The sequence below is a fragment of the Platalea leucorodia genome (assembly GCF_965183815.1).
Source record: "Platalea leucorodia genome assembly, chromosome: 7".
NCBI lineage: Eukaryota > Metazoa > Chordata > Aves > Pelecaniformes > Threskiornithidae > Platalea > Platalea leucorodia.
This window is the reverse complement of record NC_138829.1, coordinates 3,760,835-3,887,590: the sequence shown is the minus strand read 5'-3', so window position 1 is coordinate 3,887,590 and position 126,756 is coordinate 3,760,835. Positions and strand designations below refer to the sequence as shown.

Sequence of the window (126,756 nt, the reverse complement as noted above, 5' to 3'; positions counted from 1 at the left end):
CCCCGGGAAGAGCACAGCTCCCGAAAGCACACGCGGTGTTGAAACCCAGCTCCCAGGTGTGGGAATGAGCTAAGATGACAACTGGGTTGTGAATGACTGCGGTTTGACCCGCTGGCCACCGTCCCCTGTTGTGGTCCCCACCCTGGTGGCACTCATCCTTCCTCCTCGGGCTGCCGGCAGCAGCACCCGTGGGCAGGCATGGCTGCCTGCTGCCAGCCCTTTGCACAGAGCTGGGTTTCTCTGAGGTTAACAGGCCATGCTCTGAGCTGTCCCCATGTGCTGACCCCAGCGTCCAGCCTCTTGTCCCCCTTCAGCACGGTGCCACCTCCCCGTCCTACCCTTAATGAAGAGCAGGAAAAATAGGAGCTTGCAACCCTCTAACGCACCACCCTCCGGGGCTCCGGCTCCCGGGGGACACAGAGGCCAGCTGAGGACCCCAGAGGGACAAATCCCAAAAGCTCCAGGTCCCCCTGCCTCTCCTGCAGCCTCTTCTCCTCCCCTCGGGTCGGGGAGGAGGCAGCCGTGAGGCACCGCAGGCTGCGGGTGCGGGCAGGAACCTGCTTGGTTTCTCCTTCTCTGCAGAGGCCAGACTGAGCTCCTCACCACAGCCTTCCTCAGAATGCTTTTGAAACCTTAACTACGTGCTAGCAAAAGCTGTGACTCCACAGCGGGGCTGGCTGTGACATTCGTGTGTCCCCGGGTCCCACCTAGCTCTTGGGCAGTGCTGCTCCGTGTTCCCACGGATCCCTGTCCCCGGGGGGTCAACAAAACCCAGAATCCATGACGAAAAAAGCACCAGAAACCCAACCTGTTCATTTAACCTCACGGCATGATTTGCAGCGGGGTCTGAGTCAGGAGCTGGGGATGTTTGTGGCTGCCAGCTCGGCCACGATGCCGCAGCCTCAGGCAGTCGGATGCTGGAGCAGGGCTCAGAGACTGGTCCCAAGGGGCTCAGAGGTCCCAGCACCCATGCTGGGGACGGGTCACCTCCTGTGTGGCACCCTCACCAGCCCCGAGGACACCAGGACGGCCATCCTGGGTCAGATCACTGCTGTTCCTGCAGCAGACCCCGACAGCAGTGGTGTAGGGCAGGACAGGGTTGGCATCCAGCCTTGCCTCTCCCCATCCATCTGGAGGAACACCCAGTCCTTTCTCCCAGTTTGTAACTGGTGGGCGCAGGGCTTTCTGCATCGGAGGCAGACAGGTCACTCACTCCCTGTGCCTGGTTGTAGTGGGGCTGGGATGCCCGACAGGGACTGTCCCCAGTGCTTGGACTGGGCAAACGGGGATCTCCCTGGGAGCGAAGCAGGTCAGGACAAAGCCAGGCCAAGCCATGGAGAGTGAAATGGGAGGGCGGGAGCGTGATTCAGGCTGCGTCACCCCAGGGCCGCGCTGCACCGGCCGGAGGAAATCCCTCTTGATTCATGGCTTGGGAAGTCCTGTGGCTTATCGGGACCGCGGTGACCCAGCGATGCCAGCCCACAGCGGAGAGGGCTCTCGGTGACGGGGCACGGCCAGACGCCGGCATCTCTCCCTGGCTCACCTGCAGCCTGGCCGTGGAGGACGCAGCAAGGCAGCGAGATGCCGGGGGTGACGCGCAGGTTGCCAAAATGATGCATGGGCTGAGTAAGAGAGAAAGCCGGGATTTTTCACCAGGAGGGATTTCTCTTTTCCTTTATCACAGCCAGGAGCACAGCACGGTCCATTTTAACGACTCAGCTCCAGCTGGAAAAAAGTCTCAGATATTTTCCTTTATCTCTGCAGTCTGATTCCCAGGGAACAGGAAGGGCTTCACAACACAGCCCAGCTGTCCCTGGCTCCCCATGGCAAAGCTTCAACTATTCCCCTGGCAAGCCATGTCCCACGGTACCGGAGGAGCAGGGCCAGCTGGCTGCCCTTCCCAGCCTTTCCCCCGTGCTGTCAGCCCCAGTGACCCAGCACCACCGAGGGAGGACACCCCACCGTGTCCCCGGTCCCTGCAAGGTGGCTTTCCCACCCGTGGGTACCTCCCTGGCTAGACCCCGAGCTCCTTGCTGCGGGATGGTGATCCCTTCGGAAAGGGGGTAGGTGAATTCAGGGGGGCTGGCTTGGCTCTTGGTGACTGCTGAGCATCGCCAGCCAAGGTTGCTCCAACTTGCCCTGTCCTTGGACTCATTCCCTAAATCCCAGCTAGCGTCTGCTGATGGAGACAAGCTACGAAGCTTGAGAGACCTTCAGCAGGGCCAGCCGTACATTCCTCTCTCCGAAAATGCTCCCAAAGCAGATCTAAGTTTTTAAGGATATGAGTTAAAGATATTTAATCACAGCTCTCCTGCTGTCCATTTCCTTCAGACCTCCTTGACTTTCCAGGATTTTTTTCTTGAGCAACATCCCCCTGCGATCCCAAGGATGGTTGAAAATTGAGTCATTGGCAGTGAGGACCACTTAACCCTGCTCTCCTCTCTCCCCAGCCACGGGTCTTCCCTGATCTACCATGGCACGACGAGGGCAAACACCTCTGACCATCCACCCTCCCATGATGTATCACGGATTTCCAGGAAAAATGAGTGCTCCAGCAGTGCCGGGAAGCATCCTGCAGTCTCCCAGGAAAACAGGGCCGGGCTTTTACTCCGAAGGATTTTGCTTACCCTTTGCCAACCCCGGTGACAGTCCCGGCTCCACCGGGGTCGGGGTCCCTGCCACCCAGCCTCGGCAGGGAGCGGGGCCAGTCCTCCTACAGGGAATTGTCTTATTTTACCCAGCGCAGTCCCCAGTCTGGGCCCACTGGTGGTGTTCCAGTGCCACAGGCACATTAATGTCCCCAGTCCCTGCACCAACACGAGGCTATTGACACCCAGTTGCCCCAGCTCTTTGCGCAAGCCCTTCCATCTGCTGCTTGATATCGAGGACAGGAGGTATTTTTCTTGGACTTAACAGATGGGCCCTGTCCATTTTCTTGCCCAAATAGAGAAAGGTATTTTTTTGTTCCTCCCAGCCTGCAAAATCCAGCTGGCAGCAGGCTGACGACACTGCTGTCATCGTTTTACTCTCCGCAAATCTCAGCTCTTACTAATTGCTCTTTGCTCTCCTGGCCGTTGCCTTCTGGCGGTGACCTGCGCCTGCCCTGTGCCGCTCCAATGCCCTTTGCATGGCTCTGCGTGGGTTTTTCCAAACCACAGCAGCCGTCCGTCTGCGTTGGCGCCAGCTGGGAGTCCCGTGAACCGGGGTGGGACATGCCGCAGAGCTGCGGGCTGATGGGGGGTTTTCAGCTGACTCCTCGTCCCCTTCCATCCTGGCTGTGCCAGGCCCTGGGATGTGGTTCCCTGTGGGAGGCAGCCCAGCTGCTGCAATCCCCTACGGACCCCTACAAGGACAAGGACAGGGACCCCCTATAAGGACAAGGGCACCCTACAAGAGGTTTAGACCATCTGCAAGGACAAGGACCCCACAGTGAACCCCTAAAAGGACAAGGACTCCATGGGGCCACCCTGCAAGGACAGTGATCCCCTATGAGGCCAAGGGCATCCTACAAGGGGCTTAGACCCTCTGCAAGGATGAGGACTCCACGATGACCCCCCCTGCAAGGACAGAGACGCCCTCTATGAGAACAGGGACCCCTGTACCAGGACAAGGACCCCACAGTGACCCCCTAAAAGGACAAGGACGCCACAGGGGCCCCCTGCGAGGACAGGGACCTCCTAGGAGGGCAGGGTCTGCTCTGCAAGGAGGGGGACCCCAAAGGTGTCCCCTGTGAGGTCTGCTGCTCCCTTCCATTCCCAGAAAGGCACCAGTGAGCACAGGCAGGGGGAAAGGGCAATTAAATATAATTTAAAAAATGCGCTGGGCGCTGCTTTGCAAAAGCAAGTCTCAAAGCAAACACAACCGCAAGAAGAAATCCTTCCCAGCTTAGCGTGTCCTAAAAACACAGAATGACTTCAGAAAAATGTGAGAAAACATGAGCTGCTCCCCCCCCCGAGAGGGGAAAAAATAGAGCAAAGCAGCAACGTGATGCTGTTTGCTGACTGGACCTGCGTCCTTGCCCTGGCAGGGGATGGGGACTGCACGCCCGGGGCCTTTGGGTGGGCTGGATGGAGGTGTGGGGGCATTGGTAGAAGACGCCCCAGAGAGCATCGCTGCAGTGCCCGGGAAAAGCTGATCTCCCTTTAAAAAGGTTGTCAGACGCTGAATATTCGCTTGAATGCTCCCAAACGCCCTGCAGAAGGGATGCGCCGCACCAGGGCCCTGCAGCTCCCTCTCAAAGAGAGATTATCAATTATAAACTTTGCACATCTTCGTGATTTATTACAGCACATTAATCATAATAATAAATAATTAAGAGAATCGAGAGGCTGTTGCCTAGCTATTCGAGAAGCATTTGGCATCACGGGAGCTCTGGCTATTTGAAGCTGAGCCCAGTTGCTCCGCGGGGAGGCCGTAGCTGGTGCTGGTGGGAAGCACTGGCAGGAAAATGCCGTACCTGGGGGGAAGAACTGGCCCCGGCGCCCCGGCACGCAGCTCCACCAAGGAGGAAAGCGCTGAGCAAGCCACCCTGGGAAGGATGCTCGGAGGGAAGGACCTCTCCGAGAGGGTAACCAGCTGCTTGAACCAGCAGATATCCTGCCCTGGATTTCCTGGTATTCGGTTTTGACCCCCGAGCCCCTCTCAGGCAGGTCAGGGGCTCTGTTTTTCGCTGTCCTGGGATGCCCCCAAATGCCCCAGCAGCGGGAAGCCGCCAGCTCCCAGAGCATCTTGCAGGGAGCGCTTGGGTTTCTAGGCTGATTTAGTTGCCAAAGCTCGGGAAGGCAAAAGGCAATGACCAGGAGGTTGATGGCAAAGTATCACCTGCAGAGAAACCTTCTGAGCACAGCAATTTCCAATGGCACACCAGGACAGAGCCTGGAAGCCTGTCCCCTGTCCCCTTTCCCCTTTCCCTTTTCTCTTGCCCCCTGTCCCTGTCCCCATTTGCAGAGCTGCAGGAGGTTTGCAGAGGCTTCGTGCTCCTTCATATCCACATCATGGATGTGGTCCTGCAAGCAGAAAAAAGGCACAGTGATGACCTTCCTGGGAACAGCCCCGGGGATGTCAGGGACAGCGATGACCTGGGGTACCTGAGGAAGCAGAAGCACCCTCGCAAGAGGTTTCCAAAACCGATGCCTGATGCAATCACTCCAAGACCCTGAGCAGCTCCCTCCAGCAGCCCCGTGGCCCACTTGGCCAGTGCTGAGGACTTGTCCTCACGGAGCTCCACGTTGATCTGGCCTCCGCAGGGCCCTCGGAGAGTCCTCACAGCTGTAAATGAGCATTTCCCAGCCCCAATTGGATGAAAAAGATCTTAAGCAGAGGAAACAGCAGCTGCTCATGACAAATAAATGTTCTCTCGTGTATACATCCACTCAGCATGACAAACTCCATCACTCTCAATTAGCTGCGTGGCCAAAACTCTAGTAGCACAAATGTCCAGGGATAAACACAGGCAAACCAAACAGCACTGGAATGGCTTCTTGTAAACACAGCCACTTGTCTTTTTAAGTGTGTTCAAAGCGCTGTCTGCTTTGACATTTCACATCTGTCCCAGCCAACACTGTCTCCTCCTGCCTCTCCCTATAGAGAGATAAAACTTTGTCCCCAGCATGCCCTGGCAGTGGTATTGGGGTATTGGTCCCCCAGTAAATGGCATCCTTAGTGGGTTTTATCTATCCCAGTTCTGCCGACCATTGCTATGTTGCTTATTCAGCAACTCCTGGGTGGTTTCTAGGGCTGAAATGCCAGTGCAGGTGATAGCAAAGGAAGGATGAAGGTAGTAGCAAAGTGAGGATGCCGGTGCTGGAGCAGGTTTGGGAAAGGTGATGGGCTCGGTGAGCTCTGGGGCTTTCTCCCAGCACCGTTTCGGTGCCTGGAGGCAGAGGGCGAGGAGGCAGCGGGGAGCAGAGCCCTCCTCCCCTGCATCCCCGCAGCGCTGCGCATTGGTCCTGCCCCCTCCCCGGCATCCCAGCTGAGCAAAGAGCCACTTGAAAAAAATAATAATTCAGCAGCCAGGAAGGGCCTGCTGGGAAAAGCCCGGCTGGAGACGCTGGCATCTGGTGGGTGCTTTTTAGAGCAGCCAGTGCAAGAGGTAGATCTGTGGATGCTCAGCCCTACGAGCCTTGCTCGGCCGGGGCCAGGGCCGTCACGGCGGCTCGGCCAGGCTCCTCGCGGCACGGCACGGTGCCAGCAGCGCAGGGCTGTGGGAAGGGAAAGCTAAGCCAGAGCAGGGACCGTTCATCACTGCGAAAGCTGCCAACGCCGACAGGAGCGAAGGCGGTCACAGCTGGGAGCTGGAGGGAGCCAGCAGCTTCAGGCTGGCAGAGCCCTGTGCCCTGCGGCAGAGGCCAGCCCCGGCCCTAGCACCCAGGTGGTTTCCCCATTGTTATTATTTCCCCTTTTTGTTCCCTTTATTACTTTTCTGGAGTTTCCCCAATTGCTGTAGGGTGCTGGGGGAATGGCCACAGGAGGGATGTGGCTCCCATGCTGGGAAGAGATACTCCCAGAGCACCGAGGGGAAACTGAGGCAGAGAAATGCAGCGTGCCAGACTCATAGGACTGGAGAGCTGGTGTTTTGACCGTGACAGGGCCTCGCTCACAAACTGGCTGCTCAGAGATACAAGCTTTTTCAGGATTTTTTTTTTTTTTTTTTTAGAGGGTTTTTACTTCAGCCACAAACGGGCACCTTCTGCAGCTGTGCAGCTGGGGCGGCTCAGCAGGAACCACAGCGAAACCAGAGCAGGCGGTGGCTGTTCTTGGCCACAGCGCTGGGATGCAAAACCCTACACAGATTAATGGTATGACTTGCTCGGAAACCCTGGGACCTTTGCTCTCCTCCTCTCATGAGCTCAGCTCCTGAGGCTGCTAACGGGGTCCCGTTTTTACCTAATAAACAGGGTTTGCAGGCAAGGTCGCCGTGTTCAGCACACAGGGCAGGGTGGCGAGCGATCCGTCATGCTCAGCGATGCCTCTCAACTTTTATGGCTTTTATGGCTTTTTTAAAAGCCAAAGGCAGATGCTTGACATGAGTTTGTTTAGTCTCTTGTTTTTGAAGATTTAGATCACTTTGGGAACCGCACCAGTGCTGGCAGATCGGCGGCATTTCTCGGCGGATTTGATGGGTGCGGATGTTTCCACATTTCAGGGAAATCCGGTTAAAAAAAGCAGCTCAGCATGAGAAACCCTTGTAACTTCCAGGAGCCTCCCCAAGCACGTGCCCACCTCGGGCTTTTGAGCAGGGACCCGATGTGCCCCTTCCAAACCTCTCGCGGTGCTTTCGTCCCCACGGCAAAGCCCATGAGCATCGGGGAAGCATGGTCCAGCCCTCGCCACCGGCTTCTCCCGCTCGGGGAAAGGCGATGTGTCTCCCTTCAGCGTGCATCAGCTGTATAAAGAGTGGCAAGTGAGAATATATATTATCTGATGCCTTATCTGGGTGCTCTTAAGGGAGAGGACTTTCCCCGGGGTGAGTGCCAGGCGCGCCATGCATGCACATCGCCGCAGCAAACACAAGCGGTGGCCTTGGATGGCTCGTTCCCTCGCCGAGCCACAGCAGCTGTATTTTTAGCTCCGCATCCCAGTTGGGTTTGTAAAATTTTCCTTCCTTGTGTTTTCAATCAATTGTAGATCATCTCCGAGGTCTGGCTGGATTTTTTCCAGCCTGTCGGTTGTCCCCTCGGTTGGTTTTCCCGCAGCAGCACATCTCCCAGCTGGAGGGGAAGGACCCTGCGTGGCTCTGCTCTCTCCGGCCCTTCCCTTGCATGTGCCTTTTGGCTCATGGATGGTTTGGGGGCCGGCGGGGATGCGTGGCCGCCCTCGCCAGCCCGGGGCTCAGCACCATCCCTGACATCCTCCAGCTCACCCCCAGGACACTTGGATCCGGCTGCGGGGAGAAATGAGCCCACAGGAGGTGTCGGCAGCGGGAGGGCTGCACTTCCATCCCGCGTTCCTCCCTTATCCATCAGCTCCCAAAGCCGTGACCAGGTACCGGGGAGGGACAGCGGCCTGGGAGCGTGCCAGGAGCCAGCAAGTCCCCCGAGCAGCCAAAACACCAGCAATTCAGCCAGTTTTGAGGAAAACTCAGATGAGTGCAGACCCTCCTGCAATGCTGAACCAAAAAGCCAGAATGAAAAAAATTGTTATTATTTATACATTGCAAAAAAAGCCTGAAAATGTGGCTGCAGAGAGGTAACTCTGCTACAGCCCTGCTGCTTCCCAGGTCTGGTAACCCCGCTGCGGTAGTGACAGGGCCATGAATTACTTGTTCTGGGTCTTGGTGTTGGGTGGCAGCCTCTGATTTTATGCCTATGATGTTTGGGGTACCCCAGCAGCCTCCCTGGAAAGGGGTGCTACCCTTGCTCACCAGGGTGTAAGGTAAAATACCGCCTGATTTAAACTGCAAGCTCTCCCCTCTGGGGATGCTGTAGAATATTCCCGGTGACCAAAAAGGGATCTGGTGAATCCAGGGAAATGGGAGACGTAGGGTGAGCCGAGGGACCCAGAGGAGCTGGAAAGGTTTCACATTGACGCATGGGGATGCAGAGATTCGAAACCACTGCAAAAGCAGAAGGCAGCTACGGTAAAGCCAGATGCTTCTCCTCTTTTCCCCGCGCTCGAGCCGTGGGGAATTGCCATCAGCTCCGCCATCGGGTGCCGAGGTAAGCCCTGGCACTGCTGCAAAGCTGGTTTGGGAGCCCAGCTGTGCCATCTTCCCTTACATCACTTCCTTGCTTCATTCATTTATCCCGGTTTAATTGCTATCGTGCCGCACACCCTCCTGGCTCCCGGCGAGATGGGCTCGCTGCCCGGCCTCTGCCTGGAAACGCAGCCGCCTCGGCAGGGCAGCTGCCTCCCGCCTGGCTCTCCCCTTCTTCCCGGGGCTCTGCTGTCCTTCCAGGCTCCCGAAGGACTGGACCAGCAATCCCAGAGGCGCTCCGCAGGGATGCCGGGGCTCCGCCGCAGCGCCGCATGCAGCACGTCCCGTCACCCGCCTTTGCAGGCTGTCCCCAAATGTTGCCCACGTTTGCTGGTGCCCATGAATGGGGCTGTGGGGCTTTCGTGGCCCCCGGCAGAGCTGCGGCCGAAGCACTTGGGTTTAGCCAAAATAGCCGAAGAAGCCAAAAAATGAGGGCTCACTCCTTGCTGACAGCACACAGCTCCAGAGGAGATGTTCCAAACAAGCCAGGAAAGGAGCGAGCAGGAGGGAAGCTCCCCTCCTTTCTTCTGTACTCTCCAAAAACACCCATTTTCCCCAAAATGCTGCATTGCATTGCCATCATTTCCCATCCAAACCATGCCCCACCACCTGGACCCTTTGGGTTTTTCTTTTTAAGGGAGACAGCCCAGAAAGGAGAGGCAGACGCTGGCCTCCTCGCTGCCGCGGGGTGCAACTCAGAGCCACCCCTGGGCTGCTCCGGCCGGCTGGGGAGGGTCCCGATCCCCCGGGTCCCACGGCTCCCCGCTCCCTCCGGCAGCTGCGGAAAGTCCCTCTCCAGTTTTAAGAACTCTGGTGGGCAGCTGATGCCCTCCCTTGTCCCCAAAGGGTGGCTTCTCCCTCGCTCCTCTTCAGCAGCTTGATTTCCAGATGGAAATAAAGACCCACCTGGCGCTTTCTTGCACCAGCAGGTTTCCAGCTCTGCTGCGCAGTATGGAAAAAAAAATCATTAAGGGACAGCACAGACAGCAAAATGACACTTTGGCATCTTGCGTGTAAGCCGAGCAGACGTCGATTCAGCTGAAGAAAGTCAAATTAATTTGGCTTTCGTAATGGCTCCTGCGTGATGCTAATTTGGCTTTCATAATGGCTCCTGCGTGATGCCAATAAAAGCAGTGGTTTGTGCAGCTCAGGGTACAAAGATATTCATGGCCCTCCTTGTCCTCGCAGAGCTCTAATTACGGCCCTTTTCTCATCTGAAAGAAGGGGCAGAAGGGCTGCTTGATTGCTTTTTTTGTTTTCTGGGCTCGGGGGGCAGCAGCGGCTGGGGGTAACCCACGGCCAGCAGCTCGGCGGTTGAGGCCGCATCCCTCCCCGAGGAGCGGCGTGTAGAGCGGTCCCCAAGCCGAGCGGTGTCCCACAGCATCTCCGGGCGAGGGAGGATGCATCACGGGACTCGGGTCTCGGAGGTCTCTCTCCTTGCATGCACCAAGCCAGGCTCACAACCAACATCTCTTTTTTATTTTTATATTAAATTTCAGCCAAAACATTTCCCTGACCCCACTTGCCAGGATTGCTGGCCCTTACTGGGGACGGCTTGCACGCGAGTGACTCTGCCACAGCATTACCCTGCGAAAAGCAGATCCCCGGGGGATGGATGTTGTCTCCCAGCCCCACGTTTCCTGATGAGGAGCCATAAACCTCCCAAAAAAACAAGCAGCTGGCAATTAGTGGTCAGCAGCCGAGCTGGCGGCCAGCGGGAGCGGATCCTCGGAGTGAGAACCACCGGGAGCATCCCGCCTTCGGGTCATCCCCTGTGCTGCCATGGATGGCCTTGGGTCCTCTTCCCACCGCCGTCACGTGCCTCGGCAGGCTGTTCTCTGCGGGATGTGACCCCCCTGCCATTTCCAATGGGATGGGTTTTTTTTTCTTTTCTTTCCATCTTTTGCATGCCAGGCAGCCTTTTCCTCTGGCTTAGAAGAGGATTAGGCAACTGGTCCTGAAATTCCAGCGTGAGCAACCAGGTCACGACCATCCAGATAAATAAAGCGCACGACCCACGGCTCTTCCCGAAGCTTTTGGCTCCTTTGCAAGCCAAGCACCCACCGAGACACAACGGAGTGCACAAGCCCTGAACCCAGAAAGTGCCTTTGCTGCTGCTGCGTGCACGGCTGGGGGAAATAATTGGGGAGGGGAGACCGTGACCGCACAGCGGCACGTGGGAGTCTGCCAAATCTGGAGATCCAGGGCTCAGCGACAGGGTTAATGACTTAATCGCATGAGCTATGTGCCAGCGTTGGGAGCGCCCCAGCTGCAGCCCCATGTGCAAGGCACATCTCGCACCCCCACCCCCCCACCCCGAAATCCCCTCCCCGAACCCCCCAGCTGCAGGGTGCTGCCAGAAACCCGCCGGCGGAGCTTGCGCAATAGCAGCCCATGCCTGACATCTGCCCACACGCACTTTGGAGGCCAGTAAACTTCCTGTGGATATTGGCTGCCTGACAAAAGTGACATAAATTCTGCCTTTTTTTAGTCTGGATTTTTTTTTTTTTATTATTATTTTGATAACAGGTAGGAGCTTGGCCTGCCTCTCCCTGGCTTCGGGATATACAAGTTTTAGGGACGAGCTCAGAGGTGGAGGTATTTCATAGCTCAGGGGGCCAGGTTGCAGAGGTAAGGCAAAAATGTCATCACATATCTATAAAACACGGTTTATTTTCACTTTTTAGGAAATTGTAAGCACACATTGCCCCTCTCAGCCTCCCCTCCTGCCCTCTCCCCCCATTCCCAAGGCTTCATCCCACCGATGCTCCAGGCAGGCGATACTTTTCCTCCAGGAGCCAGATCTGCCCTGAGGTGCATCTTCAATGCAAACCCACACATGATTCAGCAGGCTCCTTTGAGAGACATTTATTATTTAAATAATAATTTTTTTTTTTTTTACATCACCTCAACTAACGAACGGCAGAAAAGCTCCAAATCTCGGCACCTTTGGGCTTTCTGAGCAGAGCTGCAGCTCTCAAACGGAAAACGAGATGCCCCACTTGCAATAGCGCAAGGACACGGTGTTTGTTTGCATGAACGGGAGTCACGAGTCCCCCAGCAAGCCCTAACGGCAGCAATGGCCTCGGGACAAACCCAGCTCACCCACGGGGTCGGATGCTTCTTACCCCGGTGGGGACCAGCCCGGAGTCCCAAGAGCAACAGGCGCATCCCACAAAACAAAATATTGGGGCTGAAGGATGCCACACGACAGGGCAGGATTGATGGCCTGGATGTTTCTGCACTTGGCTTTTTTGGTTTTGTTGTTCTTTTGGGATTTTTTTTTTTTCAAATAAAACCTCTAGAGAAGCGATGCCCCTGAGCTGCAGGAGGATGAGCAAAGGCTCTTGGTCAGGCAGCCCGGGAGGACGAGCCCTCCTCCGTGCCAATCCAAAACCCAGCAGCAGCATCGCCCTGGACGCAGGTAAAGCGCATGGCTGTGACCAAAACCTCCCATTCCCTGGTCAGGCTCTTTTTTCCCTTTGTTGGCTCCTGCACAAGCTATGGGGCAAAGAAAATTGCAAAATGGGTGCTCAGGAGGGGTCGCACAGCTCCCCTGGCCATCGCAGCACAAGGGAAGTGCCGCAATTTGGCTTTTTTCTGCCCCGGTGCCCCTCAGACCCGCTGGGCTGGCACCCACCGGTGCCCAAAACCCCTGGGGGTGGGGGCAGACAGACAGACACCTGCGCACAGACCTACACCTGATAAAGTGCATTTCTTTAGGCAACCAGCCTACCAAATAAAGCGGAATATTTGGGGATACACTGCTCCCTTCTCCTATCCAATCCCTAGGGACCTGGAGGGAGAGATGGGTGCTTGCAGCGACGGTGGCCACCCAGCCCCATCTCCAGGACCCGTACCCCTGCCTGCACACCGCCTTCAGCCCGAAACGACCGCTTGGACCTTGCTGGGAAGCACGGCAGCGGGAAGCTCTGCTCCCCAACACTGCCCGCACAGCAGCAGTGTTACAGCAAAGCCCCCCACGCTTCGCCCCCCGACCCTCCCGCAGCGTGGCCAAACGCAGCCTGCACCCTTTGCCGAGTGGGAAAAGCCCTGTCTAAGGGCAACAGCGATATCCAGGTACTCATCAGCCCTTCCGATCCTGTCCCACTGTATTTTTTGCCCTGTGAGAGACCACACTGGCTTTCCAGGGGCTTCCCAGACACGCGGTGGCACCCGGCCGGGCCACCTGTACCTGGCCCACCCTGCAGCAGATACGTCTCTTTATGGGCCATAAGGCAGAGCGTCATTAACATCTGCCAGGGCTGCGCTTCACCCCAGCCTGGCAGATGTCTCCTGGAAAGGCCGATGGATCTATTGCCCACAGGGGTCCAGCCGTGCTGCCAGTTTTGTCTTTGCAGGGGATGGAGTCCGTCTGTCCTGGCTCATGGGGGTCACCTGGCAGCACAGCAGGGAGCGCATGAACCGCAGGACTGGTGGCCTCAGGATGGCGAAGACCCAAGGGTCGACGATGGAATTAATAGAGAGAAACCTCAGGGCTAGGAGGTCCCAGTCTTGGTTGTCCTCTTCCTTGCTGAACTTGTTCACGTAGGCACGGATCTGTAAAACACAACAGGAAGAAATAATGCCAGGTCTGAGCTTGCAGAAGCCAGCCCCTGGGCAGCTTCTTGGGGAGATCTGGGCTGTCACAGCACACCTTCTGCCTCCACCAGTTTAAACAAAGTTCTCGCTAAGGAAAGCCAGACCTGGGCTCTGCTCTCCGGACACAGTGAGGCTTCGTTTAGCCCTAGCGCAATTAAGCCAGCGGCTGCTCAAGGAAGCGGTGAGACCTTAAAAACCATGAGGGACAAATAAATGTGCAAGATGGAGAGGATGCGGGGTGCTGGACCACTCCAGTCCTTCCTGCAATGTGCCGACTCATAGCAGCTTACGGGGCTTCCTGGAAGGGTGACTCAGCACTCCTTACTCATACGGGTTGATTCGCCACCCCCTCGCTTCGGGGGAGAGGGGATGCTCGGATGGGGACGGGAGCTGGGGGCACGGGAGGCATGAGCACCCCTCCTCTGGCCGGGATCTGTCGGGTACCACCCAGGGCTGCTGCATCCCGGGGCACGAGGTGGCCACGGCGCAGCCGGTACCCGGGGCTGCCGAGAGCGCAGCGCTTCCGAGGGCTGCCCTGGGCTTGGGGCTTTTTTGGGGGAAGGATTTTGTGGTGCTGTGGCCTGATGCTCTCTGGGTTCGTCTGCCAGGGCTGCTCCTCAGAGGGTGGCTGCTGGGGGCAGCCCCAGCCAAAAGAGAAAGTGTCACACCAAGGAGGCACCGGCAGCTCGGCCGCTCGGTTTGAGACGCTGCCAAAACGCAGCCCAAACGCAACCCCACATGGGAGCCAGGCGATGGGAAAAGAAAAGCCGGCTGTGCTTCTGGATAAGACCGTATCTGCTACCGCAGGGGCCACGGGATCCCCATCAGCGGCACTTTCCCATCCCATCTGCCCCCAGCAGACCCATAGGGCCCTGCCCACATGTCCCCACCAAGGGGTCCCACTTCGTAATGACCACAGCACCCAAACCCGGGCTTTTTTGGGACACGGGGAGAGCCGCCCGTCATGCGTGGGCCCATCGACAGCAGCTGAAGCATCTCAGGATGTTGAGTCTGGCTCCCAGGATGCTCACGAGCGCCTGGACGTTACTGCTTTGTCTTTTCGCTGTCTTAAAGCCCAGGCAGCCTGGCTCGGCTACAGCCTGTGGTTATTTTCTTTTCCCTTGGGAAAAGAAAGGGAGAATGAAGGGAAGGTAGCGTCTATTTAACTCTGTGAGCACAAAATTAGCGCTGGTTGCGCTCCCAACCTTGGTGGGGCTTCTAATGGGAATAAAATGACTTCCCGCTGTGGCGGGCTCACACACACGGGCAGGGGACATGAGTAGCTCGAGGTGCTCCGGAGTCTGCAATGCTGCTGGCGTAATACGGCTTGGATGGATGAGAAGCACCTTTTTGGTGGGGAGAGCACGGGGCAGAGGCAGGGGACTCTCTCTCTCCCCTTCCTCGCTTGGCTGCGGTGTTTCGACCCTGTCTTTCTGCTGGAAGCCTCATGCACAGCTGGGGCACGGGATGTGGGCACAACCCTTGGGAGGAGGCCTCCTGTGGCCCATGGGCCCGATCTCCGCTCCCAGCAATCGCCCACCTCCGTGCCCGCGCCCCGGTGTTGTCGTGGCGGAGTGGAGACCTCCGTCTAACGGTGAGGTCGGTGCTGCCCGCCCGCATCTCCAGCTCCATCCTTCCCTCTCGCCAAGTCTGGGATAACTCTGCCCACCCAGCACAGACACCCACTGTCTCCAGCCCAGCAGCATCTCCTTCATCCCCATCTTTGGATGTCCAACATATTGCTCTGCCACCCCTCACACCTCCACCATGAGTGCCCGGCTCCCAGGAACCGCAGTAATGCCGTGTAGTCCAGGGGAACCCTACCCTGGACCCTGCCTGGGCCGTGCTGCCTGGCTTCGGAGCCTCTGCGGGATGGGAGGGCACCTCTGCTCCTGCCACCCCATCCTCCTGCCACCCCGTCCTCCTGCCACCCCATCCTCCTGCCACCCCGTCCTCCCGCCACCCCATCCTCTTGCCAGCACTTGGGATACGGGGGCGATTCTCCCGGTTCCCCCTGGGATGTGCAAATTGCCTAGAGTTTGTGGCGGACTTGGGGTCTCCTGAGCTTCAGGAGGAGCGAAGCTTTGACCTCAGCCCTTGAGATCTGGGCAGCAGAGTTGGGGGGAGCCTTATAAAGGGAGGGAGAGGAACAGGGGTGCTGGGGAGAGGGACCCCACCCCAGGGGAGAGGCGGTTGCACTCACCGTGAACGGCAGGGAGCAGATGACGAAGGTGATGGTCATGATGGAGAGGAGAAGGAGATGGTCGATCTCCTCGGCCATGGAGAACATGCGCCGGCTGCAGCCGCCGGCCGCCTGGGGCTGCTGGAGCGTGGCCAGCCGGCGGGTCTTCTGCCCGCGGCGGTGCATGCGGGCCAGGTTGGCAATGACGCTGAGGTTGCAGAGCAGCACGGAGAGGATGAGGAAGAGGAGCAGGGTGGCATAGAGCAGCGAGAAGGTAAGGTCCAACCCAGACACCTCCTTGCCGCCATTGTGCTGGAGGTAGTCCAGGCGCATCTGGATGAAGCACCAGGTGCCGGGGCAGTACTGCACGTACCGCCCGAAGCCCACCAGCGGCAAGGAGCAGAAGGCCGCGGAGAAGGTGTAGATGGCGGGCAGGGCAACCAAGCCCGTGCGGGGGCTGAGAAAGCGCTCGTAGAAGTAAGGTTGCCCCAGGGCCAGGCATCGCTCTAGTGCCATGGCGAAGAGGATGAGCATGGTGGCGAGGCCGAAGAAGCTCATGGCGAAGCCGAAGTAGAGGCAGATGTGTCCTCCTTGGGCCAAGGCGGTCAGGGTACGGTTGCGGTGATAGGAAGCCAGGACGAAGGGGCTGACGGAGCAGGTGCCCAGCAGGTCGGTGACCACCAGGGCCAGCACCAGGACGTGGAAGAGGGAGGGTGGGCGAGCGCGGGGCCCCCGCCGGCAGCGCAGCAGTAGCCCCAGGGCCAGCAGGTTGCCCAAGAGGCCGGCGGAGAACATGAGGGCGCTGACCAGCGGGCGGGCCCCGGCCGGCAGAGCCCCGCTGGGCTCGCACGGCCCCCGGCCCGTCCCGTTCATCCCGGCCGCCGCCGCCCGACTGCGCCGCCGCCGCCGCCCGCCCCGCCGGCGCCGCCCCCCGCCCCGCCCGCCGCCCCCCCGGGCCCGCCCCGCACCGCACCGCCCCGGGGCCCCGGGCCGGGCTGCGGGCCCCGCTGCGGCTCCGGGGGGGCCGGGGCCGGGCAAGCACCGGGACCGGAGCGGGAGCACCGAGCACGGCCAGCCCCGGGGACGGGACGGGACGGGACGGGAGTCCCGCTACCGGGGCGGGAGCGGCGGTGCTGCTGCGGGGGAGACGAGGTACGGCGGGTCCCGGGGCCGGTCCGGGAGCGCCGGGCTCACAGCAAGACCCGGTGCCGGGCTGGGAGCCCCGAAATACGGCGAGTCCCGGGGCCGGTCCGGGAGCCCCGAGGCACGGCGAGTCCCGGTGCCGGTCCGGGAGCCCCGAGGCACGGCCAGCCCCGAGGCACAGCTAGCCCCGGGGCCGGTCCGGGAGCCCCGAGGCACAGCTAGCCCCGAGGCACAGCTAGCCCCGAGGCACGGCGAGTCCCGGGGCCGGTCCGGGAGCCCCGAGGCACAGCTAGCCCCGAGGCACAGCTAGCCCCGGGGCCGGTCCGGGAGCCCCGAGGCACGGCCAGCCCCGAGGCACGGCCAGCCCTGGTGCCGGTCCGGGAGCCCCGAGGCACAGCTAGCCCCGAGGCACAGCTAGCCCCGGGGCCGGTCCGGGAGCCCCGAGGCACAGCTAGCCCCGAGGCACAGCTAGCCCCGGGGCCGGTCCGGGAGCCCCGAGGCACAGCTAGCCCCGAGGCACAGCTAGCCCCGAGGCACGGCGAGTCCCGGGGCCGGTCCGGGAGCCCCGAGGCACAGCTAGCCCCGAGGCACAGCTAGCCCCGGGGCCGGTCCGGGAGCCCCTAGGCACGGCCAGCCCCGAGGCACAGCTAGCCCCGGTGCCGGTCTGGGAGCCCCAAGGCACGGCGAGTCCCGGTGCCGGTCCGGGAGCCCTGAGGCACGGCCAGCGCTGGTGCCGGTCCGGGAGCCCCAGTGCCGGTCCGGGAGCGCTGGGCTCACAGCAAGACCTGGTGCCAGGCCAGGAGCCCCGGTGCTGCAGCGGGAGCCCCAACACCGGGCTAGCCCAGATGCTGATCTGGGAGCCCCAGCAGCACGGCCAGCCCCGGTGCTGGTCCGGGAGTCCCAGTGCTGGTCCAGGGATCCCGGGCTCACAGCAAGACCTGGTGCCAGGCTGGGAGCCCTTGAGCCCCGACGCCAAGCTAGCCCAGATGCTGATTTGGGAGCCCAGCAGCATGGTCAGTGCCGGTGCTGGTCCGGGGGTCCTGAGGCACGGCCAGCCCCGGTGCCGGTCCAGGAGCCCTGGGCTCACAGCAAGACCCGGTGCCAGGTCGGGAGCCCTTGAGCCCCGATGCCGGGCTAGCCCTGATGCTGATCTAGGAGCCCAGTAGCATGGCCAGCCCCAGTGCCGATCTGGGATCCCCAAGAGGCACAGCAAGACCCAGTGCCGATCCGGGACCCCCCGACTCACGGCGGTGCCCAGTGCTGGTCTGGGAGCACTGAGTCACATCGAGCCATGGTGCCAGTGCTGCTCCAGGAGCCGCGGGTGGGCCACGAGCCCCGGTGCTGGACCAAGAACCCCGAGGTGCAATGAGCCCCAGTGCCGTCTCCACTGGCCTGGTGTGGGGCGGGCTACCAGGGAGCCACAGCTGAGCCTGGGCTCTGCGGGTGGGTGCCCATGGCCCCAGAGGCAGCCGGAGCCCCTGCCCCATGGCCAGCCCCACACCATGTCCCCATTGCCCCTATATGTCATCGGAGCTCCCCATGGGGGTCCAGCCTGCAGCCAGCATCTGGTCACAAATGGGGGGGACATCGGAGGGAACCCCTCTTCCAGCAAGCCTGGCTGAGCGCGGCTTATCTGCCCGGAATACCAGCTCCAGGAAAGCTCCTTCTGCTGGGGCTTTGGGCTCGGCAGACGGCACAGGAAGCTCTCGCTGTTGTGAAGCGTTTCCCCAGCCATGACCCTGAGCCTCTCCCCACCTTGCTGAGAGCAAAGCCTTCGCCCTTGGCCTCCGAGCTGGGACCCGGCTCGGCTGGGGGCCAGGCAGGACTCAGGTGCAGCCCTTCAGCCCTGACCTAATGGGAAACTCTCCTTGCAAAGCGCTCTGGTTCCCCCAAACCCCAGTGAACCGCTGCAGCATTGATGAGCTCCAGCATGGACGCAGCAGGTTGCTGCCACACGTGCATTTTGGCTGTTATGTTTAAAACCTTGCTTTTGTAACAGGAACTTCGTAAAGGAAACACAGTATATGGCAAACTCCCGGGCTGGGTGAGCTGCGGTTTGTGACAGCACCTTCATTTCCGACAGGGCGCTCCTATTCCTCGCTTCGGTTTCGTTCGTCACACAGCCCAAAGGCTTCTTCGGCACGGTGGGGAGGATGTGCAGGTACCGCAGCCCCAGCACTCCTCGTTCCCATGGCCAAAGCAATGGGTGTGAGGGAGGGGAAGGGGTTTTAGCCACCTCCCACGCTAACTCAGAAAAATGCACGTCCCAGGACCTCTTTTCACTCCCCTCCAGCCCTGCAGACCTGATCCAGCAGAGCATGGGGGAACATCCGATGGTGGGAGCGATCCTGTTGGCTTCCCAAGGGCTGGATGGGATCCTGGCATGTTCAGCCCTCTGTGGTGTCCTCAAAATCAGGTTAAAAATGGAGCTGAGGGCAAATCCTGTCCCGGTCCATCCGAGCTTCTCACAGAGGCTGCAGCCTGCTCATCTGGAGACCTTTTCCGAGCAGAAGGCACCCCGTGGGGTGGTTGCTCCAAGGCTTTTTTCCCAGCCTCTCACTCCTTTCTGGTGTTTCATGTCACGGCTCAGGAAGGGGTTTTGGCATCTTCTGGAGCTCATTTTCCTGGCAGCTAATGGAGCCTTAAATACCCATTTGGGCCTTCAGGCTTCTCAACCGACAGTAGCCTCTGATGGGATATTTTTGCAATAATAGAAAAATTGCAGGGCTTTTTTTTTTCCCCTACCCCTTCTGAGCTCAAAACCAGGAACATGCTGCTTGGTATAATCTGTTTCTTGGGAAGTGTTTGTTTTTTTCCTTTTGCTTCCATGTTTATCTCGGGTGTCTTGCCTCTAACAAAGACCATATGTCTTCCCAAGGGTCCTTGGCATTGTTTTCCCTAACAGAAGATTTCCAGGGTTGGCCCACTTGCAGAAAAAAACTCTTGGGCTTGTAGGAAAGTTGCGTGAATTTTGTATAAACCCTGCAGCCAAGAGGACTCAACCTCTGGAGTTTGCTGCCTAGGGTCGGGGAAGGCGCCGCGATCCTGCTCCATCCCTGTTGGGTTTCCAAGGACGGCTTCGGCACGGCGGGCAGGGAGGAGATCAGCCCTCCTGTGCGTGGAGGGATGGACTGCATGGGTGGATTTCAACCCTTTTAAACCAAAAACCCATCTGACTTGTGTTTAGCAAAGCCAGGCATCGTTTTTCTTCCAAAGCCTTCCCAGCCCTGTCCCTTATCTCGTGCACCGGCGCTGCCAGCAGCCTCACCCACCATCCTGGAAAAGCAGGACTGAGCACCGGCGCGGCAGATCCAGGTTTCGGTGCCTTGGCTTGCCGGCCTGTGCAAGCACCTGGGTGCATGGGTTAAAAAAAAAAAATAAAAATCAATCAACCCGCGCACCGGCTGGTTGTGTCTTACAGCCCCGCGGGCTGGGAACCCTGGCTCGGGTGCCTGGCAGCCCCGGCGCTGCTGCCTGCCCAGGCACGCGCCTTCCTGCTGCCAGAATGGCTGAAAAATGCGGGCAGACAATAAAAAATAGGGCTCTTTGCAAGAACTAAACAATTTGCCGGGAAATGAGCTTGTGCAAAGTTGTGCCTGGATTTTATGAGCTGAAAAAAAAAAAACAAAAAAAAACCCAACCCACCAAACGTGACCATGCTTGATTTATGTCCAGGAAAGGAGCGGGATGCAGGGTTAGGTGATGCCGGTGACAGCGGTGACACCGTGAGCATGGGAGAGGGCAGCAGGCACTGCGCAACAGCTCCAAAAAGAGCATCGTGGCTGTGAGCCTTGAGCCGAGCAGCCTCTCTTTATTGCCTCCATTAAGCATTAGGTCCGTCCCTTTGAGGATCGCTGGCACGGGAGCCATCTGGTGCGGAGGGGGCCGGCGGGGAATGACTGAGCAGGGCGAGGAGCCCGGGAGGAGGATGCGAGCCGGGAGGGCTCGCACAGCCGCTCTCACCTCCTCGGTGTTTGGCCAGAGAGCCCTGAGCCGCTGGGCTTTTTTGGTTCCTGTTTAGCAACATTTGCAACTAAACTGTGTGTTGCGGGGATTTTTTATTTTATTTTTATTGTATTTTTATTGTATGTTCATTTTTTCCCAAGCTCAGTAATAGGAAGGGGCTCTGAGCTTTGATGTAACTCCTGAAGCCCCAAACCATATACGTTTGGGCATTAAAAAGTCGGTTGCCCAAGGGAGCAACTTGGGGTGGAGAGTGGCATCCCCCTCCTTGCAGTGGCCATGCCCAGCGTGCCCAGGCCAGCTCGGAGCCCAGCCCTGGCTGGGGACGTGCTGCCATCTCTGGAGAGGACCGCGATACGGCAGTCCCGGGCCCCAGAAACACGCCGAGGAATGATTTATCTGCTCGGAGAGCGGCCTGGCGTTCAGCCGCAAATGCAAACCTTGTTGGCTGCAGCCGGAGCTTGGCTTGCCCGGAGGCAGCGGTGGCCGGCTGGAGACTCCAAGTCTGCTCCCACAGCAGGTAGGACACCGGGAAGGGCACGACGCCAATTAAAAGCGCTACTGAAGCCAGATGAGCGCGGCAAGGTCGCCGGGACGTGCGGGGCCCAGCCGGGGAGCAGGGACGGGGCAGGGACAGGGACGGGGGGGGTCACCCCGGCAGCCTGCAAGCCCCCGCCGCGCTCGCTGGCTCCGTGATTTCTTTGATGATAAACTCATGGATGGGTCAGACACTGTGGTGTGCGCATCATCTCAGGGCTCGGATGGAGTCTGTATTCATGCACCTTAATAAAGAACCTGTTTTGTTTTGGTTTTTTATAATTTAATTGCTGCTTTCCATGGAGCATGGTTGCCCTGGGCTCTTAATACACCCACTGTGGGGCAGGGACCTCTCCTGGGAGGCTCTCCAGGAGCGAATCCTCGTTGGGGTCATGGGCAGACGCTGGCCTGTCCCAGCCTGGGCACACACTGAGCGCCCACGGCTCACGTTGCTGCACGCTCCTAGCCTGGCCGTGCCTGGTCCGTCTGTCCTGAGCCATGCGTGGATCCATACGGTGAGGAGATCCCAGGCCAGGGCGGGACAAGAGCAAGATTTTGCAGAGCTGTTATCTCACCTGGCCTTCGTCCTGCCGCGGTGAAACAGGTCCGGTGAAAGCCACGGCGCGGGCTCGGTGTTGTTGACTCTGCGGTCCCACGTGAGCCATCTCCAAGTCAATACCACGCCAGTAACATGAAACCGATACGCAGACCAACCCTCATTTCATTTCTTTCTCCTTAGAAAACCCCGATGAGAGGCACTGAGCAGGGAGCTTGCAGGTCCTCCAAATACATCCCCAAATACAGGTCTGCCCTTTTCTCCAGCCAGGAGAGCCTGGCCGGCCAAACAGCCAGAGCCAACCCAGCCAGATCACCTCCAAAAAGCCCCAGGGTAGATTTGCATGAGTTTTCTTCCTTGAAAAACAGAATCCATTTGAGACCAGGAGTAAATATCGCATGAGAACTGGCAGGAACACAACTACACCTTGCAAGGCTTAGCTAAATAGAGGGAGAGAAGCATTTGCCCTGTCTCCTCCAAGGACACTAAGCAGATGGAGACTTCGGTCATCATAATTTTTTTGGCCTAAATGGTCACTTGAGGGAGATATTAAATCCAGTTAATACGTGTGGTTGAGGGGAAATGGATCTTTCATTAAAATGATTGTTTGCTTGCGTGCTTGCACCGTGAGGTTATACATCCCAGGCTCTGCGTTCTCTCAATTACTGCTCTTATTAGGCTCGGGATCGTCATAAATACCAAATTAAAATAATTACAGCAGGACAGGTAGCCAGCTGAGTAACACAAATGCAACATTAGCACTTGGAGGAATCAATTTTCAAGAGAAGAGCAAGCCACGGCAGAGAAACCACAGCCCCGCTCGGGGGATAGGGGGTCAGGGGAGGGATGATGGGCGTCCCGGGGAGGGATGATGGGTGTCCCGGGGAGGGACGACGGGTGTCCTGGGGAGGGAGCCCACCTGCCCTCTGGCTCCTCGGCACAGTCGTGAGCTGCTGCTTAAGTTTCTGAGTCTCCACACCCCCAAAGGTTCCCTCACACCCCCCTCACCCAGGCCGGGGACACCCCAAACCAGCCCTGGATCACCCCCCTTGGTGTGGAAGGGGATCACGCACAGGACAAGGGGATGGAGCAGGGCTCTGAACCGCTTTTATTTAACGGAGACACACACACACCCCCCTCCTCCCCGTGCGTCCCCGCTGCCCTGAAGCCACACACCAAAATCTTCCTGCTTTCCTGGAGCCGAGCGCTCCCCCAACCCTCCACAAAGTGCTGCTGCTCGGAAATATTCACAGGTACCCGGGAGCCCCCCCGGTTCCTCTCCGGGGCAAAACGCAGCCGCGGGGAGGGGGCAGAAACGCTTCACGCCCGCCCCTGGCTGCGAGCCGGACGCCATCCCCGCCTGCGACAGCCTCGTGCTGCCCCGGGATGCTCCGGGGCGGGGGCACGGGGCCGAAGGCTCACTCCTCATCCTCACCAAGGATGCAAGACCCGCACGCTCAGGAGAAGCCGAGCTGCGGGGTGTCTGTCCTGCGCCAGCCCAGGGGGCAAAACTGGCCATCGCCTCCCTGGTCGGGCCCTTTCAGGCTGGCTTTCCGGGAATTCAGCCTCCGGCGAACCCTGCGGACGAACATGCGGAAGACGGAGGTGCGGAAAATGATGAAGACCCAGGGGTCGACGATGGAGTTCACAGAGAGAAACCGCAGGGCGCTGAGGTCAGCGTTCTCGTTGAAATCGGCAGCAAATGCCCCCATGTATGCCCGGATCTGTTAAAAAACCAAAGAAATAGGGAAAAATGAAAAAAAAAGATCTCACTTCAGGGGTAAAGCTGAGAGGAAAACGATTCCCATGGGGGCAGCAACAGAAGTTTTAAGCCCCAATATCCTTACGGATCGAATCAGCACACATTGTGGGGTGCAGACCCCGAAAATGGGAGTTGGGGCTGGGTCACGGGTGGTCGTGGCACAGGGGCACCATGTCCCCATCAGGTTAGAGCTGAAGAACTCCAGCGACCGGGGTTGTTTTCACGGATAAAGGGAGCATCCGACCTGCGCAGGCTGCAGCCCCCAAAGCTGGGACACCCCACTTGTGTTGCCCCCCCCCACGATGGATAACTCAGCTGGACCCTTGCTGGGTCAAGGTCATTCCTCCACCTCCAGGTCCAGCCTGAAGCGCTGCCGGTTTGAGGACCACAGGGCTTTCACTGGGGTGGTTTGTTACAAAACCAGTATAAGCCCAGTCGTGCTGGGGCTGCTGGTGGCTGGTGCGTCACGATATGGCTCCAGAGCGTGACAGAGGGGATGGGGAACGGAGGTGGAAGTGGTTACCTAGGGCAGTGGCAGCGCTTGCACCCTCCCCCCCCCTCCCGATTTTGGGATAATCCCCGCCGCAGCACCAGCTCTGCTCAGGGTGCTGCAGGATCCGGCCCCGGGACATGGGGTGCTGCGGGGAGGGGGGGCAACAGGGGCTCTGTCATGCTGGGGGTCTCCCTCCCACCACCCCATCAGCAGGACCCCCATCCCTGGGGAAGAAGGGGGAGGATTTTGGGGAGGATTTCCCCCCAGGTCGGGAAATCCAGTGCGGTTCAAAGGGAGCTGGATCTACCCAGCACCTCTGGGATGGGGCGGGGGGATGAGAGGGGATTATTCCAGTGGGGTTAAAGCAATGAGCAGACCCCTGGGATGGGGTGGGGGATGTTCAGAGGGGGCTAAAGTAATTACCCGCCCCCCCCCCAACACCTCTGGAACAGAGTGGTGGTGATGGGGAGTTATTCCATGGGGGTTAAAGCAATGAACTAACCCCTGGGGATGGGATGGTGGTGGGTATTCCAGGGGGGGCAACGCAATGACCCGACCCCCCCGGGACAGGGTGGTGGTGATGGGGGGGGGGGGGCGTTATTCCAAGGGGGATAAAGCAATGAACTAACCCCCCCGCCCCGGACTGGGATGGGGTGGTGGTGCTGGGGCTTATGGTTAAAGCAATGACGAGACCCCTGGGACAGGGTGGGGGACACTCAGAGGGGGGGCAAAGTAATGACACAACCTCCCCGACAACTCTGGGACAGAATGGTGGTGGCGGGGGGGTTATTCCACAGGGGTTAAAGCAGTAAATTAACCCTCGGGGATGTGGTGCTGGGTATTCCGAGGGGGGCAACCTCCTGGAACGGGGGGGTGGTGGCGGGGGGGTTATTCCAAGGGGATTAAAGCAATAACCCGACCCTCAGGGATGGGGCTGTAATGGTGGATTATTTAGAGGGGACTAAATCCCGCCCCCGACACTTCCAGGAGTGGGTGGTGGTGCCAGAGTTTATTCCAAGGAGCCACAGCAATGACCTGACCCCCCCGGGATTGCGTGGTGGTGACGGGGGCGTTACGCCAAGGGGGTTTAGGCAATGACCTGACCCCTACGGACAGGCTGGGGGAGGATTCAGAGGGGGGCAAAGTATTGCCCCGAGCCCCCGGGAGCAGGTGGTGGTGCCAGGGTTTATTCCAAAGGGCAAAAACAACGACCTGACCCCCCCCGGGACTGAGTGGTGCTGATAGGGGAGGCTGTTCCCAGGGGCTTTAGGCAATGACCTGACCCCCACGGACATCAAAGCAACAACCCAGCCTCCCTGGGAGGAGGTGGCAGGGAGGGGGGATGATTTTCCGGCGGGGGTTAATGCAAGGACCGACCCCCAGGGATGGGGTGGTGGGTATGCAGGGCGGGGGGCTGTTCCGTGGGAGGGAGCCGGTGGGATTACTCACGATGAGCGGCAGGGAGCAGACGGTGAAGAGGACGGTCATGAGCCCCAGCAAGATGAGGTGGTCGAGCTCCTCCATGCACGGGGCGGCGGCGGCGGGGGGCCCACGGCGGGGCTGCCGCCGTGCCATGCTGTAGAGGTGCCGCATGCTGCTCACGTTGCAGGCGCCGATGGCCAACACCAACAGGCCCATCAGGCTGGCGTAGAGGACCGGGAAGCCGAGCTGGCGCGGCTCGTCACTGGCCATGCGGATGAAGCACCATGTCCCGGGGCAGTACTGCATGGGCACCCCGAAACCCAGCAGCGGCAGGGCGCAGAAAAGGGCGCAGAGCCCCGCCGCCGCCGGCCCCAACGTAGCACCCAGCCGCCGGGTGAGATGCCGTCGGTAGAAGTAAGGATGCCCCAAGGAGAGCCAACACTCCAGCGCCATGGCCAGCAGCAGCAGGGTGGGGGCCAGCCCGAAGAAGGCCATGAGGAAGGCGAAGAACTGGCACAGGACACCCGGTTTGCCTTCAGTATGCCCGCCCGGTCCCAGCTCGCTGAGGCTGCGGTTGTAGGCGTAGGCTGCCAGCACGATGGGGCTGAGCAAGCACTTGCCCAGCAGGTCGGTGACTGCCAGCCCGCTCACCAGCACGTAGAAAGCAGAGACCCTCGGCGAGCGGCCACCGGGCGACCGGGAACGCCGCCGGTGCTGGCCCAGCAGCAGCAACGCCAACACGTTGCCCAACAAGCCGGCGGCGAACAACACCGAGCTGGGCACCGCCGACTGCCCGCTCTCGATGTACCGACTGCTCTGGCACCGGTATCGCTCCGTCTCCATCGGGATATCCCGCATCGGGATGCGTCGCACCGGTCTGGGCTATCCCGCACCGGGCTGTGCCGCGGCTGCCGGCGGCGACTGGCCCGGCGGGGCGAGTGGCCCCCGGCGGAGGGAGGGAGGGAGGGGAGAGGCGGTGCGGAACGGGCGGGCTCGGCCCCCGGGGCGGCTCCTCGCCGCCGCCCGCCCCGCCCCGGGCCCTCGGGGGCGGCTGCGGGGCGGGGGGACGCGGCGGTCGCCGGGGGGGCGGCGGCTGCGGGCGGCGGGGGGGAGCCCCGGGAGGAGAGCCGGGAATTGGGCCGGGGCTGAGTCCCGGGGGGGTACGGGGGAGTCCCTGGGGGGTCGGAGGGGAGAGGCGCAGGGCTGAGCCCCGGGGGGGGTTACGGGGTGGGGGGCTGGAGCAGAGCCCCTTGGGGGGGCAGGTGAGGGGCCAGGGCTGAGTGTCTTGGGGGGGGGGGGTACGGGGTAGGGGACTTGGGCTGAGTCCCTGGGGGGGCTTAGGGGTGAGGGGGGCACGGCTGAACTCCTCGGGGTGCGGGGGGGTTGTGGGGGAGGGGATGGAGTGTGGGGAAGGGGGGGCACAGCCGAGCCCCTCGGGGGGTGCGGGGAAGGGGTCAGGGCCGAGCCCCAGGGGGGGTTACAGGGAAGGGAGTTGGGGGCCAAGCCCCTGGGGGGGTTACGGGTAAGGGGGTCGGGGCTGAGTCCTTAGCGGGGTTGCAAGGGCTGGGGCTGAGCCCCTGGGGGTGTTACGGGGTAACGGGCTGGGGCCAAGGCCAGCCGCTCCGCTGGGGCAGGTAAGGCAGGGAACAGGCAGAGTTACCCCAGGAGCATCTTGCTGCTGGGCCCCATCTGCTACCCAGCACCCTGTGCCCCCTTGGGGAGCAGTGTGCCATGTGCCCTCGGGGTGCCCGTCCCACACTGAGCCCTCAAGCTGGCCAGGCAGCGCTTCTGCCTGCACCCCATCCCGCATGCCCGCCGTGCAGCGGTACCGCCGCCGAGTCCCCCATTCCGGGGCTCCCAGTCCCTCCGTGTCTGTGTCAGCACTCCCCTGTCCCAGAAGCAAACTCCAGGAGAAGCCCCCAAAGCTTCTTCCAGGAAAAGAAGAGGCCTTTCTTTAGCCACAGCCACACCGCTGCATAATGCATACCGCCGCTTGCAGGATACATGTGATGATGAATAAGCACGAAACCACGGCTGTCTGCTTTCAGGTGCCTTTTTTGCGACCTGGATGAGTGTGCATGAAAGCACAGGAAAGTATGAAGGTGACAAGAGGGGTGGGAAAGGTGGTCTGAGGGACCAGACGTCAGCCCTGGCATGTTTTAGTGATGGGCTGTATTTCTCCTGCTGCATGAAGGGAGCTGGTGACTTCAAGCCTTCTCCGGCAGGGATGGTTTGTGGCTGGTTCTCTGCGCCCGTGAGAGCCCCAGTTGTTGAAGAAATCAAGATAACAACTCGTTACGGCTCGGTGGTTGCACACGTGCGGCGTTGAAGTGCTGCCCTCGCTAGGGCTGAACGCGAACCCGGCGGCCGCTTCCTGCCTGGGCCCCAGGGGAGAAGAAATTCAGCCTGCTTGGGGAAGCAATCTGAGCGGTATCCTCCCAGCCAGCGCCTTGAAAACACACCCGCTGCCTTCTTTAGCAGGCCCGGCACCCCGGCCCGCCCGACTGGTGTCAGCTCCCTGCGGATGACGAGCCGGGGAGGCTGCCATGGAGGGCAAGCAGGCGGTGAGTGTACTCCCCGGTGCCTCTTTCCAGGTCTGGGATCCTCCTTTTGGGGTGATCCCGGCAGTGTGGAGCAGGGGGAAGGCTGGGTGGGATCCCTCAGGTTTTTTCCCAGGATGAGGTTTGGGAAGAAGAGCCCGGCAGCTCGGGAGAGCTGATTTACTGACTCCCAGGGGCTGTCCCAGGCCCTGGAGCGATGGGTGCCAGCCCTGCTGCAGTGCTGCAAACGCCGGGGAGAGTGGTCCTCGCCCCAGGCTGGGGCTTGTGCGTGGGCAGAGCATCTCCACTCCTTCTTCAGCTTGCTCAGAGCAGAAACCTGCCGTCTTGAACCAAAAACCCACGCCAGGCAAGTGCCTCCATCCGCAGGAGCCGCCTCTCCAAGCGAAACGCCTGGGCTTTGCTTTCCTTCCCGCGCTGAGGGCGTTAGGGGCTGCTGTTCCCCATCACCCGGGCACGGCGATGACACCGCACGCTCCGGCGAAGGGCACGTCTGCCGCCAGTCTGCTCTGGTAAAGGAGAGACCAAAGCGCTGAGCTTCCCCAGCACCCCTGGGATGTCCCTCGACAGACCCCAGCCTGCCAGACAAAGCCAGAAGGCCAAATTCAGCCAAAATGGGTTGTTTGGGGAGAGGAAGAGGAGGAACGATGACAAAATCCAGCCCTTATTGGGGGCGGGTGCTGCCCCGGGATGCAGCAGCTGGCTGGAAACCCCGAAGGACCAGGGGACTCTGCCGCTCCTGTCCTGGCGCTGCTGGGTGCCGGGACGATGGGGAAAGCCTGGGATGGAGAAGGCTTTTTGGGACTATCTCCTGGTCCGGCCGTGCCTCCGAGGTGCTGGGTGCAGGCGTGGGAGCGGCTGGGGGTGGCAGAGCAGCGGGGTGGGGGGATGCTTTTCGCCCGGTCCCAGCTCCTTCCCCCGCTGCCGGAAGGTCTGATGCGGAGCAGGGGCACGGTGACCGTCCTCCTCTGCGGAGGGGGGATCCAGCCCCCGGCGCCATCGCGCCAGGCTCGGGGCCGGGGTAGGTGCGCAGCCAGGAGCGTAACCGCAGACTCATCCCCCTCCTTCATCTCCCCTGGGAGAGAAACCAGTGTGGGCAGCCAGATGTACCGAGTCCCCGTTTAGCTCTTCTTTTTATTCATTTGCATAAATTGCAGCTATTTGGGGGGGAAAAACGATTTTGAGAAAGTCTCGTCACCGCGTATGACGAATCCCTCCTGTTCGTCATGCTTCCGACGTGACCCTCTTCTGGCCGGTCACATTCCTGGCGGAGAGGGGGAAAAAAAACCCAGAATAAAACCAACCCAAAGCGGAAGAAAAAGCAGCACGCCACAAAACCCAGAAGGCAAATGAGGAGCTGGAAAAACTTGAAGCATCCACAAAGAATTTCAGGGTTGGGTTTTTTTTTTTCCAAAACTCTTGCTGACCCCGCGTGGCTTCTCCTTGCCATCCGGGTGGCGGCGAGAGGTGGTGAGCGGATGCCTGCTCCGCCGCCGTGCCGTGTTATTGCCAAGCCTGGCTTTTCCCAAAGAGCCGCTGCTGCCTGGAGGAGCCGAGTCTGTCTGGTCTTCGTCAGCAGCAGCAGGGCTCGGGGTGGCCGTACTGCGATTTTCTCGCCTTCCTCCAGCTCAGCGCTCGCTTTGGAAGTGTTTGTAGCGGTGTCTGAATAACCTAATTTAGAGGCCGTGAGATGGGGAGGGTTTTGGCAGGCTGCGCCGTGCCGGGAAGCTGGATGGAGGGATGCGGCTGGCCGGGAACGCAGCTCTGGCAGCTCTCGCTGGATATTCTCATGTCGAGAAAACAAGGCTGGGAGGGTCCTGCGGAGAAGAGCCAACCTTCTCCCTGTCCGGGAGCACTCGATCACCGCTGGCTGGTGCTTCCTCACCTGTTCCCCATCCCCTTCCCGGGAATCCTGGTCCCCCAGGGGACGGGAGCAGAGCATCGGCTTCCCCTCCCCGATGTCCTTTCCCAACTGTTCCCACGTCTTCCCCAGATCCGGTTTCCCCAGAGTAAACACCCACCAGGCTTTCAGCCTTTCACTCTTTCCAGGCATCAGGATTTTGGGATTCATGGCTCACCGGCTTGGGCAGGTGGGTGCTCCCATGGCCCAAATGACACAGCAGCAGGTTGGGGAGGCACCCGGGGGAGTCAGGGCGAAGGGATGGGAGCACCCCCCTGCACCCGAGCTGGTGACACCCTGGTGCTTTTCCTCCTGAGATGCTGAGTTTGCTGGGAAGATGCACCGCACATCTTAAACGTGCCCAAACGCCCCGATTTCAACTGGCCGATAGAGGCAAAAGTGGCAGCCTGGCACCTGGCAGGGCTGGTCCCCGTGTCCCCTCGTCCTGGCTGTGACGGTGTCCTCAGGAAAAGGGGTTTTTGGGGGGCTGCTCAGGTGCCCAATCCCTCCAAGCTGGGAATGCAGACCCGCTCTGAGTCACCGGCTGACCCAGGCGGGAGAAACCCTGCCGATTGTTTCCAGCTGTGTTATTGCAGTGCTGTTGGCCCCGGAGCGCTCGGCCGGGGGAGAAAATAGCCCTGGCCAGCCGGGAAATCTGCCATGGGCAGTGGCCAGCTCAAGCCGTGGGGGGCAACGGGTCCAGGTGCCGCGGCCACCTCCTCCTGCTGCATTTCGGCATCGCGGCTGCGGCCGGATCCTGCCAGGTTTGCCAAAGGGAGGAAAAGAAGGGGGAGAAGGAAAGCAGGGGCGGGGTGGGAAGGCTTTGGGCAAGGAGGGGCCGGTGGAGCAATGCTTGCCCAGTTGCACAAGGCCCGGAAGGCCGGGCAGGGTTTGGGCCAGCTGCGGGGTGAGCGGACCGAGGAAGGAAAGGGGCTGGAGCTCGGCGGTGCTTCCAGCACAGCCAAGGGCGAGTCCCGGGGCATCTGCTGCAGGCAGGGAGGGAGGAGGGAGCGAAGGGACAAGGGAGGGAAGGGACAAGGGAGGGAGGGAGGAAGAAAAGAAAGAAGGGAGGAAGGGAGGAAAGGCGGGAAGGAAGGAAGGAAGGGAGGACAGGAGGAAGAAAGGGAAGGAGGGAGGGAGGGAGGAAGGATGGGAGGAAGGAAGGGAGGGAGGGAGGACGGGAGGAAGGAAGGAAAGGAAGGAGGTAGAAAAGACGAGAAGGAGGGAAGGAAGGGAGGGAGGAAGCATGGGAGGAAAGAAAAGAAGGGAGGGAGGAAGAAAGGGAGGGAGGAAGGAAGAAAAGAAGGGAGGGAGGAAAGAAAGAAGGGAGGGAGGAAGGAAGAAAAGAAGGGAGGGAGGGAGGAAAGAAAGAAGGGAGGGAGGGAGGAAGGAAAGAAGGGAGGGAGGGAGGGAGGACAGGAGGAAGGAAGGGAGGGAGGAAGGAAGGAAAGAAGGGAGGGAGGAAGGAAAGAAAGAAGGGAGGGAGGGAGGAAGGAAAGAAGGGAGGGAGGGAGGGAGGACAGGAGGAAGGAAGGGAGGGAGGAAGGAAGGAAAGAAGGGAGGGAGGAAGGAAGGAAAGGAAGGAGGTAGAAAAGACGAGAAGGAGGGAAGGAAGGGAGGGAGGAAGCATGGGAGGAAAGAAAAGAAGGGAGGGAGGAAGAAAGGGAGGGAGGAAGGAAGAAAAGAAGGGAGGGAGGAAAGAAAGAAGGGAGGGAGGAAGGAAGAAAAGAAGGGAGGGAGGGAGGAAAGAAAGAAGGGAGGGAGGGAGGAAGGAAAGAAGGGAGGGAGGGAGGACAGGAGGAAGGAAGGGAGGGAGGAAGGAAGGAAAGAAGGGAGGAAGGAAGGAAAGAAGGGAGGAAGGAAGGGAGGGAGGAAGGAAGGAAAGAAGGGAGGAAGGAAGGAAGAAAAGAAGGGAGGGAGGGAGGAAAGAAAGAAGGGAGGGAGGAAGGAAAGAAGGGAGGGAGGGAGGAAGGAAAGAAGGGAGGGAGGGAGGACAGGAGGAAGGAAGGGAGGGAGGAAGGAAGGAAAGAAGGGAGGAAGGAAGGAAAGAAGGGAGGGAGGAAGGAAGGAAAGAAGGAAGGGAGGGAGGAAGGAAGGGAGGGAGGAAGGAAGGAAAGAAGGGAGGAAGGAAGGGAGGGAGGAAGGAAGGGAAGGAGGGAGGGAAGAAGGGAGGAAGGAAGGAAGGGAAGGAGGAAGGAAGGAAAGAAGAGAGGGAGGGAGAATGAGAGGAAGGAAGGGAGGGAGGAAGGAAGGGAAGGAGGGAGGGAAGAAGGGAGGAAGGAAGGAAGGGAAGGAGGAAGGAAGGAAAGAAGAGAGGGAGGGAGAATGAGAGGAAGGAAGGGAGGGAGGGAGGAAGGAAAGAAGGGAGGAAAGGAGGGAAGGAAGGACAGGAGGAAGGAAGGCGGGGAGGGAGGGAGAGAGAAAGGCAGGGAGAGAGAAAGGCAGGGAGGGAGGAAGGGGGTCCTGCAGCATGTGCATGTGTGTGGGGCTGCGGCGGGGTTGGCTGCGTGCAGGGCTGATCCCGGGGGGGTGTGGGGGTGTGCGTGGGTGTGGGGGTGCGGGTGTGAGCTGCCCTGGGGCCGTGGGTGCCTGCCCGCTGTGCAGGCCCACGCGTGTACGGCAGGCGGCGGCAGGGGCCACGCTGCCGAGACGGTGCCGAGCGCTGCCTTGCACCAGGGAGAAGATCTGGCTGCAAAATTCCCTTTTTCTTTTGTTTTTTTTTTTTTTTTTCCTTGAAACTGGGGATGTTTCAGCAGCTCCGCTCCCCAGGGTCAGCAAAGGGGCTTATCTCCCCCAGCCATTGCAGGGGGGCAGGACCAGCACCCCGGGACCTACACCCACCCACGAGTTGTTCTGCAGCGGCCCGTTTAGTGTTGTATGAGAAACCCCTCCATTCCCCTCCATTCCCGCTTTCCCAGGCCAGAGGCGAGCCCATCGGAGCACCCGAGCTGCGGCGGGGAAGGGACCCACGTCCTGGGTGCAAAGGGACCTATGTTGGGGCGAAAGCACCCAAGAAGCCCAAGCAAAGGGAGACAGCCCCCGGCAGGGTTAGACCCGCTGCAGGGCAGCCCGTGGGGAAATATCCTGTAGGTTTTGAAGCTCGCTTTAACGGGAGATGGATCCTGAAGTGAAAAAAAATTAAAATAGAAGGGGAAAAAAAAAAAAGAGTTAAATTAAAGCAGCCTGGCTTGCTTCTTTAGGCAGCGGAGGCTGGCCCAGGCTACGTGTGAGAGCTTATGTCCCTCTGCAATTCAGCGGGTCCGCAGAGCTCCCCTGCGGACGCGCAGCCGGTCCCAGGAACGGGAGAAGGCGGCTCCCAAATGTGCTGCCCACGTGTTTCGCCCCTTCCCATTGAATTTTAGACTAGCCCAAGCGCTCTGTCCCCATTCAGCCGGATCGCTCAGCCCCTAAATCCTTTTTAGCATGAAACGCCCCTGGGTTCACAGCAGTCTTCAATTTAAAGAACAAATCCTATTGCTTTCGGTTGGAGCTGGCCCATCCGCTGCCGGGGTGACCTCGGTCGGTGCTGCTGGGTGCTTTTTTTTTTTTGGTCACCGGTTTGATCACAGCAGACGGAAGGGACACGTGTCGGGGGAGAATAACCTCTTGACCCAGCTTGGAGAGGTTCTGGGGGACAAAGGCTGGCGGGAAAGCCGGAGCCAGGAAAATGTGGCTAAAAGCATATTTGCTCGGAGAGGCTGTCAGGGGGAGACAAAGGCAGGAAGCAGATAAACGAAGGGAACGAGGCTAATTGCTGGGATTAGCCACCCCGGAGCATTCGGATGCTGCAGGGGTCAGGGCTGGAGGCCAGAGGAGGTCAGGCGAGGAGAGATGAGCTGGAGAGAGGTTTTGGGGAGAGTCTTGGATTTGTTAGATCCATGGGAAGGGCTGTTTGGGTGAGGAGCAAGGGGTGACCAGGACCCGGACCCCATCTCTGGTGGTGATCCCAGAGCAAGCCACGGGGTCCCAGCTCCCCCAGGACTCCCTGCCTACCCCCAGCTGGTGTCAGCAGGTCCCAGGGACACCTAATTCATACAGTAAATAAAGCCTAATTCTGCAGAGGACTCTTGATTCAGGGTATAAACACCCAGGGAAGTGTCTCAAAGCTGGATCAGCTCAGCCCGGTGTGTACCCAGGGCCAGAGCCCCGGGATGGGAATGGGACAGGACCAGACCTGCGGCGATGGGTGATGGAGAGAGGCAATCTGTGCCTGCTGTGTTTTGCGCTGCGGGAAAAAACACAAGACCCCCGCCCTGGGAACACAGGGCACGGCCACACGGATGGGCTGATTTTATCTTTGCTCTTAACGTACTGCCTCCCTGCCGTCCCGGCGGGTGCTCCCAGCCCAGCCCCTACGGAGGATAAAACCCATCTGGGCTCCTCTCCCTGGCAGATGAAACCCCCTCTGCCAGGGAATTCGCTGGAGCCCGGACCAAATAAGGAACGCCTGGCTAATCTTGGGGGAACGGTGCGCAGGAATCAGTCAGCGTCAGGCGCGCTGGCGAGCTCTGCGCCGAGCGCCCGGCACGTCGGCAGCGCGGGGGGCTCGCAGGGCTCGGCACGCTCCTCCGGCAGCTGCGGTGCCAAAACCAGCTGTGCGGCAATATTTAGAGAGAGGAAGGAAGGAGAGCCCCAGAGATTAAAAACAACTTTTCTTTACCTTTATGTCTTAAAAGGCATTCAAAAACCTGGAGCAATCCTTTGGGCTGGGGCTCAGATGCCTCGGGAAGCTTTTCCACATGGGAGCGGTGTTTCCATCCCGCGAGTCTGCGGGTCCCTGGGGCGCTGGAAGATCCGAGCTCCGCTACCTTTCCCGCTGGGAGGACTCGGCACTTGCTGCCTCGCCTTTTAGAGTAGTGCCTTAATTATTTCTCATCTCCATGCACCGAGCCGTTTTCCCACACTTCTGCTCCAGCCGAGTTGCTCAGAGCCAAGAAATCCTCCTCTCTTTCTATAACAACCTTGGTTTTCCATATTGTGGACCCACTTGTGATCTAGCACCCTGTCTTCCCAGCTCTCCGTACGGACAACCTCTCTCCCAGAACACATTTGATGCCCTGAGCAGAAAGATCTGTGCTGGGTCACAGCTGGAATAGGTGGGATGGACCGTGTGTATGGAAATCGTCTGCAGCGCAGGTGGATGCCCTCCAGGCACCGCAGACTGCCGTGACCGGGCCAGAAACCCTGGGTGGGTGGCTTGGGATCACTGGGTGCCCGGTGGGTGCTTTTGCTGCCTGGGGCTGGTGGCCTCCAGAGCCACATGGGCAACGTGTGCATCCTCAAGGATGCACCTGAGCGAGTCCTGGTGTCTGTCCTGGGGAAGGGTTTCCCTCTGCATGGGAGCGGTGGGCCAAGGCAAGAAGGCGGTGAGTCATGAGGCGAAGTGGATTCAAAGAAGTGAGACCAAAGTCCATGCGAACCGTTCCCAAAAATGGAAATGTCAAGAGCTGCGTCCTGCGCTGGTGGGAATCTGCCTGGCTGCCGCGGCTTCCCCGCTGTCAGCACCCGGCGCGATGCTCCTGGGAAAGGACACAGCCACGGGGAAGGCAGCGAGCGCAGCCAGGAGCTGCGGTCCCATGGATGGAGCCACCGGGAGAGACGCCTCAACACGGCCCAAAGGGAAGCAGAGCCACCCCACGGGAGGGACACGGCCACCCAGCGATTCCCCATCTGCCATCGATACAAGGCAGAGGTTCCCGCAGCAGCAGGACAGCGAGCTGGGCTCACCCCAGCCGTGCTCCCGTTGTGGATTCTCAGATGGCTTGTAAGGGTTGAGCTCAAACCCAAGGCTGTGCCCACCTGCTCCGGCAACGGGGCAGCTAACAGGGTTTCTCTTTGTTCTCTCTGGCTTTACAGACCCTCAGAGATGCTACTGTCAGATCTGGCTGAAATTAGCCAGCAGATTCCAGTTATTAAGGAGGGAAAAAAAAAATCCATAGACATCTCTTTTTCTTAGGACAAGAGGCCAAAAAACTTGTGCGTGCTGATTCAAGGCGCTGAGATGTGCACAACCCCTTCCCTGCGAGAGCCCTTTCCAACCAGAACCAGAAGGATGTTTAAGGCACTAATTTGTTGCCCTTCCTGCCAAACAGCTCGACATTGAGCAGGCCTGGTTTCCGATAACCAGGAGGAGAAATGCTCCAAGGGCATTGTTACGGTGACCCACTAACCCGGCTGGCAACGGGACGCTGCCGGCAGAGCCCGCGCCGGAGCCGGCCAAAGCCCAGCTCTTCCCCCAGCCCCACACCACCCCTGCTCCTGCCTGACGTCCCAAAGCACCCAACGGCCCCGCTGCATCCTGCAAGCCCTTGCTTTCTGCTGCAGCCCCCAGCCCCGCTCCGGTCACTGGGAATCACATTTCCTTTCCCGGCCACCCCAGTTTCCTGCTGCTTGCCTTATCTCCGCCGGCCGCAGCGGTTCAGCGATCCTCCCCGCGCTGCCAGGCCTGGGGGAAGAGGCTGCCGGGATTTCCTGCCCGAAACGGCTTCCGCACCAGGGATTCGCCTGCCCTTCCTCCTCCTCGCTGGGAGCCTTCAGCGGGGCAGGGGGTTGCCGCCCCTACCCCAGCAGCCACATCTGGCAAGAGCATGGCGGGGGGTTTGCCGGGCAGCCGGCGGTTTGTCCTGGTTTGCCCAGTTTAGCACGTGTCCGTGGTGGCGGGGGCTTCTGGGTCCGGCTGGATCCCTCCCCAGCCCCGTCCCGCAAAGCATCCTCCACCTCCTCCGACTTCAGCACATCTGTTTCTGCACAAAACACCGCCAAGTAAAGGCCGATTGATTTTTTTTATGTCCAAGCTATGAGAAGAGCTAACCCCCCCAGCCGAAGGCTCTGCTGAGGCACATGGAAGTGATTACGGGGATCAGTCCCCACGAGCACCTCCTTTCCCAGCACATGGTGTGGGCGAGCAGAGCCTGTCCCCATCCCCATCCATGTCCCTGTCCTCACCCCCATCCTTGTCCCCATCCTCATCCCCGTCCCCATCCCCATCTCCATCCACGTCCCTATACCCATTCCCATCCCTGTCCCTATCCCCATCTTCATCCTCATCCCCACCCCTGTCCCCATCCCTGTCCCCATCCATGTCCCTATACCCATTCCCATCCTTGTCCCTATCCCCATCTTCATCCTCATCCCCACCCCTGTCCCCATCCCTGTCCCCATCCATGTCCCTATACCCATTCCCATCCCCATCCTTGTCCCCATCCCCATTCTCATGCTCATCCCCACCCCTGTCCCCATTCCTGTTCCCATCCCCGTCCCTATACACATTCCCATCCCCATCCCCATCCCCATCCTTGTCCCCATCCCCATTCTCATGCTCATCCCCACCCCTGTCCCCATTCCTGTTCCCGTCCCCGTCCCTATACCCATTCCCATCCCTATCCTTGTCCCCATCCCCATCCTCATGCTCATCCCTGTCCCCATCCCTGTCCCCCTCCCCATCCCCATCCCTGTTCCCATCCCCATCCCTATACCCATTTCCATCCCCATCCTCATCCCCCACCCCATCCCCATCCTTGTCCCCATCCCCATCCTCATCCTCATTCCTGTCCCCATTCCCATCCCCGTTCCCGTCCCCATCCTCACCCCCAGTGAGGCTCCCAGCTGCTCCCGAAGCCCCAGGGATGCCCACACCAGCAGGACTCTGCTCCAAGGCCAGGGCATGACTCCAGCTCATCCCAGCTGCTGCTTTTTTTACTGACTGGTGCCAGTTTTGCTGAAAGGGTGGTAAAAAAGCATTTTTTAGCATCTTAAAGATTGTGCACAAAGCCTGGCAGCTGTCCCTTCCACGCGGCAGAGGGTCCTCGGGGCCTGCGGGGCCCCTCTCTCCCGGGCACAGGGCAGCGCTGGCTGCACCCGGCGGGGGGAACTCGTGGGGTTAGCAGCTCCTCCCTGAACGCCCAAGTTAATTTACCCCTTAAAAATATATATTAGAAGATAAGTCTGAATTGTCTTAATGAAATGTCTCAGGACAGCAGGCACACCAGCTTGCAAATCACTCCCCCCGAATCTTTCCCTTGCAGCAGCGGGACATTTTATAGCTGTAACGTTTCCATCCCACCAGGGACGGCTAGGTTTGTATTTTCAACAGCCCCTGAACATCCCGCGGGGCAGCAAGGCTGTGCTCCCCCCTTTCCTCTCCCCTCTGCCCATCGCCACCTCCTAAGTGCCACCAAATGCCAGCTTTCCCCGCGGGAGGGACGTCCCGGCCGGGGTCCCACCGGGCAGAGGGGCTGCTGGCCCCTCGCGGGGCCCGATTTCCCCGGAGAGCCCCGGCGGTGTTTGAGCTTCAAAGAAAAGCCACTTTTTTGGCACGGGGAACTCCTCGAAGGCTGTGGACCATCTCCAGCTGGCCTGAACCCTGCTCAAAGCCCTAATGGTTTTCCGTGGCCAGGCAAGGAGTCTCCCTCCGAGGGCCGGAGCCGGCCAGCTGCCTGCAGCCGAGGGGGACGGCAGCCCGTCCGGATGCGGCCCCCGCGGTCACGCTCGCCAGGACAGCTCATCCCCAGCCCCGGCACGGGTGGGAGCTGCTTTCCAGGACACTGCGGTGGCTCGCACGCTGCCCAGGACGGAGGGGACAGGGGCTGCGGTGACATGTCCCCATCACCGCAACCGGGACGGGGCGGAGGGCGTCCAGCTGCTTCCCCTGTGAGGATTCCTGCTGGGAATGCCATGAATGTGTCCCTGGTTTCTTTCTCTCACCAGCCTACGGGGTTTGACACTTCTCTCCTTCTTATCTGGCATTCCTCGGGCATGTATACGTTTTGGGACAGATGCGATACCAACGCCGGCCTGGGGCCAGGGAAGCGGGAAGCGCTCCAAGAAGATGGAGCAGAGCTTTTGGCTGCTCCCAGCCTGGATTCCCAGGAGCACTCGGTTGAGTCTGGCTGCCTGCGTTTGGGGGTGTCCTTTCCTCCATGGCTGCGGGTCCCCCCACCCCGACGCCCCAAACCAAAGCCAGGAAACCGCCCCAGCTGCCCGTCCTCAAAGTTTTGGCCCCTCTCTGGAGGGCGATGGCGGAAGATGGGTCTGAGAAAGGATAAACAGCGGTGACCCCGCGCCTGGGCCATCGTGCGTGCACGGGGAGCCTGCGGCGTGGCCAGTTCCGCTCGCTGACAACTTGCCAGTTGAGCTGCACGACATGTTTTGGCCGGGTGGCCGTTCCAGCTTTCCCAGCCCCCCCGGTCCCCTGTGGATAAGGAGTCACGTTTCTGCCTGGCTCAAGGGAGCGGGATCCCAGGGGAACCGGCCAGGGCCTCTCGCCCACGCCGCGGCCCCGGCCCCGACCCCGGCTGGCTGCGGGCCCGGCTGCGGGGGCGCTGGAGCGGCGGGAGGGGGATGCGGGGCCCCGGGGAGCGGCGGGGCCCGAAGGGGGGATCCCCCCTCTCCCCCCCCCGGGGTACCCAGCCCCGGGGCGGGGCGGGGGGGGGGGGGGGGATGAAACCCGGGGCGGATTTTGGGGTAAGACCCGATTGGTCAGGGCCGGGATCGGGGGATCCAATAGCGGCTCGGTCGCCGTTGACCCGCCCCGCCAGCGGCGCGCCCCGTCCCGCCCCGCCGGCTCCGGTTCCCTCCGGCGGGTCCGGGCCGTCCCGTCGGGTCCGCTCCGTTCCTCCGCTTCGCCCCGTCGGGTCCGGGCGGTGGAGGGGAGGTCCCGGCGGGATGCGGGCGGTGCTGGTGCCGGTGCTGGCGGCGGTGCTGGCGGTGGGGACAGCCCTGCCCCGCCGGGGGCTGCTGCCGCACGGTCCGGCCCGCGGCGATGCCCGGCTCCGGTCCGGCGACGACGAGAGCTCGCCCGGGCTGCCGCTGCCCCGCGCCCTGCGCCTCTACGGCCGCGCCGCCCGCCGCCTCTACGTGAGTCCCGCCGGCCCCCCGCTCCCCCGGCCGGCCTCCTGCCCCCCCATCACCTCCCTCTGCCCCTCCGGCTTCCCAGCCCTCCCTGCCGCTCCATCTTCCCACCCTCCATCCCTCCCTCCTTCTGTCCGTTCACCCCTCCGTCTTTCCATCCCTCCTCCCGCTCGCCCCCCTCCTCCCCAGCCCTTCCCCTTGACACCCATCTCCCTCACTCCCTCTCCCCACCCCTGCCCCTCCACGTGTGTCTTTACTACCTCCACCCCTGCATGTGTCTTCCCCCATCCATCCCTTTCCCCCCATCCATCCCTTTCCCCCCATCCATCCCTTTCCCCCCATCCATCCCTTGCCCCCATCCATCCCTTTCCCCCCATCCATCCCTTGCCCCCATCCATCCCTTTCCTCCCATCCATCCCTTTTCCCCCCATCCCTTTCCCCCCATCCATCCGTTTTCCCCCCCCCATCCATCCCTTCCCCCCCCCCCAATCCCTTTCCCCCCCCCTCCATCCCTTTCCCCCCCCTCCATCCCTTTCCCCCATCCCTTTTCCCCTCCGCCCCGCTCCCGCTGTCTCCTGCCCGCTGTCTCCGGCTGCGGAGGAACAAGAGGGCTTTCTCCTCTGCAGCTGTTCCCCGCCGGCAGTGGCTGCAGCTGGGATGGCCCCTGAGCTGCAGCTCCCTGGGGGACGGAGAAGCCCGAGGTCTTTGTTTTCTCCTTGGCCGGATGGGGCCCGGCGATCTCCGGGCTCTCAGCCCTGCGCCCTGCTCCACCGGGGAGGGGGGACCGGTGGTGGAGGCACCTCCGCAGCTCCTGAGCACCCTACGCCGCTCTCCCTGCAGGTGGGGACCAACGGGGTCATCTCCACCCAGGATTTCCCCAGGGAGACCCAGTACGTGGATGACGATTTCCCCACAGACTTCCCCGTCATCGCTCCCTTCCTGGCCGACCTCGACACCTCTGGTGGCAGAGGGAACATCTACTACCGGCAAGACGACTCTTGGGACGTGCTGGACCAGGCTGCGGGTTACATCCAGGCTGGGTTCCCCCGCACCGCCGGCTCTTTCATGCCCACCAATGCGTTCATCGTCACCTGGGAGGACGTGGGCGCCTATCAGGAGCTCTTGCAGGACACCAAACCCTCCCAGAAGGTGAGGCCGATGATGGGCGCAGGTTGGACGCCCATCCTACGTGTCGTGAGAGGATGAGTCTTCCTTGCGTAGCACCCAAAATGCTCAGTCTCATCTTTCTGGGCAGCTGGATGGTGGGTCCAGCCTTGGATCAGCACCGGGGGAGACGTGGAGCTTCTCCTCCCTGCTCCGAGCTGCGGCGGTGGTGGGTCTGTTGCCTTTGCCGATGGGCAGAAGAGGTTTAGAGGTTGCCTTCAACTCCATGGTTGGAGGTGCTCAGGCTTTTCCCTGCTTTTCAGGCACAGCTTTACAGTGCTGGTGGCTCTGGATTTGCAGGGTGGAGTTGGGCAGCTGGGGGAAGCTGTGGCCCAGGTCACCCATCGTGCTCCTGACCTTTTGCCGGTGGCTTGGGGCTGGTCCTTCCTTCTGCCCGCGCGCTGATTAACACTGCCGGCGAGGAACCGGCTTCGGAGTTTCCACCGTGGGTTGATTTTGTGTCTGGAAAACAAGCTCGTAGGTGGTCCGCCGGGTCGGGGAGGTGACCTGTGCTCTCCACCCATGGGCTGATAAGGCTCCTGCATGGGTGGACCTACAGCGCTGCTTTTCCCCGAAAATGCTGGACCCGCTGCTGGGGCAGGAGCCGTCACGTTAGGCTGATGACGCGCCGAGGAGGTGACGGTGACGCTCTGCCGGCGGGACGGGCTTCTTGAAACGAGCTGAATATGAAGAGCTGCAAGGGGAAAGCTCTCGCGGTGAATACCCAGAGCCGTGCGATGGGTGACGGGCTCTCGCCGCGGCAGGGTGGGCTGAACCCAAAGCCCATCAGCAGCCACCGGGTCCCCACGGGCCACCGGGAGCCGTCCCCCGCCGGCAGTCCCCCCGCTCCGGGGCCCTTCGGTAGCGGGTTGCTGGGAGCAGTGGCCAAGCGAGGGAAGAAACCGAGGTTTGGAAGGAAACAACCCACATTTTTTCCTCTAATTTAAAACTTGGGAAAGCAGCTGAAGAGATGCCATCAGGGGCCTCGCAGCGACCTCGCAGCCGTCAAAAACGCAGCCTCCTCTTCTCTTCCCAATTGTTTTTTTTTCCTCTCGGAGAAGTTGGATCAGGTTTTAAAATGAAACCGGTCTTGGAAATGAGCAGCTCCAGGGAAAGCTTCATTCAAGACGCGCTGAAATGCAGCTTGTGCCTGTGCTTTGCTGAACTCCCCCTTAGCCAAAACTGCTAAAAAACTCCCCAAACACTACTTTTTTTTCTTACCAAATGTGCCATTTATTGAAACGCCGCCCTCCCGCTGCTCAGAACCAGGATTTACCTCGAAGCCTTTACCCCTCGCTTTGGAAAGTTCATCTTTTTTGAGCCCAAAAGCAGAAATCTGGGTTAAGGTGGGGGGCGTCAGAGGCTCCCCGGTCCCCTGCCGTGGGGGTCCTGCCCCGCCGGGAGCCCCTCCAGCTCCTTGGGGACACACTCCCAGTCCCTGCAGTGACGCTTTCCAGGGCTGCGGAGGGGGACGAGAGGTGACCCCGCTTCTGCGGGGGCAAAAATTGCCCTTTGGGCTGGAATTTGCCCTTTGCAGCTCTTTGCCGGGAGCAGCCGGCCGAGAGCTGCCCCCTCCTCGCTGGCTGCCCTGCGTCCCACCGTGCCAGCGCAGTGGTGTCACCCACCGGGTCCCCCCCTCCGCCAGGCAAAATGAGCCCTGCAGCTGCTGCCACGACTGGGCTGCGTGGGGGAGGAATCTGGCCCCGGGGGGGGTTTATCCCCCCCCCCCCAAGCTTTTTGGCCGCCTTTGCACGGGGTCTCTGAATGCCCGAGTGTGCGATGCGCACAACAAGGCTCTTTATATCCCACGGGGCTGCCGGGAAACCCTGCGATGCCCCGGGGCCCCTGCGCCCCAAAATTGGGGACAGGCAGGGCTGGGCTGGGGGGGCTGCATGGGGGGAGCCCCCACCCCTCCTGTTCCGGGGGCGAAACTGGGAATTTAATCATTTTTCATTCGCTCGGGCACCGTTCCCCTCTTGCTGCTGCCGGCAGCTCCTGGGGAAGGGCTGCTGCTGCGTGCTGACATTTATTTATCCAGAAACCAGGGCCTCTGCAGGGTGGGGGGCTGGCCCAAATGCTGCAAGCCTTGGTTTCGCCGCATTCGGGGTGACCGCGATGTGCGTGTGGATTCTCTGGTGGCTCGTAAGGGTTGTGCTCGCTCCGCAGCCTGCCCATCTGTGGGTTATTGCTGCGGTCCTGCTCCCCAGCGCAGCCTCACTCGGGGCTGGCATGGCCCCAGGGCTCGCAGGGCTAGCACAGCAGGCAGCCAGCGTGCCTATAGCGGGACGTATGGGTGTGGGGAAGGCGGGAGCACATGCATGTTTTTTCCTGAGGAAATCGAGCTAAAATTGTTCTCAGGGGGAAGCGGGGGGGCGCAGGTTTTCCTCCGGTGCTGATGGGATGGAGGGGGGCTGCTGGTGTGGGGCAGGGCAGGAGGAGGGGGATGGGAGCGAGGGGTTCCCGGGCTGCAGCGTGCCGACGTGGCGCATGGGTTACACGGCCAGGGATGCTCCTGGGCATGGTACAGGGCTGTCACCTCCCCGTGTGACAGCTCCGAGGGACACCCCTGCAGTGATGCAGCTGAGAGGGGGCGGCCTGGCTGTGTCACGGGCTCCCATGGAGGATGCGGAGCACCTTCCCAGCGCGTTGCGCTGGGGTTTGGCCATGCATGAGCAGCTGCTGCTCCTGCTCTTCCCCGGGAGGTGTCTGCAGGCTGATGGAGGGCTCTTTTGGGGTGCTTACATGCACTGTGGTGTGTGTGGAGGCAGCTGGTGTGTCCCCAGTCCCTTTCCTGTCTCCGTCCTCCGCTGGAGTCCTGTCCTCCTGTGACGTCTGTCTGTCCTACTCTCCCTTTGGCAGCTCAACACCTTCCAAGCGGTCATAGCCTACGATGATGAAGACACCTACGCCATCTTCCTCTACCCCGATGGTGGCCTCCAGTTCCTGGGGACGCGGCCCAAGGAGTCCTACAACGTCCAGCTGGAGCTGCCAGCCAGGGTGGGCTTCAGCTGGGGGGACGGCGACGACCCAAAGAGGGACGGGCTCTTCCACAGCCTGGCCAGCAGCGAGCAGGCTCTGAGGCAGCTGGAGCGGTGCGTGGTGCCCGGGGGCCGTGCGGGGCGGGCAGGGGGAGCAGGGTCGCCTTCTCCCAGCCCTCGGAGCCTTTTAAAGGCTGGAAGAAGGAGGGGAACGAGCTGGGGGTGATGGGCTGCGTCTGGGGGGCTCAGCCCCACGTGCACGGGAGCTTTTTGGGAGCTGCGTTTGGGGTCCTGGGAGGGGTGGGTACCTCTTGGGGGGGGTTTCCCACCATGGCTGCGATGGACATGTGTGTGTGCTGCTGTCCTGCAGGGAGAGCAACGCGGGGGTGCCCGGCGTGTGGGTCTTCCACGTGGGCAGCGCAGCCCCCCTGGAGCACGTGGAGCCGGGGGGCAGTGGGGGAGCCAGCCCCGGCGTGCCACAGAGCCCCGAGCCCCGTGCCCCCGGCACCGCCGATTACGCCCGCGCGCTCTACAGCCGTGCCGACCACGCATCCACCGAGCTGCCGGCGAAGCACGGCTCGGAGGCCACGTCACCGCATCCCGAGCATGCACCCCGCGCCCCGGCGCTGCTGGGCATCGGCCCCAGGGGGCTGCCCGTGTCCCCGGGGCAGGAGCGGAGCCGCCGGCTGCACCCCGATGGGGACAGTGGTGCCCAGCAGAGCTACTCCCCCAACCCCTCTTCCTACAGCTCCGGGCATCACGGCGTTGGCGTGGAGGAAGATGTGCATTTTAACCCTGACGGTGAGTGGCCGCAGCCCCTCCGATGAGTGAGCGGGGACGTCTCGTGGTGGGTGACTCCCTCAAAAAGGCCTCTTCACTGCAAGCTCATCTCTTCCCGAGCAGCGAGGGCTGGAGCTAGCGTGGGCTGGCATCGCTCCTGCAAAACTGCTGCCCTTCCAGCTCCTCTCCTCCCAGCCAAATCCTGCTGCCAAGGGGCTGCTGGAGCCATAAGTCCCTGCCCGCTGGGTTTGCTGCTGCTCTGCCCTGCATTGCAAGCTCAGGGGACGGGAAGCTCGGGGAACAGGTCCCAGTTTGGGGCCGGGGCTGGCCCTGCCGCCCCCGTCGCCACCGAGCTGGCTGGGGAGCCACCGTGGCACGTGCCCCGGGGAGCAAAGCCCTGGCCCTGGCCGGCTGTCTCCCAAAAAAACGCAGGAACTCGATCTCCCGCCCTCTGTCAGGTCTGCCTGAAATCAGGCAACGGGTTTGAAACCCTGAGCCTCCCGTACACATCCCAGGCGGCTTTCTTGGGAAGCGCCGCTGCCGGCTGTCCCATCTCCCAGCAGTGTTTTTGGGACCTGTGGGCAGGGTGCCCATCCCCGGGAGGGGTGGATTTGTCACCGCGTCCCCAACCCTCTCCCTTTGGCCCCAGTGTTCACCTACAGCGCGGCCAGCAAGGAGACGTGCGCCCAGCACCACGGGAGCTGCTCCCCCAACGCCTTCTGTACCGACTACGCCACCGGCTTCTGCTGCCATTGCCGGGCCACCTACTACGGCAACGGGCGGCAGTGCCTGCCCGAAGGTACGCAGGGCGGGCAGCAGGGACGGGCACCCCGTGCCTGGGCGGCCGCTGCCAGGGGTGCCCGTCTCCCTGCCCAGGAGCCGTGCATCGCCTCAACGGGAAGGTGAGCGGGAGCCTGACGGTGGGACGGACGTCCGTCCGCTTCCAGGACGTCGACTTGCACGCCTACATCGTGGGCAGCGACGGCCGAGCCTACACGGCCATCAGCGGGGTGCCCCAGCCTGCTGCCCGCGCCCTCCTGCCCCTCCTGCCCATCGGCGGGCTCTTCGCCTGGCTCTTCGCCCTGGAGGAGCCCGGCTCCGAGAACGGCTTCAGCATCACCGGTGAGGGAGCGGGGAGCCGGGATGTGCCGCCGAGCCCCCGTCGCTCCGAGGGAGGTGGCTCCCGGTGGGGTGGCCTGGCTCAGATGCGGGGTGACGAGTGGCTTGGGGCAGGTGGGGGGGGGGGGGGGGGGGGGGGGGGTTCAGGGCAGCCCCGTGGCTCCTCCGATCACCTCCCTAGCTTCAGCTGGCTGTCACCTGCCTGCCGCGAGCCCTCGCGGGTGTGCCGGAGGGGTGGGGAAGGATGCTTTGGGGATGTATTCCCTAAAAACCCTGCAACCCAATGCCGCCTGTCTGCTTTTCCCACCCAGGTGCCGAATTCACCCAGAGCCTGGAGGTGACCTTCTACCCCGGGGAGGAGACGGTCCACGTCACCCAGACAGCCGAGGGCCTGGGGCCGGACAATTACTTAAGCCTTAAGACGCACATCCAGGGCCAGGTGCCGTTTCTCCCGGAGAACGTCACCGTCCACATCGCTCCCTACAAGGAGCTCTACCACTACTCCAGCTCAGGTAGGAACCCGTGCTCAGCCCTGAGTTTGGTTTCTCACACGCCATCCCTGCGTGCCCTGCTCGGAGCAGCCCAAAACACCCCGTCCCCACTGCGGTTCCCAACATCCAAGAGACATCGATGCTGAAGCCGGTTCTCCCGCCTCCCATGGGGTTTTTCTCGCTGTCCGGCAGCCGTGACATCCTCTGCTCACCGGGAGTACGTCCTGGCCGCGGGGACCGCCAACCAGACCTTGTCCTACCGCCTGCGCCAGAACATCACCTTCGCCGGCTGCCCGCACGCCCGCCTGCCCGCCCGGCAGCGGCTGAGCGTGGTGCGCGCCTTCACCCTCTACGACGGCCAGGAGCAAGTCCTGCGCTACGCCCTCGCCACCCGCGTCGGCTCGGCACGAGGTGAGCTCCAGCACCCACCGCGGGGTGCCCACCCCAGGGTGCCAGCTCCCACTGGGGGATGCTGCTGTCTCCTGCCGGCTCCCAAAGCTGCAGCATGCTCACTTTGCCCCAAAACAGCCAAAAGATGTTTTTTTTTTTTTTCCCAAGCAGCTTGAGCCAAAGCACTCCCAACATGGGTGGGGTGGCACTGGGTGGCATGGCCACAGGTCCCTGCATGGGACAAGGGTGCTGCAGCGCAGCAGTGATGCCTACGTCAGATATAAGTGGGAATGATCATTCCCCGCTCCCCATGTCTCCCAGGCCTTTTCCCCTGCTAACGCTCCCCGCTTGCCCGCAGACGATGCCGAGAATCCCCCGGTGAACCCGTGCCACGACAGCACACACGCGTGCGAGGCCACGGCGCACTGCCAGCCCGGCGCGGGGATGGAGTACACGTGTGAGTGCGCGGCCGGGTACCGCGGAGACGGACGGGGCTGCCGAGGTGAGCGGGGGCTGCCGGTGGGTGCGGGGGGGAGCCGGTGCACCTCATCCCCCATGGGGCACCATGGTGGCCGCTGCCATTTGGGGTGCTGGGAGGTGCAACAGCATCATAGCACCCATGGTCTCAAGAGCTCCTGGAGCTGCAGCAAGGATTTGGGTGAATCACGAGGGGAAACTGAGGCAGGGTGTTGGGGGGCTGCCGGGGTCTGGGAGAAGCGCTCCGGGAGCATCGCGGGGACAGAGGAAGCGGCAGACAGGCCGGGCAGCTTGGGGCAGGACATCCCCCCCCAGGCCAGGAGCAGTCGGACCCCGAAAACTGGGGTTGTCCCACCACCGCCGCGACACCCGGTGTCTCCCCCTTCCTCTAGAAGTGGACGAGTGCGCGGAGGGCCTGAGCCAGTGCGGCCCCTTCACCGTCTGCCTGAATGTGCCGGGCAGCTACCGGTGCGAGTGCCGCAGCGGGTACCGGCCGGCGGAGGACGGGCAGGCGTGTGTGCGTAAGTGCCGGCCCCGCGGTAAGGGGTCCCCCTGACCTCTGTGCCCCACGGGGCTTGCCCCGGCCACCCCCTTACCCCACTGTCCCCACAGCACTGGCACCGGTGACCAACCCCTGCGAGGACGGGAGCCACCCCTGTGCGCCGAGGGACCGGGCGCGCTGCCTGCCCCGCGCCGGGGGCCGCCCCGCCTGCGAGTGCCTCCCCGGGTACGCCGGCGATGGCATCGACTGCTCCGGTACGGGGGCACGGGAGGGACCACAGGGTGCCTGCCGGGGTGGCACCACGCCGGGGTGCCCTGCCCGGCTGATCCCCATCCTCCCCATGCACAGATATGGACGAGTGCGCCGAAAACCCCTGTCACCCGGCTGCCACCTGCTACAACACGCCGGGCTCCTTCTCCTGCCGGTGCCAGCCTGGCTACGAGGGCGATGGCTTCCAGTGTGCGCACGGTAAGGCTGCCCGGCTCGCCCCCGCGCCGGCTCTGCCCGGGGTGGCTTCCCCCATCCTCACCGTGCCGTTGTTTTGGCTCTCCCGGCAGCGGAAGGGAGCACGCAGCGGCTGACCCCCTGCCAGCACGAGCGGCTGTACCCGCGGGAGGTGCCACCAGGACCCTCGCCCGTGGGTGACGGGCACGTGCCCCAGTGCGATGAGGAGGGTCGGTACCGGCCCCTGCAGTGCCACGGCAGCACCGGGCACTGCTGGTGCGTGGACGCTGCGGGACAGGAGATCGCCGGCACGCGGACGGCGCCGGGCAGCACGCCGCCTCGCTGCGGGAGCCCAGGTCGGTGCCACCCCACAGCGCTCGAGGGGGCCAGGGGAGGTGGGTTGAGTCCTTCGGCATCTCGGCGGTATCCCGATGGGCTCAGCGGGCACCCAGGCATGCCGTGGCTGGCTGTGTGGGTTGTGCTGGGTGGCAGAGGATGGGGGCGGGGGGGCTGCAGCAGGCAGAGCCCTGCCTGTCCCACACGGCTGCAGCACTTTGGCCCCAGCCACCAGCAGAGCGGGGACGGCGGGGCTGTGGCAAGCAGAGGGGACCCGACCACCCAACTGGGGACTTTTCTGCCATGGGCTGGGTGCAGGGTGCTGCCAAATGGGTGACTGGGCACCTCAGGGGGCTCTGGGGTCTTTAGGGCACCCTGGCCCATGGGGTTACAGTGGCAGTGGCCACTGGGGCACCTTCTGTGCCATCTTGCAATGGAGGGGACAGCCATGGGGTGCTGAGGGGGCTGGAGGAGGCCAAAGGGTGCCAGCAGAGCATCACCCAGCACCTGCAGCCCTTGGGCAAAGCAGGGCAAAACCCGGGTGCCAAGCGGGTCCAGGGGAGCTGCGTGGCACCCCCTGAGCCCGGGACGGGGGCCTTTGCTGCCGGCAGAGTCCATCCAGCAGCTGACCCCCTGCGAACACGAGCGGCTGTACCCGCGGGAGGTGCCACCAGGACCCTCGCCCGTGGGCGACAGGCACGTGCCCCAGTGCGACGAGGAGGGTCGGTACCGGCCCCTGCAGTGCCACGGCAGCACCGGGCACTGCTGGTGCGTGGACGCCGCGGGACAGGAGATCGCCGGCACGCGGACGGCGCCGGGCAGCACGCCGCCTCGCTGCGGGAGCCCAGGTCAGTGCCTGGGGGATGCCTTCCCCTCCCTGCAGCACCCTGCACTTAGCATGGAGGGGGACCCGGGGCTCTTGCAAAGCTCTGAGTCCCCCCCAAGCTTGCACATGGGGTCCATCACGGGGGGTGACCGTCGCCCTCCCCGTGCCAGAGCCCACGGAGCGGCCCCGCACCATGTGCGAGCGCTGGCGGCAGAGCTTGCTGGAGCACTACGGGGGCAGCCCCCGCAGCGACCAGTACGTGCCGCAGTGCGATGCGGGGGGCGACTTCACCCCGCTGCAGTGCCACGGGGACAGCGGGTACTGCTGGTGCGTGGACGAGAGCGGCAGGGAGATCCACGGGACGCGCTCGGAGCCCGGCAGCACCCCGCCGTGTAAGAGCTCGGCACCCCAAGTGTGATCCCCCCGCCATCTCGCACAGCACGAGCTCCCGGAGCTGCACCCCGCTCCTGCTCGGGTGCGGAGCCGAGCGGACGATGCTCCCCGAGCCATCTCTCTCTCTGTCCCCCCTCCCCATTTGTGCCAGGTCTCCCCAGCATCGCACCGCCCAGCGTCCGGCCCTCGCCCCGGCCCGACGTGTCCCCACCGGCCACGGGGACCTTTCTGCTCTACGCTCAGGGACAGCAAATCGGTTACCTCCCGCTCAACGGGACGCGGCTGCAGAAGGAGGCGGCGAAGACCCTGCTCTCCCTGCATGTACAGTATCTCCAGCGCCGGGGTCGGGGTGCGGGACCCCCCGAGGGAGGAGTTAGGGACAAGCTGATGCTGTGGCTCTGTGTTTTGCATCTCCCTGGACCGCTCTTGTCTGAGCTGTGATGGTTTGAGGGGTTCACCTCTTGAAGGTTGATGTTGGTCTGTGGGGACATTGCCTTGGTGCTGAGATGGAGGGGGAGGGCTCTCCCCTCTCCCTCCAGCCGTCCCCCTGCAAAGGGAAGGAGCACGGGTGCTCGCACAGCTCCCCCGGCCATCGGTCCCGGGCTGTCAGCTGCACGTCTGTACTGCAAAACTCGCCTTTTCCCTTCCTCGGACTCCTCTTGGAGCATGGCCACGTGCATCTCCAGCCAGGCCAGACCGAGGAACGCTGAAAGCCGGGCCACGACCCTCCCTGCACCCCGGGGAACTGAAACACCTTGCCAAGTATTCCCTTTCCCCATCCTGAAGGTCATTCCTCGGGCTGGCTTCTCTGTTGGAGCCGGCTCTCCTTGAGCCAAAGGGTTTCGGACCCATCTGGACGTGGGTGTGCGCCTGCAACAGCCGGCCTAAAACCCGCCGCTGCAGGATTCAGACGGGGGTGCGCGGTAGGAGCCCGTCGGTGTTGGGTTTTGCTGGGGAAAAGGAATTTGAGCGTCGTTGCCCATCACAGCATCTTGCAGAGTGCCCTGGGCAGCTCCCAGTGCCGGCTGGTGGGATAAGGGTGCTCACTGAGCCGGGGCCCAGGCAGGATTTCACCCTGTGTCCCTCTTCCAACCCTGGCAGGGCTCCATCGTGGTGGGGATCGACTATGACTGCCGGGAGAAGACGATCTATTGGACCGATGTGGCCGGCCGGACCATAAGCCGGGCGAGTTTGGAGCCAGGCGCCGAGCCGGAGACCGTTATCAACTCAGGTGTGCTCCCATCACCGGTGACACCTGCCCAAAGGCACATCCGCGGGTCCACGCCAGTTTGTGCCCATCGCGGCTCCGGGCTGTCCTGCCTTGGGGCCCTCCAGCTGCGCTCACATCCCTCGGCTGTGGGTTGGGACACGGCGACGGGTCCGGGAGCCGCGTGTCCCCAGCTGCTGACCGTGTCCGTCCCTCCGGCAGGGCTGCTCAGCCCCGAGGGGCTGGCGGTGGACCACTTGCGCCGAGCCATGTTCTGGACCGACAGCGGCCTGGATAAGATCGAGAGAGCCCGGCTGGACGGCTCGGAGCGGCGGGTGCTCTTCGACACGGAGCTTGTCAACCCCCGGGCCATCGCAGTGGACCCCGTCCGAGGGTGAGCAAGCAGCGTTTCTGGAGGGATTTGCACGCAGGGCTTTGCAGGGTGCTGGCAGGACGGCACTCGCCAGATTTGCAGTAGGAGCCGTATTTTGGGGAAAAAAAACGAGAGGGGCTGTTTGCCTGCAGCCGGGTGTTCGTGGTGGGACGAGGTATGAGCCTCTCCGAGGAGGGTCAGGCACAGGCGGTGGTGCCAAGGCCCCAGCCCAGCCCTGGGAGCAGCTCTCCTACAGCGCACACCCCGTAGGAGGGATTGGCTCTGTTCCCCCCCTCCTCTTTTATTTAATAATTCAGGATTTGGCTGTTTCACTGTCAGGATGTACATTATTTTTAAAAGCTTTGAAACACGCCTGGCGTTTGAAAACACAAGCTGTGCCTCTAGGGTGCTGTTGCGATACAAAATGTGCTACTCCTAGGACTCGCCCTCGTCTAGGAGCTACGGTTTGGGTCGTAAACATGTTTGACATCGTTCTGCTTTTCTTTTAGGGATTTTTTTCAAATCAAATAAAGATTTATTTCAGGCCCTGTTAAGGGGAAAACCAGGCCTCTCTCCTGACAAGAACCAGTTAACGAAGAGAAAGCCGATAATCTCCTACCACTCCTTACTGTTGTGCGCCCTGTTTGTTCATGATATAATTATTTCCCAAGCAACCTTTACTGGACGGACTGGAATCGCGAAGCACCGAAAATCGAAACGTCCACCGTCAACGGAGCCAACAGGAGGGTCCTGGTGAACAAGGACATTGGGTTGCCCAACGGCCTGACGTTCGACCCCTTCTCCAAGCTGCTCTGTTGGGCAGACGCAGGTAATTTGGAAGCATAGAACAGAATCACAGAATTGTTAAGGTTGGAAAAGACCTTGAAGGTCATCGAGTCCAACCGTTAACCCAGCACTGCCAAGCCCACCACTAAACCATGGCCCTAAGCACCACGTCTCCCCGGCTTTCACCGAGGATGTCATTTCACCGAGGACGGATCAGACTACAACACACTAAGGCTCGATAAAACCAGCTACGTATCTTTAGCCCGTTGCTACCTGCGATCCTCTCCACCCCCTTCCAGGGTCCTGCCCCAAAGGCCTTGGTGTGGTGGGGCTGGGGGACCCGCAGCACGAGTTGCTGCTACATCCTCGGGCTGAGAAGGTGTTTCAAAAATTAGTGAATACAAAGAACATGTTTGGGGTTTTGGGTTTTTTTTTTTGTGGCCTGGTAACTGTCTTTGTGTTTGAAAAGGAACGAAGCACCTGGAGTGCACCTTCCCCGACGGCACGGGCCGGCGCGTCATACAGAACAACCTCAACTACCCCTTCAGCATCATTAGTTACGCCAACCACTTCTACCACACGGACTGGAGACGGTAAGGAAAGAAAACCCGCTCCTTCCCGCGGCCGGGAGCGCCGAGCTGGCCCTTCCGAGGGCTCCGCTCCCCTGCGCAGCCGGGAGCCAGGCTCTGCCGCTCCCCGCCAGAGCCGTGCTAGCGAGCGGCTTGGAGGGGCTTTGAGCCAGAGCGGGGAAAGAAATGCTGTCCCCAGCCTGCTCCCTGCTCCCGAGCCCCGGAATCTCACCCGCGCTCTCCCGGGTCTCCTGCACTGCCGCGTTCAGCAACACCCACTCGTAAATCTCGGCGCAGAACGGTTGTTTAGAAACAACTTCCTGGGAGGGATAGAAATAGCATTGGTTGGTGGTTTGGTTTTTTTTTTTAAATAAAAACTTGGCACAAGTTTCTGAATCTAGATTAAGTCAAAGGAAAGATTCGGTCCTCAGTCGCTCCCTCTCCCCTGCCGCCCAAGGCCCTCGGCATCAGGAACTCGCCTCTCTTCCCACTCCTGCTGGAAGCTCTCAAAACTTCAATCAAATCTTAGCAGATTATTTTAGCAATCTTAGATTATCTCAGAAATCTTAGCAACAAACACTTAAGCGCTTGCCGTGCTTGGAGGAGACTCTCGGGGAGATAATCTCCCTTGGAAGGCACTCTGACTCTGCATCACCAGAGAAATGCACTGAACGAGCTGGATGTAGATTTTACGGGGCAAATTTCTTTCCACTTGTTCTGCAGGCGCTCAGAGCAATCCTTTTAGCTGCCTCTCCTCTTAAACGTTCTTCAAGATGGGGGGGAAAAAACCCTCCAAGTTTCACAGATGAGTAAAGCGCTTCTCCCCCTTTTATCACCAGGGATGGCGTGATAGCGATCGATAAAGAAAGCGGCTCCTTTACCGATGAGTATCTTCCAGAGCAGCGATCGCATCTCTACGGAATAACTGCGGTTTATCCCTACTGCCCCGGAGGTAAAACCCAACAAAACCCACCCCCTCGGGGCTGTCTGCGGGCTGCTACGTGCTTGACAGGCTAAAGATACCCCTTTCTCTCCGCAGCGCGGAAAAAGTAACTGCCATTTCGAGAAACAACAATCTTTGCACCCAAAAGAGCTTCCGACCCAGAAAACCGTTACTGCATACAACTAAGGGAGGGAACCCCTTAACTGAGGCCAACAAAGCAACCTACTTTCCTGCAAAAGATTAGCAAGTATTTTTTGAAGTTATACCTCAAGTCTTTACTACTGTATTTTTTAAAAGTGAAAAAACATTGATGTATTACCAAAAAAATGGTCCTGTGACTCTTAGGCCATTACTCTAACTCTTGCTTATGCAAGCAAATTTAAAATGTAGCTTTCTTATTCAAATGTTTTATTTTATCAGAAGGAGAATGGATTCATTTTTAATAGCTTTGGGTCCTTGTATCAAAAAATAAGCGCATAGGGGAAGCTTTGTGCAGTACCTTGCTGGGTCTAAGTAATCTACAGCCCGGACGAGAGAGACTGCGTGTGGTCCAACAGCGTGCAGAGCAGTTACGTGATACGGCAAAGGCATTCAAGTTTTTCCAGAAGACAATTCTATATTTTCACCGCTGCCTCAATGCATGTCTTTTAGTATTTATATTAGAAGAATATGCTAGAATTGGTCTGTTCATGCTTGTTGGTTCTTCGAAGTGCCTTCATAGACCTACCCCGCATAGACCAATAGATGTTCAGAAATACCATTTACGTTGTAACACTTCACTTTTTCTAGGTTATTTCAATAACTGAATAAAATGGTTTTAAGTTTCCCTTTGGATTTAGTTTTTAAGTATTTCAGTTGTAGGGGAGATGGCGGAGAAGCAGCAAGCCAGGCAGGAGCGAGCTGCTCACATGGCAGGACCTCGGCAAAATAGGATAATAGCAAAATAGCCTTTATGTAACACTCCCTCCTCAACACAAAGCCAAACACAATGAAAAAGTCGTATTTGCCAACTCAGAGCTAATCAGAACAATTTGTCCATTTTCCCCAGCTTCATTTATTTAAAGAAAAACGATAATTCATTAGAAGTCAGAATTCAATTTCCTGTTTTCTTCCAAAACAGTAAAATAATATGATTTCAAACTGCATGCCAGAGTCGTACAGCCTTGTGCATAGTTCCTAATTGTACTAAGTACACAAGAGCCTAAAAGCTTTTATCTGTTCATCTCCCGACTTTCCCCAGTCTGTGGTCCGTCTTGGGATCAGCAATAATCGCCTGAACCGCTACGATCGCTTCATTAATTTTTGTCTGCAGCTCTCGGAGCTCCTCTATATGCAGCAGTCGAAGAATTTGGGCAGCTTCATTGAGAACAGCATCTGGGCGAGATGCAGAAAGAGAAATCGTATCAGGCATTTTCATCTGACAGGAAGGTCTTAAGCAAAGCTTAATCTAAGGCAACGTTCCGCAGTTCATTCATGCTTGTGGTTTTTGTACTTGAAATAGGGAACAAGATTCCCCTGCTGCTAGAGAGGGACAGGGGGCTCTGCAAAACCTCGCGCAGCTCCCCGCAGCCCTCGCGGTAATCCACAGCCACGTCGGGTCGGTACGAAGCATTCCGAGTCGTAATTTAGGTGTACGTGGGGCAAAAGCCAAGCCAGACTAATGGAGTCCCAGGTCATCTGGCTGTTGTTTACAAAATAATCTATCAGGTCATGCCAACTCGCACTGCCTCTGATTAGATTTTAGGTAAATTATGCAGCTAAAAGACAGGGAAGAAGCAGAGAGGTCCTCTGCTGGTAGGAGCAAGATTTACAACAGGACGGAGATTCATTCCTTCCACTTGCAAACGTGGCTGCCGTTAAAAGCTGTTATTTAAACGTTACTCTGCAACAACATATTCCACAGCTAAGATTTATGCTTTTCTGTTCCAAAACAAAATGCTCAGGAGTGCTCGTAAATAACGAGCTGGGAGGGAGCAATTTTTTCCACTACAGGCTTTTTTACTGTACGTATTATCTACATATTTGACAGTAATATACTTTGTCAAAGGCAAACATCACTATTTAAAAGTAACATTAAGAGAACTGCTTACCTCCTGTGTCAAAACCAAGAATGTGCTTTTCTAAAGCAACAGGCAAACCCTTTAAAAAGAAAAAGCATGTTCAAATATAATTAGAAATGTCATTTTGCATGTTTGGAAGATAAAATCAAGTACTACAGCAGGTAACTCTGGAGGAGACACTTGAGTTTTGCTTAGACAGACACGTGTGACAACTGCGAAAAGTCATCATGCTCGATTACACACGAGCGCCTTTGTGTCCTGAAACGTCAACCCCAGAGCGTTAATAAAGGAAAAATCTTCATGCTTAATAATCCCCCTACTTGTGAAGCGAACCCCATTGGATACACGCTGCCCACATTCAATCCTTAAAAGGCTAACAACAGCACCGCGAGAGAACGCCCAACCCAGCAACATCGCCACCCGAACAAGCAAAAAGCACGCATAAACTAGGCTTTCTTAGAAACTATTGCCCTCAAACAGCTGCCGGTTTTCAAAGCACTGGCTCGTTGGAAAGAGTTGTAAAAATCCTCTGTAATCAAATGAGTTTCTCAAGCACTGAACTTGTGTTAAGCTTTGGAATAAAGCTAGATGTTCAGTTTTCTAAACACTTGCTCTATTAAGACAGTACAAGGAAAAATTTTATTAGCGGTCATTTATAAGCATTGCTCTCTTTCCTTTCCCCTCTCCAGTTGCGGAGAAGCGGTCCTGCTAAACAATCACCATGTTTCAACATGCACAGAAAATTAGATTTAAACAATGCAAATCTTGGAATTTGCTTTTATTACCTCCTTTCAACTAGCTTTTTTCAACATTTGCCTTGGCACGGTTGCCAAATGCCTTGCACTTGGCACGACAAAAACATTTGAGTTCGATACCATTAGTTTCTACAACGATGGGGTTGTAAACCTTCTCAACAGTGAGGATTTCTTTTAAAGGCTTTTATATACGTGTAAAAAAAATTCTGTGTTGATCAAAACACGCACTAAATACAAAATGGTGACTGTAACTCATTAGAGTTACCCCATTTTCAAAAAGTGGTTCTTTTCCACGGCCTTCACTATAAAATGGGCGTTCAACGGCAATCTTAAAAATACATCTCCGTTGTTAAAATCTAACCTGCTTGTCGGTAGGGATGCCACTAACGCCACTTCAGACAGATTCTCGCAACATCAGACCTCATCCCTTTAATTTTTAAGAAATCGGGTTTATACGTAAGGCTGCGAAGCCCGCATTGCCACTCCGGCACGTTTTCCGAGCCACGCGTGCAGTAAAACATTGATTCCGTCGGTTTTTTGCGGGTGAACTCCCCAGGGCCGTTCCAGGCTCCTCCGACGCCGAGTGACCGCAGGGGCACCTTCAGAAGTGGTCTTTGGAGACACCCCGGCAGCACGGCATTACTTACCCTGCCTTCCTCCCCCCACCCCGCACGTCAGCTCCTTTTTGGCTGCTGGAAGCTGTCTTTGGCCGAGCAGCAGACCGGCCTTTCCCCAGCCCCGCGGCAGTGGTCTCGTGGCAGGCGCTGGGCTGTACAGGCACCCGCTGCTGCTACGACTACAACGAGCGCACGCTCATTTGCGCAGCAGCTTCAAACAGGGAGAGAAATAAAGAGCACCTTTAAATCGGTAACTACACAGACTGCTCAAGCCTCACTCCCCAAAAATTTAATTAAAAAACGCTGCACAAATCACTGGCGATGGGCCTGACCGCTGCAGCCGTCTCCCCTGTAACTGGAAGTGTCAACAGTAAAACTACATTTCCTGGGAGCAGGAGGAAAAAGAAGTTTCCAGATTTCAGTGTAGGGGGAAAAATGTACCCGCTTTGTTGTGCTTTTAAACATGCCCCAGCTATAGCTTTTGGGAGCATCCTTAAAGTGATCCCGAAGGGCACTTGTTGTACTTGATCCTACCTAGGATACACTCATCAGGCAAGGAAAGCCCGGGACAGCCTGTGAGTCTGCCAGTATAAATCTGAATCCTGTCTAGACATCGAGTACATTGAATTACCAGCCATTCAAAATATAATCAAAAAAAAAAAAGTCATTTCTTATCTTGAAAACTGTACCTTGACAACCCAACAAGCTAAATCTCATTTTATTTGGTACACTGAAACCGCAAGTGCGGCAGTGTAAGCGTCCTCGGCACAGTCCTCAGACATAGCCTTCAGTCAGAGGACATTTCTGTATCTGTTTTATCTTCTCCCCACTCTATCTTGATATTGCCAAGAATGCAACTCCTGACATTTTGTCTATTAAGACGTCTGCCATGCAGCAGTCAGACATTTATAAGCTGTTTCTAGGGACAAGGGTTAATACACAAAGTGTCACTGGCTAGTATTTTGGCCATTAACAAGCCAGCCAAAATCACAAGTTTATTTTTCCTCTCCTACCCTGCAACCCAGCTACCCCCTCTGCTTTAAAGATATTTTCTTCATTCATCTGGTACATCACGATGTTGGCGATCACTGCTGGCACAGATAAAGCTGTTTTCCTGCCTCCAGCCCCCTGCCTCTTCTCCGTCCCGCTTGAAATTTAGCGTTCCTAATGAGAATACGCTCCCAGTGACATACATCACACTCAGTGACACAGTGACATTTCAACCTCAGACCTGACGACGCTCTGAAGAGCTGTCGAATGTGAACAATTCTTTGTCATGAAAAAAATTCACTGTTCCTCAAAGAAGCTAGTTCTGCCAAACACACAGAAAATCCCATCTTGATCCCTGCGTGTCAGCTGTGCAGCTATGTAAACAACAACTAAAAGCAGCTTTTTATTAACATTATAGAACCTAAAATGACTACAGCAGTCTCGGCTGCTTTCATATTTTCCTCCTCTTTTAACGGTTTTATGGATATACAAGACCAAAGCTTTGATTTACTGTTCCATCACTTCTGGCACTTACTGCACTGCAACTCAGAGCACCTGCAATTGCCTCTTTGCAAACACCGTAAGCGGTGTTATGATAATAACTAAAGCATGGCCTGTTCTGAGCAGCTGCCAGAAAAGACGAAGGGACCTGCGCTCTTTGACCAGATCCAGTCGCTTTAGCAGGGACGTTTCTAACCGTACACCTGCAGGGCAGGAGAGGCTGCCTTCCCCGGCTGCGCCCGTGAGCCAGCGCCAGCAGCTGCTGCGCCAAATGCCGCAGAGAAGAGCTGGAGAACTGGGATGTTTAAGAAATGCCAATCTGAAAAACCACAGTCATCCCCTGGAACATCTTACAAACAGACAGCTTGCGGGTAGAAAAGAATTCTGCAAAATCTGAGGTTTAAGTGCAAAAGTTTCCTTCACCATTTCCCTTTTTGGGGAAGAGGGGGAGGGAGGAGTTGGATGTCCAACATCCCATTCCTTAAACACAGACGAGGTGTACATACGAAGCAAAGCGCTCCATACAAGGAATGTTTCAACCTGTTTATGCAGCCAACGCTGCCGATTCCAAGGAAAAGCCAGGTCATACATTTCTTCGCATACTGTAGGCCCGCTGCACTGAACAGGAAGGGTAATCCTCTGGCAAATACGCAGACAGAACAGCTATTTACACGATATGTCACGCAGGTACATAGATTTGTATTCAACCGAAACAAAAAGAGCTCTGTATATTCTCCATAATCCTCTGGGTCTTTTCGAATCGGGATGGCGAAGATAAAGCAAGTTTCCACCCCCCCTCCTAAGTGAAGTATTTAAATAGAACCGGGTTTGACTGAGATGGCAAACATTTACACCTGCACTTATAATAACAATTAACACTAGCCTCATGCAGCGTATATACAAACCTCCTTGGACTGACTGGCCTTCGCTATGGCGTCCTGTGTCAAGCGCTCTTGAACCAAAATGCGAATTGCCTAGGAAAAACATTTAAAGGCGAGAGTAATTAATTTATGTCTTGATGCATTTCTTGGCAATTCCAAGGGGAAAGGAGCCAACATTAGCCTAGCATAACCTCAAACGCACAGTTTTGTGAAAGATGGTTTGGAAAACTCTTTTGGATCTTAAACCTCTTCAAATAGCACTATTCCTTGCAAGTAGCATCTTACACAGGTGTAGTCTCTTCGGCTGTGGGAAGGCAGCTTAACCAGAAGAGACAAGGACATTACACTATTAATTTCAGCCACTCCCGGGCCAGAAACTGCAAAGGACTAGGAACAGTCAAGAAAGCTTGTGATTTTCAGGACGAGCTGATCGCGATCCCAAAGCGGCAGCACCATTTTTATTTTTCTGGGATCGCACACCTTTAACACCGCAGCAATACAGCTTCTTCAGGAAGGAAATCCTGCTATCGGCACCTTTTAGTAGGTGCTGAACCATCTTCCGCGTGCAGAGAAGCCTGGAGCAAGGCTACCCACCCAGGTTTTAAAAAGACTGAGAGCAGAAAGGAATTATTTTTAGACACAGGAACAAGAACAGCCTCGATTTTAACAATCCTGCTGCTCATCTGTTTTTACTGGCTCCAGTACATAGCACGAAATCGTATCGGAGCTATCAGTTACTGATACCTACAGCTGTAAAGGCCTCTAAAAATAACTGAAGGAATACCATGCAGGCAGACTTCCACCAGAAAGAACTGGGTCTGTCAGACACATTCCTCAGACTTGCCCTAACGAGCAGCCAAATGTGACAGAAGCAGTCTTACCGCTGCGCGTTTCTCCCCCAAGATTCCTTCCAGTTTTGGTCCTGATTAAAGCTGAGATCATACTAGAAAGTTGCCACTGAATACTTCTAGAAATCTTTCTAACTGAAGGGAATAGCCTGGATGAGAGTGTGATTTGATGAGGAGTTTAACTTTAGATTCCAGCAGTGAAACCTGACCTCATGTACGAGCATCTTGAGTGCCTTTTGCATTAGAAAACGGATATCCAACTGTGTTACAGCTTTCTGATCAACCTGCCAGATTTAAATTAATAAAATGGGACTCCAAATATCAAGGTCTGGCCAGACGTCTGTGGCATGCTCGCACCCTTTGGCCTTCCCTAAGCACCCATTCCGGAGCGTTCAAGCCTGAATAGGGATCGTAACTTCTCTGCATGCACACTGCAAACCTGCTTACTGTGGCACAGAATTAAGAGTTTCACTGATGCCTTATAATACCATGAACCCCTGAAAACTAGCATCGCTGTTGTTCGTGTGACACAAATTGCCATTGCAGGAATCTGTTCTCACTGTAATTAAAAGCAAGAAAATTCAGGCTGGTGGTTTTGTCCAGCTACCTTTGTCTGAAAAAAAGCGAGGCTAGAAGTGTGGAAATAGTGACAGAAATGTAAACACATTTACGCAGAAAACACATTCTGCTTTGAGTTGTTAGTACCAAATTAGGTGAACCCACATAAAGTTTGCCAGCCTCGAGACAACCCTCTAAGACAACTGGAAGGAACTCTGTCTATAAGGGCTGAGCTCAGGCTGCAGATCCTCAACATCACCATTCACAGGTCTCTCCTCTCTCTACCCAATATCCTTTTTCACCGTTTTTTGTAGGGTTTGGTGTGGGTTTTTTTGGTAGGGGTTTGATATACAAGATCTCCACCGCTCTTTAAAGATTGGTGACGGGTTCAAAGGCTATTTTGGAGAGGCAAAGGAGGATACCATACTGGAGAGAATGAGAAAATGGTTGATGGGATAACTGCAAGCCGTTAATTCCTTAGGAAACCAGGCTAACAGGATAGTACTGTTCAAATATACCTGTTATAGACTGACACACACGATAGAAACTTAAATACCCACAGCACTTAGTTTCTCCCAAATGAGTTTAGCAAATATCATAGCTACTGCAATGAATGGATCTTATTGGTTTTTCAGTGAAATGAGTTTATTTTGGTGCCAAACAAAACTGAGCTTATTTCCATAATACAACATGACCAAGTAGCAACTCAGGATTGCTACAGTCTCAGTAAATACAGTACCTAAAGAATACAGTACAGGTTCAACCCAAAACTTACAGGTAACTACAGAGTTCCACCATTAAGTCACAAATGTTCTCAAAGTCATAAAAAAAAGATGCTTTAGAAAATTCATTAGCCTATTTACTGCACTTAGAAGGCAGGATTAGTTGTCAAGACTAAATTAAACTGACTTCAGTAATGACAAGGAGTAAACAGTTCATAGGACCACAAGTCAGGAGGAGGTAGCTTTTAACTGTCATTCCTACCTAGGCTGTTTTAAAACATCCTTTGCATCACTTAGCCTCTACGTTTTGCAAGTTTCTCTTGATTTCTAGCACTAGAATACAATCTTCTCCTTTGAGTGTGTTCCTCAATATTTCTGACATTCATTAAAAACACGTAAAGCAGTACGTCAGCTAACTTAGAGCACGTCAAACTCTGAACAACAGCTCCCAGTGTTGGAATTCCAGGAACTCAGCTACCATTGAACTGTTTACCAAGATAATTATCCTTGCATTAATTTCCATGATTTGTATTCTGTGTTCTTATCTGCTTTAAAAGGCACATAGAGGATGAGGTTTACTTTCTATTTGTGCCTAAAAAGTCATAGTTATCAGTAACTGTGCACCACAAGCTGTTATACACCTGCCAGCCACTGGGGAAAAGAAGGAAGAAAGGAGGTCTGAAAACTGTGAAACTCACCTTAAGCATTACCAAGTAATCATCATGTCGCTGAATCTGAAGCAGATTAGCTAAAGCCATCACTCCAGCCTTGAAATCAGGATTATTCACTGTAAAAATAATCATCATCGTTAAAAATATACGCTAGTTTAACTAGCTCCAAAAGACAGAATTTGCTTCCTGACTCCCCGGTATAGGATTGCCCTCAAGGATGGGCAAGGCCATGGGTACACAGCTGTGAGCAACCACTTAGGCTGGCTACAAAGCAATCAAAGGGTGCACTAGGCTTCGTAGCCAGGTTCAGAACATCATCCAAGCACAAAGAGCTTTGTTTTCAATGCCAAACGCATTGCCTATGTCCTCCCGCACAGGAAACCAGTGTTAAGCCTTTGAAAATAAAGCCAATTCCATGAAGGTCTTCTCTTTCATAAATCTTTCTATCACTGCAGAGCAGAACTGTGCCTGCTGGGTGAGGGCAGGACCAATTCCTAGCTGTCTTTTTGGAGAAGGAGGAATGGGAGAAGACTTGGGGGATTTAGGGCTAATTTTAGTAGCTATTTTCCACCACTTCCATTTATTGTGAATGTGCCTAGCAGTCAAAAAAATTACAATGATTACAAGAGAGGTACAGCTGGGGAAGTCTGAGCCAGCATGTAATACGTGACAGTACTGAAGTAAACAGTCCGCCATCACGTTTCCTTAGCTTTTATTTCTTTTTTTAAGATATGTTAGAGTCTGTAGTCAAAAGGTATCTTGCTATTTCACCCTAACCTACAGTACATACTCATGTCTTCTAGAGTTCTCTGCAAAGCTGTTAAGGTAAATACCCTTCAGCTGCTTCCTCATCGCCCTCCCAGCTTACTCCTGTCTGATCCAGTCTCTGGGCTCCTCATTCTGCTGGGAAAGAGTCCCCCCTCTGCCCTTCCCCTTTTTCCCCAACAGGAAAAGCTCTGCATCAGCGCACATCCAGACACCTGGAGCAGTTCCTCTTTCCTTTAGTAGGAACACAAATGCAAATAACTCACAGTCACTCTCAAAACACTGTTCACAGAGAGGCAGTTTGAGCCAGCAGTGTAAGAATATACAAACCCTGCATTTCTAAAGCTTTAAATGGGGCTTTAAAAAGCGATACCTATCACGGTACTGCAACAACTTAAAATCCAAAGAACATCACGCAGGCCACGGAACATATTCACGCATGATGCGTCCGTACCGTAGGCTGCTGCACACTTACCATCCAAGTTAATCAGCGGCTCTGCATTTTTTGCTGTGTTGTCAGTATTTTTAGCACCATCAGGGGTAGAATCCTTATACTTGTCAGCTGTTAAATTAAGAAGCAAATAGGAACAACATTAGAGCCAACGACAAAAATAACTAGTTAAAAGTTTAGTGCCAAGCTGTAGCTTGTGATAGCTGTACTTTTGGGGTGTGGTAATTGCCAAGAGCCTTCTGGGCTTACACGCTGATGTTTGAGCTCCCTGCTAAGGTCCCCAAAGGCTGCCGTTCTAGTGAGCGACCCTAACAGCTCCCATCTGCAGAGAGCGTCTGTGCTACCCATGAGCAGCATCAGAGCATGCTCCACACTTATGTAGGGCATTATGCTCTTGATTAAAGCTCTTCCTACAGTCTTCATCCCAGAAGGCTGAACAAGCTGCACCTTACAGTTCCACTACTTTTAAAATCCATCAACCCAACTAGCATTGGCCCTTTGCCTCAATCAGCAGCATAGGTAGGGCTCAAGAACGACAGATTGAAGTTGGTTCTGATCAGCAAGTAAAACATTTCCAGTGAAGGCTTTGCTGCAGCGTTCATCTGCAATGCACACAGGGGTTTTTCAAGCCTTTAGAGGAGGGAACCTCCTGGCTCCTCCATCTTCATGTACCCTTGAGTCACAGGCAGCTCACTTTTTCCAGCACGAGGGACTGAGAATCAGCTCTACAGATTACAGGCATTTATATCCCATCCTTGTCTTGGGCAGAGCTCAGCCCTGCAGGAATTAAAGGTAACGGAAAACAGTACTTTGGCTATTATTACATTTGCTACCAGTAATTACATTTGTATCCGCACTCTCACTATAAGGAAATGAAACTGCTGCTGACTGTTGAGATTTAACTTAACTTTTTCATAACCTTGCCCTAGTTCCCAAGGGTTCAGGATCTACTCCCTGTGAAAAAGGGTCTAAGAATAACTTATTTGAATAAATGTAGTACTAAAGAAGATGCATTTAATACACTTTAGAGTAAGTTCTCATAAAGGCAATCCCACAGAGAGGAGGGTAAAAATATATACAACGGGATTTGCTATATCCAGAAATAAAGTAATAAATGCAAGCACGCTACTGCACTGTCCCACGGGAGCTGAAGAGACACAGTTCACATCTGAATACGGTGCAAAACCAAGCAGATGAAATTACATTTTTATTTTTAAGAAAACAATATATACTTTTGACGTCTTAATTTGATGAATACTTCATAAAATTAAATAGAAAAAACACATTTCCCTACCATTTTGAAATATTAAATATATTCACCCATACCATTATCTCCATACTCGAGCCTAACCGCTAAGCCGAGAAGCCAGTCCACTGTTTCTTGTCGTTCTTGCATTTTGAAAGGACAGTTTACATCCTTCATATACTGCGGAGCGGAAAGAGGAGAAAACAAATAGATGCGATTGACCTGTACGAATTAGCGAGGAGCACAGAACTGTTTTGTAAAGTCACTTTCCCATAGACCTTACAGCTGTTAGAAGATAATTATTAACAAGAAGCATCATTGTGAAATGTCCTGCTGTGGCATCTGATCCACCAGAGATGTTTTAGAGCGTTCCAATCCACTGCTAACTTGAGTCTGCCATTTAGTTCTGGCACCTGCTTTTTAACGAATGTTAGTCTTTGTCAGACTGCAACCAGAGAAACCAACATACCCCTTTCGCTGCTCTCTGCTCATTTTACACAGTAAGTGGAGGCAAGGCAAAGGGGAAGGACGGAGAACAAATTACAGCAAAAACTTCCCATCAAAAGCAGGAATAATGCTATCTAAGGCTTTCCCAATACCAGTATCAGAGGATTCTGAGGGGCAGGAGGAGTAATTTTCCCCTTCTTAAGGGCTGTGTACAGGAGAGGGCAAAATGTTGCTGGGACACTGTTTCTGCAATTCTGAAGCCAGAAGACAGGACCCAGCCCGACCTGCTGCCAAGACTCCCAAAGCCCAGGCCACAGTGACATTCTGCTGTGCCCCTTTGCTGGAGGGAGAGAAGTGCCACACAGCCTCTTCTCCGGCAGCAGCAGCATGGAGGGAAAGGGCACCAGGGGCTGGAGAGCACTAGCAGGCAGGGCTCCCCTGGCAGGCATGCAGAAACGGACAGTCTGGCCAAGCTAAGAAAGATACCACCGATACCACAACAGCACCAGCTGCCAGTAATTCTAATATTACATACATTTATGTACATGATATTAGAATGCTTTAGGCCCCCCCCTGCAAAGCATGAGCGCTGCAACTCCAATCCTCCTGGGTAGCGAGCAAGGCAAGCGGTTCCAGGGTGGGGGGAAAGCGAGATGAATGGGCACTGAGCATTACAGAGAGGCATTTTCAGCTCCTCGCAGGGCTGTTTTGAGAGAAAGGAAACGGGAACCAAGAGGGAAAGCTCAACAGCCCTGTGGTGACTCAAAACGCTCACGAGCGCACAGGAGATCACTCACAAAACGATGGCTGCTTGCCATGCTTTGCGCTAGCAGTGGAAAACCATCTATCCGAAATCACAAGAGCTGCAGTAGCTTTCTTCCACACACAAAGCCTATGAGTGCGTTAGCCTAATCCATTTTCCTTTCGGTACATAAGAATCATTAATGCAGAAAAAGCTGTTTATTTGTAGTCAGTTTTCTTTCTACTTCAAGAGCTGAATCAAATCAGGCAAGAAACCTGGATGGATAACACCTATTGCAAAAACACAGCCGAGTGAAAACTGTGTACAAAAAGTTCTGCCATCTTAGTAACTCCTACAGTTTGGCTTCAACACCACACTTAAATTCCTAGAAATGTAGAAGTTCAGAGACAGGACAAATATTCAGAGTAATTTAGATTCAACAACTACAGCAGCTATTAATCGTCATTTATATAAGACATCTTTATCATTTAAAATTGTGTTTGAAACAACAAAATACCTTTTCAAATGATTTGGGCCAGTCATCACTGTGTATGTTTCTTAAATTCCCTCGGTCTTCAATCTTGTAATGTCTGATTTTCTGGTCTTCGAGCCAGACAATAAAATTTCTGAATTCTGTTTCATCTGTCGGGAGAAATAAACAAAGCAAGAATTAACCAATATCTTAAGGGCAAAAACAAGCCCCTCAGTTTTAACCCAATTCATACAAATACTGGTGCCCCTGAGCACTTTCATATTTTACCATGAAGATACTTCTACCACTAAACCCAGGTATTCCAGGATAAGCTCTGACCAAAACTCAACACGGAGTGTTTTTCATTTTTCAAGTCACTTCCAATTGCCTATGGTTGACTGCCTACACTAAAAGGCACCACCCAACAGGTTGTTTTTATTTGGAATATAGTTATAACTTATTAAGCGAAGAAGAAAAGGGGAAACAATGACAGAGAAATTCAGTTCCTAACCCTGTTATCTGGATAAATATATTACATGTAGCAGTAACCCCCCCATCTCTTCCCAAGAGCAACACACACAACTCGTGACTGTGCAAAGACATTTTCTTCCTTCGCTGTTGACTCAACTCTTCTGGGTTGTTGACCCAACATCTCATTATTTGGGAGCTGGAATTCCACAATAAAAGACTGTGGTCCAAACAAAGATATTTGTACCAGACAAAGCAATTAGGCTGCAGCTGCGCTTCAGTGACAGAATTCACTTCTGGACACAGCAGATCACAGCTCTGGGGTATCACCGGCCCCTCAAAAACCAACTGTGATGTTGTAGCGTTGGATGAGCTTTAATATCCCTCGTTAATGAATTTAATATCCTCCTGCATCTTAGAGCGTGGTAAGCACACCGCTTTCTCTGTCAGGAACACAAATGATAGTTCTGCTTCTCAAAAGTGTCTTCTAAGCGATGTTAGTGCCCTACTTCTATCCAATGTGTTGGAAGAAACAGAGACACGGTCACAACACACACGAAGGAAAGCTTTCAGTAAGCCCTTTTAAAACTTCGACGCTGACAAAATCAACCTTAAAGGAGGGGGAAAAAAGGAATGTTAACCATAAGGAACTTAAGACCCACAACACAAGAAGATGCCAGTAGACAACGTCTCTTGAAAGAGAAGCGAGTCTTCCAGAAGCAGTGAAGGAAAGACAACCTATTAAGCAGGTGACCTGAAGCTTCTCATTAGTCACACTGGATATATACATTTGTTACAGGGCCCTTTCAAGGAAGAAAAAGGTTAAGTGTTGCAAAAATCAAGCATAGAAGCGTTGATATGTATTGGTGCGTTACAAAATAGATCTAGTTATGTCACTAGACTCCTCTTATTCACCGCACTGTCTCCGCCTCACTTCGTGTCCAGGACACCCCAGGCTCAAGGCAGGTTAGCACGGCAGCTGAGGGTGTTTCTGCGGCAGGCGTGACTCCTGTCCCTCAGCCAAGGCTCTTCGCGGGAGGGGGCCCAGAACAGCAGCGACACTGTCCAGCCCCGGAGAGCATCTCCGCTCTCGCTCTGCTCCTAAACAACACTCAAAGAGCCAACGAAACCAAACCAACCGCGCATGATCACTGCAATGCCTGCGGGGCCCGGTTTTCCTAGTGGAAACTCGGCATTTTCCCTAAACAGAATCATTTAGGTTAGAAAACACCTTTAAGATCGTCAAGCCCAACCGTTACCCCAGCACTGCCAAGCCCAAATACCGTGCTGCAGCTAAAACTTCGAGCCCAGAGAGCTGCACCAAGGCTCAGTGCCCAGCAGACCCTTCTGGCCTCAACCTCCCCTCCTCGCCCGGCAGACACGGGGACACCGCGGGGGTGAGGGCGGGGGTTTTCCGAAGCGCTGAGGCGAGGGGAAGGGGAGAAGGGCCGGGGGGGGGGGGGAGGTAAGGCCTCCGGTGCGTGAGGAGAGCGGCGGGAAGGCGGGGATGGGGGTGGGGAAGCCGCCGCGCAGCGGCCCCGCGGAGCCCCCCCGCAGCCCCTCACCCCTGCAGTTGAAGCCGGCGGGGTTGTGGTAGTCGAGCGCCGAGAGCTTGCGGCGGAACATGGCGCCGGTGCCGGCGGCGGCGCCTCCGCTGACGGGCGGGCCCAGCCGCTCGCCCCGCTCAGGCCGAGCCGACGGGAAGGAACACCCCCTGCCCCGCTCTCTGCCCGCCCATTGGCCGGCGCACGCCGAGCGGCAGCCTCCGCTACCAATCAGAGGGCGGAAGGGACTGCCGGGAAGGGAAGAGGCCCTTCGTCCAGCTTTATTGACACGGCGGCGGGCGGACAGCGACAGGGGCGGGGCTTGCGGCGGGGGCGGGGCCTCGGGCGGGCTGGGGTCGGTGGGCAGGCCCCAGGCTGTACTGGGCGGCACTGGGCTGTGCTGGGGAGCGTTGGGCTGTACTGGGGAGCACTGGGGAGCACTGAGCTGTACTGGGGAGCACTGGGTTGTACTGGGGAGCACTGGGAAGCATTGAGCTGTACTGGGAAGCGCTGGGCTTTACTGGGGAGCAGTGGGGATAACTGGCCTGTACTGGGAAGGCCTGGGCAGCACTGGGCTGTACTGCAGATAACTGGGCTGTACTGGGGAGGACTGGGCAGCACTGAGGAACACTGAGCTGGACTGGCAGCACTGGGCTGTACTGGAGAGCACTGGGAAGCATTGAGCTGTACTGGGGAGCAGTGGGCTGTACTGGGGAGCACTGGGGATAACTGGCCTGTACTGGGAAGGCCTGGGTAGCGCTGGGGAGCAGTGGGCTGTACTGGGGAGGACTGGGCAGCACTGGGGAACACTGGGCTGTACTGGGGAGGACTGAGCTGTACTGGAGAGCACTGGGCTATACTGGGGAGGACTGGGCTGCACTGAGCAGCACTGGGGAACACTGAGCTGTACTGGGCTGTACTGGGGAGCACTGGGCAGCACTGAGCTGTGTGGGAGAGCATTGGGCTGAACTGGACAGCACTTTGTTGTACTGGGGAGCACTGAGCTGTGCTGGGGAACACTGGGCAGCACTGGGCTGTACTGGAGAGCGCTGTGGAGCACTGGGCTGGACTGGGGAGGACTGGGGAGCACTGAGCTGTACCAGGGAGCACTGGGCTGTACTGGAGAGCGCTGTGGAGCACTGAGCTGGACTGGGGAGGACTGGGGAGCACTGAGCTGTACTGAAGAGTGCTGTGGAGCACTGAGCTGTACTGGGGAGAACTGGGGAGCACTGAGCTGTACTGGGGAGCACTGCACTGTATTGGGGAGCACTGCACTGTACTAGGGAGCACTGGGAAGCAGTGAGCTGTACTGGGGAGCACTGAGCTGTACTGGGGAGCACTGGGGCAGCCCCACAGCACTGCCCAGAGCTGCGTGTGTGACCAGGGGGTGCGGGCCCCCCTGTGCCCCTCTGCCACCCCCCATCTGTCCCACATCCCCCCAGCACTGCCTGGGGGGGCGGAAGGGCCTTGGGGGGGCCAGCCCACTGCCCCAGACGCTGGGACGGGACGGGATGGGATGGGGTGGGATGGGATGGGGTGGGGTGGGCACCCCAGCCCCTGGGCACGCTCTGGTGGCCCCGGGGGCTGGCTCTGGGGCCCATTGTGCCCCCCACAAGCAGCGCCACAGGGCCTGGTGGCCCCGAGGACATTGCTCGGGGCGCTTGTCCCCAGCCGCCGCGCTGGGCCGTGCCCCGGGGCCGCAGCGAGGGCTGCGGGGAGCAAGGGGTCGCAGCCAGGCGAGCGAGCAGGGCTTTGCTCTTGGCTTCGGGGGCTTTGTGTTCCCACCCCGCTCTATTATTTAACTCTCTTTTTAACACCGCACTCACCACAGCGTGGCGGTGCAGATGCCCTCACGAAATTAGGCAAGAGCAGAGCTGACCTTTCTGGAGGGGAAAAAAAACAACCCACCGGAGAAGTGGCAGTTGTTTTCCCTTCTCGGTGCACGCGTGGCGTTTGCTCTCCAGAGTTTAGAGTTTTTATAGGCTTCAAACCATGCGTGAATCATCCCGGTTTCCCACAGATCCGCCCCAGCCCGGAGCAGGCTCGGCAGCGAAGGGAGTTTCTGGGCAGGGGAGCCCAGCCTGAGCCCCCTCTCCTTTCCGTGCCATGTGCAGCTTGCAATTAAACCATTTGCCATGCAAACGCTGCTGCTGCTGCCATTTGTCATCGGGTTCTTGCTGCCAGATACATTTCGGTCATCTCCAAGGGGTTTATGGGCAGGAAAAGTTTCTGCTCTGGTGGCATCTTGCACGGCGGCAGGTGATGGATGCCTGGTTAAGGGGGTTTTTTTGGGGTGGTTTTGCCTGGAGAAGGTGATGAGCCCGGGTTGGGAGCAAGACCACCCCCGTTCCCCTCATCCCTCCCCGGCTTGGGTGGCACTTTGCAGACGTGGTGCTGACAGCGCGACAGAGCCGATGCAATATTCATCCTGACATTTCTCTCCGCGCCAGCCCTTCCCAGCGCTCCAGCTGGCAGCCGGCGCTGCGATGGCAGGGTGGCATGGGGCTGAGCCAAACGCCCCCGCAGCCACCCCGAACCCCGGGGAGAACCGGGGGGGCTTCTGCCTCCCTCCTCCTTTGGGACCATTCCTCTCCCATTCACCGTATCTCCTCCGGCTCATTCCTGGAGCGGTTTAACCGAGGGCAGGGGCTCCTCACCCTGCCTGCAGCAGGCAGGGAGCCAGCTCTGCCTCCTTCACCGGTCAAAGCCGGAGCCCACGAGCACTTCAGCGTGTCGCCGAGACGTGTGCGAGCGGTGACATGCAAGCGAGCAGTAAAGACACCAAGGCTCTGGTGTGGTTAAAAGGAGCTTGGGACCATCCCCAAGGTGTGTGGCCATCTGAGGGTACGTGCCAGTGCCACACGTTGTCCACCCCAGCACCCTTCCTCCACCTCTCCTGCCTTCATCACCCTCAGGACAGCCCTTGCCCTTCCTAACCCATCCTGCTTCGCCCTGGGTTTGGGGATCTTCCCCTTCCCTGGTGGGTTCGCCCCCTCCTGCAGTGAGTCCCCCAGGGCAAAGGCATCCCCAGGAGCTGCAAAGACGGGTTGTGCTTCTCCTCTTCCCACTGTGTTCTGGAAATCTAATGGGCTTGCATCTAATGAACGCAATCAGAGCAAATGGGTTTATTCTCATTAGCGAGCCGTACAGGGCCGGTGTCAGGGTGTGCGGGACGGGCAGCAGCGTGGCGTGCAGGGAGCAACATCTCACCTACGCTTTTGCCGGGCGCTCCGCACCTCCTCCGGCTCGGCAGATGCTGCCGGCTCGGCGGTGCCGCCGCCGCTCGGGAGCTGAAGCCCGGGGAAGTGAGGATGGAACAGAGCAAGGCTTGGAAATGGAGGAGAGCCAGCGAGGTACGGCAACAGTTGAGCATTGCCTGGCTTGGCGTGCCGAGCAGGCGGGGCATCGCAGGAGCGACAATTGGCTCGCTCCGTCGCAGTGACACCAATGTTTTTTCCTTTAAGCTGGCCTGAGGGACACAGCAGGGGATGAGGAGCTGAGGGTTGAGCCCGCTGGTGCTGAAAAGTCTCCCCAGGGGTGGGTAAAATTTACCACTCGCTGAGATGCTCTTAATGTACAGAAGACTGAAATACCTACACGGCATCCGCGCCGGGCTCAGCGGCGATGGGTTTCATTGCAAAACCCATGCTGCCGCCTTGCTCCTGGCCCCAGAGATGACCTGAGGATAAGCAGCCTCAAACTGCAGCCAGCCGCTTAGCCGGGAAATCATTCATCTGCAAGGGCCCTACAAAACCAGAGAGAAAATTCAGGGCATGGTAAATTTGGTAGGAGCGGGGCATCTTTCTAAGCACCGGGGAAAGGAGATGGGTGGGAGGAGGGGATGCTTTTCTTTGCTCTGTCGTGGAGAGAGTCCTGCTGTCCTGCTCTCCATCACCCCTTCCCCAGCCTCCCACCGCAGCAAGGACAGGGCTCAGACCCTCAGAGTCTCCCCAAAACAGCCCCAAATGAGGCCATTCTGCTCTGGGCTACGGCCTGGACCACAGTGGGCCAGATCCTGTGCTGGAGATGGCACTGGGGAGAGCGTACCCGCTGCCAGGGATGGGAGAAGAAGGAAAGCGTGGGAGAAGGGATGGACATGAAAACTAGAGCTTTGAGGTGTGTCTCAGTTTCTGAGCGATGGTGATTTTGAGCAAGGAGCAATGTCCCACCCTGCACAAGCCTGATCCCCCCCAGCCTTGGCTCATCCTGCAGGAACAAAAAGCTGCAGCTCGGCGGGGGCTGAAGCCCTGAGAGGCTTCACTTTCCCTCACCTCCGGACATGAAAGCTCCTGCAAACCCCACGCCCCAGCGGGAAGACCCCCCTGATCCCACCGGGAATGGGACCCAGCCGCAACCAGGGTGGGAACCCACCTCCCCAGGAGCCACAAGCACAGAGCATCGTCTCCAAAGGCTTGAAACAAATCCAAAATTTTATTTCCAACAAGTACACAGACCACGTGGGATGGGGATGCGCTACATCACAATGCCGACCTCCCCGCGCTGGCTTTCGCTTACAACCGCCCCCTCCCCAAAACCCTGGCAGCAGCAGGCTGGCACCGAGGGACAGACTCACCCCCGCCACCGGCAACCTTGGCAGAAAAAAAAGTCCTTTTCCAGTACTCCAGATATTTTTCTTTAAAAGCCTAAGGTTAGAGTTGGATGTCATTTGATACCACGCTGGAAATACAGCATCGGGATGGAGAGACGACTGGTATTTTTGTTGCGAGGGGGGGAAACGATCTTGGCAGGCGATCTCTACTTGGCTAACAAAGGCGTATCTGTGTAAATATAAATACTGGGGTGAAATACCTGGCAGCACACCAATGTCAACACCACTACGAACATAAAATAAAGACCAGCAACGTAAAACACCTTCAATGAGCAGTTTAGGCTAATTCAAAATTCCCCCCCCACCATGCAGGTTTATTTCTTCATTTATTTATTAAGAATTCGAGTTGTAAAATACGCAAGTTGTTAAAAAAATTATTACAAACCACATCATGACAGCATTTGAGAAGGGTTGGGGTTTGAGCCCCAGGTCAGACCCGCTGCGCTTCGCTCTCTGTGACGGTAAATCAGCATTAAAAAGAAAAGACAAACCCAGGACGGGGTATTTACACGTCTGCCTTGTAACACCAAGAGTGAAACCAGCTGCAGAGCAATCGACTTCATCCGTCCTTCATCCTAAAGCTACGTGAGCTGCAGTAAAAAGATCGAAAGAGGGAGGTTAAGGGGAGCCGAAAGCCACCGCGGGAGGGCTGGGACCATCTAGGCTATTCGTGTCGTATAAACGTTCCCAGATGCCAAAAGTTTGGAGTCCAGTGTAAGAACAACTGGTCTTCTCTGTAGAAGACTAGAAAAAGAGTATGAAAAGGTAGAAAAACGAAAATGCACTTGTTAGGGGCTAGAAAGATTTGCCGAAAGGTACCTAAAGACTATTGCCCTCTTGAATCCACAGGGATTTTTAAGCCGATACCTGATTCAGAACTATGGTCTAGTGGGGTCACTGCAGACCCCCGAAACCCCAATGCAACACCCACCTAACTTCGTATGCAGATCCCCAAGTTATGATTCCCAAAGTTTCCCAGGACTGTAGATGAGCGGGAAAAGCCGGGAGATGTTTAGCAGCGGAAAGGAGAGGCAAGCCGTGTCCGCAAAAGCATTAACCCGAGGCGGAGCCAAAAAAAGGTGGCGGGTGTCCCCCAAAACGCTGATGATGGATGAACTGGACCTGGGAATAATTCCCCAGCCTGACGCGGAGCTCAGGCTGCGTGTAAACAAGGTATCAGGCACCTCCGTGAAGGGGTGGCCCCCCGGCTCCCCGAGCGGCTCCCCTGCCCCTGCCCGTCGCGGCAGGGCGGAACGAGAGAGCCAGCGAGTGTGGGAAGGGGCAGAAGCATCCCATGGAGGGGGAGCATCCCGTGGAGGGGCAGCATCCCGCCGCAGGGCAGCATCCCACCACGGAGCAGCATCCCTCCGCGGGGCAGCATCCCTCCGCGGGGCAGCATCCCGGCCCAGCCCCAAGGGGAGGAGATGCCGAAAGAGCAAGGGCACAGACCAAGCGAGGAGGGCAGAGGCACAGAGGTGTAGGAGAAGAGGAAAGACCCGGAAAGAAAAAGTCGACTTTGATTTTTCAGATTTCTAGCTACCCCCCGACACCCAGGGCGGGGGCCACCCCGAGCCCCCGCGCCCAGAGGGTGGCACCTACCCTAACGCAGGAGGTATTTCAGGCACGTCTAAGGCATCGCAGGAGTTGTCTTTGCTTTCAGAATCGCCTCGGTTTCCTCCCTACAGCTTCTCCCACCAGCACGTGGCATCAAACGATAGAAAAGAAAAGTCTGGAGCAGATGAACAGAGATAAACTCTCATGCACTACCACCGAACGTCGTCACAGGAGTATGAAGCACCAACCACGACACATGATTCACTTTTACTTGCAGAGCCGAAGCTAACCATATACAAAATGTTAGAAAGTGGGGTTCGCTAGAAACACGGAGCTGCCGGCACGTGGGGCGCGGGCAGGAGCTGCCGGCGTCCTCGCTGACCCGCCGCAGGGCCGCTCAACCCCTGGGCTACGCTACCGCCAGAAATTAAAAAGCACAAGACCAAACATTGAGTAACATCATAGTCATCTAACCTGTCACTATATATGTGACGACTTAAATAAAAAATAATATTTTGGAAAGAAATCAACAATATCATTCCAAGAAGGTTATACACATCCTTAGCAGTTACTTCGCTCAGCACGGCTCTGGTGCTTTAAATATGGAACAATCAAACAATTTTGTGAGCAGAAAAGTGACACAAATTTATTCTTTAAATTTTTTTTTTCTTTCTAGGCAACTCTACAGACTTCAGATCTTTTGCCTCGCAATGCAGATCATCTTATTCCCCCAAAGGTGGCCAGGTTCTTTAAACATGCACATCTCTGTAGCTTCCAGGCCGTGTATTTTACTTATTTTTGTTTAAATTCTGCGGACAAGCAGGTCGTCCCCGTTCCTAAAAACTCTACATCAGTGTTCAGGGTGGCCTGAGTGCCGGTCAGGCTCCTCGAGGGTTTACAGGATCACGCAGAAGAACTTCTTCTCTCTAAAGGGGTTTTCTGAGGCCGGGACAGGGGTCAATAGAGGGTCCTCCTTGGCGTGGGCTTCGCAGTACGCCATCAGGTCTGCTGCCGCTTTTGACACCTGGAATAGAAGGAGCCCCGCATTACGGACAGGCTGCCCTGGGGACATCCCACCCTGCGAGATCCCGGCGGCGGGGCTGGGCTGGCAGCGTCCCCAACATCACACCCTGGCCAAAGACCTGACCGGTGAATCGACAGCAAGTCCCTGGTGGGGCTGGTTTTTCATCTCTGGGCTCTAAGCTCGCCTGTCACACGCGCTCCCGTGAGCATCCTTCACATCCTTAACCCATTCGCATCCTTCACCCGACTTGATCCCAGCGAGGACCGACTTCAGCGGGCGCTGCATCCCCGCTATCTCTCCCCAGCATCCCTCAGAGGGGACATCCACAGCTGCTCCAGCAACGTTTGCTGCCCGCAGCCACCGACTTGGCTATTTATTCTGGACACGGCAGCAGAGGTTTTGCTTGCAAGCACCCAGAGGTGGCTGCAGCCAGCAACTGGCCCCGGAGCACTTCTCTCCCCGGGACTGGCTGTCATCCTAAAACCACCTCAGTGGAGGACAAATCCCCTAGGATCTCAAGCTTTCACATGCCCAGAAGCAGGAATTCCACCGGGGTGGAGCAGAAGCAGTCAGAGCAGAGGAAACACCTCCCAGAAAGGACTGGGCTTTCCATAGGAAAGAGGCTTCAGAACAACGTTGCTTTCAGTGTTTCCCTGCTAACCTCAAGGCTGAGCACCGAGCACTGCCCAAAGGACAGTTTTAACAGCAAATGTGACAAACAGCATGGGTTTAACCCGTTCCCGAGAAGGGTGAGATGCCTCGGGGAGAGCTGCTCCTTCCCACCCCCGGCAGGGCTCCAGGCGATGCTTCCAGCTGCCTCCTCCGGGCGAGCATCTCCCGCTGCCTTCAGCCACGGCCATGGGGATCACTTAAGACGAGCACCCCCCATAAACACCGCCCGCCACCGCGTCCCGGCTCCCACAGCGTGCTTTTGGCAGCCGCTCAGCAGCAGGCACCACCTCGCAGCATCCCTCCGAGCCGACAGCCAGCCTCCGAGCCCCGCTACCTTTATCCTGTCGATGTTGGCCTCCATCTTCAGCTGCTCCACCAGCTTGCGGGCTTGCGCTATACTAGCAGTGTTGTTGCTAGCCATGGGCAGGCCAGGCGTGCTCTCCGGATGGGCTGCGGGCACAAATACACATAGGTGAACTTTTGGGCTGGGCAGAGAGCTGCTCCCAGCCCTGAAATCCCCAAAACGATGGGCTGGGGTTGCATGTGTGGAGCTGTTAGAGCCCAGCTGCGTGAAGGAGGGCGTGAGGATGGGAGATGCAGACGTGGGCATTTCAGCCAGCGTTTAATCCTGTGTTTATAGAAGCCACCAGGCTTTTGTGGGTTTGCGGGTAGCCACACACTGCCAGCAGCACCCTCCTGTGCCCTCCCCATCGTCTCCAGAGGGGGAATGCCCTAGGAGCCGTGCTTAGGGGACACTGGGACCTTCTAGAGCACAGCCTACAGCAGCAGGACCCCAGCTGAGCTGTACTTCGGCTTTTGCTGTTATATGAAAGGCTGTGGTGGCAACAAGGCGAAAGGAAATCAGAGCAGGGGCTCCCCCCGCAGCAGCCCCGCGCTGCCCGGAGCTGCTGTGCCACGCCAGGCTCGTTCCCCTGCCCCAAGCCAGGCACATCATCCAGCCTCATGGTCCGTCCGGAGTCCCTTGGCCTCCCTTGCTTTGTCCCTGCTGCCAACTTGATCATTGAGATGCTAAACAGGATGCTGGAGTTTCCTGTTTCTCGAGATTTCTACCCCAGGCAGGCGGGGGACGCTCATTAAGTCCACGCCATCTCGATCGCGGATGTTTTTCCGTTACCTTATAACAGCCGCGAGCTCTGGCAACGGCGGCCAGAAACCCAGCGTTCAGCTCCTCCGGCAGCCGATGCTTTCCCAAGCACCGAGTATTTTACAGCGGAGGCACAGCCGTGCTGCGCTGGCCCCTGCCCGGCCGGGGCTGCCTGCGAGCTCGAAAAAGGGTTTTTTGGGGGGATATCTTGCAATATCAGGGTGCAGTGAGCCCCCCGCCAGCCCCTTGGGTGATGGGACAAGGATGGCACAGCGCTAAAATGAGGGGCTCGTGGCGTTTTAGGGAGGACACCGAAAAGCTGTGGGCACCTTCAGCTCAAGCCCATCTCGGGGGATATAAGGGTGTTTGGCAAGCCGCTCAGCCTGTGACCTCCAGAAAAAAGCAACTGAGCAAGGTTCCCATGCTCGGAGGTGACCCGAGAGCGAGCCGTGCCGGGGCCAGCCGGGGTTTCAGGATGAGACCCCTCCCCAGCCACCCCCCAGCCCGTTGGGGAGCGCGAGGAGGAGTTATTTTTTACCAGAAGCAGGTCTCTCTGGTGATTTGTGCCTCTAGGGGAAGATCTGTTCCTCTTGGCCGTTCGCTACCTTTAAATAAAGAGAACATAAAAAAAAAAAAAAAAAAAGGCGCCAGGTTAGGTTGGTGTGATGCCAGTCAACGCAACGAGAACATTATTTATGACCCCAGGAAACCCAGAGCCCTCGCAGACGCCGAGTCCCGTACCCCGCCGGGGAGGCAGAAAGGCTGTGGGTTTCCTTCCGTATCCCCCCTCCCGCCGAGCACGGCCCCCAGCGACATTATTTGTTTGCATTCAGCGAGGTTTTCGGCACAGGAAGAGGTTTCAAGTCAGCAGGCAACTATACGAGGGCTGTTGGCAGCCGGGCTTTTAGCTGTTCCTGTCCTGGCTTGCGGCGAGCCCCGCGGCACATCCGAGCACGCCGTAGGATGCACGGCGAGAGGGGATGCCGAGCACCGCATGCGATTTAACCGTCTGGTGCACAGAGCACGTGGCGGGGTGGAAAGAGCATCCCCGGGGGAAGGCTGCCAAAATCCTCCCCCCTTCACCGCAGCCCAGCTCTCACCGAGCATCCCTGACAGCCCGAGCTCTCTGCCCGCGTCGGGCAAAGCTCTGCACCATGGCTTGAGGTTTAGCTCAAGCGTTTGTGCTGTTTCCACGCTGTTTTTTCTCAGCTCTCCCCCAGTTTCTTTGCTGGAGAGGCGTTTGAGCAGCAGGTACCAGGGTGCTTCTCTCCTGCTTTTTGCTTTCAGTTCTCCCTGCAAAGCCACAAAGTGGATGGCGGTGGCGGTGCCAGCCCGTTTCTGGCACGGCAGCCGGCGGTGGGCTGGTGCGAAAGCCAGCAGCCATGTAGGTTCACCGAGGTGTACATCACCCAAGACACCGTTGTGTGGTTTGGAGCCCACAGAGACTTTTCTAACACAGCAAATGTTATTCTCGGTGATTTTGTGCCATTTCATATCGAGGACCGTGGTCTGTCGCTGCTCCAGTGGCAGGGAGTCACTTAGGGACTGAAGTTTAATGTCATGGAAAGAGGCACAGGAGCGGGGAGGACTGCTGAGAGCTTCTGTACGGCTGCTACAGCCCTGATTTTTTTTAAAAAATATACATATCCAACCCTGCTACTGCCTTCATGCAAGGAAACCCTCCCATACTCTTACTACATCTCGCCCTAGGGGCACTAAGGTGGAAGATGTCTCCAAAAACAAAGCCCAAGAAGCCCAAGACCCCGGTGGGACAGAGGAGGGGACATCTCTGTGAGCACCCCGCCGTGCACCGGGCTGCTGGGACGATGCCGGGGGCCCGGGGGCAGCTCAGCCAGCTCGCAGGACCCCGGCGTGGCCAGGAGCCGGCTGCATGCCCCGGCCACGCTCAGCCCCTCTGCAGAAACCTGATGTAGGAACTGGAAGCGTTTTGGGGCCAGCGATGGTTTTACAGCCTTTCTACGCTGCGAGCAACCGGGCGTGCTTCCTTCAACGTGAATAACAAAAAAATAGCAGGTGACACTTTGAACTGAGCTTATGAATATCCCCCGTCGAAAAACAACCCAGGCACCGCCTGGGCAGCAGCAAAGCTGTTCCAGCAGCATTTTTTTTATCCCAACATGAGGACACCCCCAGGAGGTCATGAAGGCCCCAGGAGTAAACCCAAAGCCTCCATGCCTTTTCACTTGGACTGGATTTAAGCCAAGCAAGCTGCTAGAGCATCCTCCTCTCCTTTAACCCCCAGTGCCTCTTTACTACTAATTGCAATCAACCAAACTACACCCTGGCGGGTGCTGCTGCCCCACACCACAGCTATACGTGTGTTTCAGACTAGATATAAGGAAAAATGTTTACAAGAGTAGTGAAACACAGGCACAGGTTGCCCAGAGAGGTGGGAGATGCCCCATCCCTGGAACCATTCAAGGCCAGGTTGGACGGGGCTCTGAGCAACCTGGTCTGGCTGAAGATGTCCCTGCCCATGGCAGGGGGTGGGACTGGGTGGCCTTTAGAGGTCCCTTCCAACCCAAACCATTCCATGATTCTGTGACTTATTTACCTTCCCCAAGACCCAACGAGGTGTGGCGTTCCCTGCCGCCGCACCCCGTGCTGAACTAGAAAACACTTGTTAGTGAGTAGATGCCAAGAGCATCAGACTTCAGACAAATTAAAACCACCCCGGAACATATATAAATCCTCAGACTGGAGGAAAAATGCCAAAATATTTGAGGATGGCTGTTAGAAGGAAATTATCTTTCCAGGCAGCCTATTTCCTAGTGGAGTCATCCCTCCGTGGGCAGGCACGGGGACGGGAGCTTTCAGAGCTGGGGTTGCAGACCCAGTGGATGCAGCGAGCCCGCCTGATCCCGTTAGGGGAATCCGGGTATTCCCAGCACCGCGGGGTGACGGCAGCCCTTGGACACAGCGGGTTTGTACGGGGACCGATGGGGCTGAGCGAGCGCAAAAGGAGCCATCACACAGGAGGGACACGTGCCGGCGCTCGCCGCATTACTCCGATTTACCTATAGGTCCCCTCCAGCTGGCAGAGCTCGGCTCCCGACCCTAGCCAGCAAAATCCCCACCTTAAAGCTAAAAATCACCGCGCTTCCCAATATTTCCTGATCCCCGCGTTGTCACAGGGCTCTTCTCGCACCCGATGCCGTTGTACTAAAGTTTGCCTGCAAAGGAAGGGGTTTCATGGCACTCAGGAGGGAATACAGACGGCCTCTTATTTCACCCGCTTAACGGCACATGTGCCTGGATAATAGGATTCCTGCCTTGGAGCCCACAGGTTAATGAGTAAGGACGCTATTTTATTTTCATGCTAATGATGTTTAGCATGTACAGTACACAGATAGCATCTCTTTTGGGCTCTGCGCTGTAATTACAACTCCGGATCTCGCCAGGTTGTTTTGCTACTTGTCTGTTGTGCCGAGGGGTCACGGGTTGTTCACCGCACGTGGCAAGAGGATGAGTTCATTTGCAATAAATGTCGGAAATTTTGCTGCTGATTTTTGCTAGCTGGTACCTATGCTCCAGAAACCCACCTAATTTGTTGTTGTGTCTGTTTAATGAAGAGCCATTGACATATTTGAGTGACATTTCCTTCTTTCACCAGTGGCACCCAGCCAAAACAGGCACCAAAAACTGGGATTTAATTGGGCAAACGCTGAGGGACACCCCTGATGTCGGGGCACTGATCCAGTATTTACGGCTGTGTCTGCTCTTGGTCTGCTCGCTCCGGCTTTGCCGAAATCGTCAGCTTTTACCCACGATGTGGAGCAACAAAACCCAGCCCGTGAGCTGCCCGCCGTCGCTGTTTCAGCGTGCACACAGCGAGCTGCTGCCCAACGGGATGAGGTTCGGCTTTAATTTGCTCTGCGTTGAAAGCCACCATTGTTTCGGGCCAGTCCTCCATCCCAGTAAGCTAATCACGCCTACCTTGCTTTCTGGATGCATTTCATCCTCCTAGCACATTTATGGATCCTGCACGCCCCTTAAATATTCTTCTGATCCAGGGGAGGGTGTTGGCACTGCTCCCGTCCCCTCCGTCCCCGAGCAAGCGGGCACGGAGGCGCTGACCCCCGTCCTGCCGCCAGCACGCAGCCCAGCGCCTGCTTTCGCCCCAGCCCCGAGATGCTCGTTTAAGTCAGCGGTAAACTAATTTCAGAGAATCACAGAAGGGTTTGGGTGGAAGGGACCTCTAAAGGCCACCCAGTCCCACCCCCTGCCATGGGCAGGGACATCTTCAGCCAGACCAGGTTGCTCAGAGCCCCGTCCAACCTGGCCTTGAATGGTTCCAGGGATGGGGCATCTCCCACCCCTCTGGGCAACCTGGGCCAGCGCTTCACCACCCTCAGCATAAACAATTTCTTCCTTAAATCTGGTCTGAATCTCCCCTCTTTTAGTTTAAAACCTTTCCCCCTCGTCCTATTGCTACAGGCCCTGCTACAAAGTCTGTCCGCATCTTTCTCAGAAGCCCCCTTTAAGTGCTGAAAGGCCGCAATAAGGTCTCCCCTTACACCCCCAGCTCTCAGCCTGTCCTCCCAGCAGAGCTGTGCCACCCTCTGACCATTTCGGTGGCCTCCTCTGGCCCCGCTCCAACAGCTCCATGTCCTGCCCATGCTGAGGACCCCCGAGCTGGGCGCAGGGCTCCAGGGGGGTCTCCCCAGCGTGGAGCAGAGGGGCAGGATCCCCTCCCTTGCCCTGCTGGCCACGCTGCTGGCCACGCAGCCCAGAATACGGTTGGCTTTCTGGGCTGCAAGAGCACATTGCCGGCTCATGGCCAGCTTTACATCCACCAGTACCCCCAAGTCCTTCTTGGCAGGGCTGCTCTCCATCCCTTCATCCCCAGCCTGCATCGATACCGGGGGTTGCCCCAACCCATTTCAGGACCTTGCACTTGGCCTTGTTGAACCTCATGAGGTTCACAGGGACCCACTTCTCAAGCTTGTCCAGGTCCAGGATGGCATCCCATCCCTCAGGCATATCAACTGCACCACTCAGCTTGGTGCCATCTAAAAATTTGCTACTGCCTGCTGCTCCTCATCCAGCTCCAGCCCGGTGAGCCACCGGTTCTGCCTCCTGGCACAGCCCGGCACGAGCTGCTTCACCACAGCACCGCCTCCGCCGAGGCAAAATGCCGTGTACAACCCAAAAAAGCCCCTGCGAAAGGAGCATTTCTTGATGCCGCAGCGATCGAGCCCTCCTGCTAAGCTGCCATCCTACTCCTCCCTCTCAAACTGGGCTCCTATGGGGCTCTGGCATCCTGCAGCTGCCAGCCCTGCTTGCAAGAGTAATTAGCCTTCGTTTGCCAGCTCCTCGTCAGCACAAGCTGCCGCCTGCTTTGCAGAGAGCTGTGCCCAAAGGCGGCAGAGCAAGCGCTTGGGCAGAGGGGTCCCCGGCCTCCGGGCGCCTTGCGCCAGCTCCATCACCAGCCCAAACGCCACAAAATCTGAGCCCAACCTCCCCCTTAGCTTTTTTCCCCCTTTCACTTGGGTTTTATCTCAGGTTGCATGTGGGTGGAGACTGGAATTCTCCTAAATGTTTAAAAAAATGGCATTTTAAGGGTGATTATTCAGTCCAATTACCTTAAATAGGCAGCTGTCATTACAGAAGGGGTATCTGAAGCACATTTTGCCCTGCGTTGGGTCCATCACCGTTCAAAGGCAGTGCTAGCCCTGGCTGGGACACTGGCATCCTTGCAAGGCATTTTCTTACATTTTTGAAGGTGCAAACAGGCATCGAGTGAGATTTTACAGGTGTGACGAGACGCCTCCTGCCTCTTGAGGGGTCTGCAGCCTTTGCCCACCCAACTGCCGCCCTCTGCATTTTTAAACCTGCGGATCCCATCCTCTCCTCTCGCCCAATTTTCCACACTTTTTTCACCTCCCAGTGGGTTCTTCTCCATTTTGCGGAACACCATTCTCCCCAGTCTGAACCGAAAGGAAAAGCGGTGGCTCTGCAGGAAAGAAACCGAAAGCGCTGACATCTGCCAGGGCAAAACCTCGCCGTTCCTCCACCGTAAAGACCGAAAGCAGCTCCCCAGAGCACCGCACGGCATCGCCCGCCACCGAGAACGGCTCCTTTTCGCAGTAAAAGCAGGAGCCTCCTTGCTTCTCAGTTTCAGTTAAAAAGTCGTGCTTTCCATCACTGATGCACTGGTATTTTCCACCCAGTTAGTAGCAAAGTGGGCGAACCCCATTGGGGCAGCCAGGATTTTGGGGAGCGCAGGGCTCAGGCTTGTTCCTACCAGGCAGGCATCACCCAGGGTTTTTTTTGGTCCAGAAAAGGTGCCAAGCTGGATATTGTAATGGAGGGATTTGTTCCAGCTCTCATTCGTGCTGGGATTGCTCCGGGTCCCTGCGCATCCCAGTGGCTGAGGCCAGCCCAGCTCGCTGCATCGCAGGGGCACGGCCAGGCGCAGGGCCAACGCGGTCCCCACCGAGGCAAGTGGGCTCTCCTGAAAATTGCCTTTTCCTCCCCAAAAACCAGGTGTGACGTGGCATCCAGAAGGGATAACCGAGCATACGGCCGTGCCATCGTCCCCCCACAGCCAGCGCTGCCGGTCACCGAGTGTGGGAATCCCTCGCTTGGGGCGGGCTGGCTTTTCAAGCCATCCTGTTGCTTTTGCTAAAAGCCATCGCTAAAAATAGGTGGCTCAGCTGAAAAATAATGACTAAATATATACAGAAAAATATAAAAATATTACAGACGAAAAGAAAATAGCAAAGAGTCGTGTTTCCAGGGGGTGGGAGCTGGTGTAGTCGCATTGATCCTGCCAGCAGTCGCAGACCTGGCTGGGAAAGGAGCCTTAATACGCCCAAATTACATGTGTTTCATTATTTCCTTAAGCAAAGAAAACATTACGAGCTAGATTTGTGCCCGTGGGCTCCCATCACGCCGCTTTGCTGGGGCACAGGACCTTAATCCTCAGCGGTGGTTACAGCCACAGTGCCCAGTCCCCATCCACAGGGATTTTATTCCCTTTTCCAACGTCCATTTTTAATACCCGATGTCCAATACGCTGTTTAAATCACAGAAAAGCGGCTCGCAGGTCGGAGACATGCCGGCAAATAAATAAATAAATTAAAAGGCACCAGAGTGGAAAATGAGCCTGTTTCCATGGAAACGGCTTCGTTATCACACCAGCATCCGATCCCTCCTGCCAAACAGGGGCGAGGTGGGACGGGCGCCCGTTTTGGCTCCGATGCCGGTGTTTTGCCCGTGGTGGCGGGGTTCGGTGCCGATCCCGCGGCTGGCCTGGCCTCCCGCTGCTTCTGCGGCAGTTGGGGAGGGTGGAAAATCTGTTGGCCATCTTAGCCTATTCAGCCATATTTCACCCCAAAAGCAGCGCCGGGGTCAGACCCAGCCTGCCGCTGGCTCAGCCAGCCCTGGCTCTGCCAGCAAATCTCATTATCAAGGCAACACAAAGCATAGGGAGCAAGAGGGAGCAGCCACAAAGATTTTTTTTCTCTTCCATAATTTTGCTGGGGCATTAAATAAAGAGCTCAGGGCTGGAGCTGGCTTTGCAGAGAGCCCGGCTCAGCATGTCCCCTCCATCCACCTTCTGCTGCTGGAGCCGACCACGGCTGGAGCCCAGACCTCATTAATATCTCCAGTCGATGGCATGCTTTTCCATGAAGTTTGCAAGCGGTAAAGGTTTTAGCAACATCTATCCATTTGGAGAGCTGAGCGTGTCCCAGCACAGCCTGCCCGGGTCGAGGCTCCCGGAGAAACCTCCTTCCCACAAGGCACGTACGGACCCGGAGGGGAGCGGGGAGGCAGCGGCGATGGAGCCAGGCGGCTCCGGCCCCACGGGGACATCTCGGCTCTCGCAGGGCTGTCCCTTTTGCCTGGAGAAGTCACCGCACCGTGGGTGTCACGCGAAAGTGAGAATCTCAGCTTTTTATTTTCTCACGAGTGTCCTAACGGTTAAAAACGAAGGCAAACAGAAAGCAACCTCGACTTCCTTTTTTTTTTTTTTTAACGTTTGTTTTTTTGTTTTCTTTAAGAGATTACTCGGGTGAAGGACCAGCCACCAGACAGCACAGCCTGCGACATCTGCTCCAGCCCCTCCTGCCACCGTTCATAGGAAACAGTGGCTCTCTCCAGCCGGGTACCACGGGGAGGGAGCACTGACCTGCTCCGGGGTCGGCACAAGGCTCCGGCACTGCGGGAACACCGCCAGGGTTTCCAGTCCCTGGGCTGAAGGTCAAGGGTTTAAGCAGCATCATTTCCCTGGCTGATGAAGCTGGCGATTTCCAGCGAGCCAAAAAGCCGTGTGACCCTCCACCTTGGCGCAGGGCCTTTGGGGATGTCCCCCTGAAAAGGAAAAGCCGCCCCACCGTCGTTTGGGGGAAAACCCTGGGAAAGCGTGTTTGTTTTTCTGCACAAGGGACAAACCCAGCAGTGTGCGCAGATCAGGGGCTGGGAGGACGGGTGCCCTGGGAGCTTGGCCAAATGCTGGGGAATAAGGATGCCCAAATACGTGGTCCAGTGGTCCAAGCAAGCGAAGCTGCGGCCAAGCATCGCCTTCTTCCCATGGCCTGAGTTTTCATCCAGATTGAAAATACCCATCATTTTACCGACACTTCTGCCCTCCGGTCAGCCCCTCGTTGTGCTCTCAGCACCCACACACGCCCATGGCGACGCTTCCCGGGGACGAGCGGGGCCATGCCTGCCAGGGGGGACAGCCGGGCTCCTCGCTATCTGCTTATGCTGTGGCACAGAGAGAAAAAGGCCTTGGCCGTCACGTTTCGGTGTGACACCCCAGAAGGGACAGATAAGGGCACGCATCCTGTCACGCCGTCCCCCGCGCCGCCTTTCGGGCTCTCCTGCGGCAGAGGGTTTAACTGATCCACTTCTGCGATCCCCACCGGAGCCGAGCAATGCCACCGCTGCACTTCACCGAAAATGAAAATAATTTAAGGCTTGGGGTTTTTTTTTTTGGTTGGTTTTGTTTTTTTTCCATTTAACGAAATGTTAAAACGCACCCAGAGGCCAAGGGGAAACTGAAGGCTCGCTGCAGAGCACGTGAGCGGCGGAGCGAGAACACGGCGAGCCTCTGCCCTGCAAATCCCCGAAACCCTCGCAGTAAAGGACATGGCTGCTCCCCTGTTCGAGCTGCGCTAGCCTTCATCCTACCCAGATTTAAAAAAAACACTGATGCTCTCAGTCGTTTGCATTGTATTTTTATGAAACTTGCCTGAGAGGAGAACACACAGTTTCGGAAATTCCCTAAAACCACCGGTGCTCCTCGGAAAAGCGGGGTTTCTCAGAAATGCCACACTGGCCGCCTCCCGCAAAGCGGTACCCACACTGCCCAGAGCATCCCCGACCTCCCCGTTGGGCTGGAAGATGGAGACTTCTCCACAACCTTTTAAGTCCCCCAGATAGCCCACAGTACCTCCAGCACACAGATGGCCCAGTAAATACAGAAAAAGAGAAGAGGGAGGGAATCGGGCAGAGCGGAGCAGTGAGGAGGGGTGTGCAGATGGGTCACGCTTCGCCCCGGGCTGCTGCAGGTGTCCTCTTTGGTGGACGAGCTCATGGGAGCTCATCCGACCATCGCCCACCAGTGCCGACCTCCCCTCCTGACATGCCTGCTCTCCCAGCGACAAAGCTCTCACCCCCCTTACCCCCCAACACAACCTGCGGGGCTCCCCTGTGGTCCCACATCTTCCCATGAGTCAGACGCCCAAATTTCTCCCCGCCAGATCCATGAAACCCTTGGAAAAGTGGCCACTAAGCCTTGGGGCACCACAAGCCCACAGCTTTCTCCCACGCTGGAGGGTCTCTCCCCTGCACGGGGGTCAGCCCAGGCTGGAGCTCATAGAACCATCAAATGGTTTGGGTGGGAAGGGACCTCTAAAGGCCACCCAGTCCCACCCCCTGCCATGGGCAGGGACATCTTCAGCCAGATCAGGCTGCTCAGAGCCCCATCCAACCTGGCCTTGAATGGTTCCAGGGATGGGGCATCTCCCACCTCTCTGGGCAACCTGGGCCAGCGCTTCACCACCCTCAGCATAAACAATTTCTTCCTTCTATCTAGTCCAAATCTCCCCTTTTTCAGTTTAAAACCATCACCCCTTGTCCTATCACTACAGGCCCTGCTAAAAAGTCTGATCTTTCTTCTAAGCCCCCTTTGGGTGCTGGAAGGCCGCAATAAGGTCTCCCCGTAGCCTTCTGAACAACCCCAACTCTCTCAGCCTGTCCTCGTGGAAGAGGTGTTCCAGGTCCATGGCACTGCCTGCAGCCCTGGCCAACGCACCGTTTAACATCGGTTAACGTACTACGCAGACGTCCTTGAAAATACTTGAGTATATTATTTTACATTTCCACTGCAGCAACAGCCAAGGAAAGACTATAACGCCCTGTACCCCCACTATATAACACAGCAAACCCCTTCTTTAGGATTATTCTCAGCCTGGCAAAACACTTCCCGAGGGCGTGACTCTTCCCAGGCTGGAGTGACCCTGATTTAACCACGTCAGGGGCAGCTGGTGATAACCCAGCACCACCCACCCACCGACAGAGCAGCAACTATAGGGTAAAAGCACGAATCAATTGACCAAATAAAAAATTCCCGTTGAAACCCCGATCGGCTCTTGGATACCAATACCCACCCCATGAAACCTGTTTCCTACCGATGAAGTGGCAGCAGACAGGGCAGTCCCTTCCTTCACGGGGCAGAAGTTTCTGCTGTAAAGGAGACTCTAGGCCTAGGAAACACGCACCGCCTCCCAGCTGGCCAGAAAAGAGCAGAAACCCTCAAAAAAAGCTATTTTTTCCCCTGGAGAGACCTCTAGAAAATCAAAATCACCCTTTCACTAGAAGCATCATCACACCTATGACTTCTCAATTCCTTCGCTTCTTGATTTCTTCCCAAAACCAACTCAAATTGACTCTGAAATAAATTCTCTTTACACACCTTGCTCAGAAATCCCAGCTCCCTGCCCCTTGTCCCAGGAAAAAAGAGAGGTGGTTAAAGCTGCCGAGGAAGCAATGAGCTCCTGGACCGGCAAAAGGAGTTCAACATCTGTTCGCACAGCTCTGAACTCCTGACCCTTAATTAAGGAAAGCAGCCAAGAGCTATTATTTCACATTAATTAACTGATCCATTCTTAGGGTTCAGTTTTTAACATCCTGCTTGCCAGGGTCAAGATAAAGGCCTTTAGGGGAAGGTGCGAAATGAGGTTTGAAAGCCAAGGGAAGAAGAAGGGAGCGCTGCAAGGCGGAGGCGGTTCACCCACCATCACATTTGCAAAAGGATTTGGGTATTTGGCTGTGTCAACACCACTCCCGAAGGGACGAACCCGCCCCAAGCCTCGCGCAAAGTCACCCGGAATTCGAGGCCCCGGTGATTTACGAACCCCCTGAGGAATCGGGTTAAAATGTCACATTTTTAGGGGGTAACCTCCCCGCGACACCAGGAAACGGGAAGGAGCCTGTGGATTTGGCAATAGCTCCCGCCACGGTGCCAGGCTGCTGGCCTCATCCTTCTGCAAGGCGTTTTTCAGCTCAGCTAAAATAAAACCAAACCCGCTCCTTTTGCTTACGGCGCAAGAGCCTCGTCGTGCCTTTTCGCCCAAAGAACTCCTGCAGCACGTGAAGCCCTCGGCTGCAGAAATCGTGGCAATGAGAACTCATTCTCTGATGATTTCACCCAAACCAAACCTTTATTAGAATTTTATTTTAAGTAACACTCACACGAAACCTAATAACCCTTTCCAGCCGCTGGGAATCACCCAACAAGTTACATCAGCAAAGAAACAACCCCGTTAACCATCCCATTAGTTTAAGCCCCCCCAGGAATTACCTTAGACTGCTTTAATTAGGTATCCACTGTACAAAAGAATTAATTAATTAGTGATAAGCACCTGAACCACATTACTCATAAGGCTCTATTTCAAGCTTCAAATACAGCAAACAGGTCACAGCCTATCTGCTATAGCAGAGCCGAGCCCCGGTGCTGCTGCCTGGTATTTCTCTTCCCATCCCTGCCATCAAAGCAGCAAGGCTGGGAACTTTTTTTTTCCCCCCCCTTCTTTATCTCTTTTTCAGGTTTTTCACAGCATCCAGAGCTGGTGCCTTTAGGGCCACTACTCAAATAGCAGATGTAGCACGTGGAGATGGGAGAGCTTTGTAATTACTTTCTGAGCTTTGGTGTGCTTCAGGCATGGGTTGTGGGGTAAAACCCTACATCTTGCAGCTACGGGTACCCTGCAAATGTTTCACTACAAAGCTGTTGCGCTACGGCATCAATACGATACCCCTTAAATGAGTAAAGCATTTGCCGATGGCCAGATCCCAAGCTGCAGGTGGAGGATCACCACTATACGTGGGTGATTTTAGCAGGTTTCTGGGGAAGAAAAAAAAAAAAAAAAAGAGAAAAAAAATTTCCCCGTGCTATTCTGTATTTTCACCATCAATAACTTTGAAAAGTAATTTATTGTGGCTTGCGCTGGCCCCGACATTTCGTGGCCTGTGACTTCCCCACTGGCAAACTTGGGGCTACCAGGGGGGTTTCTCCGAGCTGACAGTTCCTGGCAGGGATGCGGGCAGGGATGCAGAGCCGTGGTGGTGCTGCAAACCAGGTTAGCTGGGGCTGGCTAGGGAGAAGTAGGTTGCTCCTCCGTCCTCGGTCGGTGAGCTGACCCATATTATCTCAATTAAATTTAACTTCTGTGGCCCGCTGCTGCCTCTTTTTTTTCCTGTAACCTAATGCATTTCGGTCTAAAGTAGGACCCGGTTACGGGGGCAGCGAGTACGCCTGGGTCCTTCCCGATGTGATGAGGAGAGGAGGGCACGGCCATGGTGGCAGAACTGGGACAGGGAGGTGCAGGGGGATCGAGAGGCGGCCGTGGGCTCGGCAGCTTCCCTCTGCTCAAGTCCTGACCCACCTGCATTTCTCCTGACCACGACACTCCTCCAAAACAGCAAAATTTGCTTTTCTCTCCCGAACTGCGCCCTCGGAGCCGTTCCCACGCTATTGCCCCAGCTCGCTGAGCCTGTCTCCATCCTCACCCCCTCTCCATCCTCACCCCGTCTCCATCCTCACCCCCTCTCTGGTGCGCTCACCGCTTACTAACCTCCGCATACAACATCTTGTTTTCCCATGGAGCCCAAAATCCCTGAACCAGCCCCTTTTCCCCTTAAAATGCACGCAAAGCATCCCCGCCACGCTTCCTGCTGAGTCAACGGCCCTGCTTTTACCACCACGCGTTATTCTGGCTATATTATGAAATGACACATGCTCAGCAAACACTGATGTTACGCAGACGGGAGGAGAAAGCCGCCCCAGAGCTGCTAGCCTGGGCGGTGGTTTTACACTTGCAATATCAAGCATTGCAAAAAAAAAATATATAAACCCAAAGAAACTGTGCAAGCCCCGTATTAAGCAGCACAAGACGGCGTTACTCATGCTGGCTCGCCCTCCCCTCCCGTGCATCGATACCTCCTGTGCCGGAGATCAATCCGTCTTGGCCGTGCCACGGGACCCACATGCTTCATTTATCCCCCCCGTGCCCGCTCCCGGAGCTTTAATCCTTCTGCCAAAGGAGCCGGAGCCGCTGTGTTTGGGCCCCTCTGCTCTGCCAGCTGCTTTCCCAAGGGCAAGCGCCTTCCCCTGCCTACCTGGCTGCTGGGAAGCCTCAGCACGGGGCTGTGCCGTTGCTTTCTATCTTTTTCCCAGCGTGAGCTATGAAAATCAATGAAGGCAGCTGCTCTTTGGGGGGCCGCGTTTCGGTTCCAGGTAGGATGAAGGAGCAGCATCCACTCACAGCCAGCCTAACTTTGACATCAATTAATGGAAACACTTACACAGGGCTTAGATTTAGGCTTCAAAAAAAATAAATCAGCGTCTCCCTTATTTGCTGCTTATACCTCTCCGTAAGCCTGGGTTGCTGCATTAAAATCATCTTTTTATTCCCCGCTCGCATGGTGCAGAGGGAGGAGGCCGGGTCCCCCCCGCCGGTGTTAGCGGGGGAGCGAGGGAAGCACCGGACACGAATACAAACCCCCCCAAGCGAGGATGTGAGGCTGAGCAGCAATTATATTAAATCAGCTGATAAATAATGCAACATATTTTGATGGTACTAGCCCTGCAAGCACTGCACAAACACCATCACGTCTCCACGATATTAAAAATACAAGGGATGAAGCGCAATCAGGTCGGCGTGACTTGACTAATTGAACCTAAAGCCCTTCTGAAACGCTGTCCTCGGGGCAGGCTGGAGCTCTGGCCCCACGGCAGAGCCACCAGACCTTTGCCTCTACGCAAGGTCCTACAGAAACCGATGGACTCCACCAGACCTGGTCAATGTTCAACGCTTTCCCATCCAAGGTGAAAGACCTCTGCTTGGGCACTTCCCAGCGTGAGCAGAGCTGCTCCAGCCACAGCCACAGCCCTGAAGACCAATTAGAAGAGGTCCAAATAGATTTACAGGTTGTGGATGGCTGATGACCCCCCCTAAGGACCCCAAACCACTGCAGACCCAGGGAGGGGGTAGGAAGTCCCTGAGAAGGCATGTAGATATATGGTGAAGACCTGCCACACGGAGAAGACCTGGCCACGTTTCTGTATGACCCTGGAGGCACTTGGACCCACATGGACTCATACAAAGTCCATGGGGACAGCACGGATCTGCCCATGGCATTGGCCCTGCTGGTTCATTACCAAACCCCCTGTTTTCTCACTGGAAAGCCCTGAAGGGATCTGGAAAACAACAGGAAAATGAAGGGAGGTGGCACAAGTCCCTGGGCAGCTCTCCCCATGGCCACCAGCTCTGAGGACTAACACATCCCAGCCTGGTGAAAGCCAAAACCGCAGCCGGAGACTTCTTCCATAACACAGCTTCACAGCACAGGCAATCAACGGCCTGAACTTGATCTGCAAAACCAGCCAGTCCACTCCTTTATCCCCACTCAAGATGTCACGGAGACATAACCATCTCCCCACGCTCTCCATCCAGCTCCTGCCAAAACAAATTCAAGAGCCGATACAAGCAAAGGAGCCCTTGGAGCCAACGCAACCATAATGCAAGTGAGATAAAACTGCATGACGTGCTGATGGAGCATCCTCCCGAGCAGGTAAGGAAGCCAAAACCCAACCGTGAGGACAAAACTCAACCTCCTTGTACATGGGGGGGGCCACGGGTGAGGAAGCCTCCACCATGCAAATGCGATGGTCAGATGTTTTCTGCACAGCCATTGGGATCCCGGGAAGGAGGACACGTCCCACAAAGGATCTGCTGTCCTGCAGCAGCTCAGGGCTCACGGGAGCTTCGCTGAGGGGTGGAGGGGAAGAGGCACCTCCCATGAGCGGCTGTGGTCGGAGCAGCAAACAGCACAGCTCCGCTCAAGAGAAACTTTATGGAGATCACGAGAGGTCTGGTTTTGTCAGATAAGAAGAAAGGGCAGGAAATGTCACGAGGTTTATAACCAAGCAGCTAAAGACTGAGTCCGTTCACCTCCAGGATGACTAATGAGCTTAGCGTAGCTCCTGGTACATTCAGGCCACACTTCAGGGCTCCCCAAGGCTGCAGAGAGGAAACACCCCCATTAAACCCCCTCCTAACAGGTACCAGCACTAGGACTGCCTGTGCCCCCGTAATGCCTTAGAAAAACGGGCACTGAGAATTTCTCCTGGTGCTTTGGTCCTCAGGAGACTCAGACCAAGGTCTTGGTGTCCCTCCATCTGAGATGACCCTTTCAAGAGGCGAAAGGCAGCGAGGATCTGGCAGGAGGGTTTGGGAGCCACGGCGCAGCGAGGAGATGATGCCCCTGGGCTCCGTGAATGCAAAGGGATCTCCAGGGACATTTAACCTTCCCCCAAAGCCATAAACCTCAACAGGCTGGATGTGGCCCGTACATAAGGAGCCACCAACACCCTATTGACCTGAGAAGATGTCTGCAAGCGCTAGGGACACACTAATTCCCACCAGAATGGTGTCTGCAGATGTGAAACCAAAAGAAGCGGTGGGGGAGAAGGTGGTCTCCTCAACTCATCCCCCATATGTCTCTTGCCTCACAGTGTCCCCTGTGTGCACGGCCCAGGGCTCTCTGCAGGGCACACAGCCCAACCCCACCAGCAGATGATGGATGCTTATTCACTCCCCTGCACCCCTGACACCTGCCTGTTCCTCCCAAGCTCTGGTTGAGGAGAACCACATCAAAATGGAGAATAAACTTTTGCAAGGTGATTTCTGCCTGGAAACGGCTCACGTGTCGCCTTCCTCCTGCTGACGGCGGCAGGGAGAGCAAGCTGGAGCCCCGGCCCCCCACCCCAACTTGGCTGGCAATCACCGTCCCGCTCTTCTCAGCCCCCATGGGTGATGGATAACTCACCGCAGAGGGTTTGAGGCAATCCAGCCCAGCCCCAGGGTGAGGGCCGAGGCCAAGGCAACTGTGCTGCAGCTTTTCGGTTGGGGTTCAGCCCTTTGGAAAACCCAAACCCACCTGATGCTGTCGAGGAAGGATAGGGACGAGCCCAGAGCCCAAAACTGATCTTGTGGGTGCTCCTCACCTCCTCTACCCCAAATTGGGCATCACGGCAGCGAACATAACGAAGCCCTAACGATGATGCCTGCTACACGCAGAGACATGCTGGCACCATCCTGGCATCCCCTGGTGACAGCGGTATCCTGAGGACACATTTCTGGCACCCCTGTTGCATTTGAGATCCGTTCCCCGACTCCCAACGCCTTCTTTATCCTGGTCCCCTCCCTTCACTGCACCTACTCCAAAGCAAAACCAAAGACACCGGGACCCGAAAGGAATTCAGTCAACACTGAGCACTTCACATCTGCCGGCGACTGGTGCTTTCTTACCCAAAATGGCCCAAAACGCACAACTCCTCCAAACCCACGGTTAGTGCAATGCGCTCAATCTGCAGGAATTCACAGCTACGGGGGGGTTTTAAGATGACCAAAGCCTGAAGCGTCCCTTCAGCATCCCCCTTAAGGAGATCACGCCTCCGGCCCGTGACTCCCGGACGCCTGGCAGTGCTCCCCACGCCATCCCGGGGGGATGCTGCAACAGGTCAAATGCTCTCGCCCTTCATCCAGCTTCAGCTCCCGGTCTCTCCTCTGGGACACGGCTCAGACGGGAGGAGGCAAGACAGAAAACACAGCTTCTCCACGTCCCCGCAGATGCTGGCGGGTTCATGAGGACACCCTGCCTGTTCCCAGGTCCCCAGGTTGGGGATAAACCCCCCAGAGCCATAAGTGTCCCGGTCCCACCATGACCACTGCTTTTCCACAGCCACGAGGACTCAATGCCACATTTGCTTATTGGCAAATAAACCAAGAAAGGTTTTTATGAAAAGAGAATCGGCAAACCCAGCGTTAGCACAAATCCTGCCCTTGTGCAAAGCCCAGGGCTGAAGCACTGCTCGCATTCACCGCGACTTGGCATAAAACCCAAACCACTGGCGAACCCCTCCCTGGTTCCCAAGGCGCAGGGCCGGGACAGCCCTCTCGGCCGCCGTGCCAGGGATGCTGCGGGGACCGATCCGGCCGCAGGATCCGGCCCCGGCTGCGCTGTCGCCGGAGGAGCGCAGGTTTCCCAACACGACAGCGCTGAAATGACCCGACTGTAATTAACTCACAAACCCACCCGAACAGCGTCACTGTGTTCCCCGAGGTGCCAGTCAGGGGAGCGCCGGGGCTGCTGAGCTGCTCCCGCGCCGGCAGGCGGAGGAAGGGGGTTTCTCAGCGTCGAGTTACTCTGGGCATCTTCCATAATTAGGTCTGTGTCTCTGCACAGAGGCGCCGGTGGTGGCACGGGGCACCGACGTCCCCGCGGTCCCCCGCCGCAGCTGGCGGCTCTGCCTGTGGGAATATCCCATGCTGTGCCGGGGATTTTTTCCCTTTTGGTGGGATCACATGAGGTCCAGGAAGGAACGCTGATGCTCCGGATCCCTGCTGAGCTCCAAGGCTCGGGAACGGCTGCTCCTTCCCACCCAAGTCGCTCACTCTTACAAACCCAGCTGCTCAGCCAGGACCTTCCCGGCCAGGGGAGCCGCTCGTAGGGAGCATCACGGGAGGGAGAGAGCCAACTTTCCCTCCCAAAGCCCTCAGGAGAGCAAGCAAGGGCGCGATGATAAACCTGTTACACCAAGACACCAACTCGGCTAAAGGAGCTTGTCCACCGCGGCAGCACCATCGCCCCGCACCGGCTCCCGGGGTGCCCGGCCGCCGGGTACAGCACTTGGGGTTCACAGCAGCACCCCTGCGAATAACCAACCTGCAGCTCAGCAGGCTTTTGGATGCTAGATGAAAGCATCACCCACCACCGGAGACCTCCCCGCGATGCCGGTACCCACCGACCGCGATCCAGCAACGCCTGGACCTTCCCTTGGATGAACTAATTAGCCCGAGTTAGGACGATGATGACAGACAACAGGGGAAGAAAATTGCTGTGTGAAAAGCAAGGGAAGGACGAGATAAGGTGAAAACTAATTGTGTTTGGTAGGATAAGCAGGTCCGGGTGCAGCTGCTGCCCAGGAATTGTTGAGGGTTTCTCAGCTGCATGTCGTGGTGATTTTTTAAGGTTTGGTACGATGCCATTTCAGGGATTTTTTTTTTTTCTTTCCCCACTGAGCCTGTGAAAAATTGGGTTGGGTGTTTGAAGTCCATCATACCTCCATGACATGCAGGAGATGCACGATTTTAGCCTTCAGCCTGAGCACGGCTGCATCCTCGCCCATCCTCGCCCAGCCCAGGGGCTGGCCGCATCCAGCTCCCGCTGCCTCCCAGCCCGCAGGGCGCCGGGGATTCGCTTGCACACCTCTGATCGAAGACGTTATTCATTAATCACTGACCTGACCCAAAGCCCAGGCTCGACAAACACCATCCCAACAACTTCGGATGGGTTTTGGAGCAAGCCCTACTTCTCCAGAGCCAAATCCGTGTCCTGCCGGCAGCTGGAGCCCGTCCTTCTCCCCAGCTCAGACCTGCCTCGAACCGGGGCGAGTGCCAAACGGCTCGTGCCAAGCGTGTGCGGAAAGCCGGGAGAGACAGCCTGCGTTCTCCCGCAGCCATCACGCGCTCCCCCACCAGCAGCACAAGCAGGAGCCCCCCGTTTCACATCTCCCCATGAGTTTGGGGCGGGCAAGGCTGCTCCTGCGCTTTAAAGAGAGCGGTTTTGGGGCTGTTTGTACCACGCGTGTTGCACATCGAAGAAAAAAATACGCATGAGGAAGGGCTGAAGTCCCACTGGAAGTGAGCAGGCAATAAAACTGCGCAAGGACAAGCACAAAAATCCCCTTGCCAATGAACCACGCTGCAGGCCGCGGCATGGGGTAGCATCTCCCTCTGCCTTTCATCCCATCCCTCCTCCCAGCAGCCGCTGCGACCCGACGAAGCGGCTGAGCAAGAAACCAGAGGGGGAAAACCAGCGAGAAACAAGTCTGAAAAGCAAAAAAAAAAAAAAAAAAAAAATTGAAAACCCACCCTAATCCCTTTGCTCGTTCCTCCTGCTTCCACACCGGCTGTGAACACGCACGGCTGTATCCCGCTCCCGCATCCCGGCGCAAGGATGAAACGCTCGGAGAAGTCACGCTGAGAACTGATGCAACTCGTGCCGAAAATAGTGCATTTTCCCAGGGCAAACCTCATATTCCCAACCCAAAACGGGGCAGCGGGAGGAAGCAGGCGCTGCAGCCCCGTGGTCCTCGATGGCAGCACACGTGTCACGAGCGTGCCGGCCTCGAGTATCCCGGCACTGACGTGCGGGACGGGGAGGCACGGCCACCCCCGGGCAGCGTTTTTTGGGGGCACGGGGGGTCCGCGGGGCTCCGGCGCTGGCTTGTCAGCCCTAATTACTATGGTAACAGCCTGCGCCGGCGCCTGGCTGTCCTCCGTCGGTGACTCACTGGGTTTCAAAAGGAGAAGTGCTGCCTCGGATGCCGCCGTTCGGAGGCCAAAGCACTGGAAGGGCACATCCACATCTGCGGGGCCGCCGGGTGGGAAGGCATTGCCCACCCTTGCAAAATTTGGCTTTTTATGGCGTTTTCCCACTCATGGCCACACCGGCACAGGGCGGCAAAGCAGCAGGCTGGCTTGGGGATTAAAAATAATAATAATAATTGAGCTTTGTCACCAGCTCGCAGCCATCTACCCGTGGGAATCGCACCTCGCTGCGATTGCCTGCTCCTGGTCTCGATAACCCCCGTGCTGCGAGTGGGCCAAAATTTCTCCGGCGGAAAACGATAACCCCGGTGCCATGAGGCAGCCCCGTGCCAGGCCCTGATGCACGCCGGTTATCTTATGGCCACTTATCTTATGGTTAGGGCCACTCATCCGAGCAGAAGCCGCTTCTGCAAGGAGCCCGGAGAAAATGCAATGAGCATCCTTAGCACGGTACGTGCACCGCTGGGAGCAAAGCTGGCAGCTCCCGGGAAACTTGGGAGGGAGAATCGGCACGTGCAGGCACCATGCAAGACCCACAGGTCCCCCCAAACTGGGGATACCCTGTTTCGGAGGTGAGGCTGACTCCAGTCATCATCCAGGCGATGCTGAGACCGCCAAACTCGTGTCACAGGTGAGCAGCAAGCAGCACATGGTGCCAGCGGCAGCAAGCAGCAGCCCCTGCTTCCTCGTGCAAGCAAATGCAAGGCTGAAAAAGCTAAAAAAAAAAAAAAAGGCACCAGTAAAACTGGTGCCAAGGGAGCAGCACGGGCGATGCTCGGCCTCACGAGGCCAACACGGGAGCTGGGGCGGGATGGGGCTGAGCCACGTGCCCCCGCGCCCCACGGCATGGGGTGAGAAAAGCCCCGTTATAACCCCGGGAGCGCCTCAAAACACCCTCCTGGAGAAAGGCTTCGCCCCGGGGCTTTCCTGGCGATAATTAATTGAGTCATATTTCAATCCAGCCAGCGGCCATATGGCAGAAAAGAGGATTAAAATCGCATGCTCCAGCTACATTCAGGGAAATCCAGTTATAAGGAAAAATCCTTCGTGCCTGGCCCCAGCCTGCTGCCAGGGTACGTGTCGCTGCCGCCCGTGCGGCCCCGGCCCCTTTCCTTCTCGTGGCCGGGGAGCGTGGGCTCGCTGGCGGGGCGATGGTGGTTCGGTAATTCGGGGGCCCGGAGGGAACCGGGGAAATAAATAACGCACCGGACCCGCAGCGATCCCCTGCCCGGCAGCAGCAGGTACGGCCACGGCAGATCATACGTGCTCTGAGCCGCTGCCCTTCGGGGTAGCACGCTTTAAGTTCATTAGTAACTCATTAGTAATGGGTGGGGATCGCTGTGCTTCAAGATTTTCCTTAAATATAAAGCCATTTTCTACCGAGGAGGCAAGAAGGCAAAGTTTTTTGCTGGATTCCCCTCCCGCTGGGGCAAGCGAGCCCTGGACCGGTTTTCCCGGAGCACATCTTCCCGGCTGACCGGCGATTTTCCCAGGGTTGCTTTACCCGAAGCGCTCGCCCCACAAACCACCGCTGGGAAAAATAAGGATTTCGATGGCAATGATGGGGAGAGGGCGGCGGCGGCGGGGACGGCGGGGTGGGGTACCCCTCCGCCTGCATGGCTGTCACCCCCAATCCCATCGCCAGGCCGGGCTGGGGGCAGCTCCATCCCAGCTGAGGTTGCTGCAGGGATTTGAGGTTGGGAAAGTCTCACCCTTCCTTCCCAGGGAGGAAAAAAAAAATAAATATGGAGAAAGAAAGACCACTACGTCTCATTGATGGGCGGAAAAAGCCTTTCCTGTGATGGCAAATCAGTTGATTAACTGGGGATCAGCCCCTCGAAATCAAAGCTTTGTTGGGGAGACTGAAGCCGAGGTCCCCGGCCCCGGCGGGATCGGGACCCCCGCGCCCCCACGGCGGTGCCACCCCCACCCCACCCCCCCCGAGGCCGTGGGGTCCCCGTAGGGCGGCCAGCGTGGGGTGGGGGTGATGGGTGATGGGTGATGGGGATTTGGGGGGATTTTCTGCTGATTTGGGAGCGGTACGGGGACCCGCGGGGGCCGCCGGCAGCGGGCGGCCGGGGCTGGGGACCGCCCTGCCCAGCTCCAGTGTACCCAGTGCTGCCCATCCCAGTCCTCCCAGTGCTCCCAGTACCCCCAGCCCCCCCCTCCCCCGCTGTGCCCGGCGGTACCTGGAGGCGGGCGGTGCTGCCCCGAGTCCCCCGCGGGGCGGGCGGCGGCGGCGGGACGGAGGGAAGGAGGGATGGACGGACGGACGGAGGGAGGGATGGACGGAGGGACGGAGGGAGGGATGGACGGAGGGAGGGAGGGAGGGATGCGGCGGGAGGCAGGAGGAGGGTGGTCAGCAGCAGCCCCGAGCGGCGAGTCCCCACCCAGCTTTGTCTGCGCTCATCCCGCTGCCTACAGGAAGCGGCTCGGCCCCGACTTCCTCCTCCTCCTCCTCCTCCTCCTCCTCCTTCTCCTCCTCCTCCTCCTCCTCCTCCTGCTCCCTCTCCTCTCCGATCCCCCGGGTTCTGCAGATCGCTTTTCTCCAGACCCCGCCGCCTCCCGCCCCTCACCCTGCCTCAGGCCCTCTCCTGTCCCTGCCCATGGCCCTGGCCGGGTCTCTGTCCCCAGCTCTGCCCGTTTCTGCCCCTTGTCCCTGTCCCCCCCTCCACTTCCCCCCCGGACCCTGCACCCCGCACATGCCACGCACCAAACCCACAGCCCTCCCACCCACCCACTGTACCCCCATCCTGCACCCCACACCCCTACACCCATCCCACACCCTGCACCCCACACCCCTACACCTATCACGTACCCTGCACCCCGCCCATACCCCCATATCTCCCTTGCACCCCTCGCACACCCCGCACCCCACAACCCCCTGCACCCCTCGCACACCCCGCACCCCACAACCCCCTGCACCCCTCGCACACCCTGCACCCCACACCCTGCGTCCATTGCACACCCTGCACCCCACAACCCCCTGCACCCCTCGCACACCCCGCACCCCACAACCCCCTGCACCCCTCGCACACCCTGCACCCCACACCCTGCGTCCATTGCACACCCTGAACCCTACAACCCCCTGCACCCCTCACACACCCCGCACTGCACAACCCCCCGCACCCCTCGCACACCCTGCACCCCACACCCCATGCCCCTCGCACACCCCACACCCTGCATCCATTGCACACCCTGCACCCCACAACCCCCTGCACCCCTCACACACCCTGCACCCCACACCCTGCACCCCTCACACACCCCGCACCCCTCAACCCCCTGCGCCCCTCGCACACCCCGCACCACACAACGCCCTGCGCCCACAGCCCCCCTGCACCCATCCCTGCCCTCTCTTGCCCCCCACACCTCACAGCTCCAAACCCCCCATGCCTGGATCCCCTCTTCTGCCCCCCAAGCCCCCTAACACCAGCACCTCTACCCCGGTGTGGGCCGGCCCACCCGCCACAGCCCCCAGCCCCCCCGGCACCCCCAGCCCTCTCCCTGCCCCCTCGAGCCCTTCCCAGCTCCGAATTTGCCCTCTGAGCCCCCCCTGCCCTCCAGCGCACAGTGCGGGGGAGCACCCAGCCCTCACTATTTTGCGTTTTCCTTTTCATCCATGTGAGCCCACATACCCAGTTTCTTAGGATTTCAGGTGGACAATTTCGGAGGCACAAGAGAGCTGGCAAACGCTGGGGGGGGGGGGGTTGTAAGGTGGCCTTTTCCTTTCCTCCATCTGCACCCCAAAACATCTGCAGCCAGCCCAGCTGTGTGCTCACGGCTGGACCTTCAAGTACAAGGAGGTCTCAACAGCCCCACCTTACCCCTATACACTGAAAACACGTTACTGTGTTGCTGGGGCAGGGGGCATGGCGGAGCTGGGGGGCAGCACGGCCCCCCAAAACAGGGCGCTGCAAGCCGTGCCCACGGCAGCACCTCTGGGTCCCGTGGGATGCAGCTCCCCATGGGCGGTGGGCACGGGCACCCTGCCCAGGGTGACAGTGGGACCCCCCGGGGTTGGCAGCGGTGGGCACGGGGGTGCTGTGTGTCACCCCACCGCTCGCCCGGCTCTGCAGGGATCCAGGGAGCCGCTGGCTGCCATAAACCGGGTTTCCCCTCCCGTTTCCACAGCAACGCTCCATGACTGATTTCCTTCAGCCCTGGCACCCCACCCTGGCACCCCCAGACCCACCCACAGCTGCCCCCGGGGCCCTGGCACCCCCCCAGGCAGCACCCAGCACAGGGCCGGGGCTGGCAGGGTCCCCCCACCCCACAGACGTGGAGCCGCCGACCCCAAACACAGCGCAGGGGACGTGCGATGCTGCGGTAAATCAAAGCATTGCATCCAATGGTCATTGCAAGGTGCAGAGCATCCCCAGCCTACAGAGACACCGGCACAGGGGGTATTTTTGTGATTGTCACCAGTTAATCGTTGGTGCCTGACTGGGATGATGTTGTGGGGTCTGTCCAGGAATGCTTGTTTGGGAAGGGCCAATAAAAGGAGGATGCTCCGCAAGGCATCCAAGGACGAAAGGAAACGGCCTCAAGCTGCGCCAGGGCAGGTTTGGGTTGGGTATTAGGAAAAACTTCTTCCCCCAAAGGGCTGTCAGGGCCTGGCCCAGGCTGCCCAGGGCAGGGGCTGAGTCCCCATCCCTGGGGGGATTTAAAGGACGGATAGATGCGGTGCTCAAGGACATGGTTTAGTGGTGGCCTTGGCAGTGCTGGGTTAACGGTTGGACTCGATGATCTTAAGGGTCTTTTCCAACCTTGACTATTCTGTGATTCTATAAGGCACCCACCTGGGGACAGCCAGCGCCGCATTAACAGCAGGAGAAAGCACCACCCGCTTTGATTGGGCAGCAAAATTTAAAAAAAAAAGGATACTACTGCGACATTTCCCCTTTTTTAAGTGCATTTTGCAGTTGGCTCCGTAAAAGTGGCATTTGCATGTTGTCGCCCCTAAGTCTTCAACCTCTCTGCCACGAAACGATGGCAGAAGATGCAAAATCTGGAAGTGGAGCGACTGGAGATGAAATGGCCCAAACGCAGCCTTTTTGTGAAAGCTTAGATTTGTGAAACGGTAGCGCAGAGCAGCCGGAGGGCTGCCAGCACCGCGGAGCACCCCCGGGAAAAGGCCAGCGTGGGTGCAAGGCTGCCTGGGGACACGTCGGGATGGGAACCGGAGGACCTTTCCCCGCTGGGGACCTCTCCTGGGGTGAGCTGAAGGAGTAACGGGGGCCAAGCCGTCGAATGCCTTCAAACGGAGGGGGATTCATTTAACAGCGTAGTTGGGGGTACCGGCCTTTGCTAGACACGGCGTACGGGGAGGGGACCCCCGCTCCCCTCCCTGTCCTCCCCGGGCCGCCGCGCTGGCTCGCTCTGCAGGCTTTTGAGCCAAAAACATTCAACATCTGGTTTTAGGAAAATTTGGGGTTTTTATAGGCCAAGGATGAAATCTAGAAGCTCTACTTAGTAGCAGACGATGCAGCCCCCCCTCCCAGAAGTCACTGGCTCCCTCGTGCACCTCCCTCCTGCGCCGCCCCAAAAATGTCCGGCGTTAGCAGCAATCAGCAATTAGGCACCGAGACCCGCGGACGGTCAGCGCCTGCCTCGCTGAGGCCGAGGGCTATTTTTAGAGGCCAAAGGGAAATCGCTGGTAACATGCAATTATTTTTCGGAGCCCGTAGAAAAGGCGCAGGATGTTCCCTGGCACCGCTCCACTGCGGATGCTGAGGGTGCCGGGAAGAAGGGATACCCCATGCTAGAGGTGCACGGCCCCACATCTCCATCCCCATCCCTCTCCCAGGGTGTTTCGAGGAGGGATGGACGGCTGGCAAAGGCAGGCAGGCTCTAATGCAGGTGCCAGGGATGCCCCAGGCTCCTGGGAGGGATGGCAGTAGCTCCAGTGGTCCCAGCGTTAGCGTGGCACGTGGGCGCATCCAGGCCTGCAGGACAGAGGCATGGGCTGGGAGGAACCAGTCAGGAAGCTTTACTGGTGCTGCTTCCCCATGGGAGAACAGGCTTTTCATCTTCATCATCATCTTCTGCAGGAAATCAGGATTTTGCTGCTAATGACAGTGAACTCATCACATCAGACTGAGCAAACGGCCCTTATTTTCCTTCTCTACCCCTCGTGTCTCAGCCGTTAGGAGCGGGCTGGGTGCGAGAGCATCAATGCGCTGGAGAGCAAGCGATGCTCGGGGAACAGGGAAAGGCGCCATGGAGAGGCTGGGGTTGTCGGTGCCTCACACAGCAGCTTTCCCTGGCTGGGAAGTAGGTGCCAGGATCAGCAAACCTGGCAAAATCAAGAAGAAAAGAGCTGGCTAATTATGTTCCGAGGAGTTTAATTAGCGCTAGTGGCGAGGGAGATGGGATGGGTGGCCCTGGGTGTTGGAGAGGGGGAAGGCTGCAGCGCAAACCCTCTATCAGACAATGGAGAATCCACACGCTTCACCCAAAAACATCAACTCGGGAAAGAGAAAATGAAGAGTCTCCCCTGCCCCCACACTTGCAGAGAGCGGGGCCTCGGGAAATCCCCGCCGGGCGCCTGGAGAGGAGCTGTCGGAGGCGGCAGCTCTGCCAGCATCCCCGCGCTCGGCCCGAGGCCGGGTGCTGTCCCGGGCTCTCAGGCAGGATCCCGCTCGGGGTCACGTCTTTAACTAACACGGTGGAGCTTCCTCCCTTCGGGAAACTCACCCTGGTCCTGCTCCCAAATAGCCATCCCACCCTCCCCAAGCCCACCGCTCTCAGCACAGGAGGAGGGAGAAAGGGGGATTAAAGGGGGGGAACGCGGCAAGCAGAGGACGGCCTGGCTCATCACACTGGTGACTGCTGCCTCTCCCACTGCCTGAGGGATCCGACAGCCCCAGGCCCCAGCCCAGTCCCGCAGCCCCTTGCTGGGGGGGCTGGGGGGGCTGGGGACAGGCTATGGCCCCCCCAGCCGCTGCAGTCCCCGCACCCCAGGGCCCTGCTAAAGGGTGATGCCGGTGCTGGGCTTCTCCGCCCTGGAAACGGGGGCATTTTGGGGGGGGGGGGGGGGGAATCATTAGGAAAAAAGCAAATCACGCCTCGCTCAGCAGCCTGGCCAGGGCCAGGCGTGCCTGAGGCCAGCGCGGGGACACGGTGAGCTGTGGGCTAATGGCCCGTGGGGATGCTGGAGCCCAGCTGACACCCCAGGGTGGTCCCTGCTGTAAGCAGGGGGGTGCCCCCCACCCTTCCCACCGGGACTGCTGGGCTCACCCAGCTCCGTGACGGCAGCCACCGAGGAGGGGCTCAACCCCTTATGCCAGAGCAGAGCCCCTCCAGCTCCTACAAGTCGGGGGACCCCCCCGAGCACCCCACCCCGCACGGGGCTCAGCGGGATGCACGGCCAGAGCCATCGGCGCAGCACGGCGGCAAGGAGAGCAGGCACTCCCCTCCGCCACACTGACTGCGGCCACCCCCGTGTCCCACTTATTTCGGGAGCTTAACCCCGGCGATGGCTCCCGCAGGTCCCCCTCTGCCTCCTCCCAACGCGGGAGCGCTGGGACCGGGCACCGCTTGCACAGAAATCCCCAAAAACCAGGATTGAAAGGATCAGCCCATCCGTCTCCCGGCCCGAGGCAGGCGTTGCCTTAACCTGTTCTCCGGAGCCGGACGATGCCGGAGCAGAGAGCACAATAAATGTAACACGTTCGTTAAATTCATACATTTCATCACTCACCGGCAGCATTTTAAAGAGGCGAAGTAATGCGAACAACTGTCACTTTATTGTCATTTCCAGCCGTACCGCAAAAGGCACACAACAAACTTCATTGGTACAAAATAATTCGCTGCGGGGTTTTTGGATAGTTTTCCTTGTGTTTTTCTTTTGCAACACAGTCACTGGCTCTCCCATCGCCCTGACGGGAAGATCCTTTCACAGAAAGGACTATTTCGTTCCTGCAGACAGATAGCTCATTATTGCAGCGGCACGAAGGGCAGGCGGGCACGGCCACCCCGTCCCCCGTGGGACCCACATGGCCACCCCGGCCACCTGCGGAATAAATGGCACCTCTGTGTCCCCGCCACGGCCCCGCCGGCTCGCCCAGCACCACTCCTGCTTGCCCAGGGGTGAGCTCCATCACAGCCCCCAGCATCGCTCCAACCCCGGCTGGGATGCTTCGGTCTGGGTTCGGCTGCAGGATAATGGGGTGGGGGGGCCAAGAAATGGAGAGGCCCTGGGCTAGCTGCTCCCCCCCATGCTTTCTGAACAGCGTCAAGCGTTTCTTTACACAATTTACCCTTTCGCTCCCTCCAACTACGTGTTTCTGCAGAGTAGTGGGCGAGGGTCCTGCGGAGGGCACCCGGGGCTCGCCGGCGGAGGGGGTGCCAGCAGGACCCCCCCAGCTGGGTGCCGCAGCCCCGCTGCCTCACAGGGGCTGGCACAGGGGAAAAAAAAAGAGGCTGGGGATGAATTTAGGGGATTTTCCTGCCCATACCAGCCCGTGCGGTTCCAGCACGGCAGACCCACGCTGCTGGCGCACACACCGATCCCCTTGGCACGCTGTGAACCCGGCCGTGGACGGGGGTCTGGAGTGGGGCTGCTGCTAGCAAACCCCAGCATCCCAGCCTGGGATGCGGTGCTCACAAAAGAGGCTTTTTGGGGTGTTTCCTGCCATCCCCCCAAACCCAGAGCGGGGCACATAGCCCCGAGCCCCCACGCAGCATCCCTCTGGCTGCCCCACACGGCTGTAGGGGAGATAAAGAGGCTTCAGGGGCCACCAGCCTCCTGCTCACCCTGCCAGCCTTTGGCTTTCTCCATTATTTTCCCATAATATCCCTCGTGCCGGGCGAGATCAAGCCCTGAGGTGGGGCCAGGCTGGGCCGGTGCCACCGTCCCGCAGCGCAGAGCCACGGCGGTGCCCGACGCTCTCCCCTACCAGCTCCCCTATCGCCACGACACCAATTTTTTTGCACCGTCCCAATAGCTACGCTCCTTTTCTTTTGGTACCAGTTCCCCCTTCTCAGCTCCCTCCCCCAACATTTCTTATAAAAATAAGATTGTGCTTATTTATAAAAGAATATTTTTTTTTTTAAGAAAAGTTTCCAGTTAAAAAAAGGTGGTATATCAAAATATGGCAAAACTTTGGCTGTCCATCGCTAAACTCTAATTAAAAATATCGACTAAAAAGGCATTGTGCTGTGAATATTAGCTGCTGCAATGCTTTACCCTCCGGTACCGATGGTAAATATTACACCTGGGCAGGTTAGCTTCCCTAGGACACAATCAGAAGCCGCCCTTGGGTTTTTCTAGCACATCACCATCATCCTTTAGCAGAACTATTCAGACTGTAAGAGACTTAAAGACGCATGAAAAGCCTTGGTAAAATCAGCGGAGGCTGCGCCGGGAAGAGCCACACTTAAAACGCGGTTGCGTACATATTCTTCTCGAGAGGAAAGTCGGTTTTCTCACCTTAGTGCTTCGAAAAAAATACGATTGTTTATACGGTTCATTAAAGAAGAGAGGCAGATCCTTTTGTATAAAAGGTATTTTAGAGCAGAAGTAAAATGCAAATGGGTCTATAAGATCCAGACATATATAAACATACATACCTCGATATATTTATATATGTAATCTCTATATATTCAAAGTTTGGGATGCATTATTGCAATATCCTTACAGATGACCTATTCTTTTCCATTCTCCTTTGCTTTTGGTTTTCTTGGGTGTTTTTTTTTTTTCTCAAAAAAAAAAAAAAAAGACGACAAAACCCAAGCTGCAAACGGCTCCGAGAGCTGCGAGCCGCCTCGCTGGGACTGCTCTGGCCCGACCTCCGCGTGTTTTTGGAAGAACAGGGTTGATGCTCTGCCCCAGCAGCCGCCGGCCGTGCCTTCCTCTGCGATACATCACCCGTCCCCGGCTGGTTATTGCTTAATTCTCCCTCCCCATACTGGCCTTTAGGGTATTTACATTTCTTTGGCTTGACTTGAACACAACAGTCTGGCGCTTTCTCTCTGGGTTGCCACCAAGCCACCGCCAGAGCCACCAGCAGCGCTGAGGATGGGGGCAAGGAGGAGACGAGGCCACCTTGCCACAAGGCAATGAGAAAACACGGCTTGGCTTCCACTAGCTCCAATGAGTTGCGCTCCTCCCAGTCGAAATAAGACAACTTGTGTTTTGCACAAACTCATCCGGAGGAGAAAGGATGCTGGGGGACCGCCGGCGGGGCTCCGCCATGCCTGGGGGTCTCCATCCCGCCCGCCGTCGGGGCGATCCTCCGAGCGCAATGGTTTCCACGGCCTCGGTTTGCAGGGAGTGGTGCGGGGGGGAAGGCGGCGTTGATGGCCCCCGACGCAGGGCAGGGAGCCCCAACCTCCCCCAAAGGGCAGGCAGCCAGTCCTGCCCCCCCCGGCGCTCAGACGACGAACTCGGGGACTTCGTCGTGGGTGAGATCCAACGAGAAGTATTTGCTGGTTCTTTTGACGGGGAAAGTCTCCTGGATGTTGATGCACTGCTGGGCCAAGCAGCCGTTGCAGTAGAGCCCTTCCTCCTCCAGCCCGTGGGCGCAGCCAAAGGTGTAGCTCTGCGCCGTATCCTGGCAGAGGTTGGCCAACTGCAAGAAGTCCTTCTGGTAGAGCCGAATATCATCCAGGCTCAGGCTGTGCCGGTCCGTCGACGTCTTCGGTTTCCTGCACGTCGTCTGGGCAAAGCGGAGAGGGGGCTCAGGACCCACCGGGGAGCCAAGGGGGTCGGGGAAACCCAAACCACCGGTGCCAGCAGGGCTTTGGGTTTCACCAAGGCTCCACCGGCACCACGTACCTGGGGTAAGGAGTCGGTGCTCTGCCCCCGCAGCTTCACCACCGTCTCTGAGGAGCTGGAGGTGGAGGAGCTGATCTCCTTCACGATTAGCCCTGCATGGGGGGGAGAGGAAGAGGAGGGTGCGAAGGTTATTTTGAGGCTTCTCAGCTCTCTTGGGATCCGCGCCTGCTGCCCCTGGGGGCTTGCCCTTGCTTTGGGGCAAAGGCACCCTCAGCTGAAAGGGGCCCCGATGGCTCCGCTTGCACACAGCTTTACCTACAAAGCATCCCAAATTTGCACCAAAACAGCATCCAAAGCCATCCCCGGGGAGCCTGGCACCCTGGAGACCTCCCAGCAGCACCCAGCACGGAGCTGGAAATACGGGCGACTCTCTGGGTGCAGGCACAGCTCCGGAGAAGTCAGGCTCACACATGTGATAACAGCACCCGTGCTCATGGGAACGAGCAAGGGGATGTCATGAAAACGAGAGTAAGGGCCAGCAATTGAGAACATCGCCGAAACGACGTCCGTTGCCTGCGGGCAGCTCCTGGCATCTCCAAATAACCCGGTGTACCTGGGCACACACCCCGCTGCCACAGGGTGGCTGCACGGAGCATCAGTAAAAACTCTCTCTTTCCCGGGGAACCCCTTCTTTTTACAGCTTCACTAAATTTACCCCATCTCTCATTCCACCCACTGGGCGAATGGCTTTCCCCGGCGTCCCAAATGGACACCTTGGAATAATTTTGCTCTGCCGAGCACCAAAGGTGCAACTGGCATTGGGGAATCGGCAATAAAAGTGGTCGCCACCTTACCCGAGTGCCCGTTGAACTTGCGCGACAGCAGCATGTCCTCCGTGATGTAGACGCACATGTCGGGGCTCACCTCCATCTCGCCAGCCTGCTCCAGCTCCCGGGGGTCATCCACCAGCATCTCGATTTCTGCAGGCGGGAAGGAGGTGGGACGTGTCATTGCTGTGCACCTTCAGAGCACTCTCCAACCCAACCACCCGGTGAGACCCAAGCCGAAAAGCCCGTGCTCAGGGCAGCCGGTGTCTCACCGTCATCCTGGGAGTCCTCCTCCAGCCGATCCTTCCCACCGCTCTCCACCCCGGAGGTGTGGGAGCTGCCGTGGCTGGTCATGGAGCTGCAGGTCTTCAGCTTGCGGTGGGCGCCGGCACCCGAGAAGCCATCCTCGGGTCCCATCTCCCTGGGTTTGGGGTCGGTCTCGATGCCCGAGGTGTGGGAGCTGCTGTGGCTGGCGGTGGAGTGCCGGGAGAGGCGCTTGTGCCGGATGCTGCCGGCGCTGCTGCCGCTGGCCCGCGAGCGCTTCTCCAGCTGCTCCATGTCCAGGTCGAGGGTGTCGCTGATGTACGACTCGCGATACTGCTTCTTCTCTGCGAGGCCAGCAGCACGCCGTCGGCATGCAGCAGCCTGCACCCCAACCCCCCGGCGTGCCCTGGCCCCCCCGGGAAGGGCATGGTCCCCCCTGGCACCCGGGGCCACTGTCACCCAAGCCCAGCGGGGTGGCACACCAGGAGCCAGCCCTGTCCTGGTGGCATTTGGGGATGGTGAGGTGGGGTGGGGAGCCTCAAACCTGCTGTGCTCTGTGCTGTGCCATCCTGCCAAAGGAGGATGAGGAGGAAGAGGAAGAAGAGAAAAAGGAAGAGGAGGAAGAAGAGGAGGAAGATGAGGAGGACAAGGAAGAAGCGGAGGAGGAAGAAGAGGAGAAGGAGGAGGAAGAAAAAAAAGAGGAGGAGGAGGAGGAAGAGGAAGAGGAGGAGGAGGAGGAAGAAAAAAAAGAGGAGAAGAAGGAGGAGGAGGAGAAAAAAAGGAGGAAGAAGAAGATGAGGAGGAGGAGGAAGAAGATGAGGAGGAGGAGGAAGAAGAAAAGGGGGAGGAGGAAGAAAATGAGGAGGAAGAAGAGGAGGAAGATGAGGAGGACAAGGAAGAAGAGGAGGAGGAGGAGGACGAGCAGGAGGAGGAGGAAGAAAAAAAAGAGGAGGAGGAGGAGGAGGAGGAGGAGGAGAAGGAGGAGGAGGAGGAAGAGGAAAAAAAGAGGAGGAGAAGGAGGAAGAGGAGGAGAAAAAAAAAGAGGAAGAAGATGAGGAGGAGGAGGAAGAAGATGAGGAGGAGGAGGAAGAAGAAAAGGGGGAGGAGGAAGAAAATGAGGAGGAAGAAGAGGAGGAAGATGAGGAGGACGAGGAAGAAGAGGAGGAAGATGAGGAGGACAAGGAAGAAGAGGAGGAGGAAGAAGAGGAGGAGGAGGGGAAAGAGGAAGATGAGGATGAAGATCTTACATTTGCACAAGGGCTTTCTGAGCTTGGAGATGGGATGCAGGGCACTGGGAAGCGCTGCATTGAGGCACTGGGAGGAACTGGGCCATCCGGGCCCCCAGCAGGGCTTGTGCCCATCCCTAAGCAGCCGGGGCGGGCATGTGGGCACCCAGCCCAGCCAGGAGAGGGTTTGCCTGTGGGGCAGGGCCAGGGTGCACCCACGCACGGTCGAGGGGGACGTGGGGACAGCCACCCCCGACACGCTCCCAGCCACGGCGCTGGCACAAGGACCAGGCACTCATGCCGACGGAAAAGCCGCGTGGGAGCCCAGGACCGGTGGGATTTGCACCCCGGGGCGGGGGGCACCTACCCTCGTTCTCCTCCAGCTTGCGGACCTGGCGCAGGACGGGCTGCAGGTTCATGTAGAGCCGGTGGCTGCTGCTGAGCAGCTGCAGGAGGTGGCGGGAGCGCAGCGGGCAGCCCGTGTAGTAGATGAGCTTCCTGGCCGAGGGCAGCCCGTCCGGCAGGATCTCAAACTTCTTACCCTACGTGGAAGAGGGGGAACATCAGCCCCAGAGAGAAAAATGCTCTAATTCTCACCCAGTCCTGTTGCAGCCCACCTATTAACTTGCAATCACCCGGCTTGAGGTCTGTGCACCACCACCCCGTGCCCAAATCAGAGCCCGGGAGCGACACGGGCAGGGATGCTCTGCCGGGGGATGGCGGCACTCACCACGAACACCAGTTTCCCCACGTTTGTCCAGGGGAAGTCGTAGAGCAGCTGCTTTTCTTCATCCAAGTTCTGCAAAAAGAGGAGAGGCAGACCCGGCTGAGGGTGCCGGCAGGGGCTGCCCACGCCTGCCCGGCAGCGGGCAGGGAGCCGAGCCGTCGCCCTCGCTCAGCCGCCTACCTGGAAGATCTGGATGCCCCGTGTCGTCAGCCCCAGCGTCAGGGAGGCCTCCACCTCCCTTTTGTCCTAAGGGGAAAAAAATTAGGTGGTTTTAAATACACCATTTGCAGCATGAAGTGGATAAATCTGCTCCCCCCAGCCCAAGTATCCTCCTCTAACCACCCCATCTCCCGCACAGCAACAGCCGCAGGCAGGAGGTGCCACGTTAATCATAGAATCGTTTAGGTTGGAAAAGACCCTTAAGATCACCGAGTCCAGCCGTTTAATTAACGATGCACACACCGCCCGGTCACATCCTCTAACACCTCCCCAGTCTCACCTCCCAGGCCCCTGCCACCCCCCTCACCACCTAGAAAGACCCCAGATTAAGGGTCTGGAAAAGCAGTTTTAACCTCAGAAAACTTGGAAGGACCTTCAGAAACAGAGCTGGGGCACTTTTACGCTTGAGCCCAACCTGCTCCTGCGCCGGCACAGAGCGGGTGACGGTGGGGCAGCTCACCCTACCTGCAGCAGCACAGGTCACCCCAGCCACGCACATGGCCACTGTCCCCCATGCACATCTCCCTGGGAGGCTGGCAACAGGTTTTATTTTTATTTTTACAGCCCTTTTTAACAACGCCGTGCTCAGATGCTCTCTGTACTTGCCATTCCCTGTGCTCTCCCAAAGGCTTCTCTTCTTTAAGGATGCTACAAAATGGTTTGCGAAGCACCAGCTCCCAGCAAACAAATTACTTTGTTCCCAGCAGAAAAAAACAGCCTACATTTCTTAAGGAGGGGATACCAAAAAATAAGATCCCAGAAACCTCACGGCTGCCTCCCCGCACCCTGGCAAACCTCTCGCCTCTCCGTAACTTGTAGAAAATGGCAGGACTATAAAAAGCTGCATCTCCCTGCCTCCGGGAGCGAAACACTGCCCTCGAAACCGCTCTGCTCCAGCCAGCCAGTGCCAATGCAAACGCAGCTCTTCCCAAAATACCTCAGAAATTGCTCGGCAGTTGCTCCTTTCAATAAAAAGCAGCCCTGAACCCAAAGCCCAGCCTGGGCTCGCGGCCGGGGCTCACCTTGTACAACCTGTAGTAGTGCACAGCCACGTCGTCCAGCCGGACGGCCTCCTTGATGTACTTGAGATGGGCTTCGGAGGCCGTCAGGGCAAACTGATCTTTGTGCATGTTTGGGACATGCTTCAGGATGTAGTCCTTGCCCCTCTTCGCAACCACCTGTTTGGAAGAGAAGAGAAGCTCAGCTCATCCAGGAGAGCCGCTCCGTGCTCGCTTGGGGCCGGCCGCCAGCCCCGGCGCTCCCGGGCAGCGGCGATTTCCAGGGAGAAGGGAAATCAGAGCAATACGCTCTGTTATAGAGACCTGCAAGCAAAAATAAGAGATACAGCAGCCAACAACTTCTCACCAGCAGGATTTCCCACTGGGAAGCGCACCTTTGCTCCGTGTGCCCGCCCCATGGAGCTCACACCACCGGTGACACCCGCGCCGGGGCAGGGAGAGCGACACATGGAGTCCCTGCGTGGCTGGGGACACGGCCCCGGGGCCATCGCTCCTCAGCAACATGTACAACTTGGCTGTGGGTACCCCGCGGAGGCTGGTGCCAGGCCCTCGCTGCGGGGACGGGCGTCCCTGCCAAAGGGGGGCCCAGCCAGGAGCTGCCCGAGCCACTGCCGTGCCGTACAGCACCGCTCCCGGCTCCGTTCCTGCGCAAAGCCGTCGGGACGGCATCGCCCCAGCGCTCAGCTCTGCCTGCCGGTCGGAGGTGACCTGGGGCTGCGTGTCACCCTGTGCCCTGCCTCAGTTTCCCTCCAGGACTGTCCCAGGAGCTGCCTACACCCATGGCCACTGCCAGCATGGAGCACACCGGTTCCCAAAGGGCTGCAAAGCCTGAAGGGGTGCGCACGATGATGGCTGGGGTGATGCTGCGACGGCACGTGGCATGCAGGGAAGCCCCCGCGAGCATCCCTGCAGCACACAGGGAAATCCCCAGCAGCGGCGTGGGCTGCCCCAGCCACCGCACCGACCCCAACCCTCCCTGCCTGCAGCTATTTGCAGCCCCGCAGCTGTCAGAGGTTATTAATAACCAGGACTAAGCCGGAGATAGGGAGGCGGCAGGAACGCCGGCCACCCGGGAAGCCTCCGAGCAGCCCAGCATCAGCAGCATCGCAGGGGTTCAGGCGAGCGGGGACCCCGTCACGGCGCACTTACCCAGGCGGGGAAATAGGCTTCGGGCTCGAAGTACTTCCCGTAGTGCTTGTTGCGCTTGAAGTCGCCCAGGTCGGCTTGGAGGGCGAAGGCGGTGAGGAGGAAATAAGCCTCCTCGCGCAGCACGCACTGGGAGTGCAGCACTTGCTTCCGCAGGTGCCAGTAGTAGTAGTAGCGCGCCGTCCGGTCGCTGCGGGGGAGCAGAGGAGAGAGGGGAGGATTGGGGAGCCAGCGGGACACCCACCCACCACCCAGCCCAGGGGGTGGGAGACAACTCTGGCACCATCCTCCCGGTGGGAAGCTCCTACGGAGGGAGCAAGGGTGGGTGCTGAGTCATTTGCTCCCTTTTCCCCCGTTCGTTAAAGCCGGGCTCCCATTAGGTGATGCAAAACCACAGCCGCTTCACTGTGCGGAAATTTCCAGGCCTCCCGCAGCGGGAATTAACCCCCCCGAAAGCATCCTTGTGTGGCTGCAGATGCCATCATGTCCCCACATGCCCAAGACCGTAAAAATCATTTTTTCCCTGAAACAGGCCCTCCAGCTCCCACCCAGCCACAGGCACACGCGTGAACTAAAATCAGGCTATGCCGCAGGTTAAGCTGTGACAAAACCCTAAACACCATGTCCCCAGCCCCCCAAAAGGCTTCCTCCTTGCGGTGTCCCCACCAGCCCCTGGCACCCAGCCACAAACAGCCCCAACAGAAGGGATGAGCTTTTGGATGCATGAGCAGCGTCCCGCAGTGTCCTGCAGCATCCCGCAGCATCCCACAGCATCCCGCAGCATCCTACAGCATCCCGCAGCATCCCACAGCGTCCCGCAGCGTCCCGCAGTGTCCTGCAGCATCCCACAGCACCCGGCAGCATCCCACAGCGTCCCGCAGCATCCCGCAGCATCCCACAGCACCCCGCAGCATCCCACAGCGTCCCACAGCGTCCCGCAGTGTCCTGCAGCATCCCACAGCACCCCGCAGCATCCCACAGCGTCCCGCAGCATCCTACAGCATCCCGCAGCGTCCCGCAGTGTCCTGCAGCATCCCACAGCACCCCGCAGCATCCCACAGCGTCCCACAGCGTCCCGCAGTGTCCTGCAGCATCCCACAGCACCCCGCAGCATCCCACAGCATCCCGCAGCATCCCACAGCACCCCGCAGCATCCCACAGCGTCCCGCAGCGTCCTGCAGTGTCCTGCAGCATCCCACAGCACCCCGCAGCATCCCACAGCATCCCGCAGCATCCCACAGCGTCCCACAGCGTCCCGCAGTGTCCTGCAGCATCCCACAGCACCCCGCAGCATCCCACAGCACCCCGCAGCATCCCACAGCGTCCCACAGCGTCCCGCAGTGTCCTGCAGCATCCCACAGCACCCCGCAGCATCCCACAGCATCCCGCAGCATCCCACAGCACCCCGCAGCATCCCACAGCGTCCCGCAGCGTCCTGCAGCACCCCACAGCATCCCACAGCACCCCGCAGCGTCCCGCAGCGTCCCGCAGCGTCCTGCAGCATCCCACAGCACCCCGCAGCATCCCACAGCACCCTGCAGCGTCCCGCAGCATCCCGAAGCTGCACAGCCCCAGCAAGCGGTGCCCGAGCCAGGGGCACCCCGAGGTGCCCCCCTGCCAGCCGCTGGCCCAGGCTGGGTGCCCACCGCGGTGGGGACAGGTGGGTGCACCCTACCTGATCAGCCTGCCGTTCTCCACGTAGTACTGCACTCGGAAGTGGATGATCATCGGGGGGCCAAACTGGTCGATCCCCTGGAACGGAGGAGATATTCAGGACTGCTGTGAAGACCCCGGCATCGTGCCCCGGCCCCTCGCCTCGGCTCGCCCGGGGCCGTCATGGCCACCCCCTTGCCCCCCATGGGGTGAAAGCCGCAGGGCAGAGTTCACTCACTAACGCCAATCGCATTTTTTTTCCTGAATTAGAGTTTGACACCTATTTTTTTCCCCAATATGCTGAAACATGAAGGGGATTTGGATTTAAAGGAGCAGGCGGCTGGGTTTGAGACCCCTGGGGTCTGCAGCTGCCCACCACCGCTGTCCCTCCCCAGCCCGTCCCCCACCAGTCCCCGTCCCAGCACCAGCACGGGAGCCGTCACACCAACTCCCTTGGCACGTTGCAGTGAAATAATTAAAAGGTGCTTTGGGGGAAAAAAGCCAAACGTTTGATTTTAGAAACTGGAAGAAAGGGAGACCTTAAAAATTCTGCTGAAATATAAGGAAACGAGGGAGGAAAAAAGTCCCACCGCCAGGGTGGGGAGCACGGAGGATGCGTCCCCAGCTGGGGCATGTGGTGGCACTTGGGATGACTTGGGGCCATCGAACACCATCCGTGTCTTGTTTTGCACGCCCGCCCCGCCGCCCTGCACTGGCAAGTGCCCCCCCGCCCCTCGGCTGCGTTTTCCCGTGTCCTGGAAGTGACCTGCGATGGGGACAGAGGTGGCCTTACTGCCGTCAGCTCTCCATGCAAGACCTCACCGCTGACCTTGCTGGCCTCCTTCTTCCACTCCTTGGGGCAGTACTTGTAGAGTTTCTGGGCCAGGTCCATGTACACGTGCTCATTGTCTGGGTGGGACAGAAGTGGCATCAGCATCCCCCGTGTGTCCCCTGCATCCCTGCCCTGGCCCCCCCGACCCATCGGCGGGCGGTACGGGAGGGTCCATAACCTCCTCGTCACCTAATGAGAGGCCACCAAAGGGCTGGGTGAATCTGCACCCACCTTTGGGCAAACATGCACCCCCGACCTGGTGGCACCGCACCTTGCCAAGCTGTGACGGCATCAGGCTGGACCAGCTGTGAGCACCGAAGCCATGCCATAAGCCCCTGACTTACTCTGGATGACGCTGAGCCCGAAGAGGTGACAGTCCTTCAGCCTCAGGAGGTCACACACCTGCACCAGTAACTCGTGGCACAAAATCTTCACCTGCAAAAAAAACCCACACGCGATCCCCACTGCATCAGTCAGCCGGGGAGCTGAGCCGGGCGGGCAGCACCCAACCCCGCCCCGGGCCCCCGAGCAGGACCGGGGGGTGACAGGCTGGGCTGCGGGGCTCATTTTCCCATGGGGCTAACATCTAAGTCCCCAAAAGCCGGCTCCCACCCTGGGGTGCAGGACCAGAGCTCTCCCAGCGATGGGATGCACAGGGGACCACGGGGCAGCTCGAGAGCAGCATGCGGTGGCGGAGACCTCGCTGCAACCAGCCCGGTGCCGGGGAGATGGCTTTGGGGGCAGAAAACCAAATATCGGGTGGTGGGGAATTAAAAAAATAAGAAGTGGAGGAATTTTATGTTAAATACTACATCCGAATCAGAGCCAAATCCCCCTCCTGCTTATTTGCTGGGGTACCCGAGGTTGAATTGCCATCCACCAGGGATGCATGGAGCGAGGACCGAAGGAGGAAGGACTGCCCGCTCCTCGTTGTGCCGCCCCGCGGGATGGCACGCAGCGGGTCACCCGCCGAAAACCAGCAGCACATCGAGTCAAGAAGAAGCAGGAGAGCGTAAAACGTTGCTGCAGCCTTCAGGAGGAATAACTCGTGTGCATTTCTCCATCAGGGCGAGAGCAGGCAGGCTCAAAATTAAAACTAGAGCTTGCAAATGCACGTGGTTGCAAGCCCCTGGGTGCGATGAACGCGTCGATGCTCAGGGGGTTTCCCCAGCCACCGTGCCGCCTTACGTTGATGATGATGTTGAGGGAGTCGTCGTTGGGGAGGAAGATGCAAACGCTGCGGCGGTCCTGCATGACTCTGTTGTTGTGGAAGGTCAGTTTGTTCATCGTGGTCCGGGCGCGGGGCTCGGGGCAGGCGGTGGGCACCTCACCGGCGGGCCGGGGCGGCCTCGGTCCCCGCGGGCGCCATTCCTGCGGGCGAGAGAGGGGCTGAGCCCTGTGCACAGCACCCCCAGCTTCCCGCACCCCAATGTCGGCATCCTTCCTACCCATCACCATGTTCCCCCAGAAGTGGGGGGTCACAGGGGATGCCCCGAAACCCCCAAGCGCACCCCACCATGGCCACCGCGCATCCCAACCCCGGCGCCGCGGTTAGGGCAGCGCAGGATTGCAGCCCAGCCCAAAAAAACCTGACCCAGCAGTTTTATTCTCCCGGCTCGGGTTCAGAAAAACCTCAGGAAAGGCTTTCCTAGCATCATTAAAAAAAATAAAAGTCTATCTGCTGGGAACAAACCCGGCTCTGCCGGCGAGGAGCGGCACGGCGGCGCGGGAGGCTTTGCTGGCAGCAGCAGAACGGCAAGGGGCCGGTGCGGGGTCCTGCGGCAGGACCCCCGCGTCCCCTCCAGCGCCACCTCCCCCTGCTCCGGCTCTTTACAGGGGTTAAAGAAAACCAAACCACGGGCTAACAGCCATTTGCAGATGGGAATCGCCGTCCCTTGGCATTTCCCAGCGTTCGCCTAAATCTGTACCAGGGCTGAGCGGGCGAATCCATCCTAGCACTAACCCCAGGCAATTCGGTTTTGTCTTATTTTCAAGAGCAAATATTCCTTAAGCCCTTTTTACCCCACGACCAGCCCTTGGGGACACAAATGCACGGATCTTTAAAGTCTAAACTAGTCCACCCTTTTCTTAACCCATAGGTTTATGCTGGCACTGGGGACAGTATAGTGTCTCCCTCTTCACCAAATATTTGCTTTGGTCTAAATGAAAATGCCTTTGGCTTCCAAAACAGTTTAACTTGCATATTTGTACAGCAGGGAAAAAAGCGCCCTGAGGTGACTTTGTGTTAGGTAGTTACTGGGGTTTTGCAGAAGTTGGGAAATCCAGAGGTGATGCTCTCTCGCCACGCCGCTCTGGGTTTGCAGCACCGAGGCCCTGCGCAGCTGTGCAGCGTGGCCGTGCATTGCAGCTGTGCATCGTGGCCGTGCATTGTGGCCGTACACTGCATCCATGCATTGTGGCCATGCATTGCATCCGTGTATCACAGATGTGCATTGTGGCCATGCATTGCATCCGTGTATCACAGATGTGCATCATGGCCATGCATTGCATCTATGCATTGCATCCATGCATTGCGGTGGTGCATTGTGGCCGTGCATTGTGGCCATGCATCGTGGCCTTGTATTGCATCTGTGCATTGCATTTGTGCATCGTGGCCATGCATTGTGGCCACGCATTGCATCCATGCATTGTGGTGGTGCATTGTGGCCATGCATCGTGGCCTTGTATTGCATCTGTGCATTGCATTTGTGCATCGTGGCCATGCATTGTGGCCATGTGTTGCATCTGTGCATTGCATATGTGCACTGTGGCCGTGCATCGTGGCCATGCGTTGCACCCATGCATTGTGGCTATGCATCGCGGCTGTGCCTCGCATCTACGCATCATGGTCAGGTATTGCATCTGTGCATTGCAGCTGCACATCGTGGTCATGCATTGCATCCACGCACTGCAGCTGTGCATTGCAGCCATGGCCAGACACGACTGATCCCAACTGGGAGCAAACAGCACAGGGGACGGGTTGGTTTCAAGGTTCATTAAAAATCACAGCGGTGAACAAAACGGGGCTGAAGGTATTTGGCAAACATCCTCGCCCCGGCTGGGCGCCCAGCAGCTCTCGTGCGCCGATGCGGGGCTGGGCGTGAAGCGACTTGTGCGGGCCGTGGCAGGGAGGACGCCACGTCCCTGGCAAAGCAGCCGTGCCCTGGGGCACCCACCAGCACCCTCCGCGCCCTGCTCCCACCCAAAGCTCTCCTGCACCCAACGGGTGCACCAGAGCATCTTCCCGCCACAGCCCTGTGGGCTACAACCAGCTCAAAACTACAGCCACAGGCACAAACCACCGGATTTATTGGTAAAACCATCACCAGGAGGTTATTCTCTGCCGCCAGCACCGCGGCGTCAGCCCCGCGCACCTGGGGCCCCGCAGCATCCCTGCCGCGGGAACCAGCCCCGAGCAGCCGCTCGGGAACCGGTCCCTCCTCGGCCACAGCCTTTGCACCAAGCCCTGCTCACAGCGGGATCCCCGAGGAAAACACCTTCTTACAAGTACTCGGAAATGAAACCAAGACTTCAAGGCACTGGCAAAAACCCCAGTGTCACAGCTCATCACCTCGCTGCCTGCAAATTGCCTTTAGAAACCAAGCAGGCGCTGGGCATCGGGCCCCGCCGTGCAGCTTGGGTGTCCCACGGGAGAGCTTCCCCGCGGCACCACGCCGCTCTTGGCATCCCGGGGCCGTTCGTTCCCGTGCCAGTCAATATATTCACTCCTCCTCCTGCAGCCTGAATTGATTCCTGAGCGTCGGGGACTAAAACACACGAGCTGGCGTCAGCAGAGCACGGGCATCGTGCGGCTCGGTGGGGATGGCACCGCTGGAGCCAAAGAAAACATCTCCCTCAGCAGCGGCTCTACCTGCGAGGGCAAGCAAAACACTGGAGGAAAAAAAAAAACACATGTATTTTGGTATTTGTATAGAAAATGCTTCAGTTCCTGCTGCTGAATGATAATGTCCCATCAGACGGCCTTGCTCTCCGTGTAGGGCACCATGGGGGTGGCTGGTGGCTTTGCGAGACCCCCTTCAGCTCCAGGAGCTTCCCCCGGGGCTCCGCCAGCCCCTCTGCGAGCCGGAGCCGCGGCAGATTTAGCAAGCGGGCACAAAAAGGCCTTTCCAGGGCGATGTGCCTCCAGCAGCCTCAGCCAGACGCCGGCAAATTCTTTCCGAGCATCTGCTGTTCATTCCTACAATGTCAGCTTTGATTCCCCGGGACCCCGCGCCGCTGCCCTCGCCGAGTCGCTTCTGCTCCGGCGCAAGCGCAGACAGGAGGCACAAACATGCCCGGCTCCGAGCTGGAAAAAGCCTGGATTGCTGGGAGAGCTGCCCTGGCACGCTGCGCCGGGGGGGTGACACGGGTCACCCGAGCGGTAACCTCCACCCCGCGCAGTTTTGCAAGGGGTTTTCCATCCGGAGAGCAAAGCCAGCTGGAAAAAAACACTGGGAACGAGGACTTGGGTATGGATTAGCCCCCACAAAGCCAGGAGATCCAGGTCTTCCAGCCGCGCTTTCCCTGCTATAGGGAAAAGAGCATTAAAATTCCATAGGAATGCACTACAAACCCCTTAGGCGCTTTGTATCTCTGGGGCTACGCGGAGAAAATCCCTCGATCCGCTGTGGTTTTCGGCCCCGGCTGCTGGAATACCGTCTCCCTCCCTGGTACCAACGCCACGGGATAAACCCCATCACAAAGCCTTGCTGTAAAGAAAACATTCACGCCATAAACCTGCCGGCCGGCACGGCTTGGAAAAGCAGCTCGGGCCGTCGCTGCTGACTCGGCGCGGGATTTATTCAGCGCGGGGTCTTGCAAACACGGCTGAGGGCAGGCAGAGGCTAGGCCCGGTTCAGACAGAGGTGCCGAAGCAGCGTGCCAGGCTCTTGTAGGAAATATAAACTTGGATGCAATTCCAGGGTTGGGGATTTAGCATCGCTTGAACTTGCCGGCTGAGGTGGGTTTTGCTTCCAAAGAAGCAGGCGCAGGTTCTGCGCATGCGAAGCGAGGCTGGTTTGCATGTGCAGCGTTTCTTCCTCCCTCCACGTATTTAATTACGTTTAGAAGCAGCGGCTGAGCCTCCGTGCCCGTGGGTTTGGGGCAGGTTTGCACCCCCGTGGTACCCACCAGCCCACCCCAGTACCGACTGCTCAACACAACCCCCAGCCTCCAAACAGATCCATTTCTCCATCACTCAAATTCATCCTCCCCTCACCAAAATATCCATTTTTTTTTCAAATTCCACCCTATCAGCCATCTAACCCATCGCCAGGCTTTTCTTCCAGCCCTCCCGAGCCACCACAGGGGCGAGGGAAGGGATCGGGCACAGGATCCACACGTAGGCACGGGCCGTCCCGCGGCGAGAGGCTGCCCCAAGTGCAGAGCGAGGTGGGAAGATGAATTCACGGGGCAGGAATTTCTTGTTTTTAAGAGTTTAGAGTCGGTTTTACCCCACATCACAGGGCGCAGGTATGCGTGAGCTGTTATTACAAGTTTTAAGGCCGTCGCTTAACGCAGCCTCTACTAACCCAAAAGCTAGATTAATTCCTGCTTGCGGTTGCCCCGTAATTAAAATCGTCTCCAATTCTTCATGAACTCAACAGTTTCCTCCTAATGAAGAGAGGCAGATGAAAGAGACCTTCACTGGGAAAAAGGACTCGGTTATAAATATTACATTACTTCATCCGCCACAAAAGCTATTTGGATGCTGGAAACTCAGCCTGGGCAGCCGGGGGCCAGCCCCACCAGGCCCGGCAGATGCCCCCGAGCGCTGGAGGGGTCCAAAAAGCCTCTGCAAGGAAGGTCCCCCCAGAAGCTCGCCTGTCTCCACCCCTGCAACACTCCTCCTCTTCCTCCTCCTCTTCCTCCCCTTCGGCTGCAGCAATGGGACAACACCAAAGGGCAGAGCGGGCGCTGGGGACGCCCGGGGATGGCCGCAAAGGGCCGAGCCAAGCGCATCATCCCAAAAATGGGATAATGGCCCCTCTGTCAACCTCCTCTTTGCGGCGCGGCTGCGATCGCAGCCAGCGGTGGGGACGAGCCCTGCGGGACATCACATCAGGGCATGGGGAAACAGGCAGAGCCACGGCAGCTCCGGTCCTTCTGCCATGCACAGAGCTGAATCCCGGCCTGGAAGTGCTGATTTTCCATCTGCTTGCAACCCATGGCACAGCCATTCCAGGCCTCTTCATTCCCTTATTTTGGTGCACTACAAAATAAAGCTGCCCGGCCTCCGCCGAGGATGCACGGAGAAATGGATTTCGCCTGGCACGGGCTTCAGCGAGGGAGGGACGGCGCCTGCTCTTCCCCTTCCCCCTCCTGCTATTGAACCAGCCCCTTCCATTTTATTTCCTTCCGGAAAACTTTGCCCCGAGCCTTCGGGATTAGAGCAGTATCGGCTCAGAGCATCCAGTTGCATCAAGACGGGGTTGGGGGGGGACCATGCTTGGGGCCAGCACAGAGCCCCGTGGGGCACCCCGGGTCCCAGCGGGGCACGTGGCTCCGGACCCTGTCCCCACCGCGTTCCCGGGGGCTTTATGAACCATCCCCTGGCATCACCAGCGACCAGCCACAACTCCCCGGTGCCCAGGTGCAGCTCCCGGGATCGCAGGCATCTCTCCGAAGGATGCATGTGGACGCGAAGCAGCGCCTTCGCTCCCCCTTCCATGGGCATCCATAAATCCCTTGGGATTTGGCCCTGGGCTGCGGGATCTGCTCTCTGGACCACAAAGCAGCCGTAAGGGCCAGTGTCACCATCCCGCATCCCTACACCCGAGTTTCCAAACCATGGACATCCCTATTTAATAACCCCCCCCCCAAAGATGCTCCGCCCTGGGCAAATCCTTCCTTCCAGGGGGAAAGCGCTTTTGGGGAGCCCCATCCCCAGCACCCCACTCCTGGGCACACTCCCCTATGCGGGATCAGCACCCAAACCCATCCCCGCTCCGGGCAATGCACATGGGGGGGAAAAAAAAGGATGCAAAGGGCTCTGCAGACAGCCGAGTGCCTGCAAACCAGCTCCATTTTCTGCCAAAACGCACGTAACCGCGCCTGGACTACCCAGAGCCCCCGCTGCCCCCGCCGCGGTCCCGGCGTCCTCGCCTCCAGCGCCGGATCCGGCAAAACGAAGCCAAACCAAGTTACTTTTTTTTAATCCCGGAGGGGATTTGTCTTCCCCCGGCAGTGCTGCTCTCCGGTTCTCCGGCTGGGAGAGCTCCTCGGCCACGCCAAAGCCTCCATAAACTTCCCTGCCCCGGCAGCAACGGGGAAAAGCTTTTTTTTTTTTTTTTATTTGAAAAATATCCTAAGCCTGCTTTTCAGACAAGGAAAAAAAAGGCCTAAAACTCAATTAAGAAGCAGGCAGATATTTTAACCACCGCCATCACTTGTGTACTCCATCTGGAGTCCAAAAGCTGCTTTTTTTTTTAGCAGGAGGGAGCTGACATCATCTTAATTTGAAATTCACATTTATTTTTACATCTGGTCTGAATTAATCTTTTTCAGCGTACTGACTTTCATGTAATGGAATAATTGCTTACAGACTCTGGGTTTAAAGAGCCTGAATAAACCCAGTTTAAAAAAAGAAAGCCCTTTACGAAACGATAGTAAAAAGCCAGTACCTATAACCAAACCCCAATACGCCTTCGGGACTGGGAGTTTTAAACGAAACAACATCGCTTTCAAGCAAGAGAGCTCGAATTAAGCCCCGCTCTGTCCAAGAATTGGCGAGGGCGAGCGAGCCCCGTGGAAAAACACCGAGACAAACCAGGCCTGGAATTAGGCAGAGCAGCAAAGCTCTGCGTGCCCAGCGCCACGGCGAAGCATCTCTGGAAAAGCTGAGTTTGGCTTAGAGGGAAAAAAAATCCTCCCGCCCGGGAACGCATCGGTCGTGAGCATTAAAAAAAAGCTGATTCAGGACGGAAAGACGACAGCAAAGGCGGTGGGGAGCCGGGGGCACAGCGGGGACCGGGGGCACAGCGGGGACCGGCACTGCCTCACCCCCACGTGCGAGTCAAGGGACACGGGAACACCAGGAACGGTGCTGGGAAACCTCGGCTCCGTCCTGGGAAACCTCAGCCCCGATTTCCTCGCTGCCACGAGGGCACGATGTCACTCAAAGGCCAATTTCGGAGCCGCGCGGGTTTATCCTTGCCGCTTCCAGAACCTGGTGGGGATTCGCATCCCCGGTGGGAAACACGAAGAGCATTAGCGGCGCTGCCAGGGATCAGCCCGCACCCCGAGCCACGGCACCCCCACGGCCAACCCACGGGTGGGGGCACCCGTGGGCGCGTGGGGCCCAGGGACAAGGGGGTCCCACAGCTGACTGTGACCCAGAAACAGGAGGGTTCGTGGGTGAGAGGACCCACGGGTGAGGGGACCAACAGATGACGGGGCCCCTGGGTGAGGGGTCCCATGGGCAAGTGCAACCCAGGGGCGAGGGGACCCATGGGTGTACGCAAGCCACGGAACAGAGGTCTCACAAACAAGAGGACCCACGGGTGAGGGGACCCGGGGGTGAGGGGACTCACTGGTGAGCGTGGCCCACGGGCAAAGGGACCTACTGGTGAGTGTGACCCATGGGGGCTGGGACCCACGGGTGAGTGTGACCCACTAGCGAGGGGTCCCACAGGTGAGGGGATGCGTGGGCACGTGTGACCCAGGGATGAGGGGTCCTGCAGGCAAGGGGACCTGTGGCTGAGTGTGACCCAGGGGTGAGGGGATCCGTGGGTGAGTGTGACCCACGGGCAAGTGTTAGCCACAGGCGAGGGCACCCATGGGTAAGGTGACCCATGGGTGAGTGTGACCCATGGGTAGGGGGACCCACTGGCGAGGGGACCTGTGGGCGAGCGTGACCCACAGCTGAGGTGGGGTGAGGGGATCTGTGGGCGAGTGTGACCCAGGGGCGAGGGGTCCCACAGGCGAGGGGCCCTGTGGGCGAGCGTGACCCAGAGCTGAGGGGACCCAGGGTCAAGGGGATCCGTGGGTGAGTGTGACCCAGGGGTGAGGGGTCCCACAGCCGAGGGGCCCCGTGGGCGAGCGTGACCCACTGGTGAATATGACCCATGATCAAGGGGCCCCATGGGTCAGGGTACCCACTGATGAGTGTGACCCATGGGTGAGGGGACCCGTGGGTGAGTGTGACCCACGAGTAAGGGGTCCCACGGACGAGGGGACCTGTGGGTGAGTGTGACCCACGAGTAAGGGGTCCCACGGACGAGGGGACCCGTGGGCGAGTGTGACCCACGAGTAAGGGGTCCCACGGACGAGGGGACCCGTGGGCAAGTGTGACCCACGAGTAAGCGGTCCCACGGACGAGGGGACCCGTGGGCGAGCGCGCCCCACGAGCCACAGCTGAGGGGCCCCAGGGTCAAGGGGATCCGTGGGTGCGGGTGACCCGGGGGTGAGGGGTCCCGCGGGCGAGGGGGCCGGGGGGCGCGGCGGGGCCGTGGCCGTGGCGGGGCCGCGGGGGCGGGCGGCGGGGTCCGGCGGAGCCGCCGCTCCCGGCGGGCGGAGGAAATGACTCGCATTCCTGCAGCCGGAGCCTCTCGCACTTCTCCGGCACCAACTCATCCCCCCAAGCGCAACAAGCGGCCGCGCCGGCCCCACGCCACCCCACGCCGGGCCCACCCGCGGGAGCCCCGGGGCGGGGGGGGGGCCGGCAACGCGGCGGTTCCGCCGAGCTGAGCCTAGCTGAGCCGGGCCGGGCTAAGCCGGGCCGGGTTAAGCCGGGCCGGGAGCGCGGTGCGGGGCGCCGGGCACGCACCTACCTGCGGCTCCGGGGACCGCGCTGCCTGCCGAGCCCTGCCGAGCCCTGCCGCGCCGAGCCGAGCCGCGCCGAGCCGAGCCGAGCCTAACGGAGCCGTGCCCAGCCCAGCCCAGCCCAGCCCAACCCGCCGCCCCCGCCCCTTCCCGGGCCGCACCGCCCCGAGCGGCACCGGCACCGCCTCCCGCCTGAGCGCCGGCCCCGGGACAGCCGGGGGGGACCGGGCAGCCCCGGCGGGGGGACCCGGGCAGCCCCGGAGGGAGCCGAGCATCGCCCCGGCGGGGGGACCCCAGCGTGTGCCCCGGCGGGGGCTGGGGAAGGCGGGCATCCCCCCCACCCCGGTCCCGGGGGTCCCGTGTTCGTGGGGAGACACGAACCCGCCCTGGAAGGGACCCGAGCATCCCCTGGGGAGGGCACACGGGCAGCCTCCCTGGGGGGCTTGAGCATTTCCCGGGGCCTCCCCAGAGAATGTACCGGCCCCGGAGAATGCACCCACCCAACGCACCCAGGGAGAGGAGCTGAGCATCCTCGGGGGGGACCTGGGCATCTCCCGGGGAGGGGACACTCACGCGTCCCCAGTGGGGACCCAAGCATCCCCGGAGAGGGGAGCCCAAGCACCCCCTGCACCCAGCCCAGCATCCCCAGTCCCGGTTGTGCCGCTGACATATTAAACCAGTACTTCGGAGTCAGGTTGAGGCAGGAGCAGAATTAGGGCCAAATCCTGCTCCCCTTAAAGCCTCCACTGACATCCCAGCAGCTGGATCAAAGGTGAGCTGGGCTCAGCCGTGGCACGGCCAGCGCCGGGCAACGGAGCCAACGCGCAGACGGGCCTCTCGCCATAGGTGACCCGGGACGGGAATAGCAGCAGCAGCAGCACCACCACCATAAATTAGCAGCAAAGCGTCTCCGAGCCGAGAGGTGCCATCTGGTGAGATTGTTTTCGGAGTAGTTATTTATTCCTCACTTTTAAGTGTCTATAAGCATTTTTTGGGATGACCTGGGAGGCCGGCTCTGCCCCCGCAGTCTCTCCGAGGCTCCGGGAGAGAACAGCCGCTTGTTCCCAGACCTAAATAAAGAGCAGCTCTGCTGCGAATACCCTGACGCTCGTTTCTGAAATCTGTTTGCAGCTCAACAGATCGTGCTGGGTAATTACATTATGCGAGTGCGCGGTACCGGCAGTGGGAATCCAACGCGCTGCTCTCCTCATGGAAAAAAACAGCCTGGCTTTCGGCAGAGCCGGGGCTGGAAAACCATCGGCTTTGGGCTTGCTCTCTTATCCACGCC

At 57.9% G+C, this 126,756-nt stretch overlaps 6 protein-coding genes across 9 annotated transcripts; 1 reads left to right on the top strand and 5 right to left on the bottom strand.

The window, feature by feature from the left end:
* Positions 1–11,661: 11,661 nt before the first annotated feature.
* Positions 11,662–16,352, bottom strand: PTGER2 (prostaglandin E receptor 2; the record flags this gene model as incomplete). The annotated part of the gene is made up of 2 exons (XM_082316860.1): positions 11,662–13,255; positions 15,501–16,352. The coding sequence occupies 2 exons, from the start codon at positions 16,350–16,352 to the stop codon at positions 13,010–13,012; spliced, it is 1,098 nt and encodes a 365-aa protein (XP_082172986.1). The 3' UTR covers positions 11,662–13,009.
* Positions 16,353–23,125: 6,773 nt separating this feature from the next.
* PTGDR (prostaglandin D2 receptor) lies at positions 23,126–26,259 on the bottom strand. The gene is made up of 2 exons (XM_082317275.1): positions 25,383–26,259; positions 23,126–23,402 (listed from the first exon to the last, which is right to left on the bottom strand). The coding sequence occupies exons 1-2, from the start codon at positions 26,211–26,213 to the stop codon at positions 23,136–23,138; spliced, it is 1,098 nt and encodes a 365-aa protein (XP_082173401.1). The 5' UTR covers positions 26,214–26,259; the 3' UTR covers positions 23,126–23,135.
* Positions 26,260–39,473: 13,214 nt separating this feature from the next.
* NID2 (nidogen 2) lies at positions 39,474–54,274 on the top strand. Its single transcript, XM_082317510.1, has 22 exons — positions 39,474–39,668; positions 40,503–40,811; positions 43,686–43,918; positions 44,175–44,605; positions 45,234–45,383; positions 45,461–45,706; positions 46,015–46,215; positions 46,387–46,605; positions 46,943–47,086; positions 47,454–47,582; positions 47,674–47,817; positions 47,912–48,031; positions 48,121–48,363; positions 48,955–49,191; positions 49,340–49,561; positions 49,714–49,883; positions 50,664–50,793; positions 50,992–51,163; positions 51,814–51,971; positions 52,398–52,521; positions 53,337–53,449; positions 53,537–54,274. Exons 1-22 carry the CDS (start codon positions 39,477–39,479, stop codon positions 53,548–53,550), a joined length of 4,101 nt encoding a protein of 1,366 aa, XP_082173636.1. The 5' UTR covers positions 39,474–39,476; the 3' UTR covers positions 53,551–54,274.
* Positions 54,275–54,405: 131 nt separating this feature from the next.
* RTRAF (RNA transcription, translation and transport factor) lies at positions 54,406–68,355 on the bottom strand. 2 transcript variants are annotated; one of them, XM_082317511.1, is made up of 8 exons: positions 68,200–68,354; positions 66,212–66,336; positions 64,586–64,685; positions 63,284–63,370; positions 62,071–62,159; positions 59,269–59,337; positions 55,531–55,579; positions 54,406–54,814 (listed from the first exon to the last, which is right to left on the bottom strand). In XM_082317511.1, the coding sequence occupies exons 1-8, from the start codon at positions 68,258–68,260 to the stop codon at positions 54,660–54,662; spliced, it is 735 nt and encodes a 244-aa protein (XP_082173637.1). In that variant the 5' UTR covers positions 68,261–68,354; the 3' UTR covers positions 54,406–54,659. The 2 variants fall into 2 exon arrangements, with proteins under 2 accessions (XP_082173637.1, XP_082173638.1); XM_082317512.1 differs by lacking the exon at positions 59,269–59,337 and having other exon boundaries at positions 68,200–68,355.
* A 4,329-nt stretch (positions 68,356–72,684) lies between these two features.
* GNG2 (G protein subunit gamma 2) lies at positions 72,685–99,410 on the bottom strand. The gene is made up of 4 exons (XM_082318615.1): positions 99,263–99,410; positions 77,681–77,747; positions 76,372–76,487; positions 72,685–75,365 (listed from the first exon to the last, which is right to left on the bottom strand). The coding sequence occupies exons 3-4, from the start codon at positions 76,456–76,458 to the stop codon at positions 75,237–75,239; spliced, it is 216 nt and encodes a 71-aa protein (XP_082174741.1). The 5' UTR covers positions 76,459–76,487; positions 77,681–77,747; positions 99,263–99,410; the 3' UTR covers positions 72,685–75,236.
* A 5,430-nt stretch (positions 99,411–104,840) lies between these two features.
* Positions 104,841–125,544, bottom strand: FRMD6 (FERM domain containing 6). 3 transcript variants are annotated; one of them, XM_082317342.1, is made up of 14 exons: positions 125,473–125,544; positions 116,895–117,077; positions 116,051–116,141; positions 115,641–115,783; positions 114,897–114,973; positions 113,225–113,411; positions 112,079–112,234; positions 111,018–111,083; positions 110,841–110,909; positions 110,478–110,652; positions 108,893–109,228; positions 108,648–108,773; positions 107,854–107,945; positions 104,841–107,734 (listed from the first exon to the last, which is right to left on the bottom strand). In XM_082317342.1, exons 2-14 carry the CDS (start codon positions 116,991–116,993, stop codon positions 107,450–107,452), a joined length of 1,902 nt encoding a protein of 633 aa, XP_082173468.1. In that variant the 5' UTR covers positions 116,994–117,077; positions 125,473–125,544; the 3' UTR covers positions 104,841–107,449. The 3 variants fall into 3 exon arrangements, with proteins under 3 accessions (XP_082173468.1, XP_082173470.1, XP_082173469.1); XM_082317344.1 differs by having other exon boundaries at positions 115,704–115,783; XM_082317343.1 differs by having other exon boundaries at positions 125,477–125,540.
* Between the last annotated feature and the right edge of the window lie 1,212 nt (positions 125,545–126,756).

What these genes read in the sequence shown, in the direction of transcription:
- PTGDR (XM_082317275.1), bottom strand. Translation starts at nt 26,213, where the DNA reads ATGCGGGATATCCCGATGGAGACGGAGCGATACCGGTGCCAGAGCAGT. An exon ending in TCTGCTCCCTGCCGCTCATC is followed by an intron (nt 23,403 to 25,382) that starts GTGAGTAATCCC and finishes GTTTTTTAACAG; the next exon opens with ATCCGGGCATACATGGGGGC.
- NID2 (XM_082317510.1), top strand. Translation starts at nt 39,477, where the DNA reads ATGCGGGCGGTGCTGGTGCCGGTGCTGGCGGCGGTGCTGGCGGTGGGG. An exon ending in GCTCTGAGGCAGCTGGAGCG is followed by an intron (nt 43,919 to 44,174) that starts GTGCGTGGTGCC and finishes GCTGTCCTGCAG; the next exon opens with GGAGAGCAACGCGGGGGTGC. An exon ending in GCTCTGTTGGGCAGACGCAG is followed by an intron (nt 51,972 to 52,397) that starts GTAATTTGGAAG and finishes GTGTTTGAAAAG; the next exon opens with GAACGAAGCACCTGGAGTGC.
- RTRAF (XM_082317511.1), bottom strand. Translation starts at nt 68,260, where the DNA reads ATGTTCCGCCGCAAGCTCTCGGCGCTCGACTACCACAACCCCGCCGGC. An exon ending in ATTACTTGGTAATGCTTAAG is followed by an intron (nt 59,338 to 62,070) that starts GTGAGTTTCACA and finishes TGTTTTTCCTAG; the next exon opens with GCAATTCGCATTTTGGTTCA. An exon ending in AGGCCAGTCAGTCCAAGGAG is followed by an intron (nt 55,580 to 59,268) that starts GTTTGTATATAC and finishes TTCTTTTTAAAG; the next exon opens with GGTTTGCCTGTTGCTTTAGA.
- GNG2 (XM_082318615.1), bottom strand. Translation starts at nt 76,458, where the DNA reads ATGGCTAGCAACAACACTGCTAGTATAGCGCAAGCCCGCAAGCTGGTG. An exon ending in CCAACATCGACAGGATAAAG is followed by an intron (nt 75,366 to 76,371) that starts GTAGCGGGGCTC and finishes CTTCTATTCCAG; the next exon opens with GTGTCAAAAGCGGCAGCAGA.
- FRMD6 (XM_082317342.1), bottom strand. Translation starts at nt 116,993, where the DNA reads ATGAACAAACTGACCTTCCACAACAACAGAGTCATGCAGGACCGCCGC. An exon ending in CGGGCTCAGCGTCATCCAGA is followed by an intron (nt 115,784 to 116,050) that starts GTAAGTCAGGGG and finishes TGTCCCACCCAG; the next exon opens with ACAATGAGCACGTGTACATG. An exon ending in ACTACTACAGGTTGTACAAG is followed by an intron (nt 111,084 to 112,078) that starts GTGAGCCCCGGC and finishes TTTTCCCCTTAG; the next exon opens with GACAAAAGGGAGGTGGAGGC.